The 121,896-nt window shown below is 44.1% G+C and overlaps 1 protein-coding gene across 1 annotated transcript; it reads left to right on the top strand.

The window, feature by feature from the left end:
• The first annotated feature begins 6,978 nt into the window (after positions 1–6,978).
• On the top strand, positions 6,979–60,071 carry GPR50 (G protein-coupled receptor 50). The gene is made up of 2 exons (XM_033072732.1): positions 6,979–7,169; positions 57,113–60,071. Exons 1-2 carry the CDS (start codon positions 6,995–6,997, stop codon positions 57,979–57,981), a joined length of 1,044 nt encoding a protein of 347 aa, XP_032928623.1. The 5' UTR covers positions 6,979–6,994; the 3' UTR covers positions 57,982–60,071.
• Positions 60,072–121,896: the final 61,825 nt, after the last annotated feature.

The following is a 121,896-nucleotide window of genomic DNA, read 5'->3' as shown; positions in this document are numbered from 1 at the left end:
CTTTAGGTTTTGTTAGCTATTAAATATATCAACTAAATCCTTCTCTGAGGGATTTTTCCCCCCAAAAAACCCCACCAACTGGACATTTCCATGTCTTTCCTTCAGCCATGATTGTCACCTGGATAGAGTTCCATGCTCAATTGTCATCTGAACATCCTCCCTGAGCAGCCTACACAGCAACCAGGCTGTCTTTGCTGGGAGCAGGCCCTCTAATTTGGCATTTTTTTGGGGTAGGGTTAAGTAAAAGTCACTGAAAAATCCTACATTCTGTCCTAGCATCTTGAAACCTGCAGCAAGACTGGTCCCAGCCATGGGATGCTGCCTGATGTAGCCGCTACAATACCCAGCACATGTGAACCCAGAGCTGGGTTTGAGGCACTGATGATGCTGCAGAGAAAAGCCTGAGTTTCTTCATACGTATTTTTTTGCCAGCAGAGACTGTAGAAATCCCATGCATAATTCAGCCACTGCCGTACAAATCATCCCACCAGGAAAAGCCTTTTCAGAAAATATTATTTGATTGCAACAAACTTTGACCTAAATGTGCTCCAACCCCGTATGACAGGTTTTAAACTTTAGCCATCACTTCCTCTGAGAGGCAGAGTGAATCTAGGTCAGCCCCCCCCTTGCTTGTTTGTAACAAGGCTAATTCTGATTTCATTCATGTTGCATTTTCGAGTTTGAGATAGGGGGAAAATGGGATATTTGAAAAGGCAAGTCAGCCTCAAAGTCGTTCTTCTTAAATCTCCTCTTGGAGCAAAGGAAATGGTTTGATGTCGCATCCCAAGGCAACATTGATGGTGTCATTTATTATTCAGGGTGCAAAAGGAATACAGTTTTCCTTCTTTCCCTTTTTATTTAGATTGCAGCGTTACGCAGTTAGGCTGAATGAACAGGCCTGTGTCCGCGGCTTTCACAGCGATTAACAAAAAGGTCTATTCTGGGCGAGTGGGCTGCGTCAGGCTGCTGCTCTGGGGACAAAGAGGGGAAGTGACTGAACACAAGGCTATTAGTTTGTCTGGAGTTTCTAGTCAAGCATGATGGCATAAATAGAGCTGCTTGTTTGTTGATCTTCTCAGTGGTGGCAGCTCAGGGCAAGCTGCTGCATTCATGTATTTACTGCTGAAGCAGCCAGTGCTGTTTTGCCCAGGACTGGGATTCTCTTTCACTATGCACAGTACAGCTGTGCTGCCTCTGCATGTATAGCTGCACAGTCCAAATGGACAAGAGAAAAGTTTGGGAGAGAGCAATGACTGCTGTATATGTTTGGCTAGAGAACTGCAGGTGGATAATGGGGATTCCCCTATAGGTAATGGTTTGGAAATAACTCTGCCTCCTGGCCACATGCTGGATTTAAGGGCAGAATTGAGATAAGGGGAGGTGGGGAGGGCAGGAGGGGGCAAGATATTTGCCCTTATTTTTATGCTAATAGTCGTGATGCATGGCAGGACTAAATGATTTATTTTAGCCGTTTTTGTCGGCTGAGTGACTCTTAGACTGCACCAAGGAATGAACCACCACTGTCTGGGCTCTAGATTGGAATCTTCAACAAATAAAACAGATGTGCTGGAAAAGCAGGAGCTGAAGCTCTCCACTGGATGAGCACGGCATCCTTGTGGCATTCAACACCTGTAGGATGCTGGTTTCAATATAGGAGACAGCAGAGACTTCTACAATCTCACCCAGTCTGTTTAGGGATGGAGGAAACCTGCTCTGCCCATCACCAGGAGCAGCCATGCAGGGGCTGAAGAATGTAGAAATAGTCCATGTGGCAAAGGATTTATCAGCCTAATTTCTGCTTATGTGTGTCTCCCAAAGGCCATTGAGTCAAAATGCCCATGTGTTGAGAAATTACAACTTTCATTGCCTGCTGTTTTTGCTAGAAATAAATATGAGTACTTGGCTAGGGTGGTACAGTGGGAGAAGAGGTGTTCAGCTTCATTCAGCATCTTTGCCCTGCGTGTATGGATGTGGGGAACAGAGCAGGTGTTAGGTGGGACATGGGCAAGGGAGACAACTGAGTGTGACTGCTTAGGGACGTCAATGTCAGGAATGACTACAAAATTGTGCTTGCAGCTCACTGGGAGTTATTTTCAGTGAGGAAACCACTAACCTGCCCCATGGTCTTGGTGGTCCCTGTGGTCCTGGTGCCTGCTTTTGCAAGGATGGAGTTATAGATCAATGATGGTTTGCCTGCACCCTGTCTGCCACTGAGACAGGCTGCATGAAGGTTGAGGTTCTGATTTTGTATCTCCTTTCTTTTCATATCTCCCCCCTTCTTTGAAGTGGGACACTAAAACGCTTTTGAATGAGCTCATGCTTAAATTCTGAAATTTCCAACCTGGTATTCCTGATCTAGTGCTAACCTTCCTGTTCCAGCAGGTGCCCAGGGGCCACTAATTATTTTGGTAAGCATGAGGAGTTTCCCAGGTGTGGCTAAAGGGAATGGTATGTCACTGTCACTAAGCATGCTTAGTCAAAACAGCAAGAAAAATTGGCCTTAAATACATCAAATTCAGTATAGTAGTATTTGCAGAGAAAAGCTATTATCTTTGTATATTTGACAAAAGTTAATTGTCTCTGTGACAATCAGTGTAGTAGTCAGCCTGTCCCCATATAGGAAGGGAAAAAATTCTTCATTTATGAGTGATTCATTAAGTAGCATTAAAGCTGTCTCTGAAGACAAAATAATCTTTTTAAAGAGGACTCAAGGTAGCAAGAAGGAAGATTAATGCCTCAGCTATTTTCCAATTGTGTAAGCTTCCATTTATTACAGTATACCTGGATTAACTCTTACTAAACTGTGTGCCCTGGTAGGTAGGGTTGGGAAACAGGGATGTTTTATGCCACTGGACGTGCTCAGTGAGGAATGAGAGATGCTCCACACAGGGCTGCTGTGATGGGCATGGCAGGAGGGTGCCAGGCACTGCCCCTCTCTGTTAGCAGAGCCGTGACAGTTTTGCACAAGGAGTGTGCTTTTATGGTACTTGAATATTTTGCACTGACTAGATTCTACTCTGTCCTGTTTGCATGCATCTACCTACACTCCCCAGTGTATTTCAGGTATTGAAGTATTTTGGTTTCTGACCCTAATTCAGGTGCCTTCTCCTGTGATCACATTCACGATCCTTGCACAATCAAATGAACCTAAATTCTTCTAACACACTGGTGATATCTCATTTCAGCATGATTTATGTCAGCAGTTTTGGTAAAGTGTAATTAAAAAGGTCTCATTGATACCTCTACCTTCACTTTTTTTCCCTTGCCACTGCTTCCTAGAATGCTTGCCTTGTCCTAATTGAAGCACTGAAGAGTCCATTTAGCAGGAAGGTGGGAGGAAACAGCCTGAAGATCATTCATCTAAATCACTCCAGTGATGAAAACAGTTGCTCACTGCATTTATCATAATTTCTTTTAAGTTTCTTATGGAAGATTAGTTGCTGCAACTAAGCAGATGCACACATGGCTGGTGGAGTTCTGCAGACCTTCCCACCTAGGGCAGTCACTTCAGGCTGTGGAAAAAGACTGCTTTTTGCAGGTATAAATTACACACCAAAAAGGCGGCCAGATAAAAAGCCCTTTTAATGTTTTTCCAGTTGCATGAATTTCATTAAATGTTACACCCCCTCTACCTCACACTGCTGTGTGAGCAAGGTTTTTTTAAGTGTGAGGCCAAAATCTTTTTTTGGGTAGCTTTGGTGCTCTTGCCAAGGCGTTTGTATGTAAAGTTCAGCTCCTTTGAAGTCACATCCCAGTTCTGCACAGCTGAAACACACCTAACAGCATCTCATAAATGGTGCAAAACTGACAGAGAAGAGCAGAATGAAGGGGAAAGGTGCTAAAAGGATATGAGAGTATCAACTCCATGAGAGTTGACCTTACTCCTGTCTGCAGGTATGTAAAATATTTTCAAAACTATTCAGCATTCAGTGCAGAGTGTCAAAAGGAAGCCAAAAGAAGCTACGAGACTACATATCAAGCCAAAATACTGTATCTAACAATTCAAGAATCCAGGATTTTGACAATTTTCTTTTATATTCCCTCTTTTTTTTTTTTTTTTTTTTTCTGTTAAAATTGAGTGCTCTCCAGTCATGGAGAAAAGGTAAGAAGACATTTAAAGCAGCTTGGCTCAGTAACATTCTGAACACAGATACAGGGCTGGCTCTGACCCTGGGACACCAGGCCAGGGCAAACCCTACTCACTGCTGGTCTCTGCTGTGCCTTGCTGCTACTTGTACTGTGCTGGCAGGGAAGGAACTATCAAAGGCTCTGCTTTTTGCTTTGTTACTGACTCACTCGACCAGGCAGGTGTAAAACGCCCATGATGGCTTGTGACACAACCTGAATGTTTGCTTGGACACTTTGACCTGCACACAGAGAGGTGGCTTTGGGCAGAAGTCAGAGAAGGTGGTGCTGGACAGTCTAAGTATGCCCCTGCCCTCTGTCCTGACCATGGCTGATGCTGAGCACCTCTGCTATGAGCACAGCCTGAGAGAGCTGGGGCTGTTCAGCCTGGAGAAGAAAAAGTTTCAGGGACACCTTATAGCACCTTTCAGTTCCTAAAGGGGCTGCAAGAGTGTGGGAATACAACCAGAGAGCAGAACTGCAAGCATTGCTCAGCTTGCCACAACCAACATGGATGTGTTAGCCACAGTAGGCCACAAAGCGTTTGCAAGAGTACAGTAATTTCACGATTATAAGCCACACTTCCGGGGCGTCGGCAATGTTGAGGTCTTTGTCCATATATAAGACGCACCGGACTGTAAGCCGCACATTTGTTCACAGCGAGGATCCATGTGTAACTTTCACAAAGTTGCCAAATAGTAACAGAATCACGGGAACACAGGGAGTACTGGCTCAGCCCTGCTCAGGGTGGCCACCAGGAAGCGACCCCAGCCCTGCTCGCCACTGCCGCTGGGAGGCAGGGGAGCGGCGTGCCCGGCCAGTGCTGCTGGGAGGAGGGAGAGGGGAGTCCCTGGCTGCTGCCACTGGGAAGAGAGAGAGGGGTGTCCCTGACTGCTGCTGCTGGGAGGAGGGAGTGGGGCTGGCCCAGCCAGTGCTGCCGGGAGGAGGGAGAGGGGTGTCCCTGGCCACTGCCGCCGGAAGGAAGGAGAGGGGCTTGCCCAGCTAGTGCTGCCGGGAGGAGGGAGAGGGGCATGCCCAGCCATTGCTGCCAGGAAGAGGGAGAGGGGCGTGCCCGGCCATTGCTGCTGGGAGGAGGGAGAGGGGCGTGCCCGGCCATTGCTGCTGGGAGGAGGGAGAACAGCGTGCCCGGCCGGTGCCACCGCTGTGCCCCCAGGGCCGGGCAGCACTGCCGCTGCGCCGCCACTGCCCCACTGCTGCCCAGGGCTGCTGCTGGCTCGGACTTCTGGGTTGGGAAATTTCCAAAATTTGTTCATATATTAGCCGCTCCTGAATGTAAGCTGCACTTCCAGTTTGAGAGCAAAATTTTAGTCAAAATGGTGCAGCTTATAATTGTGAAATTACTGTAAGCGGGATTTTGAAGAAGGAATGTAAGAGATAAGAAAGTGCTTGGTATGAGGGGCTTAGCATGCAGGTCTGTGGGGAATCACATGAAGTACTACAGGTACCTGGTTAGCTTAAAGCCAGGCATAGATTAAGCAATGTTACTTAGTCACAACTAAGCAATAGAGCCTAGTTACACGAGTATTATTGGTGCACCATTTTTAGCAATAACTGAAAAAGTATATAAACTTTGTGTATCAATAAACAGCTTCATGGCTTAATGCAAGCACATCATGAAGACCCCATCTCTTCACTACAACTGCTGTCACAAGAGAGTTGGAGAAGGACTTTAGACAAGGGCATGGAGTGACAGAATGAGGGGGAATGTCTCTAAACTGACAGAGGGTGGGTTTAGATTTGATATAAAGAAGAAATTTTTGACTGTTGAGGATGATGAGGGTCTGGCACAGGTTGCCTAGAGCAGGTGATGTGGATGCCACATCACTTGAAATGTTCCAGGCCGGGCTGGATGGGTCTCTGAGCAACCTGGTGTTCCTGAAGGTGTTCCTGCCCACGGCGTGGGAAATTGGAACTGACTGATCTTTAACCATTCAATGGTCCTACGGTGTCCCTATTTTCTCTTTTCTGATTTTGCTTTCTGAACAATGCTGAGAGCTCATGTGGTTGTGGTATTGCAGCCACAGTCTGACTACAGTGATTTGGTGTCTTCTTGCTCATGCCGGTGTGGAATAAAGCACAGAAGGTACCTGGAAGCCCCAGCCATGGGGCAGGGCTGCAAGAGCTGGGTATCCCGGCTGCCAGAGCTGGGTATCCCGGCTGCCAGGGCTGGGTATCCCGGCTGCCAGGGCTGGGTATCTCAGCTACCAGGGCTGTGTATCCCGGCTGTTCTCCTGCGGCTGAGAAGCTGAGTAACTAGGCTGCTGAATTTACTGAGGCTTCTGCAGTGCACACGTTACAATCGGTAAAGAGTATTAAACCGAAAGTGAATGGTCTCATTCTGGCGTAATTGGTGGGAAAACTCCCTGTGAGGACGGGTTTGCCTGAGGGGTGGGTGGCTAGGAGCGGAGCTGCGGGACAGCAGGAAGCAAAGGCTTCAGCGACTCGATGTGCGAAACTTGGCATCGTAATCTCTCCCTGCCGGCACCTCTGCCCGAGGGCGGGCTGGGCTCCCAGCGGCGGGCGAGCGTCCCGGCGCAGCGGGGCTGGAGGGGCCGGTCCCGCGGGAGGGTGGGCAGAGGCTGCGGGCCCGGCGGGGATCCCCGCCCCGCGCTGCCCCGCGCCGCCCCGCGCCGCCGCGCGGTGGCGCCATCGGCCCGGAGAGCGCCTCAGTGCCCCGGCCGCGGACCGGGCACCCCCGCCCGGCCCCCCCGCTCCGCCCCGGCAGGGCGGCGGCACTACCGAACAGGGGGCGGCGGGATCTACCCGGGCCGGGCCGGGCCGGGGGTGAGAGCTGCCGCCGGAGCGGGAGGAGGAGGAGGGCCCCCGGCGGTGGCGGGCAGATGCGCGCATGGAGCGGCCGGGGAGCAACGAGAGCTGCCCAGGCTGCCGGCTGGAGGGGGGCCCGGCGGCGAGAGCCGCCACCGGTCTGGCGGCGGTGCTTATCTTCACCATCGTGGTGGACGTGCTGGGCAACGCGCTGGTCATCCTCTCTGTGCTGCGGAACAAGAAGCTCCGCAACGCCGGTGAGCGCGAGGCGGGCGCGAGGGGCGGGCGGAGCGGGGCGGCCCCGCTCCGCGCCCCGGGCTGCGCCGCCCCGGCCCCGCATGGCCCCGCTGCTGCGGGGCGAGAGCCCGCCGGGGGCCGCGAGAGCAGAACGGCCGTCCCGCACCGGGGCGGTGAGGGCACCTCCGCTGGGGAGCCCCGGGTCCGAGCTGCCCCGGCCAAGGGCTCCGAGCTGTCAGTGAGCCGGTGTAGTGCCCGCCCGTCACTTCTCTCCGGTGAGCGGGGCTACCGCCGCGTTCCCGACTCACTCTCTGCCCGGCCCGTCCCACTGCTGCTGCTATCCTCCGACTTTTCGAAACTTTTGTCCCCCAGGGGCAGCTGCAAACGGAGGAGCCAACTCAGGTAAAACCCACGTCCCTTCAGCCGACCTGCGCTGGGAGGAGCGGGGCAGAGGCGCAGGTGAGGGCGACTCCGAGTGCCGCGTCAGGTTGCTGAGCAAGAGTGCTCGGGTTTTTAAGACGAGTCCATTACAACGCTGTACACTTGCTTTTGTGTTCCAGCTTTCCAGTGTTTTAGTATTTTTATCATAGATCTGCTATGATGAAAACAGAGTGAAGAATTTACATGTTTTTTTCCGCGGGTAATTTGGAAGTTTGCTTTTGTAGCCTTATGTATTTGACCTCCCTAATGAATTCATCTAGGAAAATTGTTAAACTGCTATTATTCAGTACTTTTAAGAAGGCTATATTATTTGAGGATATAAATTCCTTTCCTTTAAAGTCTTGTTATTTTAGCAAAGAAATAGTACTGAATATCAGTGTTAAATGAAATATATGGATATATAAATTATACTGGATATAAATTGCTCTGTAAGGAGTTTCAAGTAGTCTGTGTAGTGCTGCTTAAATTTTACCATAGAGTAATGTTTTGCTGAGGACTATATCGCTGTCTGCTTTTATAGAGAGACACATAAAATTACCTTCAGTTTTATAGCTTGTAAAATCGCTTTAATGAAGTATCTGTAGTGTTTATGATGCAAGTTGCATTTTGGGATGCTGATGTCTCATTGTCTCTCTCAGTCTTCTGTAAATAAGCAGTAACTCAACAGGGTTCAGTAAAAGTACATGATGGATAAGGCTGACTGGACAATTTCACTCCAGTGCTTCTAACATTTTATTGATTTATTAAAGACAGAAAGCACAGAAATGGCCATTGGCTTGGGCAAGCGCTGGATGCAGTGACCTCGAATAGTGAGTTGCTTTTTAACTGGTACATAAAATGCTGCCTACAGCACTCATAGTACACAGACAGGCTGTACTGGGTTTATGCAGTATAGTTAGAAAAGTTATTTGCTCTTCTCTTCAGCTTTGCCTAAAATGTTGCAAGCTTGCAAGCTGCAAGCTTGTAATCAGTGGTTCTGGGGAAGAAAAAGAAGCGTCCTAACCTTCTCCTCAATGTAACTAACTAGCTGTTTATGTTATCTGGCTGCAAGCAGATTTGAAGCTATTAACTGCTTTTATTACCTTCAAAATGTTGATCACTTGAATGCATTTCATGTTTGACTGCCTCCACTGTGAATTGAGTTAAAGCTCCTGTGAAAGTGAAAAAGAACAGCTTTGTGTTGAAGCGATCATGGAGATGTTTTCCAGTCTTTGTCAGTAGCCAATTGTCTGCTCTCTGTACAAGCTGTCAGCGTGTATGAATAAAGTCAACACAAGTGCAAACAGTGCTAACCTTCCTGATTTGAGGGTATGTGGCTCTTGTTGCACACAAAACTTGAGCGTGACTAGTGGGGAATTTAGTGTGACAGACTTTGAAGCAGTGCTAAGTCCTAAGACCCATCCTGTTTTGTTCACCTGAGCACTGTTCCTCCTTCAGTTACAGCCTAAACTGGGAATGCCTGTGCTAAATGACGAAGGGGTTCAGCAGCAGGAGGATGAGGTGATCAGGCCAGTGGTGATGGTCTGATTCAGTAAAGTAAAATGCCTAACCTGCCTGTAGGTGTTGTCATCCTGTGTTGCTAAAAAGACCATATGTGCTTAGGGTGTTCAGATAATACTGCATCTCTATGTGTTGGGAAGTAAGCAGTCTGTCAGCCTCCCTGGATGCAGGACAAAAAGTCAGGGATCTCAGCTCATGCTCCTCCTGACATGTGAGCAGCCACGTGAATGAGAGGGGCTCATCTGGAGCCCAACAGCCAGACTGAAGTCCTTTGGACAAAGAGTTTATCTGCCCATGTGCAAATACACCCTGAGCAGTTCAATAAATGAAAAGGCGACCTGTGATGGCTGTGTCAGCTCTTGCCAAATCCTGGAAGGACTAAGTCCTCCATTTCTGGAGGAAGCTCATGCAAGGTCATCCAGCTGGAGCTAAAAGTGTATTGTCAGGATAAGCTGGATTCAGGCTGGGATGTGTAACTGGCACTGCTTCAGTTGCTGTGATGGGTGATGACTCTTGTGAGGGTGGGGGTTTTGGTCCATTTCCCTGGACACTTTTAAAGAGCTTGTCACTTCAGCACTGCCGAAAGCTACAATGGCACATAGCTACAAGAGTGTGACTGTGGGGCAGCATCTCACATCAGCATTTGTCTGGAACTGAACAAAGAGAAGGAGGTGAGTGGTGCCTGTGGGCAGAGGAAACTGGGATTCACTGAAAGCCCCAGGCGTCCCTTGTGGTAGACAGTTCACATCCACAGCTGACGGTTCAGCCAGTCATGCTGGAGAACTTCTGGTGTTAGGCTTTCCTGCATCTATCTGCCGTGACACTTGAAGATATTTGTGTGGTCAGAGAAGTTCAAAAAAGGTCCAGGCTTTGGTCTGCATTCCCACAGTGCAGGGCAATGACATGATTGAGGGTGAAGGGTGTGACGAATAACCCTGATCCTCTCACAGGAAAGATGTCTATATGTCTTTATGGGAAGGGTGAAATTTTCTGGCAGCTGAAAACTTGGGCGCTGGGGGAGTTGGGAAGAGCTTGCTCTTTCAAGAGAAATCATACTTCTCTGTCCATCTGGGAAGGTATAACATATGTTGGTGTGTCCAGTGTTGTTATTGGAAGGTGCTCAGAGTGCTGAGCACAGATTAGGACCCAAATAAGAAACAATGATAGTGAGCTGTGTATAATGTGGCATGTGCAGTATCAGGACCAACCAAAGGCTCATGGCATGGCTGAGTTTGCAGCTTTGCATTCCAGCTCTGGCCAGCATTACAAGTGTGAAAATCAGCTCTAAAACCAGCCAATAGTTTTCAATGAGGTAGCCTGCTCCCTAGGCAGAGGCTCAGGCAATAACTCTCCTCTAGTTCTTCTGAACTCCCTGCAAACTCGGGCCATAGCCCAAACATGCATTCCCTGGAAACCCATGTCTCTCAGCAGTGCTGCCTGGAGCTTTGTGTGCAGAGAGCAATTTCTGCTCCCTCATAGGCTCTTTAGAGCTCTTGGGAACATCGTCTCTGGGGATCCAAGACCTCTCTAAGGGCGGGCACTGCAGGTACAACTCTCATGAGGTCATTGGGCTCAACTGGCTTTTAATCTTCTGGATAAACACTATACATGGCTGTTTGCATAGCGGGGGGGATTTTGTTCTTGAACTGTCACCCCAGCCAAAATCAGGTGTCACACAGAAGTCTGTATGTATTATGTCAACACGGTTACCTTTGTCAGCCAAATGCAAGCTGTAAGAAGAAATACTAGATCCATTTGACAAGCCCTCCAACCAGAAAACTGTGTTGACTAACAGGAGGTGTGTTTCCATCCCTGAGCGCTGGCCACTCCCTGCCCTGTTGGGAGCACGGGCAGGGTGACCAGCCTGCACTTCCTGGGTCGCCATTTGCCCTCTGAAAATATTGGCCCTGTGCTAAGTTTTTGTTTGCTTGAGCAGGGCTTTTTATTTATTATTCCCAGACCCCTGGAACTTCCTGGCTGGCCTGGGACATGCCTCTGGTTTGTTTTTTTTTTGGTTTTTTTTTTTAAATCAATGTTAGGAATTTGGGTGAACTCCTTCAAAGGCTCTGAGTCCAGGTTTTCTCGTTGCTGCTGTGAAGATGGTTAGCAGGTGGTGTTGGGGGCCTTCCCAACTCGCTTCTCAGAGAATTTTGCTATAGCTGAGATTTAAGTCATCCTTATTTGAAAAGATAAAAAAAGTAATGCTTGCACTTTCTGCATCCTCTGTATCAGGATACTCTCACTGTACTTTTTTAGCATCAAGCCTAATGTATTGATAAATTGTTACTTTTTTCCTGCTGGAATTAATGCCTCTAGGTTTTTTTTAATATCTTTTAGCTTTCTTTATAAAATGTGTTGAATTCTATAAAATTTGCTCTAATTCTATAGTGGATTTTTGTTAATTTTTTCTTTATTATTTTTTTAAAAATTTGCCTCTTAAAAAATTCTTATTTTAAACCAAATAATTAAAAAAAAATATACTGTTGCTTTTCTTGGTGGGAAAGAGGTGTCTACTAAGGCATCTTTAAAAAACCTCCAATAAGCATTGTCACACTTCTTTATATTTAGATGTTTTCTCTCAGTTATTTTTGTGTCTGTTTCTTTCTAGTTTTGTGAAACTGACCTTTAGGAGATGTTGTTTTGGACCATGTTTCCTTACCTCAAATGTAGTTGGAAACTGTGATTGGTTTTCTTCCAGCTACTGCAGGATTTCCTTGTCCTAGAAAGATATCTATTATATGTAGGTGTTGAGATTTATTTTTTATTTTTTTTTTAGCACCATAAACCCTCCAGCATCTGCCATAAGCCTGAAATTACATCTCTTCTTGCTGTACATTGTGGGTAGATGCTTCAGGAGCTGCTCATCTGTTCCACTGATTCACTTGTCTACAGCAAACTCCTACCAGTGCTGCTGATGTACCTAGCCCATGGCCCCCTGAAATGAGGGGGACCCTGCTGCAGGTGGCTGGGCTTTCTGGAGGGGTTCTGCTGAGGGGAACAGGCTGTGTGTTGGTTAAAGAGTAAGAAGGTTGCAGGGTCTCCTCTTCCCTGCCTGCTGGGTCCTCTGATGTGGAAGGGTTGCACGCAGCACACCCTTGCCCTTCAGCAAGGATGGGCACCTCCCAGAGGGGTGAGCTGCTGACAAATGTCTCTGCTCTTGTGGGGGACAGTCCATGCCAGAGGTTGCTTTTAGCTTTGTTACTGCTGCACCAAATGGTCGGTGATGGGTTTGCCATACCAAGCTGACTGCCAGTGCTCCCCCCTGTGCCACCAATCATGGGAATGGTAGCTGTAGCATTAGGGCTGCTCTGGAGAAGCCTGGCAGGGGCTGAGGCTCAGCACAGTGAGGGCACGGGCTGTAGGGCTGGTGCAGAGAAGTTGTTGAAAGTGGTCTCTTGTGGGAGTGTCCTCTGGGAGCTCTGGGAACAGCAGAGCAGGTGGAGATGGATCCGTCCCTCTGCTGCAGCCCTCTGCTCCTGTGGCTCTGCAGGTGAGTGCTGGAGTGGGGCTGCTGGCTAGGGGAGGCAGGAGAAGCAGAAGTGACAGTGGGATGAAACCTGTGAAAAAATCAATTTGGATTAAGGTAAAGTGCAAACTTTAATAGCAGCATAAAGTGGAGAACAGTCTCGACCTGTCTTTTCCTAGAAGATGTCTTGCACAGCGAGACACGAAGACATGGCAATTTTTTAGGCTGTGTTAGTGCCACAGGCACAGCCCCATGGCCAAACTGATTTGGAGAGATTTCTGATGACATCACCTTCACATTCACCTGCTCCTGCATTGGTGAGGGTTCAGGCTGGATTCCCATCCAAGCACTGGCACATCCCTCCTTCCAGCAGTGCTGCTCTGGGCTGCTCTGGGCTAGTGTCCAGAGTGCTAAGGAGGAGGCTCAGCCACTGTCTTGGTCCAAGTGGGATTGTGGCCCCATGCTGTGCTGCTCCCATGCTGTGCTCCCAGAGCTCCAAAGGAAGCAGCAGCTCACTCAGGCATGAGCAGCTCCTGAGTTGCTTTGTACACAGTAGCTTCAGAAATATTTCTAAATTGGTTCTTCATGCAGCTCCATTGGGGTTCCCAAGGGGATTCCATTCCATCAACTCTGTGAGGTCAAAGCTTCCAATATTTGGGTTTGCTTTTTTATTTTTCTATTTTTTTTTTTTCACGGAAAAAAGTCTTTATGTAGATGCAAGTATTTTTAGGGACACTGGATCTCAGGAGCTGCTTTGTGAAACTCTGTGTAACTCCCAGCAGAAATTTTTGCTCCTCCCAATCCCAGTCATTTTCTCCTTCCCCTCCCACTCCCAAACCCCAGTTTGGAGCAGTACTTGAACACAACACTGTAAATCATGGATGGGTGGCTGGGGAATGAAGTTGAAGCACTGTTAGTCACTCAGTAAGTCAGCAGTGCTCAGCATGCACTTCAGGTGTACCAGTGTTTTGGGAGCCAGATGGTATGGGGTCAAGTGGTAAATACATGATTTGAGAGGAATTGTCATGGTTTGATGCTGGTCCAATGCCAGGCACCCATGAAAGTCTTTTGCACACTCTCCCCTGCTACAGCTGGGAGAGGGAAAAAAATTAAAATTAACGAATGCTTCACGAGTGAGATAAGGACCAGGAGAAACACTTAAAGGACAAAACAGACTCAATTTATGGTTGCAAAGTGAATTTATTACTAAGAGAATCAGAGAAAGATAATGAGAAGTAAAACAAGCCCTTAAAACCCTGCTCCCCCCAGCCCCTCCCTTCTTCCCATTGACAGTGCAGAGAGGCAGGGCATAGGGGCTTTGGTCAGTTCATCACTGAGATTCTCTTTCGCTGCTCTGAGAGAAGAGTCCTTCCCCTGTGAGACCATGGAGTCCCTCCCATGGGAGACAGTTCTCCGTGAACTTCTCAGGCGCGGGCCCATTCTCATGAGCAGCAGCCATCTGCTGAACATGAACTCCCCCCATGGTCAGACAGTCCTCCCAAAACTGCTGCGATGTCATCCATGGGGTGCAGTCCTCCAAGGACAGGGTGCTCAGCCTGGAAGAAGGGGCTCTCTCTCTCTCCATTGTGTCTTCCACTGGATCACAGCCTCCTCCAGGCATCCACTCACGCTGGCATGGGCACCTCCTCCACAGGCTGCGGGTGGATCTCTGCATCCCCTGTGGATCCCCATGGGCTGAGGGGCACAGCTGCTTCAGCATGGTATTCACCAGGGCCTGCAGAGGAATCTTGGCACTGGTGCCTGGAGCATCTCCTTCCCCTTCTTCTCCACTCACCTTGATGTATCTATGTTGTTTTCCCTCACATATTCTCACCTCCTCCTCTGACTAGAAGCAAAACCTGTGACTCTGTTTTGATTTATTTCTTAAATATATAATCACAGAGGTATTACCAACCTCTCTTATTGGCCTAGTTTTGGCCACCAGGATGTCCAACTCAAAGCCATCAGAGATTGGCTCTGCTGGACATGGTGGAAGCTTCCAGGAGTTTTTTCACAGGAGCCATCTTTGTGGCCCCCCTGGACCAAAAACCAGGCTGTGCAAAATCAATACAGCAATGAGTCATGTTTCCAGTAGAAACAGTAATTCTGGCATTTCTGAACTGAAGAATATTTGTCTTTGCAGTGTTTGACGAAAGTTCTGTTACACATGTAGGTGTCTGTACAGTTACCCACAAATTAGTTGAAACAAAAATCCTATTACTAGGCAGATTTGTGTCTTGTATCGTATAAAATAACATCCTCCCTAGATGACCATCCTATGGACAAGAGAGCAAGCCACATTCAGCACAGCGCTGAGCTCCCATTCTCCCTTTCTCAATCCCTTCAAGCCCTGTCTCTAGCAAAGGCTCTTGTTTGCTTTCTGACCCCAAAGAGCATTGCTGCCCGAGGACTTGATGTTCCTAAAAAAATCTGGAGGGCCAAATACTGGTGTAGATAATGGTAAATAATTAATAATCTTGCAGACAGTCCTTCAATATGAGCTGGAACATGTTTCAGGAAGAGGGAAGGTGGGCATACGTGCTCAAGGTAACTGTTCTCTGTGATTAATTAAAAAGTTTAGAAAGATAATTGTCATGTCATGGCCTATAAACAAAATGGAAATTAATTCAGAGATGGGTTTTCTATACTTTTCTCTTATTTTAATTTTGTTTGCATTCATTTGTTTGCATTTTGTTTGCTTTTGTCTCTCTGTGCAGGATGTTTAATTCCTTCCAAGTCTGTCCCACAGAAGAGAGCAGGGGTGGAGGAGGACAGGACAGTCGTTAGGAGAAGGCTGTGCCACAATCCCGGGACAGTCATGTCTGCAACAGCCCCTGTCTGATGGGACTGCTTTTTCTGGAAGATGTAAAAGGAAACATTGTGGCAGGCTGGGGACAGTGTGGCTGGACAGTGTCCAGGCAGAAAGGGACCTGGGGGTACTGATGGGCAGCAACTGGACATGAGCCAGCAGTGTGCCCTGGTGGCCAAGAAGGCCAGTGGCCCCTGGCCTGTGTCAGGAATAGTGTGGCCAGCAGGAGCAGGGAGCTCCTTCTTCCCCTCTACTCAGCACTGGTGAGGCCACACCTTGAGTGCAGTGTCCAGTTCTGTCCCTCAGTTTTGGAAGGACTTTGAGACACTTGAGTGTGTCCAGAGGAGGCAACGAGGCTGGTGAGGGGCTTGGAAACACAAACCCTGTGAGGAACGGCTGAGGGAGGTGGGGTTGTTCAGCCTGGAGAAAAGGAGACTCAGGGGTGACCTCATCACTCTCTACAGCTCCCTGAAAGGTGGCTATGGTCAGGTGGGGTTGGTCTCTTTCTCCAGGTAGCACTGACAGAATGAGGGGACACAGTCTCAAGCTGCACCAGAGGAGATACAGGTCAGATATTAGGAAAAAGTTTTTCACTGAAAGAGTGATAGAATACTGGAATGGTCTGCCCAGGGAGGTGGTGGAGTCACCATCCCTGGATGTGTTTAAAAAAAGAATGGATGTGGCACTTGGTGCCATGGTCTAGTTGAGGTGTTAGGGCATGGGTTGGACTTGATGATCTTGAAGGTTTCTTCCAACGTAGTCATTCTGTGATTCTGTGAGACCTGTGGTGTAGCTTTCTGATGTTTAACATTCTTCGTTCCTGATAGTGGGAATGAGGACCAGTGAGTCCCTGTCTTCTGAGACCATCCCCTTGATGCCTTGTGTTGAGAGACCTCAGATCTTGCTTTGTTGAACAATCCCCAGCGTCACCTTCAGATGTGATGTTGACAAATGCTGCAGTGTCTGTAGGGGACTTGAGGTCCAGCAGCCCAGCATCCCACCTGCCCTGAATCCCTGTTTGTCCTTTGTCATGGATGCAATGCTTCTGGGCTTGGGGCAGGAGAATGTACAGAGGGTGATGGAGGAGGGGGATAAGTGGGAATGCTAACAGACTGGTGAGAATCTGACCACAGCAGGAGCTGTGATGGGATGTAGCAAGCACAGCAAACGTGACCTATGGTGGGCAGTGGGATACTCAGACTGACTCTGCTGCACCTCTTCCCCATCCCAAGAGGAAAGGTGGAGACAGCTGGCAGCTCTGCCCATTGTAGACATTCATGTTTTGCAGTAAGGGTAGGTGGGCTTGAAAGACCGTAGTGTTTTCTAGGAGCAAACCCCAGCCTTTTGCTGAGCAGGCACACAACCTGCATTTCCTGTGAGCTCCATGAGCTGTAACTTAAAAGGAGTTTAACATATTTCATCTTACTCTTGGCCTGTTGTCTGGCCTTCAGATCTTAGCTGTAAGTTTTATTTCTGCAGATACTGCAGTAGAAAATAGATCAAATTGAATCTTAATGGGATGGGTGAAATCCATAGCAGAGTTGCATTTGGATACATCAGGAAATGGAGCCCTGGCCTATGCTGCCCCAGGGAATGCTGCCTGACAGCCAGGTGGTAGGGAGCAGTCTGCCCAGTGTGACTACAGCTGCCTAAATGAGCCAGGAAGGGGGTACAGGGCTCCTCTAGTGGCTTTATCTCTGTCCTACTTGTGAGGAGATTCAGAAGGAACGATTTAGGAAAAGAAGATGTTCTCCAGGTGGTCCAGGATTTTCCAATTACTTGTGCAGAGTAACTAACTTTCTTTCCTATGCGCAGCAGGGTGAGGCAACCCTACTCCTTTAGGTGATCACTGCAGCTTAAGATATCCCTGGGCTTGCAAAAACACATGGCATAGGAGGGTTTGTGGAGTGAAGGTAGAGAAGACAAGAGGAAGTAGAAGACTGGAGTCCTGGTGCCTGAGTATAGATTTCAGCTCTGCTTTTAGGGTAGAACTACTGGAGACTGGGACATGACGATCTGTGCTCAGGGCTGGTTCTTCTGCACCCATCCAATCTACCTGCTTGTCTCCTGCTTGCATCTGCTGGCCAGTTTCAATGGCAAGAGCCATCCAGATCTCACTATGCCAGTTCTTTGGTCCTCAGTCCCACCTGCAGGCTTCTGAAATACCCCACCCAACCTTTTTAGTGGCTTTCATTGGCCCTCCCAATGCATTTGTCAGCATTCGGCTTTGGAGCTTCCATGGAGGGTCCCTGGCTCATAGGAGAGCAGAGTGAGGATCAGCAGGAAGGATCCAAGCTTGCCTGGTGAGGGAAGAGCTGATGTAAACTGTTTTTAAGGCACAGTGATGGAAGAGGGAGATGTGTGAGACTCCTTTGCGTGTCCCTGAGGGAACAGTGAGACAGGGATGGCAGCATGGTGGCACTTCCCTTGTGCTGGTGTCAGTTTTTCTTGGCTGGTTTCTAGGAAAATGGATTATACCACATTCAAAATATTCACTGCTGGATTTAATAATATTTCAAAAATAACTTAAATGTATCTCTTTCAGAAATGGTATTCCATGGAAATCCTTTCTGTTTATTTGCTGACATTGCCAAGCGCGTACTCCAGAGCCAACATCCACGCAAGTCATTGCTTTTTTAAAACTGAATTGCAGAACAATAGCCTGTCATTAGCCTGGCCCCATGCTGTCTGAGGACAAGGGCTGTGCGTTGTGTCATTCCCTACCTGCAGATTTTCCCTGATGTTGTCTGGGTCATATCTCTGTGTTTGTATTGCCAGAGGTGCCTCAGGGGCAGGGCTGAATGGCTGGGCAGTCTCCCTCTACTACTACACCTTTGCCAACTGAGTTTGTTCTTCAGCCTCAGTACCTTTAGAGACAGTTCTTCAGTCTCTACATGGCCAAGTCTCTCCTCATCTTTGAGATACTCTGGAACTTTCTGAACAGTGTCTCAACTGTGAAGTGCTGGGAAGGTGGTAAAGTTGTCTCAACACTGGCCTGATGGCTTCTCTGCAGAGCTGACATGAGCCAGCCCAAGTAACAGCAAACCCCAGGCCCTGTGACTGATTGCCCAGCCAAATGAAGTTGCCCGGCCTCATGGCACCCCCAGGACAGTCCTGTAGCTTCTCTGTGTATTCAGGGAGGGCATCAGAGCTGAAATTCAGGAAGAGTTTTTCCAGTGGTGCCATGAAGACATGGGCATAAGGTACGTTAGTTTTACCTCAGGTGTAGTAAACACCCTTTCCAGTTCCGGGTACAGAGATTGAAAGCAAGTCATGACAACATAGAATATTCCTGGAAGAGGTTTCCAGTAGCATTTGGAGTAGTGTGGAGTTGCCAAAGTTAGTATTCTTGCTTTTCTCTCAAGCTACTCTATCACCTCCGCTCTTCTGACTCCTGGTGGAAGGCAGATCATGCTCACACTGGCACTCTGTTAATGTGTGGCTGAAAATATCTGTCTTTTCTGAGTGTGGCAACATTAGCTTATTTACAAATGGTCAGTATGATCTCAGCACCTCTATAAACAGCAGTAGCGAAGATCACAGAATTCACAAAATGGTTTAGATTGGAAGGGACATTTAAAGGTCTTCTGGTCCAACTCTTCAAGGAGCAAGGACATCTTCAACTAGATCAGGTCACTCAGAGCTCTGTCCAACCTGGCCTTAAATGTTGCAGGAATGCCGTGCCTACCACCTCTCTGGGCAACTTGTACCAGTGGCTCACCATCCTCATTGTAAAAAACCTTTTCCGCATATTTAATCTAAATCTTCTCTTTTTTAATTTAAACCCATTACCCTTTGGTTTTAGTGCTGTAGGTGTAGAATAGATTAAAGGTGACCTTGCCCCTGGTAAGTGACAGGTGTACTAATTACCAAACCTAATTACCAACTTTGCCCTTAATGGGTTGCAGCTGTGACTAATAAAAATAAATGTGATAAAAGGGGTGGGTTGGTTAGTTAAGGGATCTTGGAGAAAGAGGACCTGGAGGAGGTAGAGGAGCCCTGAGGAAGATGGAACAGAAGGCACTGAAGGAACACTTCAGAAGGACTGGAGGACTGACCAAACGGGAGAGAGACTTGCTACTCTAAGAAATCTGCTGTGAGGCCAGTCTGGGTCTGCAGTTAGACCCTACGGTGGGTATGTGCAGTCTAAGTCTGTGACTAGTTGGAGTCAGGATGGCTAATCAGCAAAAAGAATAAACTGGGACCCTTTTCATGCATTAAATGAGAGTGTGTTTTGGCTCATTTCTGTCCCTAACAAGAGGTCTACTGTAACACTAGTACAACAGCCCTTCACAGAATGACTAAGGTTGGAAGAGACCTTCAAGATCATCAAGTCCAACCCATGCCCTAACACCTCAACTAAACCACGGCACCAAGTGTTGCAGTCTTTTTTAAAACACTTGTAGGGATGGTCACTCCACCACCTCCCAGGCAGACCATTCCAATACTTTATTACTCTTTCTGTAACAAACTTTTTCCTAATATCCAACCTATGTTTCCCTTAATGCAGCTTAAGACTGTGTCCTCTTGTTCTGTCAATTGCTGCCTGGAGAAAGGAACCAACCCCCATCTGACTACAACCACCCTTCAGGAAGTTAAAAGAGTGATAAGGTCACCTCTGAGTCTCCTTTTCTCCAGGCTAAACAATCCCTTGCGAAAATGTCTGTCCCCATCTTTCTTACAGACTTCTTTAGGTGCTGGAAGGTGTCCCTGGAATCTTCTCCAAACTGAACACCCTCAGCTCTCTAAGCCTTTCCTTCACAGGAGAAGTGTTCCAAAATGAAGACAAGTTGAAGAGCTAGCTGTCCTCTGCTTTCCATCACTAGTTCTGCCTGTTCTGGCCTTTCCAAAAACATTGGCAGCATCTCTGGAGTTTTCAGTGCTCTGCTTCACAGGAAGAAATTAAACTAGAATTAATTATACTGGTATCTTTATGTAGAAGTATATGTTGTCAAGGCAGAGATTATATCTTGGCTTTTTCAAGGGAAGACTAGAAATGAAAAGAATTATTTGCTACTGTACCTAAGACGTGAGTAGGAAGTCAGTGGTGAGCTCTGTCCTTATGGCTTGTGTCTTAAACAGTCTTTCTACTAATTAAAAGTGATTGATCAAAATTAATTGGACTAAGTGGAAAGCTTGCTGACAAAACAAGAATAGTGTACCTGATAGGACCAAAATGGTTAGACATTACAATATGGGTTGCTGACTCTGCCTCTGCCATGCTCATCTATTGGAGTTTCTGTAGGGAAGACAAGTGTGATATGAGGACTTGCAGAAAAACACAGATGTGATGGGAGAAGGAGGGGCATGTGTGATGGAAACAGGATGGATACCTGTGGTGGGAGGCTGTTGAGCAAAATCCCTGCCACGGAAGAGGCAGTTCTGTCTGCTACTACTATGGCCAGCAGTCAAAGCAAGGAGGAGCAGCAGGAGTCACAGTTCTGCTGTCTCTGACAAGGCACAAGATTGCAGCTCCTGTGGATGATCCACCTGCTTTCTTTGCTGACATACATTTGGGCCCAGAGCAGTTCAACAAACCCAGCCTGCTGGAAGGTAGCTGACTTCAGGTCACTTCTCATCTAGCTTAGTAGGGTTGAACATCTCAGCACATGTACTGGTCTTCTGGTCCTTCAGGGATAGGATTAGAGAATGCTTTGTTTTGGAAGGGATTTTAAAGATCATCTAATTCCAACCCCACTGGCACTGGTGTTATCCTCATAGGAAAACAGAGAATTTATAAGGCAATGCACTCTTGTTCCTGACAGATGCTGATGACCCAGTTCCTAATGACCCAAGACCTTGCTGGGGTCTTGAGAGGGCTCTGTTTTCAGAACAGTTGCAGTGAACAAAATGCTCCCTGCCTAGTCTAGACTTGCAAAAAAAGGTGAGGCAATGCTGTCTGCCAGCACCTTGCTCTAAGTCCTTCCAAAAAGCAAGTCAGGACAGAGAAACTGAGAACTGACTTGAGTGAAAACCTAGATGGGAAAACCAGGGTTTCCCATGCAAGGCAATGAGGAAGTAAAATTGACGTGCCTAATTAGGACAATAGATTAATTTGCTAATGAGTGAAGTCTTTCCAGTGTGGATGTATCATTGGAAGCCATTAATTAAAAGTCTCGCTAAATCCCAGACTAGGCAAAGCCTTTGATAATAGCGTGCAAGAGCAAGATATAGGCACAGTGTCCCTCAGCACTGACACAGCCTTCTCCATGGAGTCTTTAAAACAATAAATTTGCTTTGGAATAAATTATGCAGATATGGAAACAGAGCAGTGGGGAAGCAACAAACAAAGCTTAAAAGGAGCTAGACTGTTTCAGTCTTGCTGTGGCAGCATCTGTTCTTCCATACTGGTATTTTGACTCCAGTTCTCTCATTTGTTATTTCCTTTTTGAGACAAATTTCTCCCAGGAGAGGCTGGATTTCTTCTGATTGATCATTAGCATTACAAAACCAGTTGCTGCTGCTGGGCTGTTCCCATTGCTTTGGCAGACCAGTCTTTTACAGTTTCCTCTTACCTTTAAAAGTGATTCTTTCAATAATTTGTGACAAATGTGTAAAGATACCAATTTTTCCACCTATGTAGAATGAAGACAAATTATCAATCTCTGACACCTTTTTCCTGGAATGTGATCCTTGTTTGTAATCAACTCTTCTACTTTTCTCTGCCCTTTTTTAAGTGAGTTTCAGTTCCTGGTAATCAACAAATCTGTCTATGGCCTGGCCTACAAGAGAACTCGAAAGGGACTTTTTACAGGGGCTGTAGGTACAGACAGAAGGGCTTCATGCTAACAAAAAGCTGGTTTAGATGACATATTAAGACAAACTTCTTCACTATGAGGATGGCAAGACACTGGCACAGGTTACCCATAGAAACTGTGGATGCCCCATCCCTGGAACTGTTCAAGGCCAATCAGGACTTGGCTTGAAGCAACCTGGTCCAATGAAAGATGTTCCTGCCTGGGGAGGTTTTGTGTCAAGCCGTTGGCCACAGACTTTCCGTAGCTGGGCTGAAATTGTCTCTAAACTGGAACAGCAGGATACAGCATGTCAATGAAGAGGAAGTGCTGAGCAGCCCTTTGTTGAATTTAACTTTTTACTGTGGACATGTAAGACAAATTAATTCTAAAATAGAAAGTTGAATGGTTATTCTGCACTGTGTTGCTCTACAAAAGCACTTCTTTTTTCTAAAGAAGAACAGATGGAGAACCCAATTCCTGCTAAGCATTCATTCTGTATTTGTCCTTTCACACACCCTTATTTCTCCACATCTGCTGAGATTGATCTGTCACCCGGAAATGAGGAAGGCTGGGGAAAGGTCCTGTGTGTGGGGCATTGAAATGCACTTGGTTGCTGACTGCAGGATGGATGAGGAGGCCAGCACAGGCAAGCAACTGGCAGTGGCTTGCACTTTTTCACAAACCAGTGGCCCCCTTTGTTCTGAGGGATCTATTTTAACTCCTGGACTTTCTTGAAAGCAAGGTTCTCAGTGTGTGCTGAATCCTTTTTAAAGTAACTGAGTTGGATTTGAATTGCCAGGCCTTTAAATACTGTTAGTAGCTGATGGTACAGCTGTATTTGTAGTGGCATCTTGGCTGCAGTGCCATAGCTCTGAGCTGCCTCACCAACAGGGACTGCAGGGCTTGGCAACTCCTTGTTGGGAACAAAGGCATTGGACACACCGTATCTTTGTGTAGGGTGTTGAGTGCCTGTCCTGTTCTCTTGCTGTGCTGAGTGGTCCTTGGGGGCAGGAGAGTGGGGGAAAACAGAGTGGATTCAGGAGAGAGAAGGATTCCAGCCATCCTAGAGCTCAAAGTAGAACTGAGAAATCTCAAAGATCATTGAATCCTACCATTAGCCTAACACTGCCAGGTCCATCATTAATCTTGTCCCTAAGTGTCACATCTACACATTCTTTTAACATTTCCACCAGCCTTGTTGCCCTTCTTCGGACAAAAATCACTTGAACATTACTGGAACAAACAGTTGAAGAGCTCTGCTTTAATTGGAAGATAGATATTTTGCAATCACGCTAAAACAAGACTGTATAAAAGTCTTCTGAATCTGCACCTTTTGTCTGACTAATGCCAACTTTGAAGGTGAGGTCTCTGCTGAAGTGCCCTTGAAGTGGCACAGGAACAGAACAGAGGAAGCTGTTGTGAAAGTTCACTGTGGTGTTGGTAAAAGGACAGTGTGAAGTTGAAGCATCTGTCAGTGACAAAAGAGATGAAAGTAGCTTTGGTTTGGATACAGCCCCTTTTGTATGCCTCCACCTGTGATCTCTGTGGCTGTGTGCTTGTCAAAAATGGTCTTCAGTTTCCTGTTGTGGAGGGTGTGAGTGGTTAGAAAGCTCTTGTGCTGGCTTTCTGGCCCAGCAGAAGTGAACCAGTGAACCAACCCTAGTGCTACTGATAGCCCTCCCACAAAACTGGGCCTGGTAATGTTTATTCCTGTCGTTCTCCCTTGTGAAAGGAAGACAGAAGATATGATTTCTTTAGGATGATGATGAGTTGTGGACTGTAACAGAAGCCCCCTTTCCAGGGGACTGCTGCCAGACTGATATACTTCAGACAGACTATGTGCTGCTTTCTCTAGACAAGGAGCATTGTGTCCATCTGTCCAGGTTTCAGCTGGGATGGAGTTAATTTTCTTCCTAGTAGCTGGTACAGTGCTGGGAGGATTTAGTATGAGAATAGTGTTGATAACACTGATGTTTTCGTTATTGCTAAGCTTGAGTCAGTGTTTATACTAACTCAAGGACTTTTCAGCTTCCCATGCTGCCCTGCCAGCAAGGGGCGGGCATAAGAAGCTAGAAGGGAACACAGCGAGGACAGCTAACCCCAACTGACCAAAGGAATATTCCAGACTGTATGGTGTCATGCTCAGCCTATAAATTATGGGGAAAGCTGACCAGGGGCTGCTGCTCAGGGACTGGCTGGCTATCAGTTGTCAGGTGGTGAGCAATTGCATTGTACATCACTTGTTTTGCATATTCTAATTCTATTATTATTATTACTTCCATTTCTGTGCTATTAAACTATCTTTTGCTCAGATTTTACCTCCTCCCTACCTTTCACTTTCCTTTGCTAAGACGCACCATCCCATCATCTGGTTTACTTTATTTCTGTCAGAAGTGCCCAGTTTGTATTTTAAGAGCTACATCAGGGATAATGCTTCTTCCTTGTGAGCAGTGCTGGTGGTAGGATGTGAGACTATAGATCATCTGCCTGTGGAACTATAGTTTCCCCTCACATTGTATTAGTTTCTTTATCTCATTCTTTCTTCCTTCATCTAAAATTATTTTAGCTTCTAAATGCATTTCCAAGCTGTGGAAAGCTATTGACATACAGAAACTCCCAACTTCCATCACCTAGAGCACAATTCTTCTGCATTTTCTATCAAAAAGTGTATTATAACTCATTAGTCCAGTAACACCTAAATTTCCAAATGTTTATGGGTTGTTTAAATATATTAACTCTATGAATTCAGAAGGTAAATATCTGCTAATGCATCAGATCTGTTCTTTATACCTCTTGGACTTTCCCACCTCCCTCACAATCCTGCTGTATTAATTTTTTCAGGGACTAACAGTGTCTGCCTGTAATTGTGTTAGGAGTATCTTGAGAAGTAAGAAGCCAGATAAAATTCAAAGCAGGACAAGGCAATCTTCATACAGATTTTGAAAGTGCTGCATGATTGTGCCTTAAAGAGATCGAGCATCTCTGCTTTTGCCCTTTCCCTTCTGTCTTGGAATAAATGACCTGCATTAAAACAGTTTAGCAAAGCAACAAAACACAGTTAGTTTTAAGCAGTAAAAAGACAGAAATAGAGTAAGAGGAGTCCAAATTATTTTGTAAAGCAGCTTGTTGCCTTCTGACTTAAGATCTGTGTTCTCAATCATTGTTCAGAAACATAAGCCTTTGTCCATGTGAATGGATTTATATAGGGTTTAAAACGAAAAGAGTGAGATCAAGTGTTTAGGTTAGCCATGGGTCTTCAACTCAGTCTCCCTTCCTGTGACACTCAGATGGAAGTACACCAAGACAGTTTCACTCTGAGAAACAATGTAAAGCCAATGAGCTAGGTTTCACAGCATGAAAAATAATTACTCTGTTCTGCCAGTCTTCTTTCCTAATCTCTGACTATCTTCATGCACAATCTCGTTTCTAATTAGAGCTGCATTGGAATCTGAGAGTGTGATACCTATTAATTACTTAATATTTATTTATTCATATAACTTTCATTGTGTTTTGTGGAGGCCCAGGGGCCTACCACTAGGGCTGTAACATTTTGGCCCTGAAGGGGCAAGAGGAAGCACGGAGAAACAATCCTCTTAGATCAGGGTGAGAAGTACTATCCGCATTTGCAGGCACATGGTTAATACCTTGAGTTCTATGGGTTTGTATAGTTATTCCACTTCTGCTCAGCCCCTGTTCACCCTGTATGTACCTTTTCCAGAATGTCTTGCTTTCCTTGATCTCCATTGGCTATGTTTTGCTGCATTGCTCCACTCTGTTATCCTGTTAGTTCCCCTGATTGGCTGCCCCTCCTCTGCACCCCTTTCCCCTATCCCTATTGGACCTTGACACTCAGACCCACCCCTTTTGTCCCATATTTAATCCTGTGCCCTGAGCCCCGTTTTGTCTTTGTCCCTGGACTCCCTTGGAGATCTAGTAAACCTTCCCTTGGGTTTGCATACAAAGACCTGTCCATCGCCTGTTTCATCAGCCAGTTTTTTAGCAAGTATGCTCCGGGCCCTGAAGGTACAGGCTGCTCTCAGAGGAACCCATTGAAGTACACCGCTTCAAGCGGTGCTCGAACAGGGACGACTCTGTGAGCGACCCCTGTGACGAATTGGCTGGACAATCATCGCAGGAACAAAGATGCCTTTGGATTAGCCACAACGCTAAGCAAGACCTGAGTTTTATCAGGGTTCACTGAAGGGAGAGGCAGCACCCTCCAAGTGGCATGAGGACTGGCTAAGCTGATGACATCAATGGGACATTTTGAAGATCTGCACCCAGACCCACCAGAGAGTGAATTGGTGGGCAGCCGACCAGGGTTCAGGTTTTTTGTTGGGTTGGTTTTATCATGTAGATGGGCAATCCCTTTCCATCAGGGGCAGCCACGGGAAGTGTGCTATCCAAGGCTGTGAAGGATCTATATTTTCATGTTAGGGAAGTTCTCATTTTAGAGGGGAAGTGTTTTCGTAAGGGAAGTCTAAAACATTTTGTTCACTGTTTGTTTAAAGAATTTGCTGATATTTCTGTTTATTCAGTTTGTCAGTTGGGATTTTGGGATTCAATGGGGGAAAGACTTTAGTTTTTACAAACCCAGGGGGTGTTGAAGGTTGCAAAGTTTTATCCTGTTTTTCATTTGATTTATGGGGCTGTTTCAAATGTTCAGAGTTCTAATGATCATCCCCAGTTGCTGCATTCTGCCCCCCATGTCCCTGAACCCTGAGAAAAGGACGGGAGATGGAACCAGTCATAGGGCAAAGGCGAGCCACCTCCCGTCTCCCCTTCTCTCCCCTTGCTCGGAAGGTACTAACCATACTATCATGGACTCTACCCTAACCCTTGCTCCACCATCCCTCAATCCTATCCATCCCCTGTCCTATTGTACAAACGAAACTGTTAGGTAAACCATAATGTTGAGCTCACTCCCTCTCCCCACCTACTCATTGGGTCCTCCCCTTGTGTCAGATGCCGCCCCTCCATTGAGCACCACCCTTGCATCAAGCACTGCCTCTGCGTTGGGACCCTCCCCTACTATCAGGAAATCCCTCCGTAGGCCCCACCCCATCTGGTTTGGCCTCTTCCAGTTCCCACATTACTGGAACCGCAGCCACACATGACATTGACTGGAAGGTAGCCATCTTGGCTTCCAAAGGCCTAAGACACTAGGCCTTGCCAGTCAACTAAAAAGCATCTGCCAAGATACAAGCTTCCCCTTTGGAGGAAGACAGTGAAGGCTCATCCAAATTTGAGAATGAGCCTGAGGACTCTTGGCAGAAGATGCGAGAAGAGACCAAAAAGGGGGATTGGGAAGTGGTGTCCAAAATACAAGCAGCACCAGTGCAGTACCACAGGGGAGCTGACCCTTGATGGGAATCCATCTGTCATGGGGAGATGAAAGACATTTGTAAGACAGCAAAGGTTATGGGAGGAGCTCCTCATATTTTAACAACTTACTAAATGCTATCTTTGCTGCTCATGTTGTGGTCCCTCATGATTTAGGACGTTTTATGACTATCGTACTTTCTCCCACTGAATTAATCTTGTGGGAGGGGGTATGGAAGAAAGCATTAAAACAATTATTAAGGGATTGCACCCAGGGGGCTGGACGGGCACATCTGTGGACCGTTTAGCTGGGAAGGGGGATTTCACCAAGACAGAAGATCAGGCTACAGATCTCCCCCAAACCGTGCTAGAAGACATAAAGGCTGCCACAAAAACAGCCCTTTTACAGATGCCGAATGGGGCAACACCAAGTATTTACATTATGAACATTCATCAGAGACCTGATGAATCATTCATAAAATTTGTCGACTACCTTACACAGGCAATTGACAAACAGATAGAACACCCAAAGGCCAGAGAAGAACTGCTTAGAAAACTGGCTGTTACTAATGCTAATAATAGCTGCAAGGACATTTTGCACGCTCTTCCCTCTACCCAAAGCCAACTGTCACTCAGATGGTTAAGGCTTGTACCCTCAAAGCTTTAACAGATTCTGAAGCCAACCTCGTCAAAGCTGCAAGTCAGGGTACTGTAGAAGCTCTAGTAGCAGCACAAGTGATTCCCCACAAAACCAATAACAACTGGGAAAAGGGACCATGTTTGAAATGTGGGGAAATAGAACATTGCCAACAAAACTGTTCTAATAAAGACAATAACCAGTCGTGATCCTCAGGATGCCCTAAATGCCATGAACGTTGTCCTCACTGTCAACAACAGTGCCATGCTTACCAGCATCCACAGAACCATCAGCGTTCGGGAAACTCCTGGCTGAGCGCAGCATGGTCCTGCATGATGACAATGAATGCAAGGCTGTTCCACCCCTCCCCCCCCACCATTGTGGAGAACCAGCGCATCAAGCTTCTCCAGTCCATTGGGACTGCTCCATCTCTACAGAGGAACTTTACATGCAACAGGTCCACCCAGGAACCTGGAGGCCACTTGTAAGTGTGCTTTCAATTCAAATAGAGGACACACTCACACCATTCCAATGGGCAAACATGGGCCTGTGGATTGGCCTGGGGATGTTTTAGTACTTTGTAACACCAGAGGGGGGATGGAAGGACTCACAATCCTACCCGAGGTCGTGACTGTAACATCTCTACAAGAAATAACTGTACAGGTACTGTGTTTAAACCCCCCTCTCTTCATCCCTAAAAGAACGGTTACTGCACAAGCTTATTTATTACCGGACTTGACTTCAGCACCAGTTGCAATGTCCTGGGTTGCAACAGACCTGAACTGGAGTGTGTACTGTCTTTAAAGGGAAAAAAGACCCAACTTTCAGGGTTATTGGGCACTGGATTGGACGTCACCATCATCTCCTGTTCCAAGTGGCCAAAAGAATGGCCTTGCATTCCAGCATCCGGGGTCATCTCAGGCATCAGGGGAGCTATGACCAGCTTCAGGAACAGAAACACCATTTGCATTGAGGGACCTGAAGGTAGGATTACCACAGTAAGGCCTTTTATCGCTCAGGCATCTGCAATACTTTGAGACTTCATGTCTCCATGGGGGACGAGACTAGAAATCTTAACAACACCACAGGATTTCTAGTCAGGGCCACTGAGCAGTGTGCCACACTCCAATTTATGTGGAAGACTGATAATCCTGTGTGGGTGGATCATGACCTCTTCCAGAGAAGAAATTAAAGGTGCTGCAGTCCCTTGTGGAAGAACAGCAGTCCAAGGGCCGTATAGTACCATCCACTAGCCCTTGGAACACCTTTGTCATTTGCAAATTAGGCAAAGACAGGTGGCAGCTCTTGCAAGACCTCAGAAAGGTCAATGAGGTCTTTGAAGACATGGGCCCCCTCCAGCCCTGCCTGCCTTCAGCCTCAGTGCTACCCCAAGACTGGCAAATGATCATCATTGACCTGAAAGATGGCTTCTTTAATATTCCCTTATGCCCTCCATTTTGCCTTTTTGGTTCCATCCCTTAACAGACAGGCACCTCTACAAAGATACCATTCAACACTTTTGCCTCAAGGCATGAGGAACTCACCTGTAACAGGTGGTATTTGTATTTTTAAACTAGTGGTTTGTTTGAAGTTTTTTTTTGTTTTTATTTAGAGTTAGGACTAAAAAACATGAAGGAGATGATTTTTTTTTTGTTTGTTTGGGTTTGGTTGTTTATTAAATATTATTTTAAGTACAGAGAGTTTAGCAATACTTTTAGCTACTAGTTAAAAGTGAGTAAAATGGAGGTGAACCTAGCTATCTACAAGTTATTTCAAAGATAAAGAGTCTAATAGAGAATTAATACTTATTTATACTTTTGACCCAATAACCAAAGTCCCATGACCCACAGTGCAGCACTAACAGTCTAACCAGAAACTACTACCTGAAACCATGAAGAAGGAAGAAGAAGACTGAAAGGAGACACCACACAAAAGCTTCCATCTTGTCCCATACCTATTGCTATGTTATTAAACCCTCAAATTCAAAACCCTTCACCATGTGAAATTACACACTTCTATTTTACTACATACCCATGACTTTAACTACATCACTGATATTTGGAAGCCTTCTCCAAGGCCTCAGGTCAAAAGCGGTGTTCTCCAGGGGGTCAGTGCCAGAAAGCACAGAAAGCTCAAAACCCCCAGGTTTCTGGTATCCAACACTTGCCCACAATGGTTTGTAGCCCGGATTCTATCACCCATTTGAGAAAGATATCAAAATATCATAATTTTTCACTATTTGGATGACGTACTTGTGTGCGCAGAGACTCAAATTATTTTGGACTATGCAGTCCAAGATGTAATTAATTAGGTCCAAAGCCAAGGATTTGAGATTGCACAGGACATGATCATGATCCAACAGACTGTGCCTTGGAAGTATCTTGGCCTCAAGATCGTGGAGAGGACCATCACACCCCAGCTCTGCAGATCAAGGACGATCCCAGTACCCTATGACAATTACAGCAGCTCTGTGGGAGTATCAGCTGGGTTCTACCACTGCTAGGGATCACCATCAAGGACCTCACGCCATTGTTCCAACTCCTGAAAGGCAACGAGGACCTCAATGCTCTGCGATCACTAGTACTCAAGGCCAAGTCAGCAGTTCTAAAGGTAACCCAAGCCATATAAACCAAGCAGGCACACAGGTACAATCCTAAATTACCCTTTTCCCTGGCCATCCTAGGCTCAAGTCCCAAGTTTCACGTTCTAATTTTCCAACGGGATCAAAAATCAACTAATCCTTTAGTAATAATAGAATGGGTTTTTGGAACTCATCACCAAATAAGTCTATCACAACACCACAAGAAGTAATGACACAATTGCAGTAATTTCATGACTATAAGGTGCACCCTTTTGACTAAAATTTTTATTGAAACCCGAAGGGCGCCTTATAATCTGGTGCACCTTATATATGGACAAAGTTCAGAAATTTGCCAACCTGGAAGTGCGAGTCGAGAGCCAAGCCATGCGCCGCGAGAACCACATGCTGAGCCGCCCACCAAGCTGTTACTAATTGGTTACTTCGTTGTGCACGGATCCTCGCTGCAAAATAAAAGTGTGCCTTATAGTTCGGTGCGCCTTATATATGGACAAAGTTTGGAAATTTGCCAACACCCGGAAGCACGCCTTATAGTGAAATTACTGTAATTATAGGAGCTAGAGCACATCTGTACTCCCTCGCAGGAGTGGTCCTTGCCAACATACACCTTCCTCTCATTAATGATCATCTTAATTGGCTTCTGCAAACATCTGAGCTGCTGCAGTACACCTTAGACAAATGTCCATACATTTTCTAAAACAGAAATTACTTAATTCAACCTTCAGTTTGGCCCCCAAACCTCTAAAATGTCAAATTCCACTAAAGGCTCTGAATGGCTTTACAGACAAGTTTGTGAGTTCCCATAAATCTGTTATTACTTGGAAAGACCCGACTACGCAGCAATGGGAGTTGGACATTGAAATTGTCCATGGATGCCCCCAGACGCCAAATTTGCCATGGTAGTCAGAGTCTTTTCCAAATCTTAAGAACCAATTAATTTAATTACAGATTTGGCCTATGTCTATGGTTTAGTGCAGTGGGCTGAAAATTTGATCCTAAAGGATATTCCCAACCCCCAGTTATATGATTTACTCTTCTGCCTAATTTATCTGTTATCCCACAGAAAACATCCGTATTAAGTTATGCACATAAGGTCCCATACCGCCCTTCCTGGCTTCATTGCAGAGGGAAATAGGAGAGTAGACGCTCTAACAATTGTGGGACAAAACACCACACTCCCTGATACCTTTGAACAAGCTAAGGTCAGCCATCAATTTTTTCATCAAAATGTTCCTGCCTTGGTCAGGATGTTTAAGATCACTAGAAGACCAGGCAAAATCCATCATGGCCATGTGCCCAAATTATCAATCATATGCTCTTCCCTCTGTTGGAGCAGGAGTCAGTCCAAGAAGATTGAGCAGTCTCCACCTCTGGCAAATGGATGTGACACATTATGCCCCTTTTGGGTGTTTAAAATACATCCACGTGTCTATTGACCCCTTTTCCGGAGCAATCTTTTCTTCTGCACATGCTAACGAAAAAACAAAATATGTAATTAAACATTATTTGTTAGCATTTTCCACCTTGGGCATTCCCCAAGAAACCAAAACCTACATGTCACACCAGTTCCATCAATTCTTAAATCAGTGGGGTGTACAGGCATACTGCACTCTCCTACAGGACAGTCCATCATTGCGAGGACCTGCCAGTCCATCAAGAGGGTCCTTGATCAACAGAGAGGGGCAGTCCAGACATAATCTCCCATTGAGACACTGGCAAAGGCTCTTTGTGTTTTCAATATTCTGAACAATTCATTCATGGAACCCACTCCCCCAGTCATCAGGCATTTTACCAATTCAACGAACACTCAGCTAAAGGCAAAACTGCCTGTGTTGATCAAAGACCCTGAGACCGAATGAATTACGGGCCCGTTTCCATTAATAACATGGGGGAGAGGTACTCTTCTGTTTCCACAGTGGCCGGCCCAAGGTTACTGTTTGTGGAAGCAGTAAAACCAGATATGGAACAACCAGAAGAGGAAAAAAAACAACCCAATGGAGGAGACCACAGAAACATGGAAGAGATGGAAAAAGACCGAGGAAGATCTTCCAGATGGCTTCAAACCTGCCAAGCAGGACCTCATTACACACTTCTCTGCTCTTTAGTTAAACCTATTTTGTGAATTTTATTTATCATTCTTGTTGTGTTGACTATGTGTTCATGTTTTATTAAAGTGCTTGCAGCGGTCTATGGCAGAGGTCCTTCTTAATAAACAGAAAAGGGGGAATTGTGGTGGCCCAGGGGCCTATCACTAGGGCTGTAACACTTTGACCTTGGAGGGGCAAAAGCAGGCATAGAGAAATATCCCTCTTAGATCAGGGTGAGAAGTACCTCCCTCCCATAGGCCTTTGCAGGCACGTGTTAATACCTTGAGTTCTGTTGGTTTATACAGTTGTTCAACCTCTGTTCAGCCCCTGTTAACCCTATATGTACCTTTTCCAGAATGTCTTGCTTTCCTTGATCTCCATTGGCTATGTTTTGCTGCATTGCTCCACTCTGTTATCCTGTTAGTTCCCCTGATTGGCTGCCCCTCCTCTGCACCCCTCTCCCCTATCCCTATTGGACCTTGACGCTCAGACCCACCCCTTTTGTCCCATATTTAACCCTGTGCCCTGAGCCCCGTTTTGTCTTTGTCCTTGGACTCTCTTGGAGATACAAAGACCTGTCCATCGCCTGTTTCATCAGCCAGTTTTTTAGCAAGTATGCTCCGGGCCCTGAAGGTACAGGCTGCTCTCAGAGGAGCCCGTTGAAGTGCACTGTTTCAAGTCTTTAATCTGTGTTGAAAACCAAATTTTTATTTTCAGTTGTTCAAAGTCAAGATTTTAAACACACAAAGACAACCCTATTGGCTCAGGCACTCATACACCAACATGAGTGCATTGTGTGCCTTGTCATCTTAGCAAAAGTTGCAGGTACTAAAAAAGAAGTAAATTGTTGTATCAATGATTCTGGAAGCTCAGGTGGGAGATCGTATGAACAGATGCTTTCAAGGCTGAAGGGACCAAACAGGGGTGCATGTTTCTGTCTTGTCCTGAGACAATGGAGATACTGTTGGAGACAATGGAGAGCCAAATTTGAGCTGAACAATAGACTTCTTGCATACTAATTGATAGCCCAACATTTTCTTGAAATGTGCTGGTTAACAAAAATAATGATTGCATCACTAGGATACCAATACATGAGAGAATCATAGAATTGTTTAGGTTGGAAAACACCTCCAAGATTCAACCATAAACCCAGAACTGCTTTTCATCACAAAACCATGTCCTAAACGCCACATCTATACATCTTTTAAATCCCTGCTAGGATAATAACTTTACTATGTCCCTGGGCAGTGTTTTTCAAAGGTTGGCCACCCTTTTGGTAAAGAAATTTTTCATAGTATTCAATCTAAACCTTCCCTGGAGCAACGTGAAGTCATTTTCTCTTGTCCATTGCTTCTTACCTGGGAGAAGAGACCGATCCCCACCTCGCTACAACCTCCTTTCAGGCAGTTGAGTGATAAGGTCCCCCTTGAGCATCTTCTTCTCTGGGATAAATATACCCAGCTACCTCAGCTGCTTCTTGTCAGACTTGTGCACCAGACCCTTCCCCAGCTCCATTGCCTTCTCTGGACACACTGTAACACTTCAATGTCCTTCTTGTGAGTGGCCCAAAACTCGACTCGGGATTCAAGGTGTGACTTCACCAGTGCCTAGCACACAGGGACAATAACTGCTGCATTATTCTAGCTTAGGCTTTATCTAATTTATCTAAGTTTGACTTAGATTCTAATTTTTCACACCATTCAGAAAAAAAGGTTATGAAACAGGTGATGCCTCTTAACGTACATGTGACTTTGTCTCCTGCTGAGTAGAGGAAAGGAGTATAATATGAGCAAGTGTTGCTTCTCTCAGCTTTGTACATACTTGACTGTGATGCTTCTTTTAGAAATGTTTCCTTCTTTGAAGAACCGGGTGAAAACTGTCATCCTGAAAATTATGACCAGTTAAGAAATTGCAGTATGGAAATTTCAGGGAAGGGAGCAGAATATGACCCTTATAAAATGCTATAAGCACTGTGGAGAGCAAACAACTATATTTCATTCCTGGCAATATCTTTAAAAATTCAAATATGAAGCAGCCCAAGAGGAGCTGGCTGTAGAGCTCTGTACATCATCAGTGATGTAGTCTGGTTTTTCTCCAACGCCTTCAAGCCAGAAATTTGGAAGAATTTCAGTAAAAAGTACATTTTAATTTCACAGTGGTTAAAAAGGTATAATTTCTTGACAAAAGTGTATCTGGCCAAATTTTAAAGACCATTTTTTCTCTTCTTCCATTGCTAGTTTTGATTAAGACCTGCTTTCCAACAATGGCAGTAAAGCCAAAGTTTTATGCTTCAGAACATGGAGAGAGGTACTGCAGAGTTATTGGTGAGGCTGGATGTATTTTATTAACACCACTATGGGGAAGTCTGATTCTGATTTATTTGCAGAAATTTCACAGTTTGGCAGTGCTGTCTGGCAGACTTCCTCTTGATTTTTAATTGACTGCATATTAGGATTGGCCTGAATAGAAAGCTTTGTTTGAATGGTAACTTCAACTAGAACCTGTGAACATTTTTGAGAGCCTGAGGCACACAGGTAAATGTTGAAGAGTTTAGAAGAAACCAGTAGTTCCTGATACATGCAGTTAGTGTTCTAATTCACGTATCTGTTAGAACTAGACCTTTTCCAAAAGTTTCTGTCTAAATTTAAATGGACTGTTTATAGCAACAAGCCAGTAATACAATATACTGAGCAGAATGTACTGAGCATGTGAAGCAAACAGGGTTGTTACACCATGAATAAATCATTGGTTCAAATCAACTTGCACTAACGATGGTGCCCATTTAAAGAAAATGTACCACGTAATTCAGAGTGTTTCAGAATTTATAATAATAATTACAGTCTTAATCACCAGGAGGCAATGTTTCTTTCCCTTGGCGGCAGAGGAAACCTTAGTAATGTAGGACTTCTCCTTCTCTAGATACAAGACTGATTTCCCCATGACAATCATATCAGACATGTGCTGTTGTATGGGATATTCCCCTCTGCCAAATGGGGAAAGGCAGAGAAAGATTATAAATTTGGTCTTGTATATTGTTTTAGGAAGTGAATGTCTTTGACTCCTAATTTCTGTACTGTGGGGAATTGCCATGTCCAGATTTGGGTTTTGGTGTTTAAAATTGGAACAAAAAGTCAAAATTTACTGCAGACTAGAGGTCGACTGCAGCTTGTCAAAACACTCTATTACTGATGAAAAATGTAAATGTGCATATAAGGTAAAATGGAACTTTTCCATGAAGCAGCTCTTTCTGGCAGCGGTGGCACAGGGCATGGGACCATATGACCTTCAGGTCTTCTTTGATGTGGCTGTTCTCAGGCTCAGACCCTTTGGTCTCCAAGAGGTATGAGAAAACACTGCCTTAACAGACCTCTGTGGATTAATTCAATGTGGCAAATACTGACCTTATTTACCTGGCTTTCTGGAAATTTTTGGCTTCTAGTGGCACACAGAAAGTCCAAGCCATTTTTTTATAGAGAGACCTGAAAATGCAGGGTACTGAACCAAAAGAAAAACAATCAAAATGTACACTTTCTACAGCTCCATGTATTGCAACCCCTTGCATTAGTGCTCTACGTGACTTCTGGGGAAGCCTTTTATTTATTATATCAGACATAACTTTGTGAATTCATACACTTTAGATGTATACAAGTATGTTCCCAATCAAGAGGAAGAATTTAAAGTTACTTTATGAGTGGGTACTTTATGCAATTTTTATTTTGTATGGTGCTTGATGCTCCTAGATCTTGAAAACAGGACAGTTAATGCTGTGGGATGGGATGAAATGGTTCTTGAAGAATACAGAAACACCAGAAACAACTTCTTATATGGTTACCTATCATCCCCTGCTAAATCTTTCCTTCAAAAACATCTGTAAAGGGGTGGTGCTGATGTTGCCACAGAAGCAGTGTGAGTGTTCATGCTTTCTTCAGGACACTAGGATCAGCCCTGTTGGGACTGTCCCAAGTAGCAAAAAAGGGGAAGGAGGGAATTTAGCCTTGAGACTTGTCAATATTGGGAAGTGAAATACCAAGTGGGTTATTTTTCCTGAAACATCACGTTTCTCACTGCACTCACTTTTCCTATTTTTCACTAAAAAATGGAAGAAAGCACCAAGGAAGTGAGATAGAAATGAGAAAGAGAGGAATGGTGAAGATTCCTTTGTCTGTGGGATGTGGATTTATGAGTCTCATAAAATGCTTTTTTGCTTTTCCTAGTGAGAAATAGTAATCCAATTCTGTTATCTTTAGGAGAATGATGATTTATGCTCTCAGAATGAGTGCTCTTTCCCGTTTTCCACATCTTTTCAGTGCCTCAACAATGTCTTGTGGAGATTTTTTTCCAAGAAAGGTTGGACCAGATGATTCTTGGGGTCCCTTTCCACCCTGGTTTTCTATGATTCTATGATAAAGTGTGTTTGATTCTTGTAATTTCTTCCTTATGTAGTTGTGTGGTGTTCTCCATTAAGGCCTCTGTGTGTCTCTGGAAAATGTGTGTAGATAGGTAATCATTCACATGATACTCTGTGCCAGAGTCAAAATCTGTGTAATTAATTAAATGATTACATACCCTAAGTGCTACAGAATTGAAGAAATTTGTGGCTTCTAACCTGAGCCTTATTAAGTATCCAGTTTTGTGTTTGATACTAAGTGGGTAATTCACATTATTCAAGTTTGCAAAATACAAAAATACAAAATATATCTCCAGAGTATTGGTTCTTGGATGATTAGTAATGAACATTAATCGTAATTAAAGGCATGTCATTATTTGAACTTTTGAATTTATGCTCTTTCAATGTTTATGTGACTGTTGCAGCAGCTGCAAATATTTTTGTAAACATATGACCACATCCATGATAAGAAATCTGTAAATGATCAGAAGACTACTAAAAGTAGGGCTTTCTTTTCTTGGACTTTAAATGGTGTCAGCAGTATAGTTGCCTTACCAATGTGTTTTCCCTTTTCTTCCTGATACAGAGAGGAGCCAGCTTTGCCTTCCTTTACAAACACCTGCACATGGAAAACGACCCAAATTAATCCTGATAGCATCTTTATATACCATTTTCCCATTGCAGGAGAATGTGTTAGGGAGGGTAAATAAAGAAGATATTGTCATAGCCTGTAGCTAGTGGGTGTGTGCTATGGACATGTCACCCCAAAACGTGCTGTAGGATGCACTGTGGTGAGGTAAGGCACAAAGCATCTTTCTCATCATGTGCCCAAAGAGGCTGGGCCCAACACTTTCAAGATACAGCAAAGTTGGGTTTGTTTTCAGAGAGCTTGTTCCCACGCAGTCTCCAGCATGCTCACCCCGGCTCAGGCTGCTTGTAGTGGACAGAGCATTTCAATTTCCATCTCTGCCTGTAGGGAAATGAAGAAGCATGTGTTTTAAGTCCTACTGCTTCTCCTTGCAGAGGTCACACTAGTTCAGTGAGAACTGGGTTTGGCTTGTCATGATACAGCAATCTCAGGGGAAAAAAATATGTGAATCCTGCTTAAATGGATAATGTGAAATGCAGATGTGTCATGCCTTGCCCTGCTGTTTGCAGGGGCAGGGCTGAGCCTTCTGCTTCTGCTGACAGGGGTCTTGCATGGTTCCCAAAGTGCCAAAAGTTGAAGGCAGCTGTACTTTCTGGGTCTCTGGAGAGAGCATGCAGTGCCCCCACTCTCTGACTTCCCCAGCATTCCATCCATCCTGGTCCCCTTCCTCCCTCACAACCTGTCTCCTGGGTTTTGTCTTCATCCAATCCTGTATGAAAACAAAGGAAAAAGGGAATTGGGAGGGGCTGTAATTTTCCTACTGCTGTCCCGTATGTCCCAGTGGCTTCTGAGTTTAAAGTGAATTAGCAGCAATTTTAAGCATTGTCCTGCATATTTTGCTCTTTCTCCTGATTTTTCTTTACTCACTGAATGTAGCCTCACTTTAGAGGGGGAACTGTCTCACTGATTGCAGGAAGCAGGCAGTACAGGAGGAGGGGACACTTTACTCGTCAGCTCCCGTTGCTTTCATTTGTGATGCCAGGCCTTGTAGTCACATCTGTGAGTTTTGCAGGTGGGTCAGAATTCCACTCAGTTGTATTGATGTAGGCATATAGTGCAGCCTATGTTTTTTCCTCAGCATTTTTCTCACTTAACACCCTTTTACATGAACCCTTTTTGTTATACTTGAGCGTGTTTCTTCCTGCCCTACTTCATATCCCAAGTTAAAAATCTCCATTAGAGGTTTTACAGACAAATGCTTATTTTTATTGCATCCTGCAGGCAGAGCTCAAAGGTTGAAAGATGTGCCTAACTGGGGTTTCCCTGAGAGGATTTCTTTTGTGATGGAGATTCTGTCTCCAGCCAATTCTTTAGCTAAATTTTCTTTGTCAGCCTTCATTTCAGAAGGTGACCAGTTAATACTAGAAGAAAATATGGCCTTTAATTCTTACTCTTAGGTTTTTCCCTGATGGCTTTCAAACCAATATTTTTTCTGAAATGTTGAGATGCAGATGTGTTTCTGTGTTTTCTTCCAGGAAGTGAGCAGTGGCAGCACTGCAGGTCCTTAAATGAGTACAAGATAATAATGTTTTACAGAAGAAACCTTTGTTGGTGAAAAATTAAGTGATCGTTTTCCTAGATTCTTTTTTGCAGAAAACATTTTTTTTTGTGTTGTGAGGAAGAACAGAATAGTGGTTTTGTCATTTTCAGAAATTAAGGTTTTCATATAAAACTTTCTTGAAATAAAATGCCAATCCAACATTTTAGTTTTGTAATGAAAGTAAAAGAGCTTGAAGCCACAGTGGAATATTCTGCTCCCAAATTTCTTCTTGTTTGATGCACTGAAAATTACATATTCTGAGGTGATGAAGAAAAAATTGCATTGTAGCAGGACACTCTTGTTCTGGTAAAAAAGTTGTTTGTACAACCTGTGTGCTCAAGTGTGCCAGGAAGTGTGTGAGGAAAGAGCAGTGACACTCCAGATGCCACACTTTGCCAATCCTTCCTTTTTCAGGTTTTTCGAATTGCAAAGTTTATCTTGTGTTTTGGATTAAATAATACAGATCTAGAGCCAACAAGCAGTCTGTCTTCGGTGGCCTGATACATTGTTCGTAATTTTATGGAATAGGTTAATTTCATTTAGGTGAGGAGAGGCAAAAAAGCAGGCCTTTTAGGGCACTGCCAAAAACAAGATTAAGTCAGCATCAAATCCATTAGTCAGTCAATTTATCTATGTTGGCTGACACCATTTTAGCCTCTTTTTGTCTTATTTTTTTCCCCTTAGGTGACAATTTAGGTAACTCACAATTTCACTGCTGTATCACAGCATTACATGGTGGTTTCTCTGCATAAAACTAGGTTTACTGCCCTCTTAAATTTTTTAGAGCAGATTTCATTTAGTTTTAATTTTCATGGCAACTTTTTCTTCTTCTGTGAATGTACCATTTATTTGAAAACTCATTTCTGGGACTATGCAATCCTAATTGTTGTAGGCTACTGCAGAACATTCCTGTAGTAGATGTTGCCTCTATTAATTGTGCATGTTTATGTGTCCATCATTATTCAGTGCCAGCTATGAGTCTCCTTTCAGGACATGTGTTCCAGACTCCATGGTGTGCTTGCTTGGGGTTGTCTTGCTAGCCTTTGTTTTCCTCATTTTAGTTTCCTATGATAGAGGATTGAAGACTCCTTATAAACAGAAGTTCTGGCGTCAGTTGAAGTCTAACCACCGATGGAGACTTTTTTGACCTTAGGAATATTTCTAACATGTCCATATTTTGAGGATTCTTTGCTAATTCTCTGGTGTTACATTTTTCAAATTCTTCCAAGAAACATGTATGCCAGCTATTATCCCTGCATTTGCTGGTGTTGCTGAAGCAGTTAGGGATTTCAGGAAAAGTTCTGGTTTAGAGGAGACTTCTGCTAATAATTTCTTGCCCACAATGAGTTTTCATCTTCTAACCTGAGACATTGAAGGTGAGTTAGTTTCACTTGAAGTCAGAAGCAGCCTCTTAACAGTAAATGTTCCTTTGGTACTATGGTGGGGGAATGACTCCATAGAGTTTGTGGGAAGAGTGTTGCTTATAGAATTTAAAGTTGCATGTGCTACTATTCAGCATTTCTCATCTAAACTCTTCCCAATGTGGAAGACTGTGAGAATCTCCAGGACCGGTAAACAGGAATGTGCTTCTGCCAGTTACATCCCACTTCTGTTGGTTGTTCTTGCATATCACAGGCTTCTGAGCCGGCTCTGCACAGAGCTGTATGGAGCAAAGTGTTCAGTATGGGAGGAATGCCTGAGAACCAGAAGGTGAGCATAGGTTGGAAATATTTTAATTTCTGTTCTGCCTTCCAGTCAATGACATCCTCATACTTGTAGATATCTGTGAATCCAAGGGAGGCAGATCTTTTGCTGGCAGAGCCAGAAACCAAAACATGCAGAGGCAGCAGTTTGCTCATGCTGCATGGCAATTAACTGGAAAAGTCCTTGCTCAAAACATGAATGTGTCTCTTGTTTGTCCTTACATTCAGTTCTCCAATATAAGACTAGCTCTTACTAATTAAATGCAGAATTACGCAGTGCAATCACCTTCTGTCCTCTGAAGAAACAGAGAACAAAACCTGTCAGCACTGCACTCTTCTGCTGTGGGATAATCTGGAACTGGCTGCTGGTTGTGTACTTAATTTGTTTGGTTTGTCAGTGTTTATTAGGCACCTGATTGAAGAAAAATCATCCTCTCCCCTTTGGAAATCAACATCCTTCTAGCAAAATGTGCAGCTTGGCTTGCAGGATACTTTTTAGCCCCGAATATTTCCCTGTGGTTTCTGTGGTACCGCTACAAAATCAGCTCCAGGTGTGACTTGTGAAGGCCTTGTGCAGTCCTGTTCCCCCAGCAATCCCAGCTGCTTTCACGGTCTAGTCACCAGTCACACGTCATCAGTGCCTGGTGGGGCAGAGTTTGGGAGTGCTGATAGTTGGTGACAGATATGACCTTGACCTCTCTGAGAAGAAGGAAACGTGGTCTCTTTCAGGATGGCATTGCTGCTACAGGACCATCAGCATCCTCCATGTTGAATACTTGCAAAGTATAATGGAATATTGTAACACCAAGTAAACAGCAGTAAAATTCAGTCTGGTAAGATTTATTACTTTAAAATTGGAGGGTTTAACCTGATACCAGATTAACATATTCATAGGGTTTTAGGAACTCCTTGGGTATTAACTGCTACCTTTTAATCTGAAAACTTTGCAAAGGTGTCATGTTTCTTCTGTGCTAATGACTCAGTCTGTAAGAAGTTGAGTTTCTTTACATGATGTTTTGAGACTATATATGAAAGAGGGGAAATGGCCCTTAATTTTAGCAAGTCCCCATTTAGTTTAACAGCTGCTGTGAGATCTTTCTTATCTTTTTGGCTGTGTTTGCCAGTTTGGCAGTGTGTTTCTGGTTGTCAGAGTCATACAGAGTTCTGATGAAGTGCAACACTTTTTTTCTTTTCCCCACAGGTGTTATTTGTTATTTGATATAACTCTGCCTTGTGAGAGTTTTATTCCTGAATAAGTGATAAAAGGACAACTAGTATCAGAAGGCAGTGCTGGCGTGAGGGTTTCTGCTTTGTTGCTAACACAGAAGAAGCCATTGCTCTCCTTTTAAAAGATGTGTTCTGTGGCTGAATTTGGGAAAGCCTTTCAACTCCTGAGGGAGCCAAAGCCAGCCTCTTCTCCTGTTTTGCTGTTTGCTGCTGCCCTGTCCTAATTAGCAGTTAAACTCTACGCCCTGTGGTTTCCGTGCCAAGACGCTGCCTTCAGGCAATCACTTGAGGTTTGTTTTTCGTTCCAGTGCAGCAAGCACTGTGTTTCTCCACTGTGCTCCCAGATGAGGGCTGTGAGACATGCTGAGTCAGCAGACATGGCCTATGCTCTTCAGGGTTCATCTTCCTCCACCCCAGAGCCAGGGAGATGTGGCAGCCAGAGCTGGGTGACATGATGGCTTGGGCAGGGTGTGACCCTGGGGAGGCTCTTGGATGGTTCAGACTGGAGAGTTTGCTGCAAGAGCTGGGCTCTGTTATATTGTGTAAATCTGTTACTGAAGCTGCAAATCCTGGTTCCTGCTAACTCTGATGTTGCAAATAACCCCCTGAGTCCTTCAGAGTACACAGAGAACTCAGCTGAGCTATTTGAGTGTTAGACATTTCATGTGGTTGTTGTACAGGGGTGATCCTGCCAGGTTGAAGGCGACTCCCATACTCTCAAGATGTTTCTTGAGCTGCCTAAATGAATGTGCAACCAACACTGGTGTGCTGCCATGCCTGACAGGGAAGTACACACCGTATCACCGCATGCTGCTGGCTCTGTCTGGGAAGCAGAGACTATTTGCTACACTCCACTCATTAATGTGCAAAGCTCACATCCATTGCCAGCAATGTGCCAAGCAAATTTTTGGACAGAGTTTCTGCAAATCTCTTTGTAATGCACACTGACCTTGCCTTATGTCTCCCTGTTCTCTCTGTGTTTCTGCGCTTTTGGGGCTGCTTTTGAAGGAGGAGGTGGGCAACATTATGTGAGTTTTCATTCCCTACCTGGATATGTCTGTGTTACGCTGCTGCTGAGGACTAGAAACCCTCAACCTTTCTAATCCTGCCAGATCAACCCCCTCTTAGAAAAGTGTGGGAATTGCAAGTACAGAGAGCGCTCAGGGCCTTGTGCATACAGGCTCAGAGATAGAGATGGATACAATGTCTAACCTAAGGCGTAAATTTGACCTAAGGCCTTGGAGATAGCTTGGAGAATTAGAACACTGAAAGTGAAGTAGACATAAAACAAGAATATATGTTCATAGTTTAAGAAGAAATATGTTTTTAAGCAGAGATATGCATCATGTAAGCAAAGCAATATGTTAAGTAAGAGAGTAAAAGGTTTTGAAATTTGGCAATAAAACCTGTTATAAACTTAGTTAGAAGCTTAAGATGTATCAATGTAGGTTTGTGAACTTTTATATGATTGGTTAAAAAATGACGAATTGTGGTAAAGCTACAAAAAGCAAAGCAGTTAATGATTGGTGTAAAAAGATGTTACGAAGTTTCATGCAAGTATGTGATTGGCTAAGAAAATAACATAAGGCATTGTAACAAAGAATTAGACAGCTTCTGATATTATGAGATTGGATGTAATACCTTTTAACGTCTCACCCTTCTATGAGACTGATGCCATGAGGCAATAATCCATCTTTTAAACAGTCTCTCAGTTACCCTGTCCCTCTTGATTTTGATTTCCTGATAGTTGGTGCTCCACCGTGTGAGGAATGATCTATTTTATTGAGGAATCAGGAAGCCCTGGATGCCTAATTTAGAGGCTACTGAAATGAAGCAGAAAATCTGTGAATTTTAAGTGCTCCTGAAATGAAGGAGGAATGGACTATATTGGCTGTTGAAAGGAAACAGAAAACCGAGCCCACTGGTCATGTCTGGCTGGAGGCCATCTAAAGAGGACCTGTGATGAGGTAACAGGTGAGCTTTGGGAACATGGGACAAGAAATGTCCAGGGAACAGAGAGACGTTTATATTTGTTTAAAAACTCCGATAAGAGCTAATTCTCCAAGCCTTCTCCAAGGTCAAACATTGTATCCATCTCTATCTCTGAGCCTAAATGCGCAAGGCCCTGAGAGCTGTCCGTACTTGCAATTCCCCCAGAAAAGTATCTTAATGATATGCGATATTCCCAATACCCTGAAGATTTCATGGTGAATGTATGGCATAGGTATTTGTTACAAATACTTCTCCCTAGAAGACCCTGTATTAAGTCCATGCTTAATTTCATCCTTAAAACTACTCTTACTTTGGAGTTGGTTCATAAACAAAATTGCTTTACTGGGGACAGATAACAACATGAGGTTTCAGCAATTAAATGAAAAGTAGCAGGGAATCCTAAGGAGGGGAATTGGAGGGTCATAAATGGCACTGAAGAGACTTGAAAGCAGGAACTAGTATTTTATGCTTAATCAATGACAGCTCTTCAAATGTTAGATAAAAAAATATAGGAGTGGAGAAGAGGACTTTTCAGAAATTGCAAAAGGTGAAAGAGGTTTCTCTTTGAGAAATTTAGCAAATGACCATTTCTCTTGTCTTTGGAGAGGATGGCAAATGAAAGCATGACCTCTAAAACTGATAGAAATTCCAACACTTCAGGAACAAAAGGCAATGTGAAAAGCTATGGTTTTTTCCTTTATTTTGCCCCTGCCAGAGGAGAGATCTCACACTGAAGGTTCTGAGTTACTCCTTTGTTTCTCAGTTTACTCAACCAACACATGCCTAGAGCTTTTTTAATTTTATGGTAGCAAGTAGGATGGAAGGTAGCTTGGATTTGAGTAAGGGCAATGTAGTTATAGAAATCATAGACTCATAGATTCATTAAGGTTGGAAAAGAACTCTCAGATCATCAAGTCCAACCATTAGCCCAGAACTGCCATGTTCACCACTTAGCTATATCCCCCCAGTGACACATCCTCACATTTTTGGAACACTTGGAGGGATGGTGATTCCACTATTTACCTAGGCAGCCTGTTCCAAGTGAAGAAAGACTCCTCTTTGCCATCAGTTTTTATGAGCTATGGCTGAGGGGGATGATCAGTCGACTTCTGAAGATCCCTTCAGCTATGTTGTTCCTGATGGGTTTTGTAGTCACGGCCTTGGCTATACAAATGTGAAGGTGGGGAGCAGAGTCATCTTTACCAGCCAGCAACTGGCTTGAAAGGTCCACTCAGGGTTAGCATTAAAGGGCGGCATGTAGCCCTCACCTCCTGGGTTCCTGATGGGAATCGTGATGCTCAAGTTAACACATTACCACTTTGAAGTATGGAGGTGTAGATGTTAAGTAGTTTCAGAGAGAAGAAATGTCTGTGATTTATTTCTTGCTGAGAAAAATTCATTGGGAGAAAAAGGGAAAGGAAGGGAAAAGTTTTAAGGGGACTCTGAATGCACCATCAATTGATGTTGGTTATACAACTCTAAAAGTAGGCTTGCCCTTATCACTACAGATTAGAAAGTAGGACTCGGGTGTATTCCAGGATTAGGCAATTTAGCTAAATACGTCAGAGTTTCTTTGTCTTATGTGGACAACCTATTTTTCAGCGTATTTTATTTTTTTCTGGAGCTTTTTCTTTTTCTTTTCCTTTTTCTTTTTCTTTTTTCTTTTTCCTTTTTTTTGGAGGGCAAAACATAGTTTGTATAAGATCATAATCCAGCAATGCTCTTCAATTGGAAGCTGTTAGCTGTATAGCAAAGTGTTTGCCAACCTCATCAAGTATTAACCACAAGTGTGAGATCTGCCCTTGAATGTGTGTATTGCTGCCTGTAAGTCTGACAGCTTACTTCCTTCAGTAATTTACGTGTCACTGTCCCATGGAGTCCTGTTTGCCTTCAAGCCACTTGGATATTATCCACCACAAGACTCCCATTGAGATCAGTGTTAGAGCACACCCACTCAAACCATTTGTTCACACAGGCTCATATTGGAGCACATTTACTCTGGACTTTACTGCAAAAACATCTTTTCTCCTTTTATATACCCACACATTGAACTTCAATGTTTTGTAAGTTATTAGGAAAATAACAGAAGCAGATGCCATCCAGAAATACATTTGGGACTCCCTAGTCCAAGTTTCTCATATCATTGATTGTTTCTTGTTGTTCATCCTGTACCCAGGCTTTACATGAGTTCTGTAAACCCTGTGGAATATCTGGAGTGAAACTTTTGCTGATGTTCTGGGAAACACTGGTTTTTGGACTCCTTTCTGGGAAAATGAGGGCATGATAGGTTTTTTTTTCATTTTCCAGTATCATTATATTCTTACTGAACTAACTTTAACTGTTTGTATTGGACTTCTGCCTGTGTAATTGTATCAGAGTCCCTAAAGTGTTTCCAGGTGAAAGTAACTCTCCATTTCCAGTGGGATTAGTAAATAGTTATGGATAAACCAGGAGGTCCAGAACAGGTTTTCTTTTACTTTCTTTTTTCCTACTTGTATACACTATGTCTCTTACAGTTCACATAGTCTTGATGAAGCTATGACATCTTAGGGCTCTTTCTTTCCCTGTTTCGTAAGGAATATTACTCCTCTTCCTAGCAGATTGTGAAAGCTAGATGAACAGTGTTTCAGGAATCTCAGCCTTTTTCATTGCCCTTAGTCATGCTGCTTTCCTGTCCCTCACAGCACCATTTTTCTCTTCCAGCCTCATCTCCACTGTGTATGTGTACTGTGGATGTACCTGCTTCATGCCAGGTTCAGCATGAGGCCACAGGAGAAAAAAATGTGGGCTCTATGGAATTCTATGATCTAAATCTAGCCTTTTTTGTTTGAAAAAATATATTCAGGTCTTCCTGAAGAAAAACCAATCAATTGCAGCACGGCACTCTTTGTAAGTCATACCAGGACTGTGCTGTAGCGCACATAGGCTATCACCTTGGATGTAATTTGGATCCATTTTATGTTTCTTTTTTCAAAGTCTAGTGGCAAATGCTGTGCAGAAGCACAAGTGATTGTCACCCTGCTTACTGCCCTAACACCCAAACCTTTATTTAGGTAACCTAGAATGGGTTCAGAATGAGTTAAGCACTTAAATGGCTTTCATCAGTGGGAACATTTTTGTGTGATGACTGTTTCTTAAGTAGCTTCATCGTTTCCATATGTAATTCACCACCTCCCATTCCCACCAACTAAGCATGAAGAGCTGGAACTGGAGAGAGACTCATCCCTGGTATGTCAAGGCTGGGAGGTCAAGACAAGTTGTTAATTGTGGCAGGATAGAATCTGCTCCTTTGCAGTGGATGTCCGTGGTTGTAGTGACTGGTACTGGCACTAAGGTTTAGTCAACAAACTCTGCTGTGATGAGGCACAAGGAGGAGCAGAAGCTCCCAGGCTCAGCTGTGATGGTTCAGCAGGGCTCTCCAGGGCAGTCAGAAAAGATTTTCAATACCAAAATGAGCTGTGTGTTCATATCTGACTGTGCGCTCTGCCTGACAGCTGCCTAGCAATTGGTTGCTTGCACACAGCCCCTTTCTGGGAACACACTTTGACCAACACCAATAGCAAAAGAGTGTTTCTAAGTCTATTAAGCCTGAGTTGACAGTTTTTTTTCTGGAATAGTAACAGATGGCAAATGGTGGCGGTACAGCTGCTGGGACAGGAAGAGGATGGATGTTGGTTTGTCATTTCAGCGGATGCTGGCAATAATTCATATTTATGTTTATACAGGGTCTTTCCTCTTTGAGAGCACTTTACAAATCAGATGATAAATAATGGGCCTGGAGTTAATGTGGGCTAGTAGAGCTCATCCCTGTGCCTGTGTGACCAATGTAGGAGGGTAAACATAAGGGCATTGGCTTGTGCTTCCTACACAGCCGGGATGTGGATGAGGCAGCTATTTTACATAACATAGTGCCACTCAGCAGGGATTTCAGGCAGAAAAGGAGGGTAAACAGCTGGAATTCAGGGGGCAGCACTGGTATCCAGGGTGTCAGGTGCTAGTTTGGGTACCTGGGCTGACCTCTGGCTGTGTGGAGTTTTGTGTAGACTCTTCCCAAAGGCATCTGTGTCCCACAACAAACTGCCTTAGGGAGTAGGTAGCCACTAGCCATGCTGTCCTTGCAGAGTCAGACACAGCAGCTGAGGCTCTGCAGATCACCTGGCGCTGACAGAGGTGCTGAGGCTTCCTCTCACTCTGTGGAAGTTGTGGGATGGCCCCAAAGGCCTCTTGGCTCTGACACTTGCTCTCCATCAGCCTTGCTGGGATGTGCTGTGAAGGCAGGCAGTGTTTCCAGGCCCATCTTTAGTCCAATAATTTGGAATTGATACAAGAAGAAATCAAGGCTTTGTGTGGATTGGCTCACTATCTCCCAGCGTTACTGCAGGTGATGAGTTTGGTGGATATAACAGTGAAATGACAGAGATATGAGGCTCATAACCAGAAAGACACTTTTTAGCACTTCTTTTGTATTTATTAGGAGCTCGATCAAGACCACTCCTTACTCGTCCTCCATTACTTGCAGATTCATAATTGCACTCAGGAAAAATATCACACTAGCAAGAGCTAAGTTTACAAATCCCTAAGAATTACAGCACTGTGGTTTTCCCTCATGCTAAGGGCCAGAACTTCCAGGAAAACAGAGGAAGAAGTCATTAAAAGGCGCTTACATGAACATTAAATGGAATTTAGGAAACTTGAAAAATGTTGAAGGTAGATTAAATACTTTATATAATTTTTCCTTTCTTTATACTATATTCAGATCACCTTTTCAGGAAGGAGTGCCCAAGGTAAGCAGGATGTGTTAGGATTAATGGGTAAGAACATTTGGAAACTTGCCAAATACTGTTTACCTAGGATGCTGTAAAAACTTCTTTTTCTTTATAAAGTATTTGAAATTCTGGAGTTGGGGAAGTTGCTCTGCATTGGTATCAAAAGAGGGCTGACCACTTTTTTAGGGTTCAGAAGAAGACATAATTAAATAATTTTTATTCATTTGAGAGTGAATGTCCAGATACCATTTGTGTAACAGCAACAGAAAAATCCTCCCATTTGCATTGCTTCCAGTGTAAAAGTAAGTGATTTAAGGAAAGATACGAAATCATGCTAATAGGGCTGTTCTCCAAATTCCAGCTTGTTTCCATAGAACTTCTGAGCTCAGCTAAGGCTGTGAATCTGGCTGATCTTAGCCAAATGAAAGATATGAATCTCTGGGGTGTGAACACTGCCAACTATTGCTCTTTTCTGCATTCAGTTAGAATGGCTGAAAGCATGACTCAAGTATGGTTTTGGCAGCAAGACAATTAGAAAGTCATGACTTAAAAGTATAAAATACAGTAATCCAGTCCTTCACCTGGCAATGTAAGCAATTCTTTAGCCATCAGCCAAGATAATATATGGTGCATAACAAATGTAATTTAAGCTCCATGGGTCTGGTCCTGTCTTCTCCAGTAAATATTTGGGGTTTTTTCTCCTCCTTCTGCGAGCCTTTCTCAGAGGTCCAGAGGGAAGGCAGCTCTCACAGCTCTAGTGATGTACTGATGAGAAGGCTCGTGGAGGTGGAGGAGGTGGAGGAGGAGGTGATGGAGGAGGTGATGGAGGAGGTGGAGGAGGAGGTGGAGGAGGAGGTGGAGGAGGAGATGGAGGAGGTGATGGAGGAGGTGATGGAGGAGGTGGAGGAGGAGGTGGAGGTGGAGATGGAGGTGGAGATGGAGGAGGTGGAGGAGGAGGTGGAGGAGGAGGTGGCAGTTCTAAGTGCCCAGTCTTCCCATAGGGAATGATGCCAGCAAACCAGATAATAGTTGGTAGCCCATAGCATACTGCTGTTTTCTGACTTCATGGTTGTGCTGAGAGATCTCAAAGGACTGCTTTCAGGAGTTAAATTATTGTGGAGTTTAATGCATTTTTTAGGACTTTTATAATGTCCTTAAATTGGATACTTCCACGTTGTCTAATCTTATATCCTAAGAATGCTGTCGGTTGGTAATTCCTCCTGCCCTTTTTTGTTATTACCCTCTGCATCATTTTATGCAGCAGTCAGGATTTGAGAGCAGCTGACAGCCCAACTGCATTGTCTAACTGCAGGAAACCACATTTTATCCCTGTCATACTAATGAAGTAATGATAACAGATAATGAATTGAATGCCTTCTCCTTTCTTTTGTTTATTCCTCTCTGAACATACTCCTTAAATACACAAATAAAATCCTGAATTAAAATTTATGGATTAATGAATTGAACAATTTTTTTTTCTTTTTTTTTTCTTTTTGCCTGGATCTCAGTGAGAATTTTGCTGATTTCCACTTGTGCTCCCCTGTCAAACATTTTCAGTTGTCAAAATGGGTAAGCATACACTGGGCTGTCATGTAGGCACACCAGATGCTTATCGGAATGGTGAAAAGAGATGGCAGCAGGGATTCCTCTGTCATTGTGTCATTGTGTGTGGTGGTCATACTGTCCTGGAAGCCAGGAGTTTGTAAGGATCAGTGCAATGAGTCACACTCCCCTACAGAAGGATGATTCTTAATGCACTTTGATGGGGTAAATACTGTCTACCCCAGGAATGACCCTCTAGAGTTTGTGACATAAAAAATGCTTGTCAGAGTGAGGGCTGTAGGCCCAGCATCCCTCAACACCACAGCATGGTCATCCACTTAATTACAGTAGTGCATGATCAGTATGATTGCACATGCTCAGTGGTATCTTTATGTCATAAAAAGAAGAAAATTGTGTTTCTAAGCATTTTCTATGAACTGCCACTTAATTTGCAGAACTGAGCACACACTTCACATCTGCAGGATGGTGGATAGTGACATACAAGCAATCAGCAAGTGGCAAGCAGGAAAAAGAGGCTAAAATCACAACTAATAAAGAGTCTTGTTACATGCTGAATAAAGCTTTTCATGACTTTATTTTTTTGCTTGGATCAGATAGTACATTTTGTTTCTGTTTTGCAGTGAGCATAAGCTTTGTAAGGTTAAACAGAGAGTATTTAGATTATGATAAGTGGTCATCAGAGGCTCGGTTTGCAGTCATGACCTGTTAAATTGTTTACTGCACCTCATTATATGTATGTCTCTAAGCTTGATGTGTGTCTTAAATCCCATTTATCTGTAAGACCCAAGTGTGTTGATTTTTTCATAAAACCTGAATGAACAAACCCAAAGTTTAAGATTCTATTTATTATGTGGTTTGCAGTAAATTATAGTAGCAAGAAGTTACTGCAAACATACCAGTTACATCAATAAGCTTTCAGCATTTTGTGTAATATATTCATTGATGCTCTGGAGGGGGGGATTGAGTCCACTATCAGTAAATTTGCAGACACACCAAACTGGGAGCATCTGTCAATCTGTTGGAGGAGAGGAGGACTCTTCAAAGGGACCTGGACAGGCTGAATAGACTGGCTGAATCCAATAACATGAAGTTTAATAAGTCCAAGTGCCAAGTGCCACTTTGGCCACAATAACCCCCTGCAGCACTACAGGCTGGGGACAGAGTGGCTGGACAATGTCCAGGTAGAAAGGGACCTGGGGGTACTGGAAAACCAATTGAACATGAGCTAGCAGTGTGCATAGGTGGCCAAAAAGGCCAGTGGCATCCTGGCCTGGATCAGGAGTAGTGTAGACAGCAGGGCCAGGGAAGTAATTCTTCCCCTGTACTCAGCGCTGGGTCTGCACTTTGAGTGCTGTGTCCAGTTCTGTCCCCTCAGTTTTGGAAGGATCTTGAGACACCTGAGTGTGTCCAGAGGAGATAACAAGGCTGAGGAGGGGCTTGGAACACAAACCCTGTGAGGAATGGCTGAGGGAGCTGGGCTTGTTCAGCCTGGAGAAAAGGAGACTCAGAGGTGACCTCATCACTCTCTACAGCTCCCAGAAAGGTGTTTGTAGTCAGGTGGGGTTGGTCTCTTTCTCCAGGTAGCACTGACAAAATGAGGGGACACAGTCTTAAGCTGCACCAAGGGAGGTTTAGGTTAGATATTAAAAATAAATTCGTCATTGAAAGTGTGATTGTGTGCTGGAATGGTCTGCCCAGGGAGGTGGTGGAGTCACCATCCCTGGAGATGTTGAAAATAAGACTGGATGTGGCACTCAGTGCCATGGTTTTGATGAGGAGGTGTTAGGTCATAGCTTGGACTAGGATGATCTTAAAGGTCTTTTCCAACCTAGTTTATTCTCTGATTCTGTAATCTGTTATTGTGTATCTTAGCACATTTTTATCAATAGAAATGTTTAGACTTGGTTTTCTGTAGCTGTCAGTTAACCTGGCAGAAGCTGGACAGACACCAGCATCTGATCTGAGTGCTGGGAAGAGGTTGGAACAGCAAAGTGACTGGTCATGCAGTGAGCCCCATGGCACTCCTCCATTGTGCTCATGGGTCAGCTTCTTACTTGCTGCCTTTGAAACTGTTGTGTGTGGTTTTGTTTGCCTCAAAATGCTGTGTTGGCGCTGTCTATTTGGGAGCAACTCGAATCCCTGCACAGAGGATGGGAGGAAGCAGCAGCCTGGACAGCAGGCTCACTTGGAACCTTCTGTTCCAGGTGAGCAGAAGTTGATGAACACAACAGTGTTTGTGCTTTGGTGCAAATCCTGTCACTCAGGACAATTTGGTTTCAGCACTGGGTGTACAGGTACAATGCTAACTTAATGTTTCATTGAGCATCTCTATGTTGTTCACCTGAAGGAAACAGTTTTGTAGTTCTGTAATACTTCAGCAAGGAACGTAAAAGATCTTCACATGAATAACAAAAATACCAAGAGGTTTGGGTGTTTTGGACATTTTGAGATGTACAAAAAGTGACAACTTTCAGAAAAATATTTTATCTCCTTCTCCACTCCTCACCTTTTAACTTTGGTTCTGGGTTCAGGGTATGTAAACCACAGCCTGCAAAGGACAGCACACAGCTGCTGTGCGGGAAAAGTAGCGAGAGGCTGGATCTGTGCAACTGGAGCTTGGACACCAGGGGCTTTCCAACAGCCTCTTGAGGCAGGCAGTGCCAGTGACCCTGGTGTTTGTACAGTGATGCTCAGTTAATCTCTGTAGAGCGATACCTGTTTGGATGAAAGTCAGGTGCTGTTGTGGCAGTCTGCCAATGAAGACTTTTGCGTATGTCGTTTATTGATTTGCAGAATTCATTGAGAGTGAATTTCCTAGAACCAGGGCTTGACAATAAGTCCTCAAATAACCTGTGTTGTTGGATAATCCAGGCAGAATGAGAGATAGGGCCAGGGAACTGCTGGAGTACAGGAGCAGACTGCTGGAGTGCACAGAAATAGATTTATAGGAGCAGAGGGGGAACTCAAAGAAGTGCTAGGGCACAAGATGTTCTGGGTTCAATTCCTTTTTGCATCACTTGCACATGCCTATAATCTGCTCTGCAGCTGGGGCTTCAGGTTGTTTGGAGCTGTTTTTATTTTCCCTAAACACTTGTGGATTACACTGTGAACAGTGTATTGTACCTCTATAATCTGTAGCTTTGTGTTGGACTTCTGTAATGTAAAAGAATTTATAATTTCTCTGAAAATGTGGACAAGTCTATATTACCAGTGTTACACTTGCCTTTCTCCACCATTCCTGCCTCTTCATGTATGACTCTGTAACTGAGGGATGGAGCGCAGTAACACGAGCCAGTTTATACTAAGCAGAAATTTTAAAAGGGACGGAAAATGTGAAAGCTAATAAGGAAAAATAGCCATATGCCAACAAAGAGAAAAAGATACATCGGAAAATAGTGTTGCAGAAGAAGATAAATTTAAATTGCAGATAAAGTCCTGCTGGTATTATTTATGGGCTGGACTCCTTTGTTTTATAGTGGGAAAATGTGAAAAAAAAACCCAGTAATGAAGATCAGTGCAGGAGACTGCTCTTTACCTTTCCTAAAAGCCACATATTAGATGGCTTCCCATTCTGCAGTGTTTTGGGGAAGGAGGGTTCAACCTCATCCTACAGAGGGAAGGACACAAGATGTTGGTGTGGGTCTCAGCACATGGTAGTCTCATAGTAACCAAGGACTGCAAGGCTAAAACAATGTTTAACTCAAATTACTCCTATTTTAATAATTAGCCAATAGTCAGTTCTCACACTTCAAAGGGCTTGTTCTGCTTTGGTAGCATGCAATGTGCCCCCTGTTTTCATTACTCAGCCATTAAAAATGCACTGATTTCCAGAACTGACCTGTGAGTGGCTGTTTCATGGGTCTGACTTGCCCATTCATCTCACCAGAAGAAAAGGATGGAGTTGAGTGCATCCCCACATAAACTGGTGGATTAATTTGTTTTCATGAAATAGTACTGAGTGAACCTTTCTGGCTGTATTTCCAGGCACCCATCACCCTGCACAGGCATAGATCTACTGGTGGGTAGGAGAGGTGAGACTGCACAGTTGAAGGTACAGAGTAGGGGAGGCAGGTTTGCTCCCTGAGTGGAGGATATTATTCTTTTCTTCATAAAACTATCTCATTTTCTCCCTGAAATGAAGTTGTATCAAAATAATACACACAGTACTGTGCTCGTTGAAGTTCATCCTGTGGATATTGTTTCTATAGATTTTTTTCCTTGTATCTTTACTTCCTTTCAAATATTCAAGTTGATTAAGAAAGACCAGCAGAAATGGCTTATTTCTTCCAGCAGCTGGCAGTGAAGTGAGACTAATAATTTTCCCTATTATTTTTCTAAGCTTTGGATTTAATCCACAGATGTGGTGTTTTAAGTAGGGAATATTCAGCTTTGTTCTGCTCTGCCTAGTTCAGAAGTGGATGTTGCATGTGTCTCTTTTATGCCCAGAAAAGGCAGAGAATTGCTTTCTGGCCACCTGTGTATAAATGTGTATCCAAGTAGGACAGGTCTGGTGAAGAGGGAGAGTTGTGGTCCAGTTAGTGGAGTCTGTCTCCTAAATTGGATTGCTGATATTTCTCTGTCTCTGTTTCACTCTGTTGAAAAGTGTTTTAGAAAAGGTTTCCAAAAGGAAATTCTGTTGCTTGGGGGCACATTTTCTTTGTTGCAGTGCATATTTTTGTTCAAGTGAATAAAAGTTTTTCTGCAGAAGAGCATTTCGCTCTGGGGTGCCTGCAACATCACTAAACCTGGCCACAGTTGGTTTTGCCCTTGACAACGGGCATAAATGAAATTAACTGTATAGGGGACCAGGTTCAGTAACTGGATTTTAAAAGGCTCTCAGTAAGTTATTAAATCAGCAAGAAAGCAGCACTGAGGCCCTGCAGACACAGAAGCTGTGGGCTGTGGTAAACCTGTGCATGTAAAATTTCTCCCTAAAAAGATTTTAGCACTTCACATGACCTCTGCTAATACTTATTTTTAAATTACAGTCTGTGTCAGCTACCTCAGCTCCACACTGCCAGGGGCTATTCTCCAGTCTGGACTGCTTTCTGGTCAGCATGAAGTGGCTTGATATGAGCTGTTGACTTGTCTTGATAGTTTTTGTTGGCACAAACATAGCCATGACCCAACTGCAATGGCAATTCTTCCTGCAATGCTTTCCAACAGCCCTTGGATGTCTTTTCCAAGTGCAAAAGCCTGTGACCTGGTTGAATCAAGATGCAAGAGAGTCCTTTCAGGGATACTATATAAAAATACCTCTTTTTAGTAATTTAAAAACTATATATCTGCTCCACTAGACAACAGGATATGAGCGTTTGAAGAGAAGATGCAGGTGTGATCAGTTGGGTGGGATGTTACCTGTATCCCATAGGGGCACAGGTGCTCACACCTTAAATGTGTCTCTATGTCTATATATTTCTGCTATCTAGTAATATCTTCCTTCACACAGCTGCAGATACACCTAAAAGTTGCAGAGTTAGGAAAACCAACTACTTTTTCTAGTGTGCTGTCCTCTAACTGAAGTGTTGAGCTCCTGCTGAAATGATACTCATCAAAATGCTGAGTATTGACAGATGTCCTTTTCAACGTTATAGCTAGTCCTGTAGTTACACTGGTTCCCAAAAGACCTCAGGGTCCTTTCCTTAGTGCAATCCTCTATGCTGACTGGTAAACTGAACAGAAAGGCTTTTTGCCTCCCTGAAAATACACCAGTTTCATGAAATGAGCAGCAAGTACTGTTAGAAGGTCTGTAGTCACCCAGGTCATTGGAGGCTGCTCCTCACAATGGAACTGGAAGGTGTTGTCCCACACAATGCAACATTTTCAATCCAATAAGGCTTAAATTATTTTATACTTGCAGAGACCCTGAACTGTCTGTTGTAGAGCCTAAATTAACAACCTGCAGCACATACTCTGCAGAGATGGCTCACTGCAGCTTATTAATCACATTCTCTGCCTAGGACCAGATAGTGAAGAAGTGACTGACCTTCCATATTGAACTGGACAACTTTAACATTAAATGAACAGGAAAATACACCAAATAAGATAAGCACATCAAGGCTGACTGCACCATTGTTCCTTGAAGAACACACAATCCTTAGCATGAACAGTACAGAAATTCTGGTGAATGCATACCTGCTTAGATGCAAAAAAACAAAAGAGACCTTTCCTTTGCAACTGCTGTCAGTGAAATGAATAAACCACTGAAAACATAACCTGCCTGCCATACTCCTTTGGCCAGTGATGGTCAGAGAATCAGGCTGGCTGATCAACAAGGAGAACAGAATCCTTCTCTCCTACACAACTTAGAGGACCACAGGTACCTGACTTCCAAAGGGTAACACTTCTAGTGCAGACTATTCCTAAGAAGGAAGATGCAGGTCAGTTGTTACTAGTAGAGCGAAGTCTTATTTTCTAGGGTTTCAAATTCCAAGTGGAGAGTAGAGTGAAGCCCATCAGAAGGCTTAAGCCTAAAGATGAGTTTTGAGTTGTCCATCTGGACCTACACTAACCTCTCCTGATCTCTTCTTTTTTGTAGGTAACATCTTTGTTGTCAGCTTGTCCGTTGCAGACCTTGTGGTTGCAGTTTATCCGTACCCTCTGATCTTAAGTGCCATCTTCCACAATGGATGGACCATGGGAAATGTCCACTGCCAGATAAGTGGGTTCCTGATGGGCTTAAGTGTCATCGGGTCCATTTTCAACATCACGGCGATCGCAATCAACCGCTACTGCTACATCTGCCACAGCCTTCGATACGATAAGCTCTTCAACCTGAAGAACACCTGCTGCTATCTCTGCCTGACCTGGATACTCACAGTGGTTGCAATTGTGCCGAACTTCTTTGTTGGCTCCTTGCAGTACGATCCCCGGATTTACTCCTGCACCTTTGCCCAGACAGTGAGCACATCGTACACCATCACTGTGGTGGTGGTTCACTTCATCGTCCCACTCTCTGTCGTGACATTTTGCTACCTACGGATCTGGATTTTGGTGATTCAAGTCAAACACCGGGTGAGACAAGACTGCAAGCAGAAACTCAGGGCAACGGACATCCGAAACTTCTTGACTATGTTTGTGGTTTTTGTCCTTTTTGCTGTGTGCTGGGGACCATTAAACTTTATTGGCCTTGCTGTTTCAATTAATCCTTCAAAAGTGCAGCCACACATTCCAGAATGGCTTTTTGTCCTGAGCTATTTTATGGCCTATTTTAACAGCTGCCTCAATGCTGTGATCTATGGGCTTCTTAACCAGAATTTTCGGAAGGAGTACAAAAGGATATTGCTGACACTGTGGACTCCCAGGCTGCTGTTCATCGATGTGTCCAAGGGTGGGACAGAAGGGATAAAAAGCAAGCATTCTCCAGCCATAACAACCAACAACAACCACGCTGAAATACACCTATGAGTCAGGACAGTACTATTTATTATGGACTAAGCTGTATATGTAATATATAAGAGCCTTTCTAGCTGTGTGCATTGCACAACTGGTGTTGTCCTCATGCAAGGAAGGAGTCTGCAACCTTTCATGCTTAGCTTGACGTCACTGCGACATCAAGGCTTTGAGTAAGGATTTTCAGAATGGAAATGACTGATTTTTTTTTTTTTTAATTATTATGTCATCTTTCACTGAGTGCCTAATTAATTGGTTTGGTTGCTTTTGTTACAATACCCAATACCCAAAAGGGAATACCCAAAAAGGGAAGCATTCAGAGTGCATGGAGAAGTGCAGCTATGCTTGAAATGCAACCTTCAAGAGACAGCAAAATTTCCATTTATTACACGTAAACCTTTCTCCTCTCCCTTTGAATTCTATTTTTCTAGCATTAACTTAGCCTGAACTGTATCAAACGAATGTAAACTGCATGGCTTTTTTACATTTTAAATAGGTAACTCTATTAGCCAGCAGATGTATGTATGGGCATGGTGTGTGTTTTCCTTTTTGTTTCCTCTTAAGGTTTAGGAACTAGCCTGGGCTAGATGTGAGGCAGGCAGAACCCAGACCAGTGTGTGCCTGATGCACTCATTTTAATTGAGTTTCTACAGACATTAAGTACCATTGCACTCTCCTTCGCAGGCCATGAGTAAGTATATGACATATGACATAATTTAATTGCAGTAAGATACTTGGAGCCTGATTCTAATTTAGGCAGTATCCTGTCATGGCCAGCAGTCATTCCAAACATCTTTCAAAAGTCACTGCTACATGAACATCACAATAAAAAAGATGAATATAGCAGACTCCCATCTGTGTAACGCAGATTGCAAGTTTTAAGTTCCAGTAACATTTACACTTGCAAAGAAAGGCAGAAGGGGAAGGCAATGTTTGTTCCAAAAATCCCTCCTTTTGCCCATCACAGAACATGAATTTGTTGATAGAAGAAAAAGTGAAGATTTTTTCCCCCCATTTTACTTACAGAACTGCAATTAACTTATGGAGTGGGGAGACAAAAGCTACTTAAGCTTAATTATGTATCGGTTCTGTTAAAGCCTGGACTGTGCTATCTCTATCATTGGAAACAATGTCATGAAGCGCTGGGGGGGCCAGTATCACATTAGACAATGAGCACATGGGCAAAGATAAGGCTGTTTCTTTAATGGAGTACGAAAGGGAGGGGTGTGTGTGACAGCAGCTGTCTGTAGATACGACTTCTTTGTTTCCTTAGCTTCATTGTGAATTCATCTCTTTATGGCTTTAAATATGCGAATCCTGCTTTGAAACAATCCCATAAAATCAACAGGTAAGACTGTCCTGGTGCAACTCTACCTTCAGGTTAGCACACCTGCCTTGATGCCGGTGTGCTGAGTGGCACAGAGGGAGAGGGGGAAGGTCTGAGCCCTCGGGGTCTAACGAGGACAGCAGGCATCCTACCCCCAGTCAAGGACTGCAGTCTTCTCTCTTTGGTTCTAGTCAAAGCAGGACTCGTTCCCAGGACTGAGCCCTGAAATACTGAGACCAGACTTCATAGGCACCTGGAGATGGAGGTATGCAGGAATTCCCCAAAGCCTGAGCAGGCTGTGTGCTTAATCCTTAGAGAAAATAGTAAGCCATTTGTGCACTGCTTCCTGAAACCAACTTGCTGCTGAATGTCCCTTCTGCTGATTTTTCAGGGAAGAGGAAATGAGAGAAATAAAGCCCCTTTCTGCAGTGGGCCAAGGAACTTTGCATGCTGCGTTGCCTCCATGTGGATTGAGTGTCTCTGCTGCTGGTGCTGCCATGTGGTGAAGGTCACTGCAGTACCAGGGGGGCCCTGCATTTACAAGGTGCCCTGGCACTTAGGAAGTTTCAAACTTGAACATCTCAGCCACTTTAGATGAATGTTGTTTCAAAATGTACTGCAAGCCAGCCTCCCATAATAGGAATCAAACTGAGTTCTGTTTTGGCCTCTTATTCTGCCTCAGCATGGCCAAATAAAGGTATTTGACCCTCAGAAATAACTGTTGTCTGTTCACGTTCCAGAAAAACCACTCTGGATGAATTTACACCATTCCATGCAAGCAAAATCATTTTGAGTTAAACATGGATAAGAAAAGCACTGAGGGCACATAACTGCAGGAAGTGTTTGTCCCATCATGCCAAGGCGATGTCCAGTATCTCATAACTAGTCTTCAAAGTCATTTGCAATTAGCCCCAAAGTTGGTTAGAATCACATTAGCAAATAATTTGAAGCATCTAGTGCCAAGTGTAATATACTGCTTTAAGACAATTGTAAAGAATCTTGTGAAAAGTTTGCCAATTATCTCAAATACCCCAAAACTGGGGTTTCATCTTACAGATTCTTCTCTTTTTAACTGAATATTCAGTGAGGATAATGTAGTATGGTTTTTTTTATTTTATTCTTTAAGCTTGTATTTGCACTATTTCTTATTCAGGCTTCAAAGTTAACAGCCAGCAAGTATTTGAGCCAAAGCAAGTCCAAAGAGGTTCTGAACAGGCAAGTTGTGAGAGTCCCTTTAACATCTGGCAGGAGTAGGAGCAGCAGGAGCCCAGCAGGGCTCCAGGATTCACAGGGTCACCGCTTAACCTATGCAAAACAATCTGCTCATCTTCCGCCACAGGGTCCTGAGCCCAGCTCCTGCCCAGGCCTCTGCAGGGGACAGGCAAAGTACCTGCTGTGCTGGAGTGGGTCTGAGCAGCTCCCTGCAGTGCACACCCACAGGCTGGGGATGGCTCTGCAGTGGGCATGGGGTAGCTCTGGCAGCAGATGGAGCACAGCCCTGGCATGACCTGTTTAGAAGGGCTCTGAGTGTCCCAGGGAGGTGCCCAGGGCTGGGCTGATTCAGCCGCCATTGCTGGAGGCTTGAGCTCAGTCCTCCTGGACCTGAGGTTTGAAATATGAACCACGGAAAGCAGGGAATGTGGCCTCAAATAGGAAACACTGTGCTGTTTGTTAGCACTTCGAGAGAGGCAGCGCTTAGGATAGAATGGAGTTTTATATTGACTTATTTCAAAACTTCCCAAGCAGCTCCTTATTTTTATGTTAGGAAATTATTAACAGGGTACAGAGAGTTTATTTTTGTTAACATTTGTTTACAGAAAAAGGGAAATGTGTTTTAGCTGAGAATTCTGAGCAGTGTCACAGTTTCCCTATGGCATTCTAGCTTTAATCCAAGTTTGAGATTTCAGTGAGATCCCACAGTTTAAATCACAGTCTGCCAATTCCACCTTTTTCCTATCTGGCCTTAAGTCTCATTGAGATCACATATAAACTAGTTTCAAACCACTTGCTCTGGGTGTACTTATTCTACTCCCAAGCTCTAAAACTGTTGTTGTGGAAACTTATGGAGAGGCAATACTGCTGTTAAGGAAGATGAATCTCTTGTCACAAAGAAATATTTTTCGATGTTGCTAATGAATGTTGTTTCATAAATTTAAGAAAAATGTGTATATATTTATATATAAATGTGTATTGCATATGCTGTTTCCATTTTAATGTTTAATTGAGAATCCTTCAGTATACTTTCCTATTGCCATTTTTGTTTATAAAATAGATTTGTTCCTTTTACCTGTTAAAAATGTAATAAATCTGCCATTGGACGACTTACTGATTTTTGTTTTTGTCCACTAGCAGTTACTTTTTAATAAATATTTGGAGCATCAGCTTGAGTTTTATTGACTTCCAGAAAGCAGGTTGAATTGACAAACATACTTGAGTTCACACATATCTCAGCAACCCAGCTTGGACCTGGAGGTGAATGACTGGCCATCTGAGGCATCTTCTTGGATCCACATGTTTTCTTCCACTTGCCAGTGAGCCAGCTGCCCGATGCACTCTGGCCTTCTTCATCAGGGAAGAAACGTTGTGTTGTGTTTTAGGGAAGGAATGAGACAGAGAAGATCACCGTGGGCTGGGGGCACACTGAGGGCTGACGCACACTTGGTCTCCATCATGGAGCTTTGTGAGCATGCTGCGTACAAGATGTTCTATTTGTGTTCCTTTCCCCACCTCTGTTTTGGGGCAGGTTTTGCTATACTCATTCAGTTATTCAGCCAATAGGTTCTATCCACAGGTTGCACTGATTATATTCCCATGCTAACTTTGCTGGAGCTGTTCTGGGGGAGTCTCTCTGCTTGTTGTGAAGCAGGGAATATGGGAGTATGGAGGGGTCCGATTGAAACTGCAACTTGAGCTCCTGTTCCCTAACCAGATGTCACATATAGTCATGGTGTTCAGGTTATTAGAGGCTGAGATTATCCAGTAAAACAAAGAACATCCATTAAACCAAAGAATTGCTGAAAAGCCATGGAGCAGACATGTTGAGTGAACAAGGACTATTCATTCAATGACATCCCCAAGCAGTATTGTTACTTTTTTCCCTGATGTTTTCCAGCGGGCACTGGACTTCACCTGCTGCTTCTACAGTGATGCCTGCAATGCTTGGTGATGTGACATGCTTTCTGATAGCGACAAATCTCAAAATGTCTCTGCACAGAGCTGTCAGAGAACTCTTTCAAGGGCTTGTACCTGCTGTTTCTACCCTGTGGAACAGAATGAATTGAACTGTCAGAAGTGAGACTGTTATTTATTTACTTAATTGTCACAAACTATATTAACTGAGAGATAAGACAGAGATGTAAAACACAAGAGGTGTGATAATTTAATACCAGGATAAAATCTCACTCATAGTGATTGCTTAGAAATCAGTATTTGTCCTAAGTGTTTACCTCCAAGGTTGTAATTTATAACATGAAACCAGCCAGTAAAGAGCTACTGCATTTATATTTAGAATTTTATTGAAAAAATGTAAATCACTGGACCTAATGTGTTACTTATTACCACAAAAACCCTGATATAAGAAATGCAGAATACAGTAATTTCACGAATACAAGCCGCAGCAAGAAGACTAAAATTTTGGTGGAAACCCGGAAATGCGGCCAATATTCCGGTGTGGCTAATCTATGGACAAAAATGTGATATCTGCCCTTACCTAGTATCATGCTGGTCCAGTCCCGAGCCAAAACAGTCTGAAATCCATGGTTTCCTGTTTTTCCGACGATGAACCAGTCAGAGAACAGCTTATTGCCTGCCTGTGGATGGCGGCATTACTGAGGGGTGGGGGTTGTTATCGGGGTGAGTTACCTCGGCGAGTTACCTCGGCAGTTCGATAAAAGTGTGTGATATTTCTCTGTACTTTTTAAAGTGTTTTCAGTCTTGTGCGGCTACGGGGCTGGCTGGGCTCGCAGGGAGAGGGCTGGGGGAGCCTCTCTCCCCTCAGGGAGAGGGGTAGAACGGCCACTCGGCTCGCAGGGAGAGGGCTACAACGGCCGCTCCCCCCGCGGGCTGCGAGGGCTACAACGGCCGCTCCCCCCGCCCGGCTGTGAGAGCTACAACGGCCGCTCCTGTGCCAGCACGGAGATGTGGCTCCGCTCGGAGCTCAGCTGCCTGCCCGCGCGGCTGAGCGGCTGTTTAAAGGCAACGCGGATCCATTGCGAATGCTCGCAAAATGACCACACTATTGTTCCTGTCTTTTTCGGCTTGTAAATAAAGGGTGTGTCTTTTTTCACTTGGAAACAATGTTTCCGAGGTTGGCAGTAAGCCAGTAAGCCCCGGCGATCCCGCGATTGTGTTACTAAATGACGACTTTGTGAAAGTTCACAGCGAACTAAAGTGCGGCTAATATTCCGGGTGCGGCTTATCTATTAACAAAGGCAACAATGTTGCCAACACACCAGCAGTGCGGCTTATATTCCGTGCGGCTTGTATTCGTGAATTTACTGTAATTTCTTGTAAGAACTCTGTGATGGGATATGCAAATTTTTTTCATTGGTGATAAGAACCATAAAATTCATATCACTCATGAACTACACTTTTGAATAGAAGCTCCATAATATTGTTAACTGAATTTTCATTTTCTAGTGCTTGTTTATAATATCCATTATTCATGGACTATAAGTACTGTACAGCAGAGATAGAATTTACAGTACAGGGTGGGTTTCCAGAGCAAACAAGGTAGGTCTGTACCATTCACTGAAATATGTTTCTATGTTTTCTTCTAAGCATGGTCTCCTGACAAGGTTTTTAACTCAAATGATTGTTTCTAAGAGATCAGGGAAACTTTAATATATTTTAGATTAGGTGCAATGTCTGTACAGTCACAGCTTGCTTAGATTAGCTATTAAAGAGACCTTGTGCCATGAAACCATTTTATAAGACTGTCCTTTGAAGCACATAATTTATTTTGTATGTGGAATATTTCATACATAGCAAATTTAATAAACTATTATGTCCTTCCTTCATCACTGTGCTTCTCCGCAAGCAAAATTTCTGAATTTCCCTGGAAATAGAATGCAAAATTGTTTTCTCAACTGTAAGCAGATTGCTTTGCCTCGAGGTAGGTTTCCACTGGTTTTGATAAGTGTGTAGAATAGAGGTTTAATGTGGCATCAAAATACAACCATCTAGTGGATGAAAAGTGACAGCTGTTTAGCAATTAAAAAAAGGAAAAAAAAAAAAAGGGTGTGTGGAAAAACCTCCAAAACAATTTGCTGGATAATTACAGTAATTTCACAATTACAAGCCGCACCTGATTGTAAGCCGCACGTCCGGGTGTCAGTGATTTTTCGTTCTTTGTCCATACATAAGCTGCACCGGATTGTAAGCTGTACTCTTGTTCGCAGCGAGGATCTGTGTGCAGCAAAGTAACGAATTAGTAACAGAATTGCGGGGTTTACTGGCTCGGCTCAGGGGCGGGTGGGCTTGGCCCACTCGGGGCTGCCAATGGGGACGGGTGGCCCAGCTCAGCGCTGGTGCTCGCTGGGGCTGCTCAGGACCAACCGCCGCTGCTACTGCCGCTGCTGCCAGGCTTGCTCACCCCCGCCCACCACCTGCACGACCGCTGCTGGGCTTGCTCACCCTGGCTTGGTGCTGCTCCATGGTGCCGGTGGGAGCCTGCTTGCACCCACAGCAGCAGCGGGAGGGCAGGACAGAGCCCAACTGCACCCATGGCAGCGGCGGGAGGGAGGGATGGAGCCCCCACCTTCCCCCTCACCACGGAGATGGCAGCACGGAGCCCCCCCGCCTCCCCCCCCACGCTGCCGGCATGGAGCCCGCCTCCACCTGCCGTGCAACACAGTAACTAATTTGTAACAATCGCGCAATCCCAGGCTTTACTGACAGGTGCTCAGCTCAGCACCTTGGCTTGAATTTCCGGGTTGGGAAATTTCAGAACTTTGTTCTTATATTGGCCACTCCTGAGTGTAAGCCGCATTTCCGGGTTGGAATCAAAATTTTAGTCAAAATGGTGCGGCTTATAATAGTGAAATTACTGTAATTGTAATAGACCCTTCTGGTTGAAATAAGGAATATTTGAAGGAATTGTACTTAAACTAGGACCTGACCAGGACAATGAAGTTAAGAAACTCCTTAATATAAAAAATGACCCAAGGATTTTTATGGTGCAGGGACATGCAGGTGGCAGGAAATAGGCGTCTGGCTGCAGAGAAACAGGCAGCATGGTAAAGAAAACTAAAGAAGCATAGAGAAAATCATAGCACACTTCAGAAACCATTGAATGAACACATATATTGATAATTTAGTAAGATTTTGCTTTTTGGTCTTTTTTCTCTTTCCCGCCCCAGCTATGATTTAGTTGTCAATAAAAAGAAGTGGTTACTGTCCAGTGGTCCCAAAGGACAATTTTCTTTTGGTTTGAGTCTGGCTCTAGAGAGCCCCAAGCTGTAGGAATGGCAATCTGGGCAGGAAGGGATAGGATGGGGCTGATGAACTGCTCCTGGGCAGGAGGGAGCCCCCAAGGGCTTAAATCCCCCTCAGGAGAGGCTCTGCTCTCCAAGGCAGTGTATGGCTGGAAGAGGAGGATGCTGTTAATGCTGTGGCTACTGTGCCAGCCACAGGGACACTACAGGGCTCCAGCACCCAGAGGTGGTGCAAAACTGGGACCACATCCAGTTCCAGTGGGGACTGGTGAGACCAAACCAGGAGAGACACCTCACTAAGGTAGGAGGGGGCAGTTCTGTCCCAGGAGCAGGGGTGCTGAGGGAGGGAGGATTGCTTCCTTGGCACAACGCTCTTTATGGGAAAGTCAAAAGATGTTCCAGAAAGTAGATGTCTCCTGTGGGAAACAGAGCTGCTCTGTCCTCATAGCCTGTGACTTTCTCTGCCCTGCTGGTGGTGATGGAGGAATTAAAGTGGTGACAACGGGTGATTTTTCACACACAGGACCCATCCTTCTTGCTGCCCTGCCCTGGTTGTGCCCCTCCCGCCCACCTGTCCCCACAGAGCTGCTGTGCTCCTGACTGAACTGATGACACCAAGCCCCAGTACACCCAGCCCTGCCGGGGGTAGTTGACTGGGGACATGGCTGGAGACAAACAACACATCCCTCTGTGATACATGTGACAAAAGCTCTCTTTATTATTCTGCATTCTCCTTAAACAGAGAGTTTTGAATTTCCTGGATATACACATGTGATTCATTATGGTCCCAGTCACTCATTTCCTCGGCCAATGATACAGCTGCACTTGTGGTTCAATAGATTGGCTTGGATTCTCTGTGTTTGTTCAAATCTATACTATTGTCACTCACTCAGGGACCTGCCTGGCTTACAGGCTGGTTGAGTTTCATGCTGCAGCTTTTAGACCAGCTGCAATGTGACAGGGGGGTGTGAGAAACTTTAAGTACAGTAGTTTCACGAATACAAGCCGCACGGATTATAAGCCGCACCCCCGGTGCCTCGACAATGTTGCTGTCTTTGTCAATAGATAAGCCGCACCCCGAATATTAGCCGCACTTTCGTTCGTCGCGAGAATCCGTGCGCAGCTTTCACAAATTGGCCAATTAGTAAGAGGATCGCGGCATAGCGGGCTTTACTGGCTCGGGGCGGGGCCAGGCAGGCTCGGCCCGCTCATGGTTGCCGACGGGGCCGGGTGGCCCAGCTCAGCGCCACGGCTCGGCGGGGCTGGCCGGGTGGTGCTGCTGCCGCCGCCGCCGGGCTCGCTGGCCCCCCTCTCCCGTCAGCACCGCCCCGCTGCCGCGTTCGCTCGCCCGGCTGGCAGGGCTGCCGCCGCCGGGCTCGCCGTCCGCCCCGCTGCCGCTTTCGCTCGCCCCGCGCCGCGCCTCGCGAGCGCTGCGCCCGCCCCGCGGCGCTTTCGCGGCTCGCGGCTCGCGGTTCGCGGCTCGCGGTTCGCGGCTCGCGGTTCGCGGCGGCGCGTTCGCGGCTCGCGGTTCGCGGCTCGCGGTTCGCGGCTCGCGGTTCGCGGCTCGCGGCTCGCGGCTCGCGGCGGCGCGTTCGCGGCTCGCGGTTCGCGGCTCGCGGTTCGCGGCTCGCGGTTCGCGGCTCGCGGCTCGCGGCTCGCGGTTCGCGGCGGCGCGTTCGCGGCTCGCGGTTCGCGGCTCGCGGTTCGCGGCTCGCGGTTCGCGGCTCGCGGTTCGCGGTTCGCGGCTCGCGGCTCGCGGCTCGCGGCTCGCGGTTCGCGGCTCGCGGCTCGCGGCTCGCGGCTCGCGGCTCGCGGCTCGCGGCTCGCGGTTCGCGGCGGCGCTTTCGCGAGCGCCGCTTTCGCTCGCCCCGCCGGCAGGGCTGCCGCCGCCGCCACCACGCTCGCCGGCCGCCCCCTCCCGTCTGCACCGCCGCCGCGTTTCCTCGCCCTGGCCGGCACTGCAGGCCCCCGCACCGCCGGGCTCCCCCACGCTGCTGGCCCCGATTATGCTGGGCTTCCCCCGCTGCCAGGCAGCCCCACCCGCCGGCCTTCCTGCTTCTGCCGTGCTCCCCTGCACTGCTAGCCCCAGTTCTCCCGGGCTCCCCCGCCCTGCTGGCTCAGGCTCTGCCGCCCGCCCCCGACACTGCTGGCCCCGCCTCTGCCAAGCTTTCCCACCTCTGCCGGGGCCGGCCGGGCTCCAGCTTGGCTTGGGGCTGCCGCGGGCTCTCACTTCCGTGTTGGCAGCTTTTAGAATTTTGTTAATAGATTAGCCGCCCCGGAATATTAGCCGCACTTCCGGGTTTCCACCAAAATTTTGGTCAAATTGGTGCGGCTTGTATTCGTGAAATTACTGTATTTTGGCAATGACACAGCTTAAACCTTGCTTAGGTTAGTAATAACCAAGCCATGCATGAAAGCGGTAGTAGGGCCTTTGTCTTTGTCTTGAGCAAAGGGCAAACCTTGAGGGAAATTGATTCCACATGAGAGTCTCATGATGTCTCCTAGACCAGAAATTTCCCTTCTTCCCAGGCTCATCCCTTCCTTGCAGGCCACCACTGAAAGAGGAATAGACAGGTGAAGGAAAAAGAGCTGCATTTTGACTTGAAGCCCTTTGGATTCTAGAGTAGATGTTATACTGCTTGCTAAATTGTATAGAAACATGTATATGTATGACTATTTATTTATTGACGCAGCCTGGGTTTTTCTAGAGAGATCATGACCAGTCGTACATTTCGAACTATTTGCTACAAAAAAAGTTTTATTTTTTTTTCCTTCTGGGTACTTCAGAGCAGATGGAAAACACAGCAGGTGCCTGCTAATGTTTTTCTACCCTTAGGAAAAGTTGTCACAGTTACCTGTTTATCTTGTTTATTTTGACATTTTGCTGCCTGAAATTGCTCTGTAACATGCCGGCGGTTAGAGGTGAAGTCTTACAGATTCGCATATACTTCAATTGAAAATCAGTAACTTACAAGCAAAAAAGAAAAATGTGGTTTTTGTGCATGTGGAAGAAGGCTGGTATTTTTATTTTTACTGAGGAAATGCCACAGAATTATTTGGGTTGGAAGCGACTATAAAGCTCAATAAATCCCAACTGCCCTGCCATGGACAGGGACACCTTCCACTAGATCAGGTTACTCAAAGCCCCATCCAACCTGTCCTTGAACACTTCCAGGGATGAGGTAACCACAAACCTCTGTGGATAACGTGTGCCAGGGCGCCTCACCACCCTCAAAGGGAAGAATGTCTTCCTTATATCTAATCTAAGCCTGTCCTCTATCAGTTTGAAGCTATTATTCCTTGTCCTGTCATTCTGTGCCCTTGTAAAAATCCCTCTCCAGCTCTCTTATGGCTCCTTTAGGTACTGGAAAGTGCTACAAGATCTCCCTGGAGACCCTTTTTCCCTATTTCCATCAGGGAACGCAGAGGTTTGGACTTTGTGTATCAGTGACTGAAAAGTGTAACATGAGCTTTGATTTAATTGCCATGCACAAGCTTTTCCTTTGCTTTTTCAACAGGCAATGGAAGCCTCAGTTTATTTTTGCCGTGTTCTTAGGACTGTGCAGAAAAAGAATTAGGAGGTTGGCAATACTGAAGGGTTTCTGTGCTCAGCATGTTTAAAAAGTGAAATCTGTAGATGAAAAGCAAGGCCAGTCCTGCTGGCTGGTCTGTGTGAGCCCTGCTGTGCAGTGGGAATTGGTGCTGCTCTGTGCTTTTGCTCAAAAGTGGGGATGCTTCTGCTCTGCTGATCCCATCTGAGGGCTGGAGAGAGACTCTGGGTCCTTGGGCCGACAGAATGTGCCATTTCAGATGCCAGACCTTTCCCTTGCTCTGTTTTCTGATGCTGAACTTTTGGAAAACAATGAATAGCCTTTACTGCTTCCACCCCAAGAGCATCTTGTGAATTCTTGGAGCTGGTTGCTTGTCTTAGACTGTGTTTATGGGTACTGCATTTTGAGGAATTGCTATTACATATAAGTGACCTTTTCAAAGGGCATGGAGCTGGGCTGGAGCAGCACAGCTGGTGATAATAGCTGGGATGAAAATTGCGTAATCTCTCTGTCTTCATGCTTTGTGGAGTATGGTAATCAGGCTTTTGGGTAAGGAACAAATTGCACCCCTCTAACTTCACTGTTCCCTGGGGCTGCAGCACAGAGTACTTATTACAGCCTGAGATGGATGTGGGATGGCCACTTTGGAGCAACTTCTGTAAGTCTTCTCAATTCTGAATGTTGGTCTCTTGATTTATTCATAACTCAGACTTCTTAGTTGTGCAGTTACATCTGAAATTTACCTTTGATCCTTTGAAGTAAAATGAATCCTGAGCAACTGTCTGAATTCAGAGCTTTCAGCTCAGCTGAGAGTGTTTAACAGAAATTAATACTAGCCATTAAGCATCTCAGCTTCTAATTAAGTGGACTATTTCTATGTTATGTGTAAATCCATCCATATCTTCACTTTGCAGCCAAATAGAATTTCATTAAGGCACTTCAGTAACTGTAAAGGGACAGAATTAGCATTTTGGGGTATTTTGGGTTAAGTGAATTATGTCACTGTCTTGTAGTGATTACTAAATACCTTAATGATATGTCTGGTGGAATTTATTCTAGTTTTGGCAGGGCCATTAGGATGATAAAGAGCTCGGCAAGGAAGAGTAAATTACAGCTGAGTTCAGAAGTGGTGCTTGAATCTTTTAAGTCCATAGTTGCTGTAAATTTTTACAAGGATGTGTAAAAAGAGCTAGATAATTTTGTATAAAAGTCTATTTGTCAGACATACTGCACATCAAACACTGACTTAAGCTGCAGCTCCTTTATATGATCAGTGTGGAAAGGCTCCTTTTCCCTACCTCCGCTCTCATATTTTTAGTTAGCAGCTAGCACAGGTTTCCTGGGTTTTGTGTCAACTTGAAGAGTGGATGCTACCTAGTGGTTGAAGCAGGGGACTGAGTAGAGGTGACAAGTCAGGACATCTTGCATCTGTTCTTGCTTCTTTCTACTTGTTTTGCAAACTTGAGCTGAAGCAGGTTTTGCCTTTGGTTCTGAGATGTAGTTAATTACATTGCAAAACACTCAGGATGAGACAATTAAGTTACCCAAGCGTATTGCACAATGATTGAGCCTTAATTTGCTTTGTGATTTCTTTGTTTCTCATTAACCCTGCTGAAGCAGGACCTTTAAAGCAAAAATCAAAGGTGAGTATTGTTTTTAGAAGTATGGAGGACTGAATAGGTCAGCTGTGACAAGACTTTGCAGAGCCCATGGTTTTATATTGGCCTGGGGCAAAATCCAGGGCATGGGTTGATTTTCTAAAAACATTGTCTTTTTCTTTTTTTTTTTTTTCTTTTTTTCTGTAACACAGAAACCATTATGAGAACAGTGAAAAGCAGTGGGGGAAATATCAGCTCTGCAGGCCATGATTTGCTTATATGTGCAATTATCTACAACACATTAGTCCAGTCAAGCTTATTTGTAATTTCCCTCGTGGTATTTGTGGAGTTGTTTCAATGCAGATGTAAGACTGATTTCATTTTGGTTTATTTGGAGTTCATACTAATGTCTACTGTCTAGTTCTAGTGTCTGCAGGTGTTGTGATAACTGAAATGAGACAGTTTTCTTAGTGAAAATGATTAGTGACAATGAAACATCAGATTTGCTGCAATATTCTTTGGCCATACTGAGTAATTCTCCCTCTGGTGTTGGGTCATGCATATGTATTTGTGGATAAACTCCTCCTGTAAGTGTATTAGGGAGGAAACAGTAGGACTGATTCTTTTTCTTTGTTTCCCAGCAAAGTGAACAAGACTAATTTCACTGAAAGGTGTAGTTATGCTAGTGTAACAATAGTGTAGTAGGAGAACTGGGCCCAATCCAGAATGATTTGGTTTTATCAGTTAGAAATTAGGACTGTTGGAGGTTAAAGTGGCAATAAAAAATTAAAGTGAGAAGTGATTTAATGATAGAAGTATAAATAGATATTTTTTAAAAAATTGGAAATTGCTCCAGCAAATTAACAGGCAAAATTTGTAGGCAAAATTAACAATATCCATGATGTTTGCAAGGGGGTAAAATGTAACATGTTCAGCTGACATGAGACTAGGGGTTTAGTGGGAGTTGGCAGGCAAAAGCCCTTTTAAAAACATGTAGGAGTTACAGTCTGTGAGGCTGGGGGGTCACTCTGTCCCACTATACTAATTCTGTCTGGTATTAAAAAATTACCTCTGTGCTCCACAAAACTATGTTGTGTCTGCATTAAATATTCTTAATTGCAATGGAAGACTGTATTTGAAGAGAGAAATCAGAGATACTACATTTAAATATATATATATATACATATAAACACGCACAGGTAGTATTGTTACTGCTAGAGTCTCTCAATTTGAGGAAAAATAGCAGTGCCTGTGTGCACTAGTGAGAGAGATATTTGTGTAGAAAATGTATATTTTAAGCTACAGTGAAGGCCTGTCAAAACTGAGGGATAATAGCTTGTGTTCTTAACAAGAATATCTCATCACAGATTAGAACCATTTAGCTTGAAAAAGACCTTTAAGAACACCAAGTCCAACCAAGCTCTTGCAAGTCCAGCACTAATGCCCAAGTGCCACAGTTGCTTGTCTTTTAAATCCCTCCAGGAATGGTGACTCCACCACTTCCCTGTTCCACTGCTTGACAGCCCTTCCAGTGTAGGAATTTCTCCTAATATCCAATCTAAACATTCTCTGGAGTATCTTGAGGCCATTTCCTCTTCTGTTGCTTGTTACCTGGGAAAAGAGACTGACACCCACCGGGCTACAACCTCCTTTCAGGCAGCTGTAGAGAGTGATAAGATCCCCCTTTAGCCTCTTTTTCTCCAGGCCAAACACCCTCAGCTGCTCCTTATCAGACTTGTGCTCCAGACTGTTCCCCATCTCCATTCCCTTCTCTGGACATACTCCAGCCCCTTCTTTAGGGGCTCAAAACTGAAAACAGGATTCAAGGCTCAAAACTGAAAACAGATTCAAGGTATGGCCTGACCAGCAGCAGCACGGGTGGATGGTCACAGCCCTGGTCCTGTTGCCACACAAGTGCTGGTACAGGCCAGGTGCCATTGGCCTTCTTGGCCACCTGTGCACATCTGGCTCCTGTTCAGCTGCTCTCTACCAGCACCCCCAGGTCCTTTTCCTCTGGGCACCTTCCAGCCCCTCTGCCCTGACCCTGGAGCACTGCAGGGATTGTTGTGTGTGTAGGATCTGACCTTTTACCTTGTCACAATTCCCTTACACAATTGGTCTTGGCCCATCAATCCAGCCTGCCCAGATGCCTCTGCAGAGCCTTCCTGCCCTCCCAGCCCAATGTCATATGCAAACTGACTGAGTGCACTCTCGATCTCTTCATCCAGATAATTGATAAAGGTAATAAACAGGACTGGCCTAAACAGAATTTGTCACAATTAGCTGTAAAATTGCATCCACCACTTTGGTTTGTCAGCCAGACTGAATTTCTACTGCTTCTAAGTCACTTGGATTGGATTTTATGTAGATGGGATGAGATGTGTGAGGGGTAAATGTGTTGCAGACAATTTCACAGCTGATGTGAAATTTGATATTAAATTATATTATATTATATGCTGGGTTTAATTTTTCAGAAAGATAACCAGAACTTTGTAGCCATCCTTTTCTAAATAATTTAACTGATTTTAGGACTGTTATTGGCTGTGTGAAATTCCCCCTAAGTGCTTATCCCTGGGCCAGCTTCAGGTGAGCGGCTTGTGCAATGAGACTCTTTTCCAGTGCCTTAGATAGCTATTTCCTGCCCTGTCACTGGGGCATGGGTGACTTCAGTGATCAAATACAGCCCTAAAATTATATATGGAGTTAGGCAGGAATCCTGAGAAACATAAAATTAAAAGCACCTCAGTGCTGGACTAGGCTGGCCATGGGATCTTTGAGCACCTGCCTGGCTCCCACTGCACTGCCTTTGTGCAGTGCCTTTATCTAGGTGAGATATCAGAATATTATTATGTCAGTAAAGAATACAGTAATTTCATGATTACAAGCCACACCTGATTATAAGCCACACTTCCGGGTGTCAGCAACGTTTCGTTTTTTGTCCATATCTAAGCTGCACCGGATTACAAACCGCACTTTTGTTCGCAGCGAGGATCCGTGTGCAACTTTCACAAAGTTGCCAATTAGTAACAGAATTGTGGGATCGCGGGGTTTACAGGCTCAGCTCGGGGCCGGGCAGGCTCGGCTCAGTGCTGCCCTGCCGCTGGGGCTGGGTGGGCTCTGACTCGGCTCAGGGCTGCTGCAGGCTCACATTTCCAGGTTGGCAAATTTCTGAACTCCATCCATATATTGGCCACACCTGATTATAAGCCGCACTTCCGGGTTTGGACCAAAATTTTAGTCAAAATAGTGCGGCTTATAATCGTGAAATTACTGTAATTACTGTGGTGGTATCTCTTTCTGTAAAGGGAAATGCAATCACTTCTTCATTTGACTTATTTCTAATTAGCTGGTTAAATCAGGTGAAATGGAGGTGTTGTATTTTAGGTCCCTTATTATATTAACAGTGTGGAAGGTATGAGTCAAAAGAGAAAGGTAACACCAGTAAAATCTGCAAAAAGGATGTTAAACAGTGATTGCTTTGAGGACTCCCTGGTCACAGAATTTATGTGCTCAGTCAGACCAGAGCTCTGCAGTCACTTGTGCCAGTAGCACCAGCACCATTGGCTTGGCCTGTGGGATTCAATCCTGCCACAGAGTCCTTTGCAGTGCACAGCAGTGCTTGGGAAAGTCTGTGGAAGAGGCTTTGGTAGCCAGCCAAGCCCTGGTCACCTCTCACTTCATGTTTATTTTTGGTTATTTTCTTGTTGGAATAAAATGTGCTGGAGATTCTAGTGATAGGAAAGGGGGCTAAGGAGTCTAACAAAAAGACTGAAACACAGCAGGATTACTGCTCCTGTCTTTCCTTGTTTCTACATCTGTTCCAGGCCACTTGCAGATTGAGGGGATGCCTAGAGCATCTGTGATCAGGTGGCTCACTGCTGTGGGACTCCAGCGAAGCTGAGTGCAGGAAAAGCTAAAAAATACCAAGCAGGTATTTGCAGTGATGAAGTGAAAAATGTGTTTATTGATTACGTCTTAAGGTGAATCAATCCTAAAAAGAGAGCCAAAAAGACTCTTTTTATTATAACATTATGAAGACTTAACTTGGGCAAACTGCCATTATAGCAGTTATTGTACTATTGTACTTTGGTGTACTTAAGGCTGCCTATGAGACCAGTTTAAGGGGTGAAAGCAGTTGTTATTTCCTCTACTACTCAAATATAAATTAGATGTCCTGTAACATTTGGAAAGGCTAGATTTTCAGAGAAATCAGAAGCTCAATTATTCATGTCCTATATTAATGTCAATATTTCATGATTAAGAAGAGGTATTTATGTGAGCCTGGTGAGATTTTTAAGCCTCCTTTATTTTATGTTGCATTTAGGGAAAGACTTTAACTCTGGAAACAGACCAATAGACTCATGCATGGACTTAACTCGTGAAGTTGTTCTGCTCAGCTGAAGCTTTAAAACAAGATGATGGGGCCATGCTGTGCTTGTTCCTCACCCTGGTGCAGATCCCTCTTGGCATGGGACATGGAGTTCTTGAGACATGATGGGAAGTTTTTCTGGTAACTTGTTGGGATGCTGGAGCAGATCCCATCCTGGGTGATGTCAACTCAGCAACTCAGTTTTGAGGCTTTTGTGCACACAGCTACAAATTATGTAAGTGCCCAAAGGGATGCTTCACTGAAGTACAGGTCACAGAGCCCAGTGGTCTTACTCAGACTTGCCTTGTTCATCTTTGGGCTCTAAACCTTAGAGAGTCATAGATTGTCACATTTGCTTCCATCTGACAAGTGAGCTGGAGTTTGTTGCTCTGCCCATGTAAAAAGATGCTCAGACCCATCTTGGGTCTCCTGTGTTTAAATTTATAAACCTTGAATTTGAGTACCTCCTTTTAGGAGAGATGTAAATACCTGGAGTAGCCTGAATTCCTCTGTGGGTGAGCACCATAATCAAGTTTAGATAAAAGAAAGACCATTTCAGAAAACCCAAGGGGAATAAAACCTGGTGATTTCTACAGGGGCAAGGTTCATGGAGGCAGTGAGAAAGCTTTACTGCAGCACTTTTTTTGGTGTTTTATCCCTGCAATGAGCATGTCTTCCCTCTGGCAAGCCTTGGTCCTACCACAGTGACATGTTGAGGGGAGAGCTTGTGACACAAGAGGGACATGAACCAAAACACTTGGTCTCTTCCACTGAAACACTCCAGCATTTCTATTACCACAAATCTTCCCCTTTTTTGAGTTACCTTTCTTGTCTGCACTCTTCTCCCTATTATATTGAGGAAAAAAACCATCAACTGCTTTTTGGCTAATCTGATTATGATCAGATCACAGCCATTCAAAAACCGAAACAACAAACAACAAAAAAACCCCCAAAACAAATATTTTTTAAAAAATCTTCCCTTTGTGGCACGGTTTAGCTTTGATTTTGCTGTTTATTAGAGCAGCAGATTTCACACTGCCATTAATCAGAGACCAACTACTACTTCAGTACAAAGCTTGATTCCCAAGAGTCTCATAACTTGCCAGTACAGCAAGTAAATAGCTTGTTGTCCTGCAAAACTGAAGTATTGTCTTAAAAGTATTCATGTCTTCTCCTCCCTTTTCCTCTCTGTTCACTTCACCCCTTCCTACCACCAAGGCTTCCCCAACACTCTTGTTCAAATTCAAGCAACACTTCAAGCAAGCAGTTGATGTTGGCAAAAGGAATGTACAAGAGGTCACCATGGTCATGAGTCCTGTCTGTGTCCTTACCACTCACAACTGCATCCAGCTATGTCACACAAACTATTGCAGGCAGAACAAAACACTACCTTAAGACCAGAAAGGCAACTCCTAACCCCTTCCAGCTCCTAGAAGGCTGTTCTAGTGACTCTCTTAGCTCCCAGTGAAACTTGCTTGTGTGTCAGTGTTCAGGAGTTTTTGCACTGTTCTTCATCTTACCTAGCTTTTCCCATTCTTCAATGTGGTTGTCTTGCTGCTGAATTTCAATGAAGTTACTATGTCCATCCTTAGTCATGCCTTGGTTAATGCTGGCAGATTCTGTTTCCAGGTCAGGTAATGCCAGAAGTATAAAACAGGAGAAATGAAGCTCTTGTGCTCTGCCTCCCTGTGCTGTGGGAAGCCTTGCTTGGAGCAGCGTCTTTTCCTGCCTATGAGAACAGGTGAGGGAACAAAGGGGAATACACACAACTGGAAATGTTTCTGCTGTTTCTGTTGTGTAGAACTGTCCTGTGCACATTTCACTCAGTTTTAAAAGCATCAGTGTCATCTAAAAAATTTGTGGCAAGTGGAAAAACAATTTAAACTTGAATTGCTCTAGGACTAATAATGGTTCCTATCTTTTTGGGCATCTTCCTGCTGTAAGACCTGACGGCTTCTCAAAAGATTGGAAAAGAACCTCCCAATATGCTTTGATGGAATTTTCAGTGATAGTCCTCGATGCTCTATATTATTCATGCTTTAATACTCTGCAGTGTCAGTGTCCTGCTTTGAAAAGACAGGTGTGTGCTAGGGAAGAGCAGGGCTTTCCCCCAAAATGCAGCTAACAAATCCCTCCCTTTGAATTAGTATAATTTTGGAATTAAGGAGCTCTCAGGTAAAGATATGGGTATAAGAATAACAGTTCTTTACTAATAGACCTAACAAGACAAGCAAAACCAGCAACAACTATGACATTACCTCCAAACAGAGCAGTAACCCAGTTCCAGTCCTCCTTGGCCCAGGCACCTTCCCTGTGCTGCAGTGACTGCTGCTGGGCAGGGGCAGAGCCCAGCAGCTGCAGGGGCACTGGGGTGATGGCAGCAGTGTCCCAGGTGGGAAGGGGATGGAGGAGAGGCTTTGCTGACAGCATGGGTCCCGATGCTGTAACAGGATGCTTGGAGATAGCAATGTGGGGTCTAACAACAGAAGAGGCAGCTCCCTGCATTGGGATAGTGGGGGCAAGGTTTTCCAGTGGCCTTCCTCCTCCCAGAGAGAGCAAGGAGTGAGTGCCAGCTCCTGCCTCCCAGCCTCCTTTTATCATTTACAGTGTTCTGCCTCTTCCTCCCCTTACCCCATGAGAGAAACTTTGAAAAAATGAAACAGGGAGTCTCTCCCTTTCCCTATCACTAGCCATCAGTGCTAGGGCTTAGCCATCAGTGCTTCTTAGCATGCCCATGGGAAAAATTTCACAGACAGAGAGGAAAGGAAAAAAACCAACCCCCAACAGTCAGAAATGGCACTAAACATTGAACAGAATAATTGGAATGTGGACATGAGTTTTCCCTGGCTGCACACTTCACCTGTAAGTTTGGTTAGGTTAGGTGCTTCAAAAAAAGGAGAAGATTTGTTCTGTTAGTCTGCTTCAGAGTCAGTTCAACTGTCTAATAAGTCAAATAACTTTTAAAAAAATTATACTTATTTCTGCTGGTGTCTGTGGGGTTATATTTGTACACAATACTGACCGACTACAGCAGTGGACTCTGGAGAATCTGCACTTTTTTGTCAATTTTCTATTCATTAGCTGCTGCTGCTGCTAACAACACTTCCTTCACATCTTTGTCTTGAGTCACTGCACTCTATTATTATAAATAGGGATTGATTATTGATGAGTTCTTGCAGCAATATCCAGTATCATTGGGCTTGAACTTAGCTACCAGTCTTGGTCTGCATTCCATTGCTAGCATTAATTGATGTAAGTTTTAATTTTGTGAAGCCCCGACTATTTGGATGTGTCTGTATATATACAAATATAAAGAATGCCTGTCTGAAGCATCATGTTACTGGTGTTTGTGGGAAGTGCTGGGATCTCCTGTGAAGCATCTTAATTAGTTTTGCGTTTCATGTTGACATCCTAAATTCTAGGCTTGAGTTATGTATCAGATTTTTTTCCCCCTTGTTTGTCAAAACAGAACAACTTCTTCAGAGCAGAACATAATGCAAATACTAATTAAAACTGACAGGTCAAATTGATGTCACCTATTTTTAAGTGTAAGAAAAAAGTGACTTAGAAAAATCTATTCTGCCCTTGTTGAAGATGACTGAAACGATTGCTGAAACCTATGAGCATAGAATGAAGCTCCATAGCATAGAATGTAGTTCTGCTTTTTCTGTTTCTTGAGGCAGGATCAGCTATCCATGAGTTGAGAGAGCTGAGCTATTGCCCATGGGGCAGGAGAGCAATCCCAGCTCCCAGCTTGCTCTCAAAGCTGCTGTGCTGCACTTGCTGACAGCTGGCCTGGTGTTCTCTGCTGGCAGATGGGCTTCGGCCAGATGTGATCCCAGAAGCTGATTCTCTACAGATTGCAGATGTGAGTGTTGAGACTGGTAGTCCTCAGCCCTGTCTCTCCAAAGTGCCTAGAGATTGCTGAGAAGGAGCTCCTTGGTTTGATGCTGGCAGTTTGTGTTGTGGAGGGTGGTCCATGCCAGCATAAGGCAGAGTGGTGAAAGCAGCCTCATTCAGCGGCTGTTTGGCAGGGGGATAGGACAGGTGCTGCCCACAGAGAAGTGGCTGTTGTCACAGATGACAGGAGCGTGGGAGCCCTCTTTGTGTAGCAGGGAGTTTGGATGGTTGATAATTACTTCTTTCCCTCCCTCCCTGGGAGGCAGATGATGTTACAGCCACCTAATTACCATGAAAAATCAAGGAGTTTTTTGGTTTAGATCTGTTTTTCTTCCAACACAGAGCACTGCATCATTTCCAGTGCATCCTGCTGGTGTGCTGATGATGATTTGTTGCTGAATAGCCCAATAAGAAGTAAATACCCACACTTATTTGGTGAGGTGAATTTCCTTGATGGTGAGACACATAGATGCAAACAACAAAAATATTTCCTGTATGGAAATATCTAGAAATCCAGTAGGGTTCAGTGCAACCATAGTATGCATAAACCTTTATAAAAATTGAGATATATTTGGTACACTCTCATCATGTCTTGAAATTGTGTAAAATAACATCCGTGGTACGATGATCGGTGGCATGCATTCCCTTTCAATCTGTATGCATCTGCTAATGATAGCTATTAATTATATGCTTTTTCCCCCCATGTCTTATGAAGATTATTCTCCAACACTCTCCAAAAGCCTTATTTCTGATGGCCTTCTTTCTTCATTGTTCTGTCCAATGGCCTTACTCTTTTAACTACCCCTGGGACCCATCAGTCTGTCAGTGCAGCTTCCATGCTCAGCAAATTGCTGAGTGCTGGAACTGTCCTTAGGTCAGTGGGGTTTTTTCTCATTCTGCTCCCATTCCTGTTTGCTTGGGGAAGTAAATACTACTGGGAAAGAAAGCTATTGCCTTTTAATTCTTCCAAATAAAATCCTGTTTTTTCACTGGAATGCTGGAAATACCAATTTTTCATGTTCAGTTTTTTTATGGCTTAAAAAACCCACCACCCCTTCTTTCCTCCTGGACTCTAGCAGCTTATTGTGCTGGTTGAAATGGGTTGACTGGCTGTAGCTTGAGAATTAATTCCAGACAAATACCTGAGTATCTTTTTAACTAGAATTTGTGCTTCTTGTCAAACTTGTAGGCTAAAATTCTTGTAAAGAAGCTTTCCAGAGCTGCTCTTGCTGAGAGCTGGCTTGGTGCTATCTGCTGGCAGATGGGCTTTGGCCAACAAAACACTTGAGAGAGGCTCCATGAAAGCTTCTCCAGGGAAGCAGACTGGTGTAAACCATTTCCATGGATGAGACTCAGAGGGCAATAAGGAGGCAATCTGCTGAAGGCAAATAATGACTCCCATTTTTTTGATGTGAAGCTCTCTGCCTGGGACATGATGCCTGTCTGGCTGCGCAGCAGGCACAACTGTTCAGATCTAACAGTCACTGCTCTTCCCACCACCTAAGCTACCTGAGTGAGACACTATCAGGGCTGTGAAAAAGCAGATGTGGAGCACCTGAGGTCAGCCAGCATGATTCCACATCTTGCCTCTTGAGATGCAGCAGTGAAATTCAGGAAGAGGTTGGTAGGTATTTAATAACACCTTCTTTAGAGCATGGCAATGATGCTGAAACTGAGCTTCATGGGGTAAGGTATGGTGGTAAGAGGCACTGGGGAGCAGGAGAAAGAGCAAATGGCTCTGAGATCTGGCATACAAGTGAGTAGATTGATGGGTGTGTAAGGACCTCCCCAATGGTTTGTGTTCATAGCAGACAAACTGCCCCACCCAGCAGTAGAAGAAAAGAATACTGAATACAAAGCTAAGGAGAAAAAAACCAAACATATCTACAGCCAATGTAGTAATTGTGACCCTTAGGGAGCTGATTTGCTCCTAAGTGAAGCCCCATGTGACTTGGGCCCATCTCCAGGGAATCATAACAGTACAAGTGTACCAGACTTTATGCCACTGATCACCAAAGGACTGGTGGCATCAGCTGTAATAACTGGTAAAGACCTGATCCTTATTCGCTGGAATAAGGTGACAATTCAGCCATGCTTCTTTATGTTTTTGAAATAGGTGAGCACAGAGATGCGGGAGTTGTCTGGGCATTTCCAACTTCCCATTCATATTTTCCCAGTTTCAGCAATCAAAAGTAAAAACTTTCCATTGTTTGTGGTAGTTATCAGAGTGATGTGAGCCTGTATTACTCTAACAATTAATATCATATTAAAACCAACAGGCAAAAAACCTGTTTTAAGAGTGAAATCTCAGGTGAAGTTATTGTGACAAAAACTTCATCCTTTCAGCACCCTCTGGGTTGGGGCTGGGTAGGAGCTAGGTGCCCACACATAACACAGGGCTGCACTCTCTGGCCTGAGCAAGAGAGTGATGAGTGGAGCTGTTGGCAAGGAGAGTCATAGGATTGATGGAAGGAAATGCTGCTGTGTCAGGGGCAGGGCAAGCTGGGCTCTGCCTGCTCTCTCCAAAAGTCCCTTCTCACAGCCTCCAGCCCAGCCATAGCCTATGGGGAGCTAAATGCTTTTGCACTACAAACATATAATGGAAAGCCTGGATGTTATCACAGCAATGGCTTGGCTGCTGCAGATTGCTGTCAGCCCTCAGCTCTCCCCAGGGCTGTGGCATTTTCTGGAGAATAACTGGGTAAATCACTTGGCAAGGGAGAGGGGAGGTCTAGTGCAAAGTGGGATTCATGGCAGAGCATAGGCTGCCATGGCCCAGGTGCCTTTAGCTCCCCAAGTGCAGGACTTAGTGCATGTGTTATCCCAAGACATTTTGATTTCCAGTGTCTTAGCCCATTGTGGTACTGCAATCCAGTTGACAAGTCACACTGGGATGCAGACAGATATGTCTGAAGCTGCACTTACTGAGTGCTTTATTCTGAATGAGTCCTGGCATGCAGCCCACGTGCGGTAACTTGGCCAGCTCACAGCATGCTCAGTGCACGTAAGCTGGCTAGTTTAAGCCTCGCCAAAAGCAACTGCAAGATGTTCCTAAGATACATAGGAGAAACTGTCCTTTTCCCATGGAATTGCAGATAAGAGCATTATTCTTTGGCTCAATTTCCTAAAATACGGACTTCTGAAATGTTGTCACTGCTGTTCTCAAGGTCATTTTTGAGTAGCTCAGCCCACCTATTGTCAGTCCTCCATTTCTGCCAAAGTAGTACCAGCACCTTGGTGAAGATCTTGTTTTGTGACTGGGTGAACCAGGGAATCCATTTACCAGATGCACAAAAGATCTGTTCCAACATCTGTCCAGCATGCCAGTCACACAAAGCAGATGGAAATCACATAGCTTATTTAACTGCACTGGGTAAAGTTAAATTGCCAAAACCTATGTCCAGCTTTGCACTTCATGCAATTTTTCAAGGTTAATGTTTCTGCTCTTGTTGTATTTGATTACTAGAGGTAGTAAAGCAAAGATTAATCGAAGATTATTAAAACAGAAAATGTTGCAGGTTTAGATAATTTGCAAGTAATACTGGAGATATGAGACTACTGAACTGCTGCTTTTTAAAAATCATTGTTTCATAACCAGATTTGCACATGTAGCCCTGTTAGTAGCCAAGATACTAAAAATTTTGTATAGTGATATCTTCTAGAGGTGAGGGTTGTGTAGTTACACTGTGGGTTGGATGCTGTTATTTTCTAACTACTGTTCAATCACAAATTTTCTGATTCTCTCCTAACACTGCTTGCTGCCTTTCTTGCTCATTGGTGTTATACCTGGCACAAACCTCCAGCTTTCTTTCTTTAACAGCTCAAGTAATGTTCAAAGTAGAATATTGTTAATAATGACACCAGGGATATATTTTTCTGAAGGCAGATATTGAAAACTAAAAACTGGAAGACACAAGTAGAAACTAGCAATATTGGAATCTAAACTGTGGCATCAGCTGAGATTATGGCTTTATTGCTGGTTATCTCTCAGTATTGTCAAATGGGGAATCCCTGAGGGTGGTTTTACTTTTCCTCAAGATGAAGTGACGGACAGATTTGTGTGGAAATGGAGAGCTTAAATATTTAATACTGATTCATGCATGTTCTTTGAAGTGAGAGGCATTTAATATCTTATTTTTGCTCATGCGTACAGGTGATACACAGGTGAAATCCAGCTTTTGTCTGCTAAACTGGGAAAGCTTCTTTAGCAACCACTGTTGGCAGCTGCTGAGACCCTCGGTGAACTACAGCAGAAGCTGTTGTAGTCTAAGAAATAGTACCTTGGAGTACCTTCAGCACCTGGGAGCTCCTTCCATGAGGTTTCTGGTCAGCTGAGAAATCCTAATGACTTGACCTCAGTATGGTTTTTAAAGATTTCTGGCCTAGGATCAAGGGTGGGTGTTGTTTTGCCCTCAAAATGCCTGAATTACGCCAATGACTTGGATTTAATGGAACACTTAGGAAGGAAATAGAGCAGTAGCAAGGGGGAAGGCAGCTGAAAAATAAGGATATGGCTCAGGGTCAGTGAGATGTAGAAATAACATAATATTTTTGAAATTACAATTAATGCTAGGAAGCTGGGTCTAAACAAAGACTACATGGACCCATGACACTTAACCCCTGAATCACCCAGTAAATCAGTGCCAATTGCATATTACAGCTGGTCTAAAAGCTGCAGCTTGACACTCAACCAGCCTGTAAGCAGGCAGGTACCTAAGTGAGTGACAATAGGATGGATTTGAACAAACACAGAGAATCCCTGCTAATCTATTGAACCCTAAGTGTAGATGTATCATTGGCCGAGGAAATGAGTGACTGGGACCGTAACAAATCACATGTGTATACCCGGGAAATTCAGATCCTCTGTTTAAGGAGAAGGGAGGACAATGAAGAGGCTTTTGTCACACAGATCACAGAGAGCTGTGTTGTCTGTCTCCAACCTGGCTCCTAGCGTTATGAATCAGGACAGTGTTCGCTGATGTGCTGCACAGCGAGGTCAGGGATACATGACTTAGAAAGGGTAGCTTAAAGGCTACCTCATGCTCAAGTTGGGCTCAGCAGAGAAGGATCATGCCCTAGTGATTCAGAAATGAGGTTACTGTAAATCAACAGTCACATATTTTGTTGCTCTATTGTTTGTTTTTTTTCCCCCTTGGCTCTTTTATGAGGAATTTAAACATCAGGAAGTGGCTTGGTTTTTCTTATGGAAATTCGCAGCACAGACAGACATTTCTCTTGCAGGGGACATAATTGTTATTTCAGCCAGCTCTGCATTTAAATGTCACAAACATCCAGAACCTGGAATTTGCAAGATCTCTCTCTGCAGAGTACACATGACCTCAAAGAGGGTTTGCTTAGACTAAACTCTTTGAAAACAATAGAAGGAGCAGAACTTATGATGTGAATGCCTTGTAGCATACATCCACTGCATGTTTGCAGTAAAGGGTCAGGCTTGGAAGGAATTGCTTGACTGGGTTAATGAGGCTAAAATAATCTTTTAGTCATGGATCAAAATTCTGGACAAACTTTCTGCAAATTAATTCTCTGTAGCTTCTCCACCACAAGGGTTTGGAAACTTAGAGTGGTCTGGTCTGCCAGTCTGTTCCTTAAAAATTGCTGAAGACATATAATCAAACCCTTGATTCAATTTCATCCCATTTGGCTCTACTGGTTCTATCCCTGGGCTCAGCCAGGGACCAGCAGTGATATAGATGGAGATTAGTGGTGGTCAATCTAATTTACTGATTGGCACATTTCCAGTGAACTCAAATGGACTATAGTTAATCTAGTTTTCAACTACACTTGTGTTGTGAGTGCAAGTTAAAATTTGCTTTATATCCCTTTTACCAGATGGCCCTAAAGCTAAAAGTCTCAGAGTGGGAGGAAGGAGATCTGGCATTAGTTTACAGCTTTTCTGCAGCTTTTCTATAATCACTCTGGCATGACTCTGTGAGGAATTCTCCCCAACACAGTGACCAAAGAACTTTTTTTTTTTTTTTTTAAGAAAAGCACACACAGTTACCACAACTCAGTTTGCATGAAATCATTAGAGTCACAGAAAGGCTTGGGTGGGAAAGGACCTCAAAGATGATCTTATTCCAAACCTCCCACTGCCATGGGCAGGGACACCTTGCCTTGACCACATTGCTCAAAGCTTCTTCCAACTTGACCTGGAACACTTTCAGGAATGGGGCCTTCACAACTTCTCTGGACAACCTGTGCCAGTGCCAGTTTCCTCATAGGGAATTTTCTTCCAAATATCTAATCTGAGTCTGCCCTCTGTCAGTTTGAGGTAGTTTCCCCCTGTATCGTCACTCCTTGCTCTTGTCCAAAATCCTTCTCCAGCTCTCTTGTTGCCCCTTTAGGTACTGGAAGTTGTCCCTGGAGCCTTTTATTCCAGTGCACATTTGCAGCACAGGGTGTCCCTCTAGTTGTAAGGGGGAGTTTGCACTTTCTTTTGCACTTGATTCTGCATCAGATATGTTTGCTTCTAATGCTACAAGAAAACAATAATTATAAAATTATTATTAATTATTAATAATGAAATTATTATTTTTATTAATAATATTTTTCTTATTACATATATTCTCAGATAAATCTAGAATTAATCTAGATCATCTTTGATGATCAAGATGCTACCAAGTTCTGTGCCTCACTGACTGTGCAATAGACCACACAAAAGTAATTAAATGCAAATAGCAAATGATGATGTGTGTCACTAGTAGGGGTGGACATACGAAGGTTTTCTTGCCCTTTTTTTTTCTCTGCTGCTCCTTACTTTCCATGTTTCCAAAGGCAAATCACCAGAAATTAGGTACTGAAAGGATATTTCACTTAATTTTTCCCCCCTCCAGGCTTTCATGTGGATCTCCAGATTAAAATTCTTCCCTGTGAAGACACGTGAGGAGAACAACATTGTGACAATAAGGTCGGTGCAAAAGAGGGAGGGTGAGGAGGAGGTGCTCCGAGCATCGGACCTGGGACTCTTCTGCAAGCTGTGGTGAGATACAGCAAACTGCTTCCCTGTAATTCATGAAGTGGTGCAGCATTCACCCATGGCCCATGAGAGGAGCTGCCATGCTGGAGCATATGGATACTGAAAAGCTGTGATCTGTTGAGAGGCTTGAACAGAGACAGAGAGAACTCTTGCTTTCAGAGACAGAAGAAGAAGACCCTTGCTTTTATACTAGAGCAGGTAATTCTTAAAAACTGCACCCCACAGTCTAAATGGCTCACAAAAAACAGTTGTGGGAAGACTGACAGCTGTGGGAGGGATTCTCACATTGCGACAAATTTCCAGCAGACTGTTACTTATGAAAATTAAAACCATCTTGGAAAAGTTCACAGAAAACTCCTTCCTGTAGGGAAAGACACCGTGACATAGCAAAAGTGACTTCTCTCCCTAAGTGAACTGAAGAAAGATCTTAAGAAGTGGCAAACTGACTAAAAATCCCATATTTTGTCTGTCTGCACTGTTGGTGGGAAGGAAGGAAGAACTGGGGTTGGGGGGGGAAGTCTTCTAAACATTTATTTTAGTTCCTATTATCCTTTTTTAATTTTGTTAATATTTTTTTCTTTATACCTTTTAAAGGTTTGAGCCTGCTTTGCCCTTAAAATGTTTTCTCATAATCCTTATCTCACCCCATGAGTTTTCTTTCCCCCTCCTCCGCTTAACTATAGCAGAAGATAATGAATAAATTATTTTCATAGGTGCACTGGCATTTGGCCAGAATCAACCCAACACACCTGGTTATACTCAGGACCAACTCTGCTTAGTCCAGTAGCAATGCGTGAATTGTGTTGAAGTTAGTGAAAATCCTTATTCTGTCATACAGCAAGGCATGTCAAAATGAGAAGCAACCGAAGATTTGATCTTGGTTTCTCTTTCATGTAGAGTCATAAAAGAGGTAAAGTTGAACATGGCCTCTAATATCACCAAGTCCAACCATTAACCCAGCACTGCTGTGTTCCCCACTAAATCCTGTCCCCAAGTGCCATTTTCTAATCTGACTGCTTGCATAAACAAAAAAAACCCCAAATCCACAGCTTTTGTTGCTGGAGTATTGTATAATACCAAACTATAGTTTGTATTAAGTAGTTTATTGCAATTTAAGGTAGATCTTGTGATAGATTTGTTTTAAAGTCCTGGTTTGCTTTAGCTCATACAGATGAAGTTGCAGAAGCCAATTTTCAAGGCCTTCCAGCCCCATGTTTCAGGGCAGGAAGTTTACACCCACTGGGGTGTAAGACAGAGGCTGCAGAGGGGGACATTCTCCAGAAGGAGTTGGCACAAACTCTCTGTGCAGGTGTGTGGGGCACCAGCCTTGCCTGCCCATCCTTTCCAGGTTGCAGGATGCATGTGTAGAAAAGCTTCCACTTTGCCTCTAGGCTCTGATTGCGGTCTTGTGGAGTATGGCCATGCTTCCCAGCATGGGTGTTGTGCTCATCCAAAAGCATCCTCTTGGGCAATATGGATGAAAGCTTTGTACAGGCTACCATTTCTGACCTATTTTATTATCTTTCTCAAAGTAGCAGTTAAAAGAGTTGGTAATAGCACTGGGTGTGCACATGGATTTTCCTCAAGCTCACCTAGATGACAATTTGCTTTCAGGTGTTTTGTACATTTTACCTTGTTCTAATATTCACTTTATGTAATCATCAGTTATTTAAAAAAAACCATAATACATTAATTATTCTGCTGTTTAGGGGGCTCAGAGCCAGGTAATGAAAAAGCTGAGAATCGTCCAACCATAAATTCTGTTAATTCACAGTGAATATTATTTTAAATATTTAAAACTAAAACTCCACCAGATCACTCAGATTAACTATATCTCATATGTCATGATTTGGTGCTCATGTCTTCCTTCTCAGCAGCAAGTCTTCACATTTTATTGTTTAGGTTAGAAGGGAGTAATAAAATAAAATCTCTTTTTTTCAAAAATAACTGGATTGTATCATAAAACTATCAATCCTGATTTGTTTTATTGCTAACCTTACTGAAAGTTACTGTTTCAGATGGTAGCATGAATTATAGCAGCTCAAAAAAAAGGTATGTCCTGAGGATAGCAAAAAAATGATGGCATGTAAAATGTTCCTTGGAATTAATTTACTGACATTGTGTCATCTTTCAAAAAATGAAAAACAATATATCTAATATAAAAATAATTAGGCAATGCATGCAAAAAACAATGAAATCCAAATCTTGTGTATTGATACTGATTTGTTATACAGTTAAAAAGGGTCTGGAAAGTTTAACAAAGATAGTTGATAGTGATGAACTTTAAAGTCTCAATCTTTGCTGAGGTTTCCCTTGTGAATTGAACAAGACTAAGAATTTACGACCTGAAAGAGATTTTGCACCTGAAAAATCACTTACATGTAACTTTTAGGGGGTTCTCTATGCTGAGAAATCTTCTTCCAGGCTTTTGTTTCTGCATGTAAACTCTGAATTTTTTCATTCGCTGAAATGGTATTAGTAACTCCAGCACCACCCTTCTTCCCTTTGAATCTCTCTGTCCCATTTTGGGCAGGGTTTGTGTCCCTGGGTGAGCTGAGCTGCTTCTTGGGCTTCTCCCAAGGTCACAGTGAAAACTAGACTTTGGGATTTGAACCTGACCTTGATTGCTCCCCACAGATTTAGTATCTATAGACTTCAATTTGAAGACCTGGCCCTGGGAGTAGTTTCTCCACGACACAGCACTTGCATCTGGATGGGTTCTGCATCCAGTGCAGTCGCCTGCTCTCCCCAGGGAGCTCAAGCCATTCAGGTTATGGCAAATGTCTCATGTGAACTCAATTGTTTTCATGCCTATCTCTCCTTGGGGTCTGGAAATTACCTTATTTTGATGGATTCCAACATGTTGTATCAGATCCATTCTGATATTTTGATTATGTATTATTCACATTGTTGAAGAAATTAACAATTGGAGTAGCTGAAGCTTTTCAGGATATTTTTCCCCAAATAGCAATTTTGTATTTTGAGCACCAGTCAGATTCTCCATATGACTAAAATGTGCTAGAACAGAAAGACGTTAGCATGGCTTAATAAACTCCATGCATGGTTTGCTATTGCAATATCAGAAAGAAAACAAATATAGCCACTAGTTCTCCTTGGAATAACTCTGTTAAATTACTGTTGTTTGAAATGAGCTCTTTTATGGTTTATGGCTGTTATAATTTGCATTGTGATAGGTAAAGCAGCATTCAGTCTATTTAATGCCTTTGAATTTGACAGAGGCCTGCTTGGGTCTTGCATAAATCTTCTTCCCAGTGGGAGAGGAAGGCAATAAATTGAATTTTGGTATGGATTAGAAAGCAATGGATTTGGTATCACAGCTGGGCTCCATGGCCTCAGGATTGGCCAGCGGGAGCTGTGGAAAAAGGATGAGTTCGATGAAGTTGCCTGAAAAATAAGTTAGATAAGGGTAACAAAATAAAACACGCCAACAGACGAAGAAACCACATACTGTGTAGGACAGCCTTCAAAGACCTTTTATTGGGAGGAACTTAAGAATATATAGAGTAGAACTGGGGGCAGATCTCAGGGCAGGGATCCAATCACAAACTGGGATTAGGAATATACAAAACAATGTGACAAATGAAGCCAATCCGGGAGAGAACCTGGGAACATTCTGGGAATGTTGGGAACTTGGGAACACAGCCTTATATGGGCAGTCTTGTTAGCAGATCCACTCGTATTGATCCTCGTTTCTCTAACTTGGCTCACCCCAACTACAAAGATTTCTCCCATGGCCTTTAGTCTACAGCCACCTCAGGCTGGCTGACTCCCACAGTTTGGGAGACACTCGGGCTGTATTTCAGACTCTAGCATGCAGCACAGCTTTTGTTGATAGACTTTTAGCCTGTTTTTAGGCTTTGTCTCTTTGCCTTTCTTGGTTGAATGTTCTGTTTTGAGAGGCAGACCTAGCTGGGCACACAGACCAACTTTCCTACTATGTTTTACCATAAGGTGCAGTGCCCATAGTTACATTTGTGCTGGGGCATTTTGTCTGTCAGCAGAGGATACAGCTGAGCATGCTGCTAGTTGCTCCTGGTTCAGCATCTGATCTGGTTTGTGTAGTGTAGTACTGGGGAAAAAAGGTAATCCCTGTGTGTCTGAACTGTGTAACTTAAATGAACTTTGCACAGAGGAGTTTGCACTCAAATGCTTGTGAGAGCTTGTGTTTGGGTTTCAGGCATGCATGATTTAGAGACAGCTTTCTGTGTGAGTGAGATTTGCAGGTCTCAGGGTGTTCTCCTGTATATTATGGCCATGAAGGTCCTGTGAGATTCAGGGATAAACTGTGCTCTTGGGACATCACTGACCCCCTGGACACGGCCTGCCCATGGTGGCCATGCTGAGATAATGCCCTGGTAGGAAAACCTACTCTGCTCATTGCAGTTGACTCCTTGAATAATGCTGAGTGTGGGCTGTATACAAGGAGCTTCTAGTGGTGTGTCCCACAATAGAGCTGCTGCTGCTGCTGGATCTTGTGCTCCCAAACCACTTTTTAGCAATTGGCACTGGAGGAGGATGAGCTTCAGCTTCTTTCACCTGAAAGAATGGTGATAGATATCTCCTTGCTACTGATGCAATCTGTCTTCTATGCTTTCATGAATGAGAGAACCTATGAAAAATGTTTATTTGCAGGCCACTGGTTTGGAGGCACTTGATGTTTCAATTGACATTGAGGGGTTATGGTCAGAAGAGTTCACGCAGCTGATCTGAACCTCTCTGGATTCAGAGCACACCCACCCTAATGCCTTTGGAACACATGAGCGAGTTTGGATTACTGATGTGCATAGGATGAATGTTTCTATTACCCCATCATCATTATCATCATCATTTCACTATTTGCTAGAGAAGTGACAGTGTGGCTGTAATTAGTTTTGATTGTGCAGGATGGCAGAGTAATCAGAACAATGTTACATGAGAGGGGCAGGCTGTGGCTCCCTTACTCTGTTGCTGCTGGCAGTCTGTGAGTGCAGTGCTATTTGCATTTGTCTATTAAATAAAAAAAAAAGAAACTGGGCTGGGAAACTGGGAAACTGCTAACTGCTCTAACTGCTGCTAGAAAGTAAATGTCCTTGGGAACACGTTTTCCTAGCACTCGGAGCTTAGTTCACAGTTCAGCTCTGGCAGGATGTGAGTCTTTGGCTGCTACCCTTGCCATGGGTTTAGAGTATTGCTCTGCTGATTTCTGTTCTACAGAGGAAAATACTGAGAAATATCTTAGTCATTACAGTAAGTATGTAAGGTTTCTTACCTCACCATGGTGAAAGCCTCTCCCAGGCTGGTTTTCTTGGGCAGGATATCTGCACCATTTCCATGCTGTGACTACTCATAGCCCACAGGAGTGGCTCCTCTGTTATGGGTTGTTAGAGCTGTTAGTACAGGGCGAAACAGCTGGAAGTGATGAAAGAGCAAAGCTTTTCTCTGCAACAATTGTATCCTGAGGTTTCATGATACATTTGGCAGCTCCTACTGCCAGAAGTCATTATGAGAAGTAACAATAGCAAAATATTTTCTTTTCCTGAAGCATACTGTAGCAAGCTGGCACACCACGTCGCAAATTTCTGAGCTTTACTGCTCACCCCTTTGCAGCTGACACCATCCTCTTGAAAATACTGCTTTGGCACCAAAAAATGATGTGTTTGCCACATGGGCAAACTTGTAGAGAGAGTCCAGAGCTCTCAAGCTCTGTCTCTGGGCCTCAGTCTCAATGAGTCATTCAGAGCTGTCAGGTGGTGGAGGAGAACCCCTCTGGCTTCATGCAAAAGCAAGGAGAAAGCAGAGCTGTGGGGAGGAGAGGCCAGCCAGTAATGCTTGTAGAGGTCCATGTGATAATGCTGGACTGAATTCACTGCCTTGGCATTGCTCAGCAGGAGCTGCAGAATGGAATCAGAGCTGGTAAAAGCCAGAGCAAAGCATGGCTGAGCGTGTTGGCTGCCTCTGTGAGCCACAAACCTGCTCGACTGAGAGCAGCCAAGATGAATGGCATGTCTGAAGACAGAGCATAAATAATTGTATGGGAAGCTTAGTGCGCCCATGCCAGTGTGTATAAATATTCATATTTATGAATCTGTCATTATGTGCAAGTGCTTCGTCTTCCCAACTTTACTCATGCCAAAAGTCCTCACTCTTGGAAACACTCTCACTGGAGGCAATCAGATGATTAATGCAAGTAAAGGGCTGGGGGAGCTCTTCTAACAGCCTGATTTACAGCAGTATTTCATTCCTAATTTCTGCCCACTGGGAAACAAAACCCAAACACAAACTCAGCTGTTTTTGAGAGATTTTCTCACTGTAGGATTCTTACTTCATGAGGACTGAATGAAACCACAGAGTTTTTTCCCAGTCACTAATCATCTGCATCCACTTACCAGTGGTGCTGCTGAAGTAATTTTTGGGGGCTGAATTGTCTCCTGAGCTACTGCTTTCCACAGTCTCAGCCAGGCTTCTGGCATGGCTCATAGCCCACAGGAGTGACTCCCCTGATATGGGTTGTTACAGCTCTTAGTGCAGGGCAAAATAGCTGGAAGCGATGAAAGAGCAAAATGTGTTCTGAACTGTGATATCTCAGGAGCATTTATACACTCAAGAATACTAAAGCTTCTCTCATTGAAGTTTTAGTGTGGCTATATGAGACCCAGTCAGTCCCTTGCAGGTAGATCTGAGCACATGAGGGGGAAAGCTAGGATTTTTGACAAGAAAAATCAGCCACTATCTCGGAACTGCCCTTGAGGCCAGCTGAGCTGGGGAAGCCTGAAGAAGCTGCAGACAGCAGAGCGCTCCTGTCACAGTCCTGGAGTGCCATGCCAGGAGAGACAGGAGTTTATGCCATGTACTGATCACATGTCAGGCCACCCTGTTTACCTGAGGAGCTGGCCAGGACTGTGTGGTGGTGCTTGGGACTGCCAGCTCAGACTCCTGCCTTATCTCCTGATATCAGCCTGTTTGGAGATTCCTGTTTTGGAGTTTGGCATTGCTGTAGCAGCTACAGCTCCTGTTCTTTTCTTGGCTCCCATGATCACTGACAGGATGTGGATGTTTAGGAGCTGCCTTGGCTCAGCAGTGGGGCATGAGGAGCTACTGGAAGCAATAATTGCAATGTCTATTTTGTGCTTGGTGCCCATGCCCTTTGTATACAAGTTATTTGTGGCCAGCCAGCTTTTTCTTCTCTTTCAGCCCTGCTAGGTAAAAATTCAGGTGGCTCTGGGCATATCCTGTGCTCAGCTTCTAATGCTTCCTGCATTAAACTGGATGGTGTTATCCACCACAGAAGGTTCAGAGAACCCTAATACTCACAGCCAGGGAAAATGACAACAAAAGGAGATACTCGTTACAACAAAATTATCATTTCTATAATATGATTTTATATAGAAAGACTAATATTACTGAAGTTAATTTTGCCCTTTTGGAGTGCTGACTCCTGCTTTAATTGATCAGCCATGGATGGTAACTAATGAGGTAGTTTAAGTTGTTTTTAACAAGAGGAAAATAATTAAACATGACAAGCCCAAGTTTCCCTCAGAGCTGCCTGTTAGATTCCCAATATACAAAAATGGAAGTATACAAAACTCTTCCTCCTGCCCCCTCCCACCACTTTTGACTTCTTTTGAGTTGTTATTAGCAGTGCTGAAATATGGCAAGTTGGGTCAGCCCTTGCTTGAGCTGTAAGAGCCCTCAGACTCTTAGGAGGCTATGCAAGAAAGAAAGTGCTTGTGTGAAAGTTTGGAGGAAGAGGAACCTCCTGTTTGTGCTCCTGTAGAAAAGCTGAGGCCTTTCCTGTGCTGCAGGAGAGGAAGGTCCTGGGGCACCAGTCATCCATCCCACTGGTGGTGGTGGGACTGTTGTGTCCCTGCTCTGTGACAAGGTGGTTGTATTTTTGTCATTCTGAGGGTGCCCAGAAATATTTTTTGATTTTAATAACTCTTTTCTGAGTGGGCTCAGATAAGTCTGGGCTCATCTTTCTGGGATATGGAGGAGAAACTACTCAGTGCAATCAGTCTTCCCTTCGTAGGGCCTGAACCAAATCAACGGAGCACCTTATGGATAGAACTGTCAGGCCAGGCTGCAGGGTGACTCCTCTGGGATCCACAGGTAGGACATGACCTGACCAGGGCACCAGGCTGACAGCCCTTTTTGCAGGACATGTACCATGCTTAGGAGAGGGCAGAGAGGGTGGTAACTGCAGCCTAGAGAAGGCACAACCAAGTTTATAGAGCAGGTGGGAGAACCAGCTCCTGGTGTCCTCCCCTTGCACTGAGCCTGACAAGGTGGGGAATCCAGAGGGAGAGCAAAAGTGTATTAAAAAACTTCTATATTTCTGTATTCAGCAGATTGTGATAGCTGTAATGCTTAAATATGAATTCTCCTGAACTGTGTGTGAAATGTCATCTTCACTGTTTGCTGGGCAAGCCAGAGGGATGCAGCTTTTTGCTATCAAAACTGATTTCAATATTTGACACAGTTGCCCACCACTATCATCAAGTTTGGTTTGTATATCCATATTCTTCTACACATTTTTTTTTTTGACAAGAACTTTGAAATAGCTGAGGTGGATGGTGCCTCCTGCTTCTGCTTAGTTCAGAGCAGAGCAAAGGTTTGCGTATACCAGCAAGTGGCTTCTCTTTGAGGCTGACAGATACAGAGGCTGTGGTGGATGCTGTCCCCTAGATCCAGCCATGCCTAGTGAGGGGATGATGACCAGACCTTTTGTTCTCTTGCAGAGGATTGTTGCCTCCTGCTGACAGCAGTGCTTGAGTAGACACCTGCCTGCCATTCTGGGCATGGCATTTTGAACATGACTTGCTCCAGCCATATTTTAAATGATGACATGGGGATATGAGCAGGTGTTACTTCCCATCAGCTGAGGTGCAGCATCTGACTGTCTGTGTGCTCCTGATTGACTACAAATACCATCTCTGCTGCGTTTGTGTAAACCTTGAGTTGCAGCAGAGATGCTGGAATAAATGCAGGCTGATACTAGAGATAGAAGGAATCCACACTTTCCCATATGGCTTTTATGGTCACATGCCTCATCTGTATCATTTCTACGCCTTCTCATGCTTAAATATCGGTGTTGAGTGTAGAAGAGTGTGGATCAAAATGAGCACAAATGCTGGTGCCAATTAAAACTCTCATTGGAGATAAAGAGTGTTGGCAGCTCTCCAAAAGTATCCTTTTCTCTGTTTTCATGGCTGTGTAGGGCTGCTAATATCCCTGTGATGAGTCACTGAAAGAATTTATAGAACTAAGAGGGATTTCATGCTCTAAATATAGCCTCAAGTCAGCCCACAAGGAGCAGCCACAGGAGCTGGCTGCTGAGCTGGTAAATACAACTCAGTGCTGCTCCTAGCTCCTCCTGATTGATGGAGTTTGAAGGGAGGGAATGGAGAGTTAGTGGAGGAAAAGAGTCAGCATGTGTAGGGTGCGGCCTCCTGAGATCTCAACACGGTGAGATAAACCACAAGTGCAGATGAAAATGGGCAACAATGGGAGACCTTTTTTTGGTAGCCTGTTCCCAGCTCCTCCTTCCAGCAATAGTTAGATACCACCTGGCCCCACCTTTCTTGGCAGCAGCTGTTACCTTCTGTAGTTTAGTTGGAAGAATGGAATAAGGTGATTCCTTACCAGTTAACTCAGTACCTGCTTGGATCTTGGTTTTGGCAATACAAAACTTTTCCTAAGTGTTTTATTTGCAATTATTTCATTGAAGCTGCTTGCTCACGCCCCCTGCATCAGGATGGGGGAGAGAATTGGAAGGGTAAAAGTGAGAAAACTCATGAGTTGAGATAAAGGCAGTTTAACAGGTAAAGCAAACCAAGGAATTCATTCCCCACTTCCCATGGCAGGCCAGAGCTCAGCTATCCCCAGGACAGCAGGGCTCCATCACTGTAACAATGACTTGGGAAGACAAAACACTGTCACTCAAAACACCCCCCTCTTCCTCCTTGTCCCCAGATTTCCATGCTGAGCATGGTGCCATGTGGTCTGGGATGTCCCCTGGGGCAGCTGGGGTCAGCTGTCCTGGCTGTGTCCCCTCCCAGCTCCTTATGGAGCCTCTTGCTGGTGGGGTGGGTGAGAAGCAGGAAAGGCCTGGGCTCAGGATAAGAGCTGCTCAGGAAGAACAAAAACATCTCTGCATTATCAACACCATTTTCAGCACCAGCTACTGTGAAGATAAACTCTACCACAGTCAAAACCAGCACAACAAGACTACAGGTGATCTGAATGCTTTTATTGCATCAGCTTTAATGGACTTTTCAAAGTTACCTTGAACTTAGTGCAGGAAAAAAATTGGCTCCTTGCTTTATACTGTCTGAAATCCATATGATGACTTTCACCAATTTAGAAATAATTTAAGCAGAATTGGCTATAAAATAAGCTAGAAATATTTCTGGGTTTATGCATAACCTAGAAATCAATTTATAGGAGCATTTCTCAAAGCAGAAATTATCTACTCATGAACAACCCCAAAAAATGCACAAAACTTCCTTGCCATTAGCAAAAAAAGAAACTGTACATTAAAATAGTACTTTATTCTGTATTAATTCTGTTCTTCCCAGGCCAGGGCTGGCACAGGCAGCTCCTCTCCCTCCACTTGCATAGCTGAGCTCACTTTCCCATGTAGGAGTGTTGCTGTGATCACATGAAGTATGTGAGCCGGAACAGACAATTACACAGGTGTTTGCACACATTAGCTCCCTCCACATCATTTTTGCTGTGCAGCCACTGGAGGGAGGGTGTTTTCAACTACTTAGTGAAGTACCTGATGTGGGGGACAAAGCTAAACAACTGCTTTTTCCCATTCCCCTATCCCTGGTCATGTTAGCTGTGGTGTGTGAGCTGTCTACAGCTTTGGGGGTACTTATTTTGGTTTTCCTAATCAATTTGCTTACTCTTTGACTGCTTAACCATGTCTGTCTTGGTGCTTTTCTGAAGAGGTGATCTCCAGACTACTCTTTGTTTGCTGTTACAAGGTCTCTGGGCTCCTGTGACTGTCAAGAATATGATGGTTGTCCCCAGCCATTTGGGGTGCAGGGCGTGCAGCCTCAGCCCTTCCCTGTACCAAGTCCATCTGCTGGCAGCGTGTCTGGAATACAGCTCTGCTGATAACATTGTGGTGTCCCTCAAACTAGCATGAATTAGAAGGTTCCTTTTTTAAGATTTTATTAATGCTCTTCAGCAAAGTTGCTGGCCGAGGCTAGCACATTTTTTTGTCTGAGACCTCAGTTAAGATCCTGAGCTGTGAGCTCTGATAAGGACAACACTTGCTCTGCTTTCACTGACCCCTTCCCCGAGATGTGGCTTGCTTCAGACCCAAGGTCTGAGCCTACTCCCTGCTTGCAGAACAAATGAAACCAAGGATCCATTAATGTGTGTATTTTCAGATGAAACAAAGCAGCTCAAATAGGATAACCTAGCAAGCTGTGAACACAGGGGGCTGAGACATGCTCCACCCCAATGGTGTATTGTGCTCACTCAAGTTTGGTGCCAGGAGATGAACTTTGTGTTGGACTTGTGTCCTGGGGGGCTTTGAGCCTCCAGACATGCAGTTGAAGTGTCTGAATTTTGAGCCTAGTACTGTGTTTTAGTTACCACTTTAGTTGAGGGTAACACTTGTGTCTTGGTTGACAAAAGGTAAAGGAGTGAAAAGCATTTTATTCATAAGTTTATTTTTCAGGCAGTCTGGTGTTGGCACAGAGACAATGATGGAAACATAGGCAGGGATGTGAGGATAAGTCACTGGGGTTCCTGTTCCAGCAGCGAGGGCAGTCCAGGTCAGCTGAAACCAATGTCAAAGCTCAAGGTGGGAAGCCTGCCAAGTCTGTTCCTCATTGCCCATGCTGCTCAGTCCTGCCCTGTGACCCTCGGGATGCTCTGGTACGGGCAGAGATGTTGGGAGGCTGTGCTAAGAGTCCAATGAAAACCAGCCTGCAGTAAAAACCAGTTTTGATCTAAAGCAACCCTTCTGCACTGCTTTTCTCAGAGTGCAGGAGGGAAGGACAGGAATAGAGAGGAGCCAGGTCTTTCCTTTGAGTGCTGCTTTACATCAGCTTAGGCCGCTCAAGAAACTACAGTGTAGGCGAATGCACGTGGCTGTGATGGGAGCTGCCCTGCATGCTGCCAGCACAGCACAGAGACCAAGGAAATGTGCAAGAAATGTCATCTTTGAAAGGATTAGGGAGGCCTGTGGGGGTCTTTGTAGGTGTGCTGCTAGTGCTCCAGAGTGTGCATGGGCTGGAGATGTGACCTTTGATCCAGCATTAACAGATTCACTTGCTGCATGTGAAGTCTCCCAGAGCCCCACTTGTGACATGGGCACACAGCAGCACATGAAGTCCTCAAGCTGGAGGACTTAAGGGCTGGCCTGTAACTGCAGAGCAGGACCAAGGAGAGCTGTTGTTAAACTTGATGTTTATGACTGAAAACAGAAAAAAGAAGAGGAAATGCATCTCTCTAATTGCATCAAGAATGAACACAGCTTTTCATGACACCCTTGCATGTTAAAATAGGTACAAATTTCTAGGAGGCATGGTTTTATTTTAAGAACAATTTAGAGGAAGAGAAAGAAAAGGTTAAATCCCTTGAATTCGATAAAACTGCCAGGCAATGTGCTTTGCTTTTAGCACATCCTGGTTCTGTTGACTTGGGTTATCCCTGTATGGTTTGGGCAGTATTCTCAGAGTGTAGATCATAAAAGCAAAGGTCATGGTTATCATCCTTCCATGAGAGGACTCTTCCCACCCTCTGCAGGCTTTGCTGTGTTGCACAAATACTGCATTAGGCTATGTTTGCTCTTAGTGTGGGACAACTTGTTACTTTCTGGGAAATCAAAGAGCTGTTCTGCTTCCATGAAAGCACAGGACCTGACTATGCACAGGGGTCAGCGTTCAGAAGCATGGTAGGTCCATACAAGTCCTTACAAACAGTTTCTTTCCTTTTGTGATCCTGGTCTTGTGTGCTGTAGCTCCAGGAGTCCTGTGCAACCTCCTGGCAGCACTGTCCCTGTCCACCCATGCAGTATTACTGCATTCACCATGGACTGCAGGGCAGAAGCGGCTTTATATTCCACTTTTCCTTTAAAACACTTTATTATTTAATTGCCTTTTAATTCTTATCCCTCAGACTCAGGCTGGCAGAAGTTTTGTCCCTGGTTTGGAAGAGGTTTGCTGTGTATCTGTGGCTTTCACCCTGTTCCTCCCTCCTCCCCTCCCTGCTGTCCTTAGCAGAGGTCTGGCTCTCCCTGTCCCACCAGAATCAAGTGTCAGCTTTTGGGAAAGGGCATCCTGCAGTGAACAAAGCTTAACTGATTGCACAGGCTGCGTTTGACTTCCAGATGAACTCTGCTTTGCCTTCTTAACCTTGCCCTCAGCAGCTCCCTAGTCATTCCTGGAGCTAAGCAGGGCCAGAGGAGCTGATGCCATTCTGACATGCTACTGCTTCCCCTGCCCTCCTGGGAGAGGGGGGAAAAGAGGGACAAGGAGGGTCCATTAATTTTGCCCAAATGCTCAGTGACAGTCCTGTTACTTCTCCTACTTTCTTTCCTCTTCTTTTCATTTTTTATCAACCTCCTGATATGTTTTCCTTGCAGTGTGGGGGCCTGGATGCTCTCAAAAGGACGTTGCAAATCAATGTGAGGGGTGCATCCCCATTAGGTTGTGCTAACCAATCCTCAGCATGTAACTTCTAAAACCTTAAAAAGTAAAATAACTGCAAATACTGCAACTCAAAACTTACTTTTCCTTTCAAGTTTTCCATCCAATTTTGTATCCAAGTACTGAATTAAGTCCACTTTACTGGATTGTATCCAGACAGTGCTGTTATGATGTTGTAATTTTTCTCTTTAAATCAAATTACTTAAAAATGGTGGCCTGTTGCCTGAACACAAATATTTTGAAGTTACTTTAGAAGATATTTTTTGCAACAACACCTCTCATAGATAATATTTTCTTTTCTCCCAATTACAGTCATCTTTTCATGGCCCACAGAGTGTAACTGTAGCAAGTCAGAAAATAAATATTGTCTGTAGTCCAAAGTATAATTAACAAAAAACAATCAAGTGATGGAATATTTTTGTGCTGATGACTGGGATTTGTTGTTGTTGTTGTTACCGCTCCTGTTGTGTTTAGAAAACTGCAACAATGAGTTATACTGGAAATATTCAAGGTCAGGTTGGATCAGGCTCTGAGGTGTTCTAGTTGAAGATGTCCCTGCTCATTGCAGGGGTGTCGGACTGGGAGCTTCAAAGTTCTGTTCCAACTCAAACCATTCTGATCCTGTGATCCACACTGAACTGGGTAAAACATGGGTGGTGCAAGTGGCAGTATTTACTTCGGAAATGGAACCAGAGTGTTTTCTCAACACTGAAATTTATTTAGGAACAGACAATTTCAATTTTTTCCCCCTCTAGTTCTTTGGTAAATATATCATCATGTTTATTATTGGCTTTATACTCTGCTCTTTGTGGGGAGACAAAGCATTTAGCAGCAGATCTCAATTTTTATATATGAAAGTCAATTCAGCTTAGAAGAATTCCCTTTTGCTAAATGAATCTGTAATGTTTATTGTCTCCTGAGAAATCTGCTCAAGTAATTTCATTAGTAAAAAATTTCAGGGAGAGCCAAGCTCAGGAAAATAATAAAAAAAAAATTTAAAATGCTGCTGTCTTAGTGTAACATAGTTTGTGTGTCTATATTTTTAAGCCACATTTTCAATGTCTGAGGCCGGTTTTCAGCTGTTTCCCAGGAGTGCCAAGCTAGTACATCCAGCTGCCAAAAACAGGTTGGCATTAGGCAGGTCAGGTCTGGGACCCCATATTGACTTGGGTGCCAGCCAAGCACAAACCTGCTTTTGAGCATCACCAGTACTTCACTAATCAGACAGGTGTTTAAATTGAGTGGGTTGGTTGAGCAGTAGGACCCTAGTTCCTGCAAGCCTCTTGGAGAACAACAAAAAGCTTGGCTCTCTGTGGGGTCCCTGAAGAAGATGGAACCCTTTTGGTGGTGGCCCTTTGTTACATGTGCAGTATGTCACAGACTGGGACCTAGCTTCCCTCAGCAGTAACACAGCTGTGCCCAAGTAGTCTGTCAGCATCTCTGGGGTTTGGGGGGAGGGAGCTGGGGAGGATAGACTCCTCCCTGGACTGAGGGACTTACACTGTGCCGCCTATGGCTGGTCGCATCAGCAAGGCAGGGACTGGGTAAGGAGCATGAAATAGAGGTGATAAATTGTCAATTGTTGTAATTCTTAATTCAAATTGTGAAGGCTGCCCCTTCATCTTCCCTGCCATAAGAAAGGTTTCACAACATCAATTCACCGATTTAGTTGTGAATTAAAAATGGAAATGGAAAGAATTTGCTGAGGCTCTCAAGAAGATGAATGATTGTTTCTTGTATTAGGTCGCCTCTTTCAGCTCTGTTCTTCCTTTTATTGCTACTTACTGCTGGAATGAGGTAGGTTAGGAAATCCCACAACTGGAGGGGAGGCCTCAGGAGTGGTCACAGGTGTGGTGTCACAGCATGTGGACCCTGGGCAGCTGGCACAACTTTGGGCTTTCATGTATGCAACTACAGAGCTGTTTCCTTCCCTCTTTTAATCTGGGTAATTTTCTCAGCTCTCTGTTCTCTGTATTCAAAGATATTTTTGGAATTAAGTTCATGAAATGTTTTTTTCTTGATGATTGATAAATACATAATACAAGCTTCCAATCACATAAATTCCCCCCTCCTGCTTTCCCTGCTCAGCAGTCACCCAGAGGACTCATGCTGCTGCATTAATCTGTATGCAAGCAATCAGGTTGGTAATCTGTGCCAATAAAGGGATTTATGGTCTCTCAGAGCACAGAGGCTACATTCAATCTTGCTGACAGCACTAGGGTATGCCCTATTTAGTCATTGGAAGACAGCAGGATGTTTTTTCCTTGCTGACTTTAAAGTGATTTCTGTGACCTAAAGGACGTAAGTATGAGGAGGACTAAGGACTTTTAAAGCCCTTGGTGCAGAATCTGTTTTGAAGTGCAAAAGGTGTCTCTAACACCTGCATGAAACTAATAACAACAGTCCTTCATGTCCCTGAAACCCAAAACAAAGCTTGAATTATGATCTGATTCGTGTACTTGCTGTGCTTGTCTATTCTCTTTTGATCTCTGCCTGTTATACCTTGCTCTCATGGTGGTGTCTGCCATTCCCAAACCAAACTCTACATTAGATAGGTTCCCCAGCCTGGTTTCAGTCATGTCCTTCAGCCTTTCAGCTTTACAGCTTGCATTTTTTTTTTCACTACAGTTATTATTTATTTGTTTTATTTCATTACATGTTCACAAACCTACCAGAGCCACAGACTATTTCTGAAGGATAAATAGAAGGTGATTGAGCAAAGCAAGGCTCACATCAGCTGTCTTCCTGTTGTTGTGTGGAGGAGTCTGCACTGCTACAGCAAAACTGTTAGGCTGGAAGTATCCAAAGGGGAGCAGGATTTGAGACAGAACCTTCTTAGCCTCTGCTTCAGCCACCTATGGTGACTCCTTGTCCAGCTTTGGGCTTAAATGATTCCCTATATTTCACAGAGGGAGCTCAGCTGCTCAGCCTGGATGTGCACAGGCTCCTTTAGGCCCTGCAGTGTTTGCTGCTGAGTTGGTTTTCCAAGGAGTCCGGACCCCATCTACATCTGGGATATGGGCAATGAACCTCTCCTCTTAATGACATGTCCAAAGATGTGATTTCTGGCTTTTTGACTGCCCTGGAAATATAATTTTACCTGAGGTACAAGCTTGCACAGGAAGTGTTTTATTTCTCCACACTTGTTAAATTGGCATTTAAGCTGTTAAACTTTGCCTATAGCTATTTCAGGTTCATTAGATCTAGGATGTGACTTTCACCTACCTTAAAGTATTGTATTAAGTATTGACCTGCTGTGATTGTTGCACTAGTTTATTATCTGGAAGAAATGGGGAAAGTAGTTCTGTGCCCTCTGGCAGATCCCACGAGGAGATGGCAGCATGGTTAAGACTGAAGAGATGTCCCAGCTCAGCGGGGTCAGGAGGACCATCTGTACAACGTGTGTCACTGGGGGCAGCTTCCATCCACAGTGGACATAGTACAGTGCAGAGTGACATAAATCTAAATTTAATTCAGATGACATTTATGTAACTTTTAAATTAAAGCAATTTACTGTTTTTAAGAGATTTAAGAGATTGGAGGAATTGAATGCTCTTGGAGTGACCAAACTATCTAGGAAGGGGAGAAAGGTTGTTTCTGAGAAGGACAAGTCAAAGTAGAAAAGGACAGTGATGTGTTTTCATTTTCCTGTCAGCAGCAGAGATGTGAGAGCCCCACCTCATGGGAGACTCTTGCAGAGATCTTTTATTCCATACAATTTCACCTGTAACCATTTTGTCCAATGCACAAGTCCTAACATCCCCTTATACTCCATTACTGGAGTACCTGCTTCCCAGACTCCTTGGTATGGAAACACAACCAAACTGAGCAACAAGAATAAAATCTCTAGAATTTCCTTGACATCATCCCTCCATGCTTCATCCTGTGCAGGACACAGCTCTTGCAAGCTTTATCTCCTTCTTCAGCACACAATCACTCCTTTCTCACTCTGAACTTTTTATTAAAACTACCAGGAAGCCCCTAGACTCTGGATGGGACAGAGCCCTCCCATGTCTATAAACAGTTTAACAAAAATGAAATACAAAGGTTAGCAAGAGGCTTTGTTAAACAGGTGGCCATGTCATGGTTTCTTATTAAATAAATAGAACCAGTCTGGAAGAGACAAAGATGTGTTGACATTCTCATTTTCATTGCTGCAATTCAAATTTTAACTGTTTCTTACCACTGAAAAAATATGATTTTTGAGCATTAGTGACAGCACAGTGTTATTAGGCAGACTTTCCATCCTAGCACTTCTGGAGGTGAGTGTTCCTCCAGGCCTGTGCCTTCCATGTAGGAAACACATGAGTGAAAAGATTCCCCATGCAGTGTTAATTCAAGAGGAGTGAAAGATCAACTTCTGGAAGACATCTGACAAAGCCGAGGATCTCAAAGCAGTTGAGCTTTCATGTGTGTAGGAAGAGGAATGAAAATGAAACTTGCCAGTACAGGCAGCATATAAACCCAGGGCAGACAGACTACCTGGGACAATGTCTTCATCACAGGAGTGGGGAGAGATGTCTATTGAAAATAAGCCGCTCCAGAGAGGCACAGGTGTTGCTAATGGCCCAAAGCTAAGACAGTGATTATCACAGCATTCATTTTACTTGCATTTTATTCTATTCTTTTAAAGCTTTATGGGGAAGAAGAACTTCTGGGGTCAGAATGAGGAGCAGATTTTCAGTACCATGCTCAGCTGAATGGATGCATAAATCCCATTTGCAGTAATGGAAATCAGTTGTCTGACCCAAGTAATTGAAATTGTGTGCTGAATTTGCTTTCTTCCACAGTAGTAGGTCTGAATCCTGCCTCTTGGGTTCCTGTTGGTGAATAACATGTGTTTTTATTCCTAAAATAGAAATATGCATAAAGAAAATGTCATCTTCCAGATTTGAAGGTGTGGTGCAGGTCTGCAGCTTCAAAGTCATCAGGACCTTTTGGAAAAGGTTGTTTGCCGGAGGAAGGTGGGGACAGGGGAATGCTACTATAAGGAAGGCGCCAGGTCATGTATGGACAGGTCTGTGTGGACCATCAGTTGGTGTCCACGAGATTGTATTCACATGGCTCATCTTTGTTTCTTGCTGAGGCAGGATTACATGTTTCCCTGTGTTTTCTAAAAAAACTATCATTGTGCTAGCCTGCTGTGATTAAGGATATGAGTCTCCAGGCTAGGCATAAAATGGTTCCAGGCCAAGAATTGCTACTTTTAAAAAAACTTTAACTAGATTTAACCAGCCACCTTCTTCTTTTGGCAAAACTGGTTCTTCTTTGAGGACTACTTTGAATTTGTTCTCAGCTTTGAGTGGGATTTTAATTTAGGCCAGGGTTATGTGAGTAAAGGAGGACAGCAGTCAGAGATCAGCAGAGCCTTTACTGACGCCAAATATTTTCCTTCAGTGAAACTGAGTGGCAGAGAAGTCTTCCAGTAGGTTACTGGCTTTGAGAACCATGGAGTCATGCATTTTTGTTCAGTAATTTGAACCTGCACCTACCCCTGGAGTACCAGGGGGAAGAACACCCATGACTTCAGGAGAAATGAACTTAGCTGGAACATGAGAGTCAGTAAAATACATGGTGTTGATGCCCCAGGATTAGAGAATGCTGTTTTGTCACAACTTCTGCTGGATGAATAAACCATTAATGTGTTTTTTTTCCTGAAAGCCGAAAGGATGGTATGTCTTGCAGCTCTGGCAGTCTGGAGACATGTTCAGTTCTGTCCATCAGTCCTTCTGCAAATGAGAAGGAGCAGTGTTGATTAGGACAGGCTTATTATTCCTGCTGTGTTAACACTCATATGAATAGCAAATACAATCCTAGTGGATCAAGAAATTACTGTGAAAGTTGCAGTTCAGACATTTGGGTATGGCTGGGAAATTTTTTAACTTTTTTTTTCGTAGTTTTTAAACCTGGAAATGAGACTGTAGTAGGAATATATATAGAAGTTAACAACTCTTGTCAGATCATATTCTGCAGAAGCATGTAGGGCAAGATCATGTTTTGCAAGCTGGAAGGAAGCCAGTGTTAGTGATCCAGACATGAAACAACCACCCAGATGACAATGTTGGTTTGGTGAAGGTAGAGAAAAGTCTATTGAGTTTATCCTGAGTTTGCAGTATTCAGGCACGGTTTGACAATGAGAACACAGAGAGTGCATAAAGTGCCATATTGCAATCAGTTAGAAGGGTGGCTGGTCCCAGTGGGCCTTTGTATCTTCAGGTAAAAGGAAAGGAGGTATCCAAGCGGGCTTGGCAAGGAGAGAATCCATACAGCCCTTTATCCAACATTCCTCTAGGAAGAGAAGCTGGTCAGGGAACACTCTACAGTGCAGAGGTTCCTGCACTGGCAGCACAGCTGGGAGACACAGATGAATGTCCTTTTTCTGCAGAAGGATTGGATCAAGTATCAGGCTTTGTAAACATGTTGTCTTAATTTCAGATCTAATGTGATTCTTTGACTGGGAGTTGAAAGACCTAATGAGGCTACTGCTACCTGCCAGATGTTGGTGTCTCTCTGTGTATCACTGGGGAATCAAGAGTGACTTGCCTGAACTCACTTTGCAGTGTGAGTGGGTTTATAATGTTACAACTGCTTCTTGTGGTTTATCTGTTAATGCTTATCTTTCAATTAACGTTGATCTACATTGATGTATCCATAGCGCTGACTTTGGACCATATTGTCCTGTAACACCCGCAGGCATAAAGCCTCTCACTTGAGTAAGAAACCATATGGAAGCATGCTGAACCAAGAGAGTCATCTCTATCAGCCAGAGCTGAGTTTCACAGCAGAGTAATCTTGATGGGACATTCAGTTATGTTATAATCTTAATTCTTTTATGTTTGAATGGCATATTAGCTTATCTGTGATTTTGCTTGTGTTCATGCAAGATTATGGTTTCATATCCATCTGCTTACTCTGGCCATGGATTTTCTTCCAGTCTTCTGGAACACCCATAGCATTTCATTTGTCAGAAGTCAAAACTGAGTGATGCTAGTGGGTATCAGGGAAAATGGAATAAAAACTGTTGCCTGATGGTTTCTCTCTCCAGCCACATTATTCTGCTGTGAGATCCAGAAATGATCAGGTGCAGTAAAAAGCACCATTTGAAAAGTTTTATTTTACAGACCCTTGTGCAAAGAGAAATCTTTGGGGTCTCATGGACTTCACAGCTCTCTCATGATTTGGGGCACTAGTGATCAATGCCAATGTCAACTTTCTCAAGGCAGATTTTTTAAGCTTTTAGTTTTCTGCCAACTCTAGCTTATCAACTTTATAAGGATGCTTGTGTTCCAAGTTTGACACTTATTTTCCACGGATGAATGTTATTTCTTCACAGCAGCCTGTAGCTGAGTGTAGGAGACTTTTTAGATCATTACTTTTAGGGAAGACTTTTACTCAGGTGTGGTAGTTGAGGAGACAATCACTGTAGTTTGGTTGCCCACAGATGTATTTAGGCTGAGATACTGTAATATGTTTGACTATAACTAGTTGTTAATAGGTCAGGAGTGAACTGTCTCCCTTGTGCTGGCCCCTGGTAAAAAAAACCAAAAGATAAAGCTGCCTTAGTCATACTAGTCAAGCTCTTCAGGAATCCCAGGCTGGCCCTGTGTATACAGCTGTAAACAACAAAATAACTGAGTGTGCCCAAGAGGCGAATGAGTTATTGCTTGGCTCATCCCAAGTAGTCTAAACCTTCTGTGCCCTTAGCAGAACAACTTGTGTTGTTTTGATGTAACTGCCTTGAGGGTCGAGAATGGTCAGCAATGGGAAATGGCTGAACCCAAAGGACTCTCTGTACATTACTAGAAATAGCTAATGAGCTATTCAAAAACTCTGTATTTTTGCAGTTCTATTAGAAAAATCACAGAACAACCTGATGAAATATATTTAAAAATGTGGGCTTTGGGATGGTGCTGGAGGATAGAAGCACATTATTTCTGGTTGCAGTGGATCCAAATGAACACTTGGCATAAGTACAGTAATTTCACGACTATAAGGTGCACCCTTTTGACTAAAATTTTGATGGAAACCCGGAAGTGCACCTTATAGTCCGGTGCACCTTATATATGGACAAAGTTCAGAAATTTGCCAACCCGGAAGTGCAAGCTGCGAGAGCCACGGGGGGAGCCGGCAGGGCTGCGAATGGCAGGGGCTGGCGGGGCTGCAGCCGGCACAGGCAGGCGGGGCCAGCAGGGCTGCAGCCGATAGGGGCAGGTGGGGCCAGCGGGGCTGCAACTGGCACGGGCAGGCGGGGCTGCGGCTGGCAGCCACGCGGGGGGAGCTGGCTGCAAAAAAAAGTGCGCCTTATAGTCCAGTGTGCCTTATATATGGGCAAAAGTTCGGAAATTCTCCAACACCTGGAAGCACACCTTATAATCCAGTGCACCTTATAGTCTTGAAATTACTGTAATCGTAGAATCACGGAATGGCTTGTATGTGAAGGGACTTTAAAAATCACATAGTTCCACACTCCTTGCCATGGGCAGGTACACCTCCCACCAGACCAATCACACTCATCAAATCCATATTTCCCCAATTTAGAAACAAGGATGTTGTGCAGGAAAGTGTCAAACACTTTTCACAAGTCCAGGTAGATGTCAGCTGCTCTTCCTTTGTCCACTAGTGCTGTTATCTGGTCCTAGAAGGCCACCAAATTTGTCAGGTATGATTTGCCATTAGTGATGCTGTCTTGCCTGTCACCTACCACCTCCTTATTTTCCATGTGCCTAAGTATAGAAAGGAGCATCTGCTCCATGATCTTGAGGCACACCAAGATGACACTGACCGTTCCTGTAGTTCCTTGTGCCGTTTTTTGTTACCTTTTTAAAAATGAGGGGGTTTGTTTCCCCTTTTAAAATGAGTAGCAGTTTCAGTGGAGTGCCACAACTTCAGAAATATGATGGATAGTGGCTTAGTCACTCCCTCTGCAAGTTCCCTCAGAGCCTGTGAATATGTTCCCAGCTAAATGAGTGCAGAGGACGGACTGTGCAATTACTTATCTCTAGGAGGGACAGAATTGGAGAATGAGTGTGATTTATAAATATGGAGGGGAGGATTATTTGATATTAAAAGCTGAGAAATCAAACACCAAAATACAGAGCTAAGATTAAATTTAATTATTCTTTTCAGTACTTAGAATGTCTTGGAGAGCTTTGTGTTAATTTCTATCTTCATTTAATAATTTGCATAACACAACACAAGCTAGAGGTGTTTATGGAACCATCAGATACAGTAAATTATAAGGCAATGCCAATTTATCTCGATTAAATCAATATGAAGTCTAGGTACAAAAGATGAAACTTTGCTTCTGGCACTGTATTTTAGTGTTCTGATTTGAATTGAAACACGTTGGCTGAAAAAACAGCCCTGAATATTTCACAGGTCTGTAATAGGGTGCTCTGCTCCAGTCCCATTTCTCCATGTGGCTTTCCATTTTAAACACGATTGAATTTCAGTGCAGAGTGCTAAATACCTATGGTATCACTGCACACTCAGGGAAATTGACTCTATTTTTTATGCATTAAAAAGAAAGTTAATTGCATCCAGTTGCTTCATTTGATCTTTTTAAAGGATAAACACAGTCCATTGTGGTTCATGCTACAGAGTGAATCGGGATTTTTATGAATGCGAACAAGATATCTTAGTCACTTAAGAATGAAGGTTAGCATTTCTCAAACCCATTGAAGATTATGGGCATGTTTTCAAAGCTCAAAATTTAAAAACTGCAATTAAAATATTGTCCTCTATGTAATTATTTTTAATCTGTCATTCTACCCCTTCCTCAACTCTGAAAAGAATGAGAAAATAAAATAACAGAACAGTAGTTCTTTCAGAGTGAATCCTTGTCCCTAACACAGGCATGATTTAATGCTTATTGTTTCTTATGCCAACTTAATTCTTCCGGCTTTGGCATGTCCAGAGTGTGAAGTCAGTCCAGATTTTAAATGCCTTTTCATTTCCAAAAGGGTATGTGATTTATATGTTCTGCAATGACTAGCAGAGCTAGACTCAGGTATAGGGAGAGGTAAAACAAGATTACACTCTCAGCAGACAGCTGTTGCTCTAGGTGAGGTTACTTGCCCAGGTCAGGAGCTGAGGGGATGTGGAACTGCTTGGTGCTATTGGTATAGGAGAAAATTTTTGAGTCATAATGAAATGACTGTGAGAACTATTAAGTTATGTGCATGATTTCTGTTGTGTTTTTTAAGCAGTGTCTAGGTAGCTGCATATGTGAATTACTCTGACTTCACTTCTCCACAATCCTGCCTACACATTTAATGTGGTGCATTTCAAGTAGTTGCTAAAGGCACCGTGTGAGAAACCTTCACAGGAATGGCTTCTGAACACTGCAGCTAAACAAAATGCCCCAAATTAATACAATTATTATTTTTCTGTAGAGCAGAGGCATTGCAGCAAGCAGGTTTTTGCAGATAACTTCCAGCTCTCTGCAGCCACAGAATCACTTTTGTGGGCGTTCTCATCTGGAGGTATTAAGTTCTGTTTGAGATTTGCTTTCTGCACAGAGTAAATCCCTTGTTTTAGTCAAACACCAAAAATATGGAAAAGTTTTGGGGGAAAAAACTGAGGGTTTTTGAGTTAAGGTTAAGAATAAACTTTTCAGGAGTGCTTAAAGGAAGATGCTGTGGGTTTGATTTACAAAGGTGCTTAACTGGTTAAATTAGGGAGGGAGGGAGGTGAGAGCTACAGAAATGCAAGGATACCTTGTTCTCCTGCAGTCACATTTGGTCGGATTTTTTACTTTTTGCTGTCATTCTTACTAAGCACTGCTGCAACCCTTGAGGGACTGAAATACTTTTTGCATGAGCAGCCCAAAGCTACACAGGCACAGTAACAGTTTAGCCAGATAGGTGGCTTCTCCCGAGAACAGCCTCCTACAGCTTGTCTCAGCAGCAGTATTTGCGATATCTCGGTGGGGGAAGTTCACTGTTGCACAGTCCTACACTTTGTGTAGCTTGGATTCTGCTCAGATGGCTTTCTCCTGGTTGTTTCTCTGGAAGTGTGTCAGGTTGTTTTTCTCCCCTCTGCAGACAGCACCATGAGCCATGGGAAATCACTGCATAAAGATGTTACTGCAAAGCTAAGTGCAGTAGTTCCTACAGTTGTTTCTCACTTGAGTAATACTTTCAATGCCCTTAAAAACATTGATGTTCCACGCAGACACTTTATATAGGTGTCCTGAATAGCCTGGTGGGAGGTAATTTCGCCCACTAGATAGTACTTCATGTTTAAAAGTGCTGATCTCTAGAATGCTGCCTACTAAGCAAGTGAGCAGGAGTGGAGAGCTGCTTGAGATAGCAAGGTATATCCATGCCATCTACAGGTAGAAGAATGAAGCTGGGAATATGCAGCTTTGGCATCTCCTGTGCTGTCCAGGTTTGCTCTCTTGGATCCTGCTATGGTGGCAATCAGCTCTGCCACGCAGGGAAAGGCAAGGGCAGCGCTCTGGGGACAGAACCCCTACCCATCCTTCTCTGACGAGGCTGGTAGTGGCACCAAGGAACCAGCAATTTTGTGGTATATGGCTGAGACTTGGGACTCTTGTGTAAGTGAGAGCAGCTGTGACATTTGTGTCCCTCTGTCACCTTAGCAGGAAATGTGAGTGGTGAGTGCTGTAGTGCTCCTCCATGGTACAGAAGAGTTTGAAGAAAGTCATCGCAAAACAGGCTGCTAAAGAGGGTGCTCATAAAATCCCTGTGGTCAAGGGGGCAATTGAAGGTGTTTTATCAGCAGGGAAGGGGCAGGAGGAAGTCAGTGGAGCCCAACAGTTTGTCAGGGAAGAGAGAACTTTTTAATTGACTGTCAGACTTGGAAACCCGAGGAGAATAGGCATCAGCCTGTATGTCAGCACAGACAGGCATCAATCTTCCCTGGCTAGACAGCAACATGATTACTTCTGGAATAATGTCAACAATTTGGAAGTGCAGTAAGCTGATTTGGTCTGTTTCATTCAAGCTGTTTCATTTAAATAGATTATTTACCGCTATTTTTTAATCAGGAGCAATTTAAACCTTTACCTCTACTTGGAAAGATTTACTTTCATTTTGTTATGACCTATTCCAAAATAAGGTCAAACTGAGGACAAATACCATCTTAGCCATTGTCTTTCCGTGTTTCTTAATGTTTTTGTGATTTCCTTCATCTTAGCCTATGAGATCCTAGAAAAGGTATGGAGTGGTTGATGGGAAATACTACTAAATAGTTTAAATTTTATCAGAAAAAAAATTGTCTTACTTTATCAGGAAAATTTTACTTAGGAACAGTTTAGTATCTGCAAAACATTTGGAACCAGTCAGCAATCCTGCACATCCCATGGTGGGACCTCATCTCTTGGCCAGTATTCAGTGCTGCTGATGGAGCACCCAAGCCAGTCGTCTGTTGAACCATCAACGGGTTTGGCTTTGTTGGGGTTCTTTTGTCACTCTACTTGTTACAGTCCAGATAAACAACAGCAGTTCTTTTGAAAGAGAAAATGCAGTGAGCTGATGAAAAACTTCAGACAGGCAATATTAGAGATGTGATACACAGTGACTGTGTGACATGAGATTTCTACTGCTGTCGTTCTGCGTGAGGACTGTTTTCTGCTACAGGAATGCAACTGTTGATGAGCATGGTCTCTGCTCTCTTCAGTTGCGTAAAATCTTCTTGGTTTTGAAGCACTTCTGTTTTCCTGTGTAATGGCAAGGGCCATGAGAATGAGGTGCATTTTGTAAATGAGGTTATGTCAAGACATTGTGATTTATGACCATAATATCACAGTCTTGTCTCAACTTCTTTGCACAACTTATTCTAACGGCATCTACTTCTATCTGTGAGGAGAAACAGAACCTTAGCTTATAGCTCAATTTATATTAATTGCATTTCAATCTTACGTGCCTGGACCAAACTTTTGATACTTGTTTTGCAGGAGTTTAGGAAAGGCAATCAGCAATACCATGGGCTGTTGTAGAGCACATTTCAAACAATTGATATGAGATTTTCTGAACTAAAAGTAACTAGTAACATTACTGATCAAAGTGGTTTGTCAAAGAAGAAGCATCTGCACTGCCTGAAAACATTTGAAGGCACCAGCCTGTTAAAACCCATTAAATTTATGATTTATGGAGCTGTGCTGGAGAGCAGGCTTTGTGGTTGTTCTCCAAACACCTTGGGGTATGTAAATTTCATCTCTGAGATGCTGACAATCAGTTAAAAAGCCCTTTGGTCTATCTTACCTTTTTTATCCCCATCTGCTCTGCTTTTGGAAGTGCAGCACTTTGGTTGGAGGCTCCAGTGTGTGCAGGTACTGTGTCCAGAGGGGAGTGAGTGTGTGAGCATGGGCTGACTGACACTCCAAACTACAGGCTCTAATAGGCACCTTCTGGTTATTCAAGCACATCTTCAGTTGTCTTCCCAATTGCTGATGGAAAGAGGAGGTGAATGGCTGGAGACAACAACCATCAGTGACAGAATTTAGCAGAAGACCTCAGGCAGTCAGCAAATATCTGGTGTAGAAAGCAACAGAAAAACAGAGCTTTAGCCCCAAAGCTCTAGGTAGGTTGTGCCATTAAGACATTTTTATTCTATCTGCTCAGCTCTATCTCCACTGCATAAAAATTCCTACCAGCCCTTTTAAATTTAGGCAAATTAAAGGCACACACTGAACTACTTGTTATTAATATCTCAGCACTATTTTCTAGTTCCCAATTCACACTTGAAACAGATTAAAACTGATAATCCTTGACAAGGCAGCAAAATGTGATGCTAATTTATTGATGAGCTCTTTTGAGAAACTTTGGGTTTCTTGTCTATAAATTAAATTTAAACAGAGCATTCAAGGCACCTTCCAAGTTAGAGAGTGGAGCTCTGCGTGCTGACACACCAGGTCCTTGACCTTAGTCTGCAGTGAGTCTGGAAAAGGGTTGCCTTTGTTCCTAAAAGGATGTGTTTGTACCTTGCTAACTGTCTTTTAAGGCTGACTGTGCCCATGGCTTCTCCAGCTCATATCATATAAGTTACCTTGACTCACCTTGGAGAGGGCTTTCACCTCTTCTCTTCCACTGAGCTTTTGCTCCTGTCCCTACCTCAGGCTCTGCTCTCTACCATGGGTTATTTTAATGAGCTGTCCCAGATGTGGGATGTCACTGCTGGGCCTTGAAGGGGCTCTGTTGTTCTGCTGGGAATTGTTTTGAGTCCTTGCACATTTTTCATTACCTTGCAGCTTAATTTCAATCTTATGTTAGTAACATACTTCTTTATCAAAGAAAGTGGATTATTTTAAGAATATTGCAATTATATGGCAATTGTTGCTTTCCTTGGTTGTTGTTCTCTTGTCTGGGAAGGAGTAAACAATGGAAGCTTAGAAAAAGCCTGCCATTGGATTCTGTGTTCTGTGCCATTCTTAAACTGAGCAGAGCTGCCCTTTGCTGGAAACATCCTTTTCCAGCCACATGGGCACTTTCACAGCTCTTGTGTATCCATGCTGGCTGCTGGGATGGGCTGTCACAGGAGAAGGCATCTTGTTTGTGTTGGAGTGGCAGCCATTTGAACTTTAGGTAAAGCAGGCTTCCAACAACAACATCTTGACTATGGCTAATGCTTCAGTGAACCCTGCATGGGCATTGAGGCATCACTACAGGTTCCTTTGGGTGTTTGATTTCTTGTCAAACCCAGCTTTGAGGGTTTGACATTTCTGCCTTCTGCAAGGTCAACAACATGAAATTTTTGGCGCCATTTCATGCCGCCACTGCCTCCTTCATCCTGTCTGTTACCCCAAATATTTTTTGTTTGGAAATGTAAAAAAAGAGTTGTTGGTTTAAAAAACACCTTATAATTTGACAAATTTAAATTAAAGTTTTTCTGAAGAATATTTTTTAAATGGCAATTATTACCTCAGGCATTTTTGGGAAATTGACAAGAAGTTTTATCAAATCTAAATGACTTTGCAATTAAAAAAAGAAAATTGCTAATTGCTAATGATCCCAAACAAAAGTTTCTGACAAACTGACCACAGTAATATTCTTGCTAGCTCTGAAAAAAATCTTTTATTTAAGACAACCTGTGATTATAGGCATCACAATAGGAAGCAGCATCTTGATGCAGATGTATTTTTAAAATCAAGAAAAGGATACAGGTGGAAAGGGACAGGCACTGTGCATCAGAAGATGCAGCCAATGCTGCCTCTCTCCAGCCAGTGCAGGGGAGACCAAAGCAGTGTGAGTTTAATATACACATTAATATAGCCAACAAACAGGGAGCTCTTGTCTTTAAAGGTCCCAAGTGCTAAGTTTTTCCTTAAGTATTTGCAGGAAAGCATTGATTTTCACAAATGCTGGGCCAGAGGTGTCCCCTGCAGCCACTGCAGCTGCTTCCCCTTTGCCTTGCAGGATTCCTTCCCAGTCCCTCCCAGTGGAGGGAACCACTGACTCTCATTCTCCAGTATTGCTTGGCTGTGCTCTGGATTCTGCTGCCTGGACACATCCCTGAGCTTGTTACAGCAGGTATTTTCTGTATGTTTTTGCACAAAAAAGTGGTGTTTGTCCAGCTGGTTCCTCTTTTCTAGTTCAGGATTATCAGTGAGCTTTAGGAAAAAGTGCACTCAGGCTTCTGTTTTCTGTTTGTCCGAAGATACCCATGGAGGAAGGAGAATGCTTGCACAGGGTCATATGTGCTTATGAACAAATACCAGCCCATGTTTCTGTCCCTTTATCACATTTTCTGCACCACTGCTGTGAAGAACTTCTGTCTCATTGTCCTTCAAGGGTTCTCAGTTAGTCCAATAAAATTTTGAAAATTCGAGGGAGAGTGAAACTTGTAATTTCCAAACACTGAGGCTGGGTTGATGGGGTTGGTAACTGGTGAAAGTAATGCTTGCACAGGGTTCTTTTGGTGGTGGATGGGAGTTCATGGCAGTAATTTTTCATCCTGAGTCCAAATGCTTTCCCACCTGCATCAAACACACAGTAAGCTCAGCTGATTTCCTGGAATGCATTGTCCTCTCTCCAGACAACAGATTCCTGTCAGGATCCTTAGCCTGGAAAGTTAAATGCACACTAAATTCCCTCAATATAGTGTTTGTTTCACTGCTAGTAAAACTGCATGCCAGGAAGAGGACAAGACTGGATCTGCCTGGCATTTGAGGCAGGTTTTCACAATAGGCAGAGCTGACTCCCATTTACACTGCTGAAACTTCTCTGACAAAAAGCCATTGGCTAAGACATGTAATGTTAATTACAGATAATGTCAACTGAAATACCTGGAGGAGACAGGCAATAGCTGCAATCTGTAGAATCCAAAGGGACTTGTTCTGAGTGGCATTAATTTTTAATGCTTTAATCAGGATAAAATCCCTCTACGAAGTCTTAAGGGGAATAAGAGTAGTCTGTTTAATTTTTTTAATACGACCTGAAGGAGGAAGCAATAATTTCAGCAATCTCAAGTGATGACAAAATTCTTAACTGGACAACAGGAAAAAGAAACCCCTCAGAGGGCACCAATTGTATTATCATTATAAGCCATTCTGCAAGATTTAAATCTCTTGTGTGCTCTTTTTTTTTCCCCTTTCTTTTTCTAAGTGAGACTTCATGCTGCCCTGAGAGACACTTCCCTGCTAAAGCTGAAGGGTTTTTGCCTAGGAAGAGGCAGTTTCTCCCCTACCCTGCTGCTACACTTGTGTAGCCAGCACTGGAGTGAGCTGTGTAGGGAGCACATGCACAGCATGGAAGGGGAGCAGTGACTCTCTGCACCCCCAGCAGCTCCTTATCCTGCTCTGATAAAATCCTTCCTCACCAGAACACAATAGTGCGTTAATAACCTTTCAAAACCCAGAGCTGTATTCTACAGGTGTTCAAGGCATATGGCTTCTCCGCTATTAGCAATGCAAATTTAATCAGCTGGAATAATATTCAAAAGGTTGGCTCAGCGTGAGCCAACAGCCAACAAGAAGTTGTCACTTTTCTCTGCTTTTGACAAACATGAGAAAGATCTTTGATTAAAACTTCAATTCTTCTTAAAACCAGTATCCCATTGAATGAAAGGAAGCAACATCCTCTAGAAGTTCTATTGTATTTCTACTGTCACTTCCTAAGAAAACTGCTTTTCATGTCCAGATTTCAGCAACATCATAGAGAAAAATCTGTTACTTTCCAGTTAAAAAGCAATCCCTGTCACCAAACGTGCTGGAATTCATCAAAGTGACAAAGTTCAGGTTGATCTGCATATTTTCCCATGTGAGACTTTTATTGCATTTCAATTTAATTTCATAGCACAACACTGTTTGTTGTTCCCTGGCTCTTGCTAACAGCCTCAATATGCCGGATGTCTTCTCATCTGTCTGTCAAGCAGTGCCAGGTCACTGGGTTTACAGACTTCATTGCAGAGCAGAAGTCTGAAGTGTTTCAGTGCCCTCCCAGCTGCAGCAGCACAATTTTGATGGCCATAGTGGCACAGCTACTGAAGTAAATGGGCCAGGAGAGCAGCTCCTTTGTAAGCCCTTTATTGAAAGATCAGCTTGGGGGAGCTGAAGGAGTTGCGCACACCACTGCTGCTCTCCAGGGACGATCCAGAGGAGGAGGAGTGCAGTTTTTTCTTCTTACGCAGAGCAGAGGCTTCCATTCTCACAAGAATCCCAAGGAAGGCAATTTTGGCTCATAGACCAGGGGTGTCAGGTTGGTAGAGTGCTGTTAGGTCATGGCAACGGAATCAAAGCAGCTCAGGATGATATATTTGGGTTCTGCATTGTTTTCCCAATCTGGGGACACTGTTCTCAGCTCCAGATGTCATTTGTGCTCGTTGTTTTAAGGGGTTTTTAACTCTGAATAGTGTCCCAGTGTCCTCTGCACTACTTTCATTTGCATATGGATCAATGATGTCACCCTCCTCACAGGCGCCATTTCAGGGGAGCAGCTGCAGCATTACCCAACGGAGAGGGCATATAGGTGAGACAGCTGGGGACTGAAACAGAATGAGGCCAATAATTTAACATTAACAATTAACATTAATTAGGAATCAGAACAGGGTAAGGCTTGGAATTTAACATGAACAATTAACATGAAAACTGAATAAACTTAGGAACTTGTTCCTAACAGGTACCACAACCCAACAGGAGATTCCTTTTGCTGACCCCCTCCCAGCTTAGCAGAGTGGCACAATGCTGGAAGGGGATGTTCTTGTTCCTCTGGGTATTTTGTGGGGCTTTCCAGTGTTTGTGAGCCACCCAGTGCCACCTGGGGGACTGGCACTGACCACGTGTAACTAATGAACCTGGTCTTTTTCTTCTGGCTGACACTAGGTTAGGCCTGATGGCACCTTACTGTAGTCGTTGATGTTGGTGAAGACAAGATCTGGCAATTGCCCACAAAATAGCTGTATCCACATCCTGTGCTAGGTAAAACTGCCTCTCTTTTGTGTTTGCCTATACAATGCAATGGTGCTGTACCCCAGGGTGGCCTCCTCTTATCACCTGTGTTGTCAGAGGAAAAGGTATAGTATCACATAATCAAGTAACTGTGGGAGGCCTGGGAGACTTCACTTAGAATCTCAGATAATTGTGGTCACTTTGTTTCATTTACTAAATACAAGAAAATATAAAAATTACCACAGCAGACAATTCTGGCAGTAGTTTTCTTGTATTCTGATTGATCAAATGCTGATTGACAAGATTTGCTAATAACTTTCCTATTTCAAATAATGCCATCATTTACTAGAAATAGCGTTTTCACTGAAATCACTTTATCTAGAAGGGCCCTGCTTGACACATGCATTTGATAATAAAAAGGATCAAAGTCCACCTGACTGTTGCAGAAACCTGAAATCCACATTGCCTGAAGATGGGGAGGTATATACTGTGGTGGACAATAGAGTAGGGCTTGTTCTATTGTGTAACCTTTCTGCTACAGCGTTGAGGATTTGTACCCATTTCCTGCTTTCCAGGACCAGTGGGCACAATGACTAGCAGTCTGCAACTGTGGCTAAGGATTGCACAGATAGTATGAAGTTAGGAATGTGGAAGCACTGTGGGGATGTGGGACAAACCTTGGAACTATGTTTTCATGAGGGAAATAAAATACAACAAGCCTAAGGAAAATACAAAGCTAAACCATGAATGCTGGACTTCAGCAACTGCCAGGAGCAGATGGTGGCAAGCATCTGAGATGCCTCCTCCTGCCCTGCTGTTCCTGGGACTGTGCTGCACCCACTGCCTTCTGCTGCTGTCAGCACCCCTGTCTTGCTTAAGAAACAGCATTTCACTGCCCTGTACTTTGTGCATGAGGTTCCTCACCCTGTCTGAGGCTCTTTGATTTATGCAGAACTTGTCTGCAGGTTGTTTGCAGAGTTGTCTGGTGCTGATAAATTGGTGTGGTCGCCAGTGTGTTGCTGGCTTCTGGCCAGGTACACACGGCGCTTTCTGAGACACCCTTTGCTCCTTGTTTGAGTGTTTGGGTGCTGCCAATCAGCCCTTGAATGCCATCACCCTGTCCCCTCATGTGCATGGCCTCCAACCTAATTCCAGTAGCCCATGGGAGGGCTGCGGGGAATTGTCCAAGTGCTCCCTGGGGCCTTCTATGGGCAGGGTGACATCTGTGGCCCTGTTGGCTCTGCATGCCCCTGGCTGGGCTGTTGGTATGATCAGAATGTGTGGCAGAGTGCAGTGACACTGGAGGCTGGTAGCAGAACTCCGCTAGCACCTGGAGGGGAGGACAGAAGGGTTGAGCAATGGTCACAGCTCCCACGGGTGCTGTAAGAGGCAGATGGAGCAGGGCTGCACGGGGATGGGGGCAAACATCAGCCCTTACAACAGGAAGCAAAGTCCTGGGCTCCTGATGCGTCATCACACGGCACTATGGGGAGCAGTGATGCAGTGGTGAGCAAAAGCAATGCGCTTCAAAGGGTGCAGGTCCTGAATGTGTCTCTCACAGAGCTTTTATTTTTGTTTTCCTGGAGGATAGTACACTTCAGCATGTCTTCTTGCTATGTCACTTCTTCCTCTTACAGCCAGACAGGGAAGCCTGAGTGCCTGAACATCTGTTATGATTCTGGGGTTGCAGCTTGGTTTGGGTTTTCGGTTTTAATAGAACTTGTTCAGCACTGCCAAGCAGTGAGCAAAGACTCTTTGGGCACTTTGATTCCCTTGATTGCTGATTTTTGTTTACTTCAACCTCTTGAAAAGCAAAGCACTTCTTATCACTTCACAAGAGATGAAGCATTTCTTCAGCTGCAGCCTACTTAGGGGTGTTTTTCTGAGACCTCTGTTTTCCCCTGAGAAAACATGAAACACAATGCAAGGAGCTTAAGCAAAAAGCCAAAGTCCTTGGACTCCAAAGACATCAAAGCTACTTTCCTTTGAAAATAGTCTTGGGTGGGCTGTGATTATTCCTAGGCATTTATATTGCCACCCCTCACACAGGTTTTATCCTAGCTAATTTTGTCTTGCATTTCTTGATGTTTTTGTCTATTATTTTTTACTTTTGATGCTAAATAAGCTCAAATATGCTCCCAGGAGAAAATCTAGCTCTGGGAGGTGGTGCAGCTTGGGATCAGGCTGTGCAGACAGCCCTCCTGGGGAGGCCAGTCTTCCCTAGCCCAGCAGAATGGCTTCTGCACTGGTCATGTGTACCAGCAGACCTGTGTGTCCCCTTGCTGCCACCACCCTAGATGTCCTCTGTGCCCTAAATCAACTCTCGTAATACACTAAATAGCTCTTCTAATAGACTTCCCCCACAGCTTTAGTGGCTACAAACACAAGTGACCCTGGCTCCTCTTGACGTGCCCTCATGAGCCTTGGTCAGGCCAGCACCATAAGGTAGTTTTGATATTTCATCTTCTGAGTAAAAGAAATGGAGTCCTGCAAGTGAGACATTCACCTGCTGCTAGACTGGCATGTGCTCAGTTCATTTGGATCTGGGAAGGAAACCTAGGAGCAAAAGGTTAGTAGGGTCCCTCTGCATGGAGCTGAGCAGCTGCTGTCTGTCAGTCTGTCTGGGGAAAGTGGTCTTCAGAAGAAGCTGCAGCACTAGCTGAGCCTGTGTCCTGAAGGGGGGCAGGGGGGTGCAAACTCTGCAAACCTAGCTGCTTTTTGGGGTGAATGTGGCATGCAGCAGTGATATGGCATGAAAAGCCACAACCCTGGTGGGCTCAGCCATCTCAAAGATAACCAGAATGGCTTGAGGTATTGATCCCACAAAGGGCTGTGCAGAACTGCACGTTTTAAACGAAATTCAAACATAAATCCAGTCTCAAGAGAAAACCATCTATAAGTCAGTCTTGAGCTGAGCTGTGCCCAACCACTCCCTGCAGATGGCTTTGGGAATCATCAAACAAGCATTTCAAAAACACTTTGGGCAGGAGGAGGCATCAAAAACATCCCAATCTGTTGCAAGGCTGAATGGAGGGTGTGTGTCCCAGGTTGATAGGATGCCCTTCCATGCAATGCCTGGGGTAGCCTCATCCCTCCCATTACCTGGTTCTTGGTAAGGCAAGAAACATTGAGGATTTGCTGCAGAAATTGTGTTCACAAAGTCAGATCTTGAAGGGTGTTTTCCTATGGGCCTCACTCATGCCAGGGGCAAAATCCTCATGTTCCAAAACCTGTCCTATCCAATTGACCTCCAAATATATATCAGGCAAAAAGTTTTCCATTTTCCTACCTAAGTTACCAAAGAAGCTTTTCCTATTACTGCTTCTTTTCTAATTATTGTCTCTCCATGTCTGCTACTTACGCAATCTGCTTGTTAGCATATAGTTAATTCACTAGACCATTTTTGTTCAGATTGCTAGTTTTTAATTTTGAGGGGTTGGGGGGCGGTGTTTAACATTAAATTTTTGATCTTGTACATTGGTTGTTGTCAGGATGGCTGCAGACCAAGTGAAAGCAATGCGTTCCAGAATAGAAAGAATGAGATCAGAAGTAAAAAATCCCAGCAATGACAAAAGCCCCATGAAGACCAGATTTTCTTTTTTCTAACTCACTGCTGATCAGGAATTTATCCTGCAGGAAACCTCAGTGGTATCAATGGAGTGAGTATGGTGAGTATAAGCTGATCTACAGAACATGCTTCTACTTTCATTGTTTGGACTTCCTTGGCTTCCAGAAGCC

The sequence above is a fragment of the Catharus ustulatus genome, chromosome 14 (genome assembly GCF_009819885.2).
Source record: "Catharus ustulatus isolate bCatUst1 chromosome 14, bCatUst1.pri.v2, whole genome shotgun sequence".
Taxonomy (NCBI): Eukaryota; Metazoa; Chordata; class Aves; order Passeriformes; family Turdidae; genus Catharus; species Catharus ustulatus.
Note: the sequence above shows the minus strand (reverse complement) of the source record. Positions and strands in the feature narration are given on the sequence as shown.

Excerpts from the sequence above, each read along its gene's own strand:
- GPR50 (XM_033072732.1), top strand. The coding sequence starts at position 6,995 with ATGGAGCGGCCGGGGAGCAACGAGAGCTGCCCAGGCTGCCGGCTGGAG. Across the intron at positions 7,170-57,112 it reads CAAGAAGCTCCGCAACGCCG|GTAACATCTTTGTTGTCAGC; the intron begins GTGAGCGCGAGG and ends TCTTTTTTGTAG.